Source organism: Echiichthys vipera (assembly GCF_963691815.1).
Source record: "Echiichthys vipera genome assembly, chromosome: 7".
NCBI lineage: Eukaryota > Metazoa > Chordata > Actinopteri > Perciformes > Trachinidae > Echiichthys > Echiichthys vipera.
The window spans coordinates 32298305-32418704 of record NC_139832.1 but is presented as its reverse complement, the minus strand read 5'-3'; the positions used below and the strand labels follow the sequence as shown (position 1 = coordinate 32418704).

General features: G+C 40.9%; 2 protein-coding genes across 2 annotated transcripts; one reads left to right on the top strand and one right to left on the bottom strand.

The window, feature by feature from the left end:
- Positions 1-17753: 17753 nt before the first annotated feature.
- cmip (c-Maf inducing protein) lies at positions 17754-85896 on the top strand. Its single transcript, XM_083916824.1, has 21 exons — positions 17754-18381; positions 43190-43315; positions 51177-51227; positions 51861-52022; positions 56575-56616; positions 57086-57148; positions 57270-57350; positions 59857-59960; positions 60302-60406; positions 66876-67331; positions 68472-68537; positions 71358-71384; positions 71475-71523; positions 71638-71745; positions 71830-71946; positions 73579-73719; positions 77339-77386; positions 77550-77696; positions 77790-77895; positions 78434-78504; positions 81457-85896. The coding sequence occupies exons 1-21, from the start codon at positions 18058-18060 to the stop codon at positions 81508-81510; spliced, it is 2448 nt and encodes an 815-aa protein (XP_083772950.1). The 5' UTR covers positions 17754-18057; the 3' UTR covers positions 81511-85896.
- A 3759-nt stretch (positions 85897-89655) lies between these two features.
- Positions 89656-109306, bottom strand: LOC310949491 (protein-glutamine gamma-glutamyltransferase 2-like; the record flags this gene model as incomplete). Its single annotated transcript, XM_083916965.1, has 16 exons — positions 109208-109306; positions 107202-107372; positions 103487-103717; positions 100119-100237; positions 99488-99616; positions 99063-99240; positions 98252-98393; positions 97909-98012; positions 97494-97636; positions 97276-97375; positions 96381-96526; positions 96062-96191; positions 94597-94757; positions 92414-92550; positions 90618-90771; positions 89656-89670 (listed from the first exon to the last, which is right to left on the bottom strand). The coding sequence occupies exons 1-16, from the start codon at positions 109221-109223 to the stop codon at positions 89656-89658; spliced, it is 2076 nt and encodes a 691-aa protein (XP_083773091.1). The 5' UTR covers positions 109224-109306.
- Positions 109307-120400: the final 11094 nt, after the last annotated feature.

Below are 120400 nucleotides of genomic sequence, written 5' to 3'. Positions count from 1 at the left end.
CACTGACTTGATAACTTCAGAATCAAACTTAAAGCAGACTTCCTTGATAACTTCAGAATCAAACTTAAAGCAGACTGACTTGATAACTTAAAAATCAAACTTAAAGCAGATTAAGTTAATCTCTTAACTTTCATTTATTTTCCTACAACAGCATGTCTACAAATCTCCTAAAAAAGTTTTGTTTTTTGAAGTGGTGAATAAAATTCTACGACTCGTGTTTACACGTTATTTTTAAAAGTGTCACGAAAAGTAAACAGGCATTCACCAGGACAGCTACGCATCTGCCGTCACTATGGCAACCGCGGACACTTTCAGCTGAAAGTGCAGTTATGTCAGTGTTTCTGAGGCTGTAGGCTGTTCTCATGTCTCATTCTGGCTGCTGGTGTCTGTGCTGACCTAAACATTAACCTCCTCAGTAGACCTGCCCCAACAGGAGTCACACATCACCAGATCTTTCTTTTAATTCCCAAACTACGTCACAATTGCATGTTTATCAGCCCAATTTCAAAAATTTCCCCTGAACCCCGCTTGGAAAGGACTCTGACTTATGGGCTACAGCCCCAGATTCACGAGCTAGCGAAGCGCCTGGTTCCATTTAATACTTAATTCAATACATTGTACACATTACCTTATGGGCTGCGTTCCAGGCTCACAAAGTCACTGGATCATTAATGTACCTTTTTTAAATAATTCATTTTTTATACTTGTTGTGAAAAACAATGGGGTGGCACGGTGGTGTGGTGGTTAGCACTGTCACCTCACAGCAAGAGGGTTCCTGGTTTGAATCCAGGCTGGGGCCCTTCTGTGTGGAGTTTGCATGTTCTCCACGTGTCTGCGGGGGTTTTCTCCGGGTTCTCCGGCTTCCTCCCACAATCCAAAGACATGCAGGTGTTAGGTTCATTGATGTCCATAGGTGTGACTGTGAGTGTGAATGGTTGTCTGTCTCTGTTTGTGTCTATGTGCCCTGTGATAGACTGGCGTCCTGTCCAGGGTGTACCTCAGCTGGGGTCGGCTCCAGCCGTGACCCCGACAGGGACAAGCGGTTGAAGATGGATGGATGGATGGATTTGCACTTCAGGGCCAAGGTATAGGTGAGTAATCGCTGCTGAGATGGAGCTAGACTCCCTACGGACCCGTTCATTGCAATATTTTCTTAAACGCAGAATCTCTTTTGAGAATCTTTTGAGGAAATTGCAGGTTTATTTCAGGTCCTACTGTACTCAATCTTGAAGTCGGTGTCAACTAAATCATTCAATTCTTGCACAAGGTGAAATGCTGCACTCAGGGTTGTCCATAAAACTATGATCAGGACAGTTTCCCTCAGTACTTCATCAGGCGCATGTAAAGGTAAAGGAGTTAGGGGGCAATTGCCTCTTCCATACCTCCTACTGCCTACTTCTGGTGCCCTTGCTCAAATCATACCCATTTTCAAACTTCTGTGTCACTTTTGGTGACAAAATCTCTCCACACACAGACAGACAGACAGACAGACCCCTGACAAAATACTCTAAATCTCCTCTGTGGTAGTTCCTGCACACACACACTCTCTCTCTTAAACACACACACACACACACACACACACACACACACACACACACACACAAGGTGAAAAAAATACCAATGTCACTGTTTCAGCTGGTAAAAAATAAAGCGTGCAACCAATATTAGTCTGTATAACACATCAACAAGTTGAATCTATTCATATTTCATACAGAATCATTCAATCATTTCAGACAAACAATCAGAGTTGTATTCATCAGTTCTATAATACAGTATGTAATCCAATAGTATCAAGTCCACTGATGCTGTGATATATATGGGAATATATACATCTTCAATACAGAAATTTACAAATTCATTAGCAAAGTTTGTTATGGATTTCCAGCACTGATTTAATAACGTCAGATATTTAACTAAATCATTTCCATTATTGCCAAATCAACATATCAGTCTGACTCTGACACATTACATTCTTGCTACACTTATTTATTTCCCCTTTGGCCTTCATTGACTGTTGACACAACAGCAGATAGTATGCGGCGGGCTGGTTGGCATGTTGTAACTTGTTACCAGAACAATACTGGCTCGAGGGCCTTCGTGACTGGGTGGTGTTGCGGCAGGACAGACTGACGGGTGATTGTGTGCAGAACGGTATAAAAATTAATTTTGCAGAGCTGTGGGACAACCAAGACCCCACCACAGCAAATTCTATGTTGATCCAATAAGGAAGTGCCAGGAAGGGCCTCTTGACTGACAGCTAGCCTCTGGCCCTCACTTCTCCTCGGAGGTATACGTCCTCCAGATGGGCGTATGTCCCTCCCTCCAACGTCACATGCATGCCCTTTTTTGGTAAGAGGAAATAAGTTGGAGTCAAAGTTTCACAAGATAGCGTCTCCCGTATTGAGGCAGATTGGATCAAGTTGAGAGGAAGGGCCTCGACGGAGAGGCTACGTCCATTTCTTATACTGTCTCTGGCCAGAGCGCAGCTCCTGAGCGTGCTGGCTAGAGACAGTATAAAAAATGGACACTTTTTTGTCCAAGTAAGAAAAACAAAATAGTATAATCTGGTTGACATTCAGGCACAACAAATAGTTTGTCTTTTTTCCCCCCAAAATTCCTTTATTGAATTTTTGACAGGAAAATAAAAGTACAGCAGTTGCATACTGAGTCAAATACTGAGCGTCTGCTTTAAAGTGAAAAAGAAAAACAAAAAATCCCAACATGAATCCCACTATCCACTGTCTCAGTAAATAACTAGGTAATTAACTAACATATAACATAAGTAAATAATTAAGGTACAATGAAAAATGTAAATAAGAGAGACTGGCACTCCCGCCACTGCTTCTGAAAGTATGTACTTCTGTAACTATGCATAGTTATTCAAAACTGGGGCAAGGACCGAAGCCCTTTGCAAGCCGTACTGCTTCCTGAACTTGATCCAGATTTTAACGGTATCGACAACAACCGGATTGGGTGAGACCTTGTGGGCAGTTATGGGGAGCTGTGTGCAAATCGTAGAGTGCAAAAGAGCAGAAGGAAGATGCTATCTCAGTATGAGCCCAGGGCCGGCAGACGTCTGCAACTTCACCGCGGAGCCAATATAAAAGTTTATTAATGTTGCAAGGCCAGAAGTAGTGGCGTAAATTAGGGAGTGCTAGTCCACATACAGGTTTAGGGAGTTGAAGAGTATGTTTTTTGATACAGGCTGGTTTATTCTGCCAAATAAAGGCGTTAAGTTGTTGGTCTAGGTTTGTGAAGAGCGATTTGTTAAGACAAATTGGGAGGTGTTAAAAAAAAGATACAAAAACTTTGGTAAAATTACCATCTTAATAAGATTAACCCGGCCTGCAAGGGACAGGGGGAGGCCTGCCCATCTAGACAAGTCTGACTTGCATTTATCCAATAGAGGCTGGAAGTTCTTTTGAAAAAGGTCCCTGAAGGAGCTGGTGACAAACACCCCCAAATACTTGAGACCCTTATCAGCTGTTTTAAAGGGAAATATGGATTGTGGAAGGGATCTCACCAAGTTGTTGACAAAAAATAACTCACTTTTCTGAATGCTCAACTTAAACCCTGATAGGTGCCCAAACGGATCCAGAATTGATGAAACTGGGGGTAGGGAGGATGTGGGGTTTGAAATAAATAAAAGAAAATCATCAGCATATAAGGAGAGTTTGTGGACCAGGCAAAAACGAGTGATGCCTTCAAACTCATTCTGGTTTCTAAGCCAGATGGCTAATGGCTTGATGGCTATGTTGAACAACAAGGGTGAGAGCGGAGAGCCCTGCCGGGTCCCACATTTGAGAGGGAAATTTGCTGAACGGACATTGTTTGTGTTTACAGAGGCAGATGGGTTTACATACAGAAGTTTAACCCAAGAATTAAAATTAGAATCAAAGCTAAATTTCTCCACAATGAAAAATAGAAAGCCTCACTCCACCCGGCCGAAGGCTTTCTCTGCATCTAGTGCCACTACGACCTCGGGAGTGTCCAACCCAGGTGAGAATATGATGTTGAGCAGCCTTTTGGTGTTGAAATATGGATGTCTCCCTAATGTGAAGCCTTAGGGAGACATCTTGTGAAATTATTGATGACATCACACTTTGGAGGCGGAGGGTGAGGACCTTAGCAAGGATCTTACAAATCTAAAGTTTAAAAGTGAGACCAGTCTGTAGCTACCACATGAGGTAGGATCCTTTCTTCCTTCATGAGCAGTGAAATAGATGCCTCATACAAGGTCGCTGGCAGTCTGCCTACAGTAAAGGAGTCATTGAACATTCTCACAAGGATGGGAGCTAAAAGCATCGATCCGCCTTAAAAAACTTGACTGTAAAACCATCGGGACCAGGAGATTTCCTGTTCTGCATAGACTTGATAGCTTCGTGCACCTCCAACAGAGAGATGGGTCTACTGAGAGATATTTATATCAATCTGAGGGTACAATGAATGGTCTAAGAGATTAGGTGTCGCTGCAGCAATTGGGTTGCATTAAGAAGTATATAATGCGGTGTAGAAATCAGAAAAAGACTTGTTGATAATCACTGGATCAGAAGCGTGGCTATCGTCTTTCATCGAATTTTAGAGATCAGTCTAGAAGCACTAGCTGCACGGGCCTGCTACGCCAGGAGTCTCCCTGCCTTATCTCCCTGATCAAAAAAGCTTTGTTTGGATTGTTGCCGCTTTCTCTCAACTTCGTGTGTCATTAAGAGGCTGTGTTCCAAATGTAGTAGCAGTCATTTCTTATATTCCTCTGGAATTTCCACCAGCCTAGCCCGTTCAGTCCTTCTCATTTGAGAAATATAAGATATCACTTGTTCTCGAACAGTAGCTTTAAGTGCTTCCCACAGAATACCACTGCTGACATCAGGGGTGACATTAAACTCTATGTAAGAGCGGATTTGAGTCGGAGCAAAATCTTTACTTACTATGCAACAGTAAGTGTGAGCTGAACCTCCATGGTGAACGTGGAATTGTATTTTGTGGAAAACTAGTGTCAACTGTGGTAGAAGCGTGGTCAGAAGTGACTATTGGGATATATTCACATGCATTCACGCAGTCGAGGAGGTTGTTATTGAGTAAAATAAATAATTTCAGGAGAATGTGTGGGGTACATGAAAAAAGAAAGAGAAAGCTTTCCCATGGGGGTTTCTAAACCTCTAGGGATCAGAAATTCCCAACTGTGATGCGAATGTTTTTACTGTGTGTGTTGATTTGGATAGTGTAACCTGTGTAGAAGAAGATCCGTCAAGAGTCACATCCTGCACCAGGTTGAAGTCTCCCCCTATGATTATGCGATGACTGTCAGCGTTTGAGATTTTGGAGAATAGCCTTGTAAAAAAGTGTTCATCGTCCCAGGTGGGCGCATAAACCAAAACTAAGACCACTGGTGTATTCTGGAGTGTGCCCGAGACTATGACATAGCGGCCGTCAGTATCTAGGATTACATTTGTTGGCTCAAACAGGACCCTTTTCTAAATGATGATGCTGCCCCTCTAACTCTATCTGTAAAATTCGAGTGGAATAGGTGGCTCATCCACGCCCTCTTAATACGTGAGGTGTCAGCTGATTTGAGATGTGCTTCCTGCAGAAACATCACATCCCCCTGAAGGTGCTGTAACTGTGTCAGCACCTAACCTATTTTGATCGCTTTGTTCATTCCCTTAGTATTCCAGGAGATCAGACGCACTCCAGTACCTGTCTTTACAGCATTAGCCATAGGAACAATAATAATAAGTTAGAATGACACTGCATGACCTTAAAGTAATCTGTAGTGAAATTGAGGAAGAATAAAGCAGAACAAAACAAAAATAAAAAACAATAATAAATAACAATAAGAACAATAAATAAACAGAAAAATAAAAAGGGAACAAAACAATAACATTTATGACCAGGGCTACTCCCATAGAAAAGAACATCAACTGAGCTCTCCAGCCCGCAGCTATACTGAGCTTCCGGGGTCTCTTTCTAAACAAAAACAGTATTTGACTCTTTAAGTCATAGAGGAAAGAAAACAAACAAAAAAACAAACAGCAAACAGCAAAAACCATGTAAAGTAAATTAGCCAGCAGAGGGCACCAAGATGTCTTTAGGCAGTCCATAAAGGTATTCCTCTACATCAAATAAGATCAATAGAATGCCTGCCTATATGAAACCATATGTATAGGCTGTATTGATCTAGGTCCCCACTATACATCAGTTTATGACCAGTGTCAGGCTTTAGTACAACCCTTTGACTAAATGAATAACAGAAAACAAGAATACTATATAATAATGAAATGAAATCCACATATAAACGAGCTTCCAGTGCTTGGCTGGAAAAACGGGAATTCAAAAACATTTTTAAAAAAAAGGATCTCGAATCAACATGTCCGCAGTGTGTTAAAATGTCTGCTTATGCGATTTCTGTTCAAAACTCTGTCGAATTATCAGCAACCCGTCAGGACTGCAACTGCTATCAGATCTGAAATACTTTAATAATCCCAGGGGGAAATTATTTAATTAATTTAATTATTAATGTATCCACCTCCGGCGCGTAGTCCTAGTAGATGGAGATGGGGGAGCCTCTGTACTGCAGCTTGCCTCTTCTGGCGGTGCTTTGTGTATGATCCTCTCCTTCACCTGGTACCTGTCCAGCCTGACCGTGCATTCACACCAAAAGCGATTAAATTGCGATGTCGAAGTGTCCTTGGACAAGACACTGAATCCCGAATTGCTATGTGTGAATGTCTGTGTGAATGGGTGAATGTGACAAGTAGTGTGAAAGCGCCTTGAGTAGTTAGAAGACTAGAAAGGCCATTTACCATTTTACCATCCAGTGCCAACGCAAACGCTCATCTTGTAGATTTACATTTACCTCGAGGGAGCCTATCTTCTGAGCGTGGTCGGACACTGTGGAGTGGACGTGGTTCGGCTTTGCTTCGAGCGTTGAAATGGAGGCTTTAAGATCGATGGAGAGGGCTTTGAACTCGGCAGATAGGTCTTCCCAGAGGTTAGCAATAGCCGCCATGCTAATCTCATTTGCGGTGCCTTCGCCCCCTGGTCTTTAACAGTCTGTCTGGTCACATACGTGGACATATTTAGTATCTGTCAAACAAGATGAATATTTCTATTTGTTGTGACTTTCAGGGTCCTGAAACGCGAAATTATAAAAAGTTGCGGGAGCAAGACTCAACATATGTCTACTCCATCTCAGCCAAACCGGAAGTCATAGTTTGTCATTTTTCATATTTAAGGTGGCTTGATTTATTCAAGACGTCAACTTGTCACTAAATAACATGAAAGAAAACACCCCAACTTAAAATTTCTGGTTTCTGTCATAGAGCGGTATAAGACTGAACAATAGTGGGAGTGCAGTATCGGAGGTTCACGCCGGAGACTCCGGCCAGGAGACAAAATAAAAGCATCTCCTGTGATTTCTGAACACAGTCAGGAAGCTGAAGCAGGAAAAGCTAAAACTGAGGTACTCTAAGATATTTAATTAAGTTTCCTGTTAGTGAAATGCTTTGAATGAATTTAAGTTCCCTCTGGTAAACAGTTAACGTCATGGTTTGTGTCTAGAGCTTTTATTGTGAAAGGTCAGAATGGGAGAAGTTAAGCCATCTACATTGCCTTTGTCTATCCATAGATGAATGAGGTCTTGCAGCAAACCTGTGACCTTTATTCGGGGTGCACAAGCCCCGTAAAATCGACTTTGATCCAGAAAAATAACGTCACCTTTTCATTATTTAATGTTCAAAGTATTCATAAGTGACAGCTAGCCTCTGGCCCTCACTTCTCCTTAGAAGTATACGTCAACCAGATGAACGTATCTCCCTCCCCCCCAATGTCACATACATGCCCCTTTTTTGTAAGAGGAAAAATCTGACAAGGTGGCGACTCCTGTAGGCGAGGAGGATTTGATCAAGTTGAAATAATTAACATTGAGGCTTTTTTTTGGGAGCAATTTTATTTTTTTATTTATCTATTCATTATTTACACAGTGGAGGGGAAGCATCTTTACATCCAAAACGAAACAAAGAAAAACATAATAATTATCACATCTTTAAATCAATAAAAATAACAAGGGCACAGTGAAATATCACTTGTTCTGAAACCTGCTCCCTCTCTCCCCCTACATTTCCTTGTTTCCTCCCTATACACCCAACCTTTCCCCACCCTCTAAACCCTAACATGGTGAACTCAAGGTGTTGAGCAATAAAAAAAAAAATTTTTTAAAGTAAAAAAAACAAAAAAAGCAAACAATCTTAACCCTTTCCCCTTGCACATAAAATAAACATCTTTCCAACATAGAAATAGCAAATAAATGGTAATTTCCTCCATCATATGATGACATCCACAGAAGTAGCATAGAACATACATCATATACTGTATATGTATACATATGAAATAACCAAATGATATATATATATAATATACTATGTACGGGACAAAGCATATGCAAACATAGACAAAGTATAGACAAACAAAGCTGAAAAAGACAATTTTACCACAAGTATTTACAACATATCATTAATTTTCTCCAATAGCTTTGACTAGCAGTCATTATTAGATGTTTTGGCAGAATGTAAACATGCTGTAGAAAGCTCCAGCTGTGCAATATCCTGATAAGAAAAAAGCTGTTCCCTCACCGACAGTGAATGTGGTGGTTTCCAACGACAAGCTATCATTCTTTTAGCAGCTGTGAGACCAGCTAATAGTTATATTTATAGTTATAGTTAGCGCTAAAGACGAGGTGTCATTAAGTAGTAAGCAAACACTTTGAGTGAGGGAAGGCTTCTTCGATGGTATTAAACATGAATGATGAGACATTATCCCAAAATATATTAACCTCTGGACACCATATGATAAAAAGGAGCAATGGTATTGTCCGGACAGAAATCACAATACGGATTATCTCTGAGTTTCATTTGCTGTAATCTTCGAGGAGTTAAATAGGACCTATGAATAAATTCATTATGTATCATTTGGTGATCAGGATTTTTGGTTGACAGGGATACATTTGACCATACAGCGTGCCAGCCTAGATCTGAAGAGGAATTAATATCTGTCTTTTAGTTATAGATTTATATAGGTCAGAGACAATACCATTGTTTTTACCCTTGGTATCAAAAATAACACAAACAGGGTCATTTCCTAACTCAGTGCCCCAAGGAACACTTTGAGCATGCATTGCTGCACGTAACTGTAAATAAAAATAAAAAGTGCCTGGTAAGTTATAAGACCTCTCTAAATCATGGAATTGATGGAGACCATGTTTCCCTATGATGTCCTTAAAAACACAGACACCAATATTACTCCATTGTGGAAATTTCTTCTCAATGAAGAGAGAGTAACTAAGAAAAATGGGAGATTGAGCAAAGAATGTATTGTGAATATTGACAAATTTTTGGACTGGATAGGAAATTATTGGCCTGATATCTCTTTTTACTATCCAATGGGGTGTGTTGTATGAATATAGCAAATTAGATAAGGTGAGCAGATAACTGAGACAAAATCTGGGGACAATTTCGGTTCAGAAAAACTGAAACGGGGACACTGCCCTTACCATTCCCAATAAAGTTTCTCTCACCCTATTTCTCCTAAATTGCAAAGGAATTGATTAACAATGAGTTTTTTTCCTCTTATCAAAGTCGCTGAGATCAAGAAGATCCATAAAATCAGCTGTGATAAACAGGTATCAGACACTTCACCCAAACTAAGGCCTCCTCCTTACACCAGATGAGTTTCACAAGATTTGGGGAAGAGTTTGAAATGGACAACGACACAGTTCATGTTGAATCAGAACCTGGAGTATATGGTTTTAGAAAGGATCTGGTTTTAAGGTGGTTGAATCAGGTTTCCATTACTGTGGGTGGAAAATAGCAAACAGCTAGAATGATATACCGTATCTCCTTGTATTGTACAATATTAATGTCTTATTATGAATGGTCGCTGACTTGAAATAAATCAATTTTAAATAAAAAATGACAAATGAAAGCCAAAATACCGTACACCTGATTTACCTAACACAATGAAAAAATATATTCAATGTATTAATATTGTCTACTTCTAGTCATAATATTTATTTTCTGATAGGCCTGAAATAAAGGCCTATGTGGCTTCATTGGCTTGTCACAGCCTGTAAAGAATAAAAAGTTCAAAAGGCCATAATGGAATTCTGTCGGTCATCGACAACCAAACAGATGCTCATCTGCTTTCATGTTGACCTTTCTTCACCAGAGCCAAACTAAACTGGATATAATATGTAGCCAACCCATTTTGAAAGGAATACTTTTTAAACTTTTGGTGCATCCTGCTGCTGTTGGAATAATATTCTAAAGATTGTCAGGCTTTAAGCATTTGAACCATGTTAATGCGACTGGAGGAAGACGTCTTGTCAGAGCAAAAACAACTCAGCTCAAGAATATACACAATGAAGAGATGGGTCTGTCATCACGGTAACACACAGTGACTTAGATAAGTAACTTGAATCTGACTACTGATTTGGAAATAGTAACACGTTAAACTAGCCTACTGGTTACTGAAAAAAAGGAGTCAGATTAAAGTAGTGTTAACGTGTTACTAACTAACGTGTTAGTGGCATCACTGGTCCTCACTGACACCGACAGGCTGGCACAAGTTCCTGATGAATAGTTTATAATACAGTAGATGGGCGTTCTGCTCTGAGCCCTGGGCAAGCGGTGCTTGTTCTGTCTTTAGCCTGTGCGAGTCGTAGGGTGCTTGTTTGGTCAACATTTACGTTTTTACATTTTTTCCTATATTTAATTTTCTGATCTTTCAGTCACAGTGAAAACCGGGGACAGCAGTAGCCGTGGAAGGGTCAATGAAGGGTTTGTCCCCGGAAACCGAGGACGTCTGGTCACCCTAAGATTAGATAGGCTATGTGGCTATATTAACTGTTCTTCGACGGGGCGCCATGACACCAAAGTCTCCAAGTGATCAGTGGACACAAAACAAAGCCCTATGAATTCAAAAGTGGGCAGATTAACACCTCCTGATGATCTGTGTCTTTGCAGAGTGGAAGCTTTGATTCTAGTTTTTTTTTTTTGTTCCATAAAAAAGTGCTGATAATAGAATACAGCTTCTTTCAGTAACAGCCTGGTGGAGCTAGGGGGATCATAGAGCTGGTGAAATGAATGCGAGGCAATATATTCATCTTTATGGCTGAGAGTTTCGACTGAAAGGAAGTAGGCATTGATATCCTTCAGAACTTTATTACAGTTATCTGCGTGAGGGGTGAGGGGTGGATGAATAGATGGAAGATCTGGAGACTGCCTTACGCTGTGTCTGAGCTCTGAATCCTTCATTGCGGTGTTCTCAACTGTCCCCATGCCAGGAGTTGGAGATAGTGGTTCCGTCAGACCAACATCCCCTTCGGAGGATCCTTCTCTCCCCTATTGTTTCTGTGTTTTGTCTCCCTCTGTCTGTGTCCCCCCCTCTCTGTGTTTATCTGTTGTGAGCTGGAGGCATGGTTTTTCGGGCAGGCTGATCCAGGTGGACCTCTTTGGTGCTAATTACCTCCCTTCCTGTATTTAAGGATGGACCTGGGACTCATTCAGCGCCAGATCGTTTCATCAGCAAGAGCGGTAGCATGTAGCAAACCCTGGCTTCATCTGTGCTACAAGGTTTTTCTTCTCACTTCTCCGTGAACCTGTTCATGACTATGTTTGTGCTTTTTGCTCCAGTTATTCGTTTCCCTGCTGACCTGCCTGCCAACCTGTCTGCCTGCCTGACTGCCTACCATCAGCCTGTGCTAATTCCCTGTGGCCTTTCACTCCAACTCACTACTGGCTTCTTCTGTACAGGACGCCATTACCACATGGAGGAACGGACCTTCGGTGAAGCTTCACAGAAAACACCAGGCTCGCTCAGGAGAGCGATTCATCCTCAGTCCCCACTTCTCATTCCCCGTTCACCATGCACGTTGTGTGGAGAAACTATTAAAGCTTTTAAAACTGACTCTGTTGTTTTGTTTCTGCATTTGGGTCCCGGTTCATTGTGTTTTCCAGTAACCGTTCGTGACCTACTCCTAACTATTTAACATTACAGACAACTAGAATATTAAGGAGAGGTGTCTGATCATATAATCCGCCCAATAACATTAAAATCAATTTTGTCCAGTTTTTTTTAACCTGAAATACTGCTAAAGACCTCAAAGATTTTAAGAAGATGTGGGAGGGATTTAGACGGGCTTTTCAGAAAGATCAAAATATCATCGGCGTACAGAGAAATGTAATGTGGTGTGTTGTGAATGATAATTGGTTCAAGAGCCTCAGACTGTCATATCGCCTGGGCAACAGGTTCCAAAGACAGAGAAAATAAAGTGGAGATAGAAGGCAACCCTGACGAGAAGATCTAGACACTGGAAACCTAGATGAGCAAGTGCTGCCTGTTATAACGACTGCAGAAGGGTTAGCATACAGTAACTTAATCATAGAAATAAAGCTATCACTCAAACCCATATGTAGGAGAACAGACCATAAATAACACCATTCCAGTCGGTCAAAGGCCTCCTCTGCATCTAATGAAAGAATGGCTCTCTGATCTTCTGAACCTGAGGCTGAATCTATGATGTGAAGCAAGCAACAGACATTTTCAGACGCTATTCTGGTTATAATAAACCCAGTTTGGTCGTGGTGGACCAAATGGGGCATGTAGCCCTCTAACCAAGTGGCTTTAACCTTTGCGTAAAGCTTAACTTTGCAATTAAAAAGACTTAAAGGCCTGCAAGACGTGCAGTCGTCAGATGGCTTGTCCTTTTGAGTAGAAGAGACACTATTGCAATATTTGAACTGGCAGAGAAGGAACCTCTGTTGATGGAAAAATTAAACAGGACCGCGCTGAGGCCAGAAGGCATCAAATAATTCTGATGGTATTCCGTCCAGGCCAGGGGATATGCCTCTGTTCATTGCTTTAATGGCCATCATTAATTCTTCAAAATTGGTCGGTGCCTCTAACGGAAGGATAACTTCCGGGGGCAACTTAGGTAGTTGTAATGATTTAAGGAATTAACGATGTAGAGGCTATTCTATCTATTTGATTTACCATCTATGGAGACAGCCCAGCAGGAACATGTGGAAACCACAGAGCTAGGTGGTTGTTGTTGTAAATCAGCCCCTTGAGACGGTAAGCTGAGAAGCCTCTGTTATATTCAGTACAGACTGTTTCAACATGTTGCTCTGCCCTAATAATCACCTGTGTTTCTACGGCCTCGCTCCCTCTGGCTTATGCCTCCAGGAGTTTCAAAACAGTGATGTCATCAAGCAGGATTTTTTCCAACCACATTTGGCGGATGATATCGTTTCCATTGTGTGTAAAATTCAAGCCACGCTTGACCTGAACTCGACTGTTCAGTATTTATTTGAAAGATGCAAATAGTTATTTCCCACAAGTCCAGGTTTTTTACATACCCATCTAAGTTTTCTGCTACCAACTTTATACAAAGAAGGTGAATGGAAATTAGTTTGTGGTGCGCACAGCAATGACTTTTTTTTCCCTTTTCTCTTTGGACACTTTTTTTGTAAATACTTATACCACACAATTAGTCCCCATGAAATTAAACAGGGACATTGTTCCTGGCAAACCATGTTGCTGTTGATTTGAACGCCCCCCAACAGACAACAACTTCCTACCCCACCAAAAGAACTGGAAGATGACAAAAAAAGACAAAGGTACAACACTGTGTACAGTACATTAGGGTTGTCACTTCCAAAGGGCACTTTTGCTTTGTTCATTTTCTACTAATACTGGTCTGAAGGTCCTCCAGCAGCAGCAGCCGTGTTCAGTCAGCTGTTGTTAATGTGATGAACCAGAGTTCATGTGCTCAGAGAGGCGGGCTGCAGCTTCTGTCTTGTTCTGTCTGCAGCGCTGCTGGGTGATGTTACATTCCAACTGGAGGAGACGGAGGCTGCACTATTGACAGCAAAAGTATCGATACTTTTGCAAGTTAGTATCTAATCCAATACTAATTTTTAGTATTGATTATTTTCCGAGTATCGATATTTTTGACGACCCTAGTGTAAATAATAATTGTAGAGTTTCGTGGCAGCAGTAACTCACTAGCTGTTTGTGGGTGAAGTAAACATTTCCATGGTCACAGCAAGCTTCACCGATCAGATACGTCACTCTTATACTTTTATTGTGGGTAGTGCAGCCCTTCTGTATGACACTGAGAGTATAAAATGTTTATCTTAAAGTCCCCCTCCGCTCAAAAATGTGTTTTCCTAAAGTGACCTTGATTATAGTGACTTGTATCTAAGCAAAGTTTGTCACTAGAGAGGTGTTTTCACATTCCTCTCATGAAGGAGGAGATGTCTATGCACCCTGAAATGTGAGATTAAAACAAATCCCAGTCAAGCTTTGTTACTTCACAAATCGTAACCCAATTACTGTGTAATACTTAAAAGATGGCAAAGAAACCTGAAATCTCCAGCTCAGAGCGGACTATCAGTATAGAGAGAAAACACACTGTTATCATACTTTTATCGTGTAAAAATCACCAGACAGAAGGATCACAATTATACAAGCAATAATCAAAGGCACAATGCAAACTCAGTTTAAATCAGTGTATTGCACAATGAGCTACACTCGGCATCAGAAAATGTCTTTTAAACAATTGTATAAAAGATCCAAATAATGTTCTTCAACAGAAACAGTCCAAAGTTATATCAAAAGTCACTTTTCAGTTTCAAGCACAACAAAATAAAGAAATAATTTCAGTTTGTTTAATTCTGTTTTAGTTGTGTTTTTTTTTGGTGTGAATCATCTTCTCAAACAAGATAATAAAGGATCTCTGATAAGTTTCAGTTTCGTTTTTCTCGTTAGGAGTGGAGCCTCTTCCCAAACAATTTAACAGACAATCTTTGAACAAGTGAATCTCCAACTCTGTCGAAGTTCTCTGAGAATTATAAACATGCGACAGTGTAGAGACAGAATTTACATGCTGTTGTATAAATAAGATAAATAACATGTGGCTGTTTAGTTTGTTTACTAAAAGAACAAGGTACAGAGCTGTTCCATAGGAAAGGGATCCTTAAATGACTCCTACAATTAAAGAAAATTAACTTGACTTTCAAGGGGGGCGGGGCGCCCCCCTTATATAATGTTAGGTTTCAGGACAACCAAACTATAAGCCTAGTTGCAGGTCACAAGTTCCACAAGGCAGCCTGGGCCCCGTGTCTGCCAGTCCATCCATTTGACTCTGTGAGTCGGGCATCCGCCCTTAGGGCTCAAACATATAGGCCTATGGCTGAATCTCTGATGTTGCTAGACATGAATGTAGTCACCGAATGACTCTCAACCATAGTGCGAGCAGCAGTGTTAGGTGGGGGGAGGCCCGATCCAGAATTTCTAAATGAGGGAGAAAGAATAGATGTGCTTCCAGAGTTTTTCTTACTGCCTATGTGGGAAACCCATATTAAACTCATATTAAACTCTTTTACATACTTTAAAATGTGTCTGGAGTGGGACTTTAACACAAAGTTGATATCATACCGACTTGTGGCCTCTATAGGAGCATATACCATATGAGTCTACTCAGTTCCCCCTTCATGACAACTGTAATTTGGTGCATAACCTGTTTAAATTATATTAAGTTCTGCATAATCAAGGGCATGGTCGCTTTGAATGACAGGTGGGTGCCTTCACAGGAGCACTGTATTGACTGTAGGCTTCATTCAGCCCAGCTCAGCTCCATCCATGCTGCACCTCTTTACTCAATGCTCAGCCAATGGGTGCCGCCCACTTTAAGTTTCAGTTGGCACCTTCTGAAACATGTGGCTGACGTCACAGAGACATATTTTATACAATGTATGGTTAAGACATTGTGTCTAGAAATCAAAATCATCCATTCAGAATATAAATTGGATTTTCAGTTCAAGAGAATTCAACTTTCTAAAGCCTGCTTATATTTTTGAGTAGATGGCAACATGAGCATTGGCTGATTTACAAGTGACTGTGTGTTAGTGTTGGGATGGTTCTTTCAGTGAAAGGCATGTCTTGAGGGCCTTGTATTGTTCAACATCCGCCCTGCTGAAGTATCCATGAAACATTCTATAGCTCTCTACCAAGGTGTGGCACGGTGTGCTTCTACAGTAACGCAGCCTAACTGAGTCCAAACGTGATCTGAAATTTATCAATGTGAGACTGATAGCCTAATGTTGTAAACACATCAAACAGCAGTGGATTGCCGCTCGCCGCAACAATTCTGTTTTTCTGCGGCTGAGAGGCGTGTTCATGTGTTTCGAGCATGAAGAGATTCTTTGTAAAGATAGGTCAACATGTATCAGGAGTCACAGGACCGCAGACAGCCGTGAACTGCGGCCGCCTCAGGTTCTCATAGACATTACATGGCAGCTCGCTGCACTTTGCCACTGCTTGGTGTGGTTAAGATGTTAAGCCAGCTAATGGTCCCCAAAGGCTTAAACATTCATTACACACTACAATGTGAAACTCGACCAAACAAATAGCATACTGATTAAAAAAAACTAAAACATGTGCTCAGACAGAACATAAAGACACTTTTAGACACAAGCACAACTGCTTAAAAAGACAATGGAAAGACACGCCCATTCCGTTTATTTTATTGTGAATTTGTGACTTTCACTTACCTGGCTGGGGTTTTACAGTTTGCAATCAAAATTTAAAACGGTTGGTATTATAAGCTGATTCCAGAATGGTTAGACTTAACGTGCTTAATTTGAGTAAATTTAGGCAAACAAAATAATACTACTGCTGTTACAAAATAATTTCTCAGTCTGGGATCATTAAAGTAATTCTATTCTATTCTATTCTAATAAGTAAACAGAAACTTGTGTGGAGGGGGCTGTCAAACCTTCACTTTGCTAAATAAAGTGTACACAGTAAAAGGTATAATTGAACAGTTACTACTATTACATATATAATTTTATATTACATATACTGATGTCCAGAACTGAGGGAAGTGTTGTAGTAGATAAAACGTGGAGCATCCAGTGGAAATTCTAAGGGGAAAAAAGACTTGGCATATAATCAGCGATATTAATCATTCTTTTTGACTCATTTGATGTTAAAGGCCTGTGATGTAACCCGTAAAGGATAGGTCATGCAGGTTTATTTCAGCCCTTAACATCAGTGAACTCTACCTGAATGACATCACGTCCCCTCCCTTCTTAAGTCTCCCCCACACGTCGATGTATCCACGCCTCGCCAATAATCATCTGCTCTGCGCTCCTCCCCCGGAAAATGAAGTGGATGTGGATAATAAGCTGCATCATTTACGGAGAAAGGGAAAAAAGGGATTCACTGGAAGTCCCTGCGCTTTCCTCCCTGAGGGCGGGTGAGGGAGGAGGGGGGGGGGGGTGAAGGGAGGGGGGGGGCGCCCTCGGCAGACAGTCAAGCGCAAAAGACACACGGCTCATCCGCTCGCCTCCCCATTGACGTCAGTCCGGTATCACATGAACGGGCAGGGACCAATCGGAGCGGCGCTGCCTGAGAGTGCTGGCTCCTTTACACCACGATAGGGGGAAAAGACTGAATAAAAGGAAACCGTGCGAGTGAGCCCTGCGATGACCACGAAACCTCACGGAGGAGCCTAGAACCGACGCCACTGGATAATTCGACCGTTGTCCTATTTATTCCAATGCTTCCCTCTCTGTGGATTATTGTGTTTGGTACCGGGGCGGACGGAATGGATAAGGCCATGGCCCTAACATATTGAATAGCCCGTTGGTGGTGGTGGAGGTGGTGGTGGTGGTAGGGGGTGGAGGCGAGACGCGCACCGTGGGGACAATTTATGGAGCATTGTGCGGGGAGGAAAATGGTGGATTATTTACACTGTATCATAAAAACCTTCGGTCGTCTGAATATCCTGCCATAAGACACTGTCTCGGCCGTGTCTACGGTAACTCAGGTCGTGTTATAGCCGTTGGTAGACCCCCCCTTCAGCTCGATCCGAACGACCTTATCCAGTTCTGTTTTTTTTAAATATACATGTAGGATTCTTGGACCGTTTCGACACGATCGCTCTCCCCTCCCCTGAGAGGAACATTTGGAAACATTCAGCTCTTGGATTACTGAACAATGGATTTCAACAGCAGCAACGGCGGCGGGGCCAACGAGCTGCACAACAACCAGTTTTATCAGTGCGAGGAGAACAAGCCTCTGCTGGGGGAGATGTCGGAGGGGAATAATAACACCAAGCTGAGCGCAGGGTCGTGCAAGAGGTCCCTGCACCATTGCAGCAGCAGCGGGATGCGATACAAGCTGCTGCACGAGGGGGACATCCAGGTGTGCGTGGTAAAACACCCCCGCACCTTCCTCAGCAAGATCCTCACCTCCAAGTTCCTGCGGAGATGGGAGCCGCACCACCTCACGCTCACAGACAGCAGCCTGACCTCGGCCACCGTGAGTTGTTTGTGCGTGTGTGTGTGTGTGTGTGTGTGTGTGTGTTAGTGTGTGTTAGTGTGTGTGTGTGTGTGTGTGTGTGTGTGTGTGTGTGTGTGACATGCTGCGTTCCACATTCCACAGGCAACTTTGGTGTGTGTCTCTTCTTGTCTGGACGCAGCAGACGCACACCGAGATTACGCACAGTCTGTTGTTGACGCAGTTTACAAGAAGGCCGCGTGTGATTGCTTTCACGGTCCGTTCTGCTGTTGTATCGGTAACAGTTGTCGAGGCCTACACCCCGTCTCCATCCGCTCCATCCCAATATCCCCTTCATCTCCATCACGTCCCCGTGCTGCAAATTTTCACTGTATCTGTTCTCGGTGTGGGGGTGTGGGGAGACCAGGTACAGTCTCGACTCACAGTCCTTTTTTAAGTTGAGGTTGCTGAAGTGTTATCATGCATGTGCGATGATTCAATTCAATTCATTAATATTTACAGTGCCAATTCATAAAATAAATTATCCCAAGACACTTTAAATATAGAGTAGGTATAGACTGTCGGCACCGGTTGGGGAGGAAGAAAAGGAGAGAGAAAGAGAGAAAAGACAGACCTATGGACAGAGAGAGAGACACTTCCAGAGATGCAAGCAACCACAAAAGTTACAGTAACAATAATAATATCTATAGTAATGTGAATATGACTTATGTTATAGCAGTTAATAAAGCTGAATAGTAGAAACAAGCACAGCAAAGGTGATAGAATATGACAATGATAATAATTATGGTAAATATGATCAATGATGAGTAGTGGTAATAACAGCTGTGATACAATGACATATTACTGATGGTGTTTTTATGGCTACAAATGTTATAATTTATAAGACTAATGATAGTTTATAGTAGCAATAGTGATAATAGCAGCAGGAAGCGTCATGCAGGACCACGGCAGCAGGCACCACCACCATCAGCAGAGACCTGGCTATATGTCATTAATTGCTCTTTCGTTGGCTCCAGGAGGCTTTAGCTGGTGTAAACTCTTGATCTAAATAATTAAACAACAAAGATCCATGAAATCAAACCCATCAGCAGGGGGTCTAAGGGCCTGTTAGGCGTGTGACATGAGAGCCCCTACTGTAGCAACCTGCATCCCCATAACAAACAGCTGTTTGTGTTGCTTCCTGCCTGTCTTATGGAAGGAGTGCAGAATCGAGAGAGAATATGGTGTTATTGTTATTCTAATGATGTTACAGGCCAGTTTAGCTTTAATGGTCAGAACACATAGAGGATATTTTCTCTGTTGATCAGCTGCTCAGCTTTTTGCATCAGTCCAATGCCAACAGGCCTATATGTCAACAAAAATATTACTATGCATGGTTATTTTAACCTAACCTGACTCCACAAGATGGATTGATTCGCATAATTCTCATTTGCTCAGCATATCCATCTGGGAACTCTGGTTTGGAGATCTTTTGGGAAGGGGCGAAAATACTGGTTGCTGATTGGATAAACCATCTGTCTATCACCAACATACGGGCCAAATCAACCAATCAGATCACTAAAGCGTATGACGTACTAACAGTGTAGAGGCAAAGCTCAGAAAGTAAGTTTGTCTAGGCGAAGTACGCTTGTCGTCCACAGCTCGTTTGGGAGAGGTGGGCTTTTGTAAAGCACGTCTACACAAGTACCCTAAAGCACGGGCACGGTACGGATGGACAGTGTGAGTGCGCCCTTAAATACAATGGAGATCAGAGATCAGGATGGTCTCACCAGGCTAGTTTTAACCAATGGTTGAATGATGAACACAATGGATGAGAGACTTTACCTCTATGCAGTGATCCAAAAATCAACACAACCAAAAAAATATATCTTTCAGGAAATCAGTATCTGTTCTTTCAAGGGCTTGGGGATGATTTATCCAGTTTCGTAGAGATGGAATAATGTATCAAGATATCATAGTTCAAAATGTTGGTGTCATGATGGACAATAACAAGCACATAAACTCAAAACTCTCAGAAAATGTTAGCTTAAATACCTGCCCAGATATATATCTTCAAAACAATCTCTAATGGTTTTCTATATTGTTTCTATCACAATGTCAGAGAACTGAACGGCTTTACAGGGATTTCTTTCGCATTTGGATGATGCCCTACACTCTCGTTCCTGCCGGTTATGTTCACACATGAGTATTCAAAAAAGTTTTTTTGATATTGACTTTTTAGTTATGAAATTACAATGAAACTTGCTATATCCTAAATCATTGTTATCAAGATAATGTATCCCTGTATCGAGATAGAAGGTTTTGACCATATCGCCCAGCCCTAAGTTTTTCCCTCAACATACAATATCCTTAATAATTTCTAAACTTGAATCTTACTACATTAACCATACACACCAGTCTGGAGGAATATAGACACAGTGTAATTATTAACCACAAGAGTAATGTCTGTGGTAATCAGCTGTAATTGTTAGTAATTCAGCAGAATAATACCAAAAATAATCAAAGCCTTTATTTCCCCTTCTGTTATTATCAACACCTGTGACATTTTCCACAAAGCCAGGCACATTGTTTTATCAACATACCTTGTTAGAGGCTTTTTGGATGTCTGCCTATCACACCCAAGCTAAAGGAGCGTGCTCAACTGCTCAATACACTGTGCAATGTCTTGGAGACTGTTTTTATTGCAGAAAAGAGTTATGCCTTTTTAGTTCACTTTTGATGCCAGTAATTGAGCTGAATTAAAGGTTGAATATGGAGAAAGAGCAGAACACCGCCATCTAGTAGCAGAACACCCAGTAGTCTACAGGAGACCGGAGTCTGTTTGAGCCTGTTTGAACCCACCCCCTCTAGCAAATCACACCATAAAAACAAGGATTAGAGGAGTTTGACTGACAGTTAGCTTTAGCCGTTCCAGCTAAGTAAAGATGAAAGTGATGTTAGCGATCAAGGAGAAGCGTAGCCATGTGGGCGTGCGTTTGAATGGCGTTCCTCTCCTTTCTCTCAGTCCATGGAGTGAATGCTCGGCCTATATTGACTCTGGTTGTTGCCCGTCTCCGCTCACTCAGCTGCTGGGACGAATAACACCCCCTTCACTGAGGCTCCGAAGCAGCTGCAGGATTGGCAAACTCTATTTCACCCAGTGCCAGCCTAAAGTAGCTGCACCCAACAACAGACAAACCTGGCAACCAGCAACGCCCAACGCTATTGGCTGCTACCATGGAAACAACGGGACAGAAAGGCATTGTCAAACCCGTCAATTTTTTAAATATTATTTTAGTCTTAATTTTTTTTAATGGATAAGCAATACTTTCATTCTGTACCCCTCAAAAACGCCCCGTGGGTGTATTCTTTTTTAAAAATATAGCTTTGAATAAATGTTCTATATATTCAACCTTTAATTTTACACATGAATACTAATGCAAGTTATTTAAGGATATTGGTCCTTTATGGGAAAATGCATTCATTAATGTTTTCCTTAACATCTAAATGGATTTGGTTTGTATTGGTCCTTCACACAGATCCCTGACTGGAGGTCGCAGTTAGTCTTTTTTCATTTCTCACTGAATTTCACTGATTACTCAAATCAATTCAATTCTTGTATACATGTGTTTGTTGTTGTTGGTATAACATGATGATATAAATCAGTGATGCATTGAAAGATTATTTTATTATAAATCAATGAATCTATGAAACATCTTTGGGTAGATAACTCTTGATCATGAAGCATAATGTCATGGAAGTTTCTTCCTGCGGACCAAATGACAGTGTGGACACATCAAAGTGCTTCATGAATTTACGTATACTTTAAAAGCGCAAACGTTGTTGTAGTAGATTCCTCATTGGACAAATTGCATGTTGAGAACCTTCATATAATTCATTTTCTATGGTGCTTCATGTTAGCTCATTAGCATTCACTGGCTTGTGCTAAAACTGCCTGATGATTCATCGCCTTTAGTTCCAGTTCCTGTTTGCTAAAGAACATTACAAGCTCAGATTTACTCCTGACTTTCCAGCATTATCACTTGTGTCTTATGTTGACATGCCAAACTTGTTAGCAACAGTTGCTTATTTACACATGTAGATAATGAGCATTTGGAATGGTGTTTCTGACCACCTAATGAACGTTAGTCCAATATTCACTCTTCTACCAGCTGCAACGCTGGTACTGTTTTTACCTTGTGAGTCTGTGTCATCATGGCAAAATTGGTCCTGGAGACACACACACACAGCAGGAACTACCACAGAGGAGGTTTGGAGTATTTTGCCAGGTGTTCATATGTCTGTCTGACTGTCTGCAGCCCGAATGTGTAAACGTAATAGCATCCCAACCATGCAGGTAGGCCTGTCATGAAAAACAAATTTTGTTGGGCGATATATTGTCCCAGAAGTTATTGCAAGAAGCGATAATTATGCCGTTTTGAGACCATTTTCATCTGATATAATGAATGAGCTAAATGCTCCATGTTAATCTCTCACTGTGTCGCGCAGGTCCACCACATCTCTCTGTTGAAATCAACCACACCTAGAAAGAATATACAGAAAGTTAAAATAGTGTTCAAATCTGGACTCGTTCTCGTGAACCCAATATCCTGTATTGACATTTTTTATCAGGAGGACCCTATCATGTATGAAATGTTTTTTTACTTAAAAATATGTGTGTCAGAATCTGAATCAAAAACACTTCAATAATCCCAGGGGGGAATTATTTCATATGTCATTCTGTATGTCCCATCAGTGATGCAATAAAAACATTAGTCTGTTTTACGGCCATTTTAATGATTATCAGGATAATATCGTGATAATAACTGACATAAAATGTTCATGCCATCCCATGTCTATAAGAGACCCCTCAAACATTGTCACATTTTATACATTATTATTATGAAAAAAAGATTGATTATAGACACTTAAGCAGTCATAATTAATGGTCCATGGTAGAGGGAACAGGGGCTGCCCGTGAAACTTTATCCAGTTAACAGCAGCCTCAATGACAGGCACCGCATCTCTCTGTGGGAGCAGGAATTAAGCAGAACCTATTTCTACATCTCAAGCAACTAATCATGGAAACTTTCTTGTAGTTTGGGCCCTAAACTTCTCGTGTTGCCACATCTCTCTTGTCACTTTGTCAATGAAGTAGTGTATTTATCCTCGCAATTTCTGAGATTGAAGCTTATTTTTCATTTATATTTTAAACCTTATTTTACCTTTCTGTCAAGCACATATTTTAAAGTGTACCATATAAATAAAATTCACTATTATTATTTATTTTTCTCACTAACTAACTCATCTATTTACTCCAAAACTAGCTTGAAATAGCTACTACTTGTTGCTCTGGATTATATTGTATTAAGAGGTGTTTCTGAATCGTTGTCCACTCCATTTACTCCATTTATTAGGGCAGAATATTAGAAACACCGCTTAATGTAAAGTAATCTTTTGCAAGACAGACAGCTGCATTACTAGCTCTGACAGTGTTGGACAACACCTGAATAAATGCTTTGTAAATGCTTTGTAAATGCAGAATCTATGAAAGAGCTGTTGTTTTGGATTGCATTAAATTGTGCAGCTGTAACTATGAAAGTGGCCAATGAGTATAAACATTTATTCATATTAAAATGTTCCCACTTTATCACTTGATTTCCAGCCCATTATTCTCCAGAAAATAAGTCCATATTAGCAAGGTCACAATGTTTTTGAATTTAATACGTTTTTATTTTGATTTAGTTTTGACGTTATAATTTCAGTTAAGTTGTGGTTAGTGTTCAGTGTTTAAGAAGAGCTAGCTTAGCGAGAGGAATTGTGACCATAAAACATTTGATTTGCTCCACTCTCATAAAAGCTAAAAGGTCACCGCTAGACTCGCGAGACTCACATTGATGACAGCATAACGTTAGACCAGCGTTGAGCGTTGCTATGGTTGATTGTGAGGAAGAACATCGCGGACGACATAGTTTACAGCACATCTAAAAATCTAAAGTTTGGAAGAAATTTGGACTCTATAAGAAGGAAGGAAAACTCAACAAAAGTCTGGTCACTTGGAAGGTCTGTAGAACAGCTCTAAAGTCCAGCAGCAGCAGGACAAATCTTAAAACTCACCTGGGGAGAGGACCATGGAAAGCTTTTGTCAGGCCCAGGCAGGAATGAGGACTCAGATGCGGAGGTTCGCGGGTCAAAACTGAATTTATTCCTGACGACAAGAGCAGAAACAGGCACAGAGCAAAAAGGGCCACAAACAAAAAATTACTCCGCACAGGAGGAACAAACAAATATCCATGGTCAAAAAACAAAGTACAAAATAAAGTCGCACCGTCCAGGAGGAAAAAACAAAAGGGCAAAGTTAACAAATGAATCTCTAAACTATGACGCTCCGTACAGGAGGAATAACAAAAAACAAAGTGAACAAAATAAGTAATTAAACAAGGAATACAAACACCTGAACGTGGAAACAATGAACCCGATGGCACACTGGATACATTCAACACAAGGTGCGAAATAATCTGGCAACGGGACAGGGGAAAAGACACAGACTTTATACACATGAAGGGAGGGGGACCACAGGTGGAAACAATCAAGGATCAGGGGATGACGTCAGATCGGTGACACAAGAGGAAGGGCAAGTGACCTGGAACAAGAGGAGAGTTATCTTTCAAAATAAAACAGGAAATGCACAAGACAAAAACCCAAAGACAGGGCAGCCCTTACTGCGGCGTGACAGCTTTGAGGTCATCACAAGCCCGTTTTATTGCTCAGGACCTCTGACAGTGGAGTTTAAGTAATGTCTCTGGTCGCATGGTAAATACGTTAGTTTGTTTGTTCAGTAGGCTAAGTCTTTTTTGTCTACCCGTGTCTATTGGAAAAGTCATAAACACAACATTTGTCTTCCATTTTATTATTATAGTCATAATGGAAAGGAACAAAAATACTTTGATGACATATATCTATTTGAAGATAAGCAGCAGTGACACTTTTATAGAACTGGGTTATTTTAATCCATTATAGAGAATGGATGTCTTCCTTAAACAAATGTTGAGAACTGTATCAGCGTGCATAGAATTGCACCAAATCGTTATATATTAAAATGTATGGTCCCCTGGCTTATGTGTTAACATTAAACAAATATTAACTAACTAACAGATTCAAATGGATTCAACATCAAAACGAGCCGTGCTGAATTCTTCCATATTAATATGTATTATCCCTGAATCATATGGTAGCCTATGTATCTAAATATGTATTGGATCATCTCATAAGTGAGAGATTCACACCCCTAGTATTCATGTCAGGAAACTCAGTCTGTGTAGAGCTAGGTGGCAAATGCTACTTCTTCTCTTTTGAATAAAGTCATGTGGGTGATTAATCCAGAGATTCTCTTTGTGTTTGGATAGTGACACAGTGATCATTTGTTGTGGATCATGTTGCTTGTCGACGATGTCACATATTCTTTGCTCTGTAAAGGTTCAAATATGAGGAAGAATGTTTTATTCAGGCTGAAGCATGAATGTGCATTTCCTGAGAGGAGTTGTTGTGTTCGGTTTCGAAGAGTGTGGTTATGTGGGCAGAAGAACAATGCTGAGCAATTTGCTCTGCTCTCTTACAGAGAGACTACTTTCAACAAGGAGGCGAAGAGCGTTGACTCTGTCTCCAGCAGCATCCCCACGCACTGCAAATAATTGAAATGATTGTGAGAAAAGAGCTTTGTGAAAGGGAGCATTGCTGCCAGAGGGTTTCATTAGTTTAAGTAACAAAAACTTCATGAATCCTGTTTCAGTTAAAGAAATGTACATTTTTTTCTAAATCCTTCTCAGTAAATTTGTCTTATTTTCAAATGATCCTGTTTTGTTTACTGCAGACTTAATGTATTTTCTGTTTTGCTGTGTTTTTTTTAATATACTAATATCGTATCAAAGTTTAAGGGTCTACTTACACTTCCCACACTCACTTGTACCATGCCCAGTGTGAGTACAATTGTACTGTGCTTAAACATAGTACACATTGTGGCTGTGGCCCAGTTAAGAGAGGTCGGCTTTATTAAAGCACGAGCACATGCATTGAGGGCGGTCCTGATGCCTGTTTATATGCGACTGTTCCCCAAGATAGACATTTAATAAGATGAGAGAGAGAGACACAAAAAAAACTATTTTACTTGGGTTAAGGGCATACTCCGGTTTCTCAAACACCTTGTAAACACCGTACCCTCGGAGTTCTCATACCTTGTTAACAGACCTAGAGAACTCCTTCAGTATCCCGATTATTCGTGTATGTAATATCAGGTTTTGCGTCTGCGCATGCTCCGTTGGTTATAACTCCGGAGCAGCAGTGGCTTTTGAACCAGAAATAGAATAAACCAGGAAGCAACGGCACCGTAAACAACCTAAGAATGACAACAATAGAGCGTTACCTTTAAACCGAGGGAGGATTTCCCCATGGCAACTAACATGAGGACCTGATTCTGTCGTAATTCTGTCCAAAAGTTGTCCATTTTCCTCCCACTTGTGATTTGACAAAGGTGAACTGTAAAAAAAAAGCTGTATTCAGAGCAGCTGTATATTGGCGGAGCGCCACCTACTGTACCGAAGGAAGAGTTACTCTGTCATTTCCCCATTCAACCTCCTTTCATGTACACGTCGGGAACTTCCTAATCCTATAATTCCCTTAATGAGGACCATATTTGGGTTACTGATGTCCATGTAAACGCACTGAGTGAGAGAGAAAGAAATAGAGAGAGAGAGAATGACAGACGTGACTCACTTTTATTTCCTTTGCAAGACCTGCCTGTCAGGACTAGTCAGAAACCTAACTTACATCACATTTGCGTAAGAAGGGTGCTAGGATAAGCAAGCACTTCCTGTGTTGCACCTCGTTCACAGAAGACCTCAGATGACAGGAATCTGGTTGTGCTGCAAGCATGGGGGGCTCATTATAGGTAGGAAAGCGAGAGACAGTCCTCTTAGAAATCAATCAGGGAGGCTTGAGTGTCTTCTGGTCACGTCTGCAGTGTCTAATGATTACAGAAGAAGCCACGTCGCCAATCTATTTCAGCAGTTGTACTTGTTCTACTTAGGGTTAGTGTGATGATCCTCAGTGGCAAGATTGCTTTAACTGAAGATCTTTTGGGTGTTTAATTTGCAAACAAATAATCAATTATCACATTTAACCTTTTATTTGGAAGTAGAATGATCTGAAATAAAAGAGTTATCATTTATGTATTTGATAAGCATCCTGGTCTTACTTTGCAAGTCTTATTCACTAGTTGGAGGTGAGAAAGTTTCAACCCTGTATGGGAGCAGCAATCAAAAAAAACTTTTTTTATTCCCACGAGAAAGAGCATGAAGCGATCCTATTCTTCTAAAACTGATCACAGATGATAGATTCTGATGATCATGAACACCAGTAGGCGATGGCGGCGACTTCGTCATGTGCCAAACACTAGTGGAAACATCCAAACTGCCTAATAAGAGCTGTGTAATGTTTGATGAACACTCAGACACAGAAACCACACAAGACATATACAGTAAAATGATAAAAGCTCAAATATAGTAACAGTAGCACAGGTTGAGAGTAAAGCAAGCTGTCTTGGAAGTGTTAGTTACACGGTAATATATTTAAAGTTTGCTAACATTAGCCACCATAAAAAAATTGTTATACCAGACCAGCTATGGCTGAACCTCTGGGTGTATTCAAATACTTATGAATTAACCTGGTCACTTTTAAGAGGAAGAATGTGTTAATTCCTTTTATAGACTTTACAAAGTCCGGCTTTAAGCACTCGGTGCTAACAACAGCCTGCTGCTTTTTAATCTGTCTGGTATGTTTAGAAGCAGCACAGCCCAGCTGTCATAGCCCCTCACTTCTATAATGAAGTGCATGAAGTTGATAAAACTGTGGTTGGATATCACATCATACAATGGGCCTAAATCCCAGGGGTGGTCCAAATCCTAACCTCACCTATCTCTAAAGTCTAAACAGAACAATTTGATTGGTTACAAAAAAGGTAGAGGAACCATACCATAAACCATGTAGATTGAATTGTCCTAGTGAAAGTAGAATTTACTCTGCGCCATATCCGACCCCATGATCCACCTGTCTGATGTGTAGTCAGAGGAAATCCAGGCCGAGACTTCATCTTCCAAGTGGTGGTCATTGTTTGAGACATGAGAATGGAGTTGAAGTTGAGAGACGGTGTCCCTATAAACAGATATCTGCATATGAATGTAGATAAATAAAAAACAAAAATATCATGAAAAGCTAAATCATTGTCAGAAAATAGCCCGTGGGTTGCATGATGGCCAATGTGTTGCCCGCCACACTCACTGTTTACCTGCATGCAACCAAAGCATGCTCCAGCGTGATTGGTCAGTACTACTGAGACTACAGAAACCAGATTGCTGCAAAAATCTTGTCCCATTGCCTACAGAGTCTACATTCATATACAGAATCTGTTTATAGAGATTATCTCTGTGGAAACTGCAATGGGTTAATGTGAAAGCTCCTCAGAATGAATAAAGTGTGTGTGTGTGTGTGTGTGTGTGTGTGTGCACGTGTGTGTTTACATGTGTGTTTACATCCAGATCAGCTGACCACACAGCACGTCACACTGCTCCTCAAAGCAGAAGCAGCACACGATCACTGGGCTGCCAGACCTTGTTTGTGGTAATGTTTTAATGCAAAATAAAGGGAAGAGAAATGCCATGCAGTGAGAACCTATGAGCTAAAACACAAACACACACACACACAGACACACACACACAAGAACACACACACACACACACACACACACACACACACACACACACACACACACACACACACACACACACACACACACACACACACACACACACACACACAAGGCTTTGATAGGGTATGGGCAGGCCTCCAGGACAAGCTGCAGTACATGTTCATATTCAAATACTGGATCCTCCCAGTTTTGTTGGAACAATGCAGCCATCTGGCAAAGATTTGAGTTATCGTCAGGAATGATGTCGCATTCTGACATATTGATTCATGATATTTAGAATAGATTGGAATTGGACTTGTTTCCCTCATTCTGCCTGGTTATGTGTGTCTGTGACCGATGGATAACATGAAGGAAAACAGAGGAAGCAAACAAGAGAGCCAGAGCAAACTCTTGACAGTGAGCAAAGACTGCAGCCCTGCAGCGGTCATTCTCTATTTATGACTGTTTTTAGTCACGTCTTTCAGGGAAACTGTGGGTCGTTTATAACCATGATGAAAAAAGCCAAATTCAGACAGGGCAGTGGGCAGTCACACACACCACCCTTGTATAGCAGAGTGCTATGAAACTTGGTTGCACTATTCACACTAGTTTGCATGATTTATTCTCAGCTGTTTCAATTTATCGTAGCAAGATAACAAATTAAATGTTCCTTTCATTTTGGCACATCTTCTTTGCATATTATAGTATTCTATCAGATACTGTATGTTTGCCAATGTCACAATTAGGGATGCACTAATCCAACTTTTTCAGTCTTAATGCCAATACCTGGGCTTTGCACATCGGTCGATACCTGATACTGATACGATACCATTGTTGAATTGATAAAGTGTACACCTCACCATGTGGAAGGGACTAAAGGCATCAGGCTTAACTTTAACATTACTTACCTAACTTTTTGAAACAAAATGTAACAAATTAACAGATAGATATAAATGTGCTGAATTGTTATTTATTTACTCATTTGTTATTAAAATTAACAATTGTGCACCGGCCTAAACTTCTGAAAATTAAAATGAAATGTAGCAGCTGAACTAAAATGAAATGTAGCAGCTGAACCTGATAATAAAGTTACTTAAATACAACAGTAATGAAACTAATCTCTTGAATAACAGAGTTAGAGGAATGTGCAGAGTTATGAAGGTGCAGCGCGCTTTGTCCACTCAGACTTGCCATAGTTGCTGTTATATTAAGGCAAAGCTGTGGTTTAAGCTTTTGCTATTATTTTTCTCAGCTGTACATTAAGAAACGGATGTCTATAAGTAACCAGCTACATTTGATTGTTGTTGGTTCGTGGGTTAATATTAAGATGCTAATCGTGATAGCCTGTCTATGGCATTTTCACTGTTAAGTTAGCATCTTGGACAGGGTTCAGACCCATTCTGACCATAGACTAACTGTATTTAAAGACTCGTAGAAAAATCCATTTTTTTGATTTTTGAGTTTGATATATCACAAGAGGTAGGTCCTGACCAGCTTGTATTTTAAATGCTGTGCATGTGTTGTCAAATTGATGAAGATGTTTTCTTAGTTTGCTTGTTTTGTCTATTTGTATGTGGTTTCTTAAGTTGCAGTGCTGTGGGCTCTCTGTACTGGGGATGAATTTTTATTTAGAATGTTATTTAAATAACCTGTATAATTATATTAGGGCTTAAAAATGCTTACTTTTACTTTCTACACAAGATAGGGTATTTTGGTATGACAACCAGCATTTTCAATTTTAACCAAGTATCCTGTATCATAAATACATGTTTGGCATTTGTTACAAACCAAACAACTTGACAATTTGTCACAAATTGAGCAAGAGATGTTGATTTGATGGATTTTGTGGATGGGCCCTGACTCCATAGACCTACATTAGACACAGTTCCCCTGTCCCAAGATGGCGGCCGCGTTGATGTATAGCTCCAATGGACAGCAGCGGCCAATGCGACATTTATGTTTATATACAGTATATGTATGGCAGAAATAGTCTGATAGTGCAGATAGTCCAGATAGTGTTAATTAAGGATCTTTAGAGGTGCTACGATTTGAATTTGTTTTACCTTTGGAGCCAGGCTAGCTGTTACCCTCCTGTTTTTTGCTAAGCTAAGCTAAGTTAACCTAACCGTTTCCTGGCTTAATATTTAAGGGACAAACATGAGAGTGGTTTAGATCTTTTGACCTTAACTCTGGGCAAAAAATGTCAAACTATTCCTATTGATTGATAAACCTTCTCTGAACTCTGTACATATATTTGTCCTGAAGTTATATGGGTCTCTTACAGGAGAGCCAACATCCGATAAAGTGGATGATGAGAAGTCATATATCCTGGAAAAATATTTTCCATTACAAGCCATTCTGCTTCTTACTGTTGTTCTGGACCACACTTAACGGAACATTAAGAAAATCTTACATGTATCCAGACAGAAACTGAGAAATATCATGAAACAAGCATTAGAGTCAGAGGGCTCTCAGCTCGTTAGGGATTCCACAGAAGACCTTATTTATCCAACAAGCTTTTGTCTAAGGCAAAAAAATGATGTGCGATATCTGTGGATAAAAGAAAGAAAGCAGGGTGGAGATGAGTTGAGTTAGTAATGAGAGGGTGATGTACATACCAGACCAATCATGGACCCACAGCACTGGAGGTTATGATGAGGATATGACACTCCCTACTTTAAAACCGACAGCTTGGAATAGATATTTTATTTCTTCAGTTGTTTTTTTACATCTGTGTTTAGCTACTGTCAGTGAAAGTCAACTACATTTCCTGCAGATATGCTCAATTAAAAGCATGAAGGCTTTTGATGGTAAATCTCTGTGCAGATAATGGCAGTTTTTATCAGTAATGGTGGTTGTTGTAACACTGAAGACAGCAACTTTCATGGTCAGAAAAACAGAAACTCAAGTGGTGTATGGGACATTTGATTATGTTATTGTGATAGTGCTGTGTACTTCACATTTATTCTATTTATATAGACAACAGATTCATATGTTGCATGTGCAATAAAGTAAACAAAAGCTTTTTAAGGTACACACATACATTTTTCAACGATTTTAGGCTTATACATTGAATGCAAATAAGTTACCTTATTACTTTTAAAAACCATCAACAAAGAGCCATTTTTTTCTGTTTAGAAACTGGAAAGTATGTTTAATCAGTTTTTGAAAAAGAGAAGTGTCACTGATGTATTGCCCTGCCTCCTTGAAATGACGTCCTTAGCTCATTCATCTGTGGCCCTGCCAGACCACAATGAGATGTGAAACCATGGCCTAACTTTGAGGAGCCACCCTCTAAATGTCAGACTGTCCAAGACAGACAAATCATTTTTCTTACAGTTTCTCTTTCTTTTTGTAAGCCGCACTGTGGTGCACAAAGACACAACTTCATGTCATCCTCAAGGTATTCCTCGATTCTGTTTTTGTTTTTTTAAAATGTAAAGGAGGAATGTAAATGTGAGCAAGGCCCTGAACTCCAGTCAAACTAAGGCTGGATTTCTAAAATGCAAACTTATCAGTCTGCATGAATTAAATAATGTGCAAGAGCAGACCAATGCAAAACAGTTTGGGTGTTACTCCTCAGTATCTCTGCTCTTCAGCACCTCGGTCTGACAAGTTATTTTTTTCTTCCATCTGGTAGTGTGAGTCCTCCTCGTATTTAGCCTTTTTTGAATCCCCTGTTGTATTATCTACCCATCAGTGTATGTGGGGATTGACTGTGTGCCTGTGGAATGTTAAAGCATGAACCACTTATGGGATTATAAATAACCACCTTATTCCTAGCCCCACATGATACATTGCATGAATCATGGGCGCAACTTGTGGTACAACCTGGAACCAGTGTTTTCCATGGTAGGCTAATCCTCTTTCATAGATTGTTGGAAATAAAACCTGTGGGAACACCACTTGTTACACCGGGTTAATGTGATCATCCTTCTGCCTTCTGTGATTGAGGAATGGGAGGACGACCTGAATGAGTGGCCTCAGATAACGTACTTTATGGACTCCGTTGCTACAGACTGTAGACTACAGTAGATGGCTGTCGGCACACCCCCAGTGAAGAGAAGCAGGCACGAGTAAAACATATTTCAGCCACCTTAATAAAGACATATCAGTTTAAGTGCATGCTATATTCAGAATATTTTCACCATTTTACCTTGCCGGCAGTTATAGGAACTCAGGCCCTGTTTAGACGGAGACGATGAAGAAAGGAAACACAAAAGTTTTGTTCTCACTTTTTATTCCGTGTTTACACAAGCGTCTTAGGGGGGAAATCTGTGTGCATACAGTGATATAGTGCCGCAAAAGTATGTGAAATGTACATGGAAATGGATGTAGTGTGTACGTCAGGTGTGTAGGTGGAGCTGTGAAGCACTGCCACACAACAGCACCAAGAGCTGGTGCATTCGTCGAAACTTCCTTCTCCTTCTCTCCCAGCCTCCCACCGCCTCGGCTCCACCCAGGACACTTGAACGTCCCACTGATGGAAACAGTCCCACATGTTTGTTGTTGTTTACCTGAACTCTGCACATGGATGTTACGGAAACACGTACGCCACGTGAGCCAGCGTGAGCAGATCAGAGCACACTAGTGTTTTTACCCCTTTACACGCAAACACAACGCTGGAGCCTTTTTAACATTTACACTCTGGAGGGCTTTTTTTTTCCTGGTCTTACTTTGCAAGTCTTATTCAGTAGTTGGAGGTGAGAAAGTTTCAACCCTAAATGTATGGGAGCAACAACCAAAAAATATATATATATATATTCCAAAATATATTCCCATGAGAAAGCCGTCTCAACAAAAGGGACATCTGATAAAATATTTTGTTGTTTTCCCCTGTGAGCGTTGTTGTGTAAACAGGGCAAACTGAAGCCTTTATATCCATCTATGATCATCTGTGCAAGTCACCAAACCCCATTGACACAAACAGTGATTTTACCTCAAAGGGTTAGTTGCTGTTGCCGGTTAATTTGAAGCTTCAGGGTCCTGAAGCTTCAAATGATCAAAAGTTACGGGAGCAAGACTCGACCTATGTCTACTTCGTCTCAGCCGAACTGAAAGTCTCTATATTGGTATTTTGTCACTGAGTGACAATAGTTAAACTGTTATCAACTATTGCTGTGAATTGTCAAGACATGGGTGCCTGACTGTATGGCTGTTTGGACTGTTGCTACCTGCACATGCTTAGGAAAAAATGGTCTTTCCATTTGTGAACTGTAAATTACCAGTGCATTGTGTTCTGAGTGCTTTTGTTGTTGACCTGTCACTTGGGTAAAAACATTTTTTGCCTAATTCATGGACAAAAGAGATAGCTAGTATTTCTGTTTTAGCTACATAAGCTTGGTCTACCCTTATCTGAAGCACTTAATCTTCCCTACCAGCTCAAAAACAATGCTGTTAGTAATAAAGTAAACTATTGTGTTGTGCTCAGTCATTTTGAAAGGGTCAAAGGTCATCTCATCTTGGCAATTCTTGTGTCCAAATGTTCTACGAGCTTACCAGTGTTCCCCAAATCCAATTTAACATATTTTCCATAGGACGTGAAGGCTCCGTTTATGGGACCAGGGTGTTATCGTCCTCAATTGAACGTTATGTTGTGAATGTAGCTCTCAAATGCATATTTTAGTCATTTCAGTCAACCTCTCTAATATTTCACAAATATTTTCCAGAAATGTATCTCTCTGGAATATCTCACTGATACTGTTGAAAATACCATGTTTACATGCAGAGTGCAAAAGCCTGACAGCCCCTACATAGTTTTCCATGCAGTGTTGCGTCTTGATAACAGACATGGTCAGAATTTGTAGGAGCTGTTATTCTTGTCAAGTTAATTTCGAGTCAAAACTTACACACCTTTTATCTTTGGGTTGAAAAGTTTCTTGGAACAGTTTTTTAGAGAAAATTGCAGTACTAAGCATCATCCCCAAACAGCTAACTCAACAGAAGTGCTTTCTTTCCTCTCCTCTGTGAAGGCCTGCATGACTTGATGACACTGCAGGTCAACAGTGTGTTTTTGTCCTCCACCAAGTTTACGAGCAGTAATTAAGTTGTTCCTTAGCAAATGGAGAAGTAGGGCGGCTTATCATTCTGGGAAGTGACTCTTTAATGCCCGATTACGTCATACATGAGTCCAGCAGCTTCGCATGAGTTCCGCGGTGTGTGTCTCTAAACAGAGTATATGACATGGTTATGTTGGTGATCAATCAGTTGTTCCCACTGAGGGTCTTTGAACAAACAAGTATCAAATCACCTCGGTCACCCTTCAAATCTGGGCCACTGCTGAATGTCCTTTTATTGGGAACTACTGTTGTGTGATTATTGGTAAATATGAAACCGGGGGAACACAGGATGTGAAATGATATTGTTTGCTTGATGACGGGAACAGGAAGAAATGTGCACTCATTTGCCCTCTTATCAACTCGCTATCTGGCTTCAACAGGAGGGCTGGTGTCACTCTGTGGGATGCAAGCAAACTTACAACACAGCAAAAGACCATGAAGGGTTTTATGTAGGGCTGCAGCTATTGAATCCTTTTGTAATTGAGTATTCTACTGATTATTCCATCGATTAATCGAGTAATCTAGTAATATAATTTTACATATATATAATTATACTTTAATTATATATATATCATTTATAAATATATATAATTCAAGTAATATAATTTTGCGTTATTACTAACCATCACTAAATTACCATTACTTATTACTAACCATTACTGAAAAATGAAATATTATGACTGGGGTAGGCCTATTTGGTGTGGTAACCAAACACAGGTGTGTGTGTGTGTGTGTGTGTGTGTGTGTGTGTGTGTGTGTGTGTGTGTGTGTGTGTGTGTGTGTGTGTGTGTGTGTGTGTGTGTGTGTGTGTGTGTGTGTGTGTGTGTGTGTGTGTGTGTGTGTGTGTGTGTGTGTGTGTGTGTGTGTGTGTGTGTGTGTGTGTGTGTGTGTGTGTGTGAGAGAGAGAGAGAAACGAAATGTGTGTGTTGAAGGCAATACACTCGCAATTTACCATTAATAAGTTTACAATTTAAACACTTCAGAGTGGTGCATAAAATCCTACATGACATAACGTGCGAGATAGGAATTAAAGGAATCATCAAGGCAGAGAGTTTTTTCAGCCCCAGTTTCATGTGAACCAAAGCTGATTCAGTGTCTACACTGTGTCTGTTTTGGTTGATATGGTTACATATGAAACATCCTACTCTCTTACATACTTAGTGTATTACACAGGGGATCTGCTGTTTTTTGCGACTGTGCTGTTTCATCACAGCCAGTTCCTTCTTTAATATGATTAGTCATTTGTAATATTATATTAAACAGCGAAGATGGAACAACATAAACATAAGACTAAAAGAGGAGGAGAGAAGGAAAGAGAGTTTATGAGTAAAAGGAAGCAGGGGAAAGAGGATGGAAATCTAAGGAAAAGGGGGCGCAGAGGAATATGGAAGGTGGGAGGATGAGAAAAAATGGGTAAAAGTATATATTATAACTATATAACTATTGAATTAATCAGCAATTATTTTTGATAATCGATGAATCAATTAGTTATTTTTCCAGAAGAAAAGTCTGATTCCAGCTTATAAAACATAAATATTTTCTGGTTTCTTCACCTCTATGACGGTGAGCTGTATATTTTCGATCTGACATTTGAAGACTTCCTCCTGGTCTTTGGGAAACACTGATCACATTTTTTCCACAATTTTCTGGCATTTTATAGACCAAACAGCTAATCAATTAATTAATAAAATGTTCGCCAGATTATTATAAAAAGAAATGAAAATAATCATTAGTTGCAGCCCTAGTAGTGCCCTAGTAAAGGAAGAAAAGAAGGAGGGAAAGGAAGAAGGAAAGGGAGCAGGTTAGGGTAGTAGGGATGTGGAAAGGAGTGCAGGAGTAAAATAAGATAGGTAAAGCAAGGAAAGAAGAGATGAAAAAGAGGAAGGCATGGAGAGAGTGATAGAGAGAGGGATTAGAGAAGGAAAAGGGAAACAGCAGTAAAAAGAAGGAGACAAGAATAGCGTGGAGTTAAGAGAGAAGGAAAGGATGGAGCAGATAAGGAAAAGAAAAGGACAGAAAGATATCAAAGGAAGTTCAAGAAAGGAGGAGAAAAGCAGTAGAAGATAAAGTGAGGAAGAAAATAAAGTAAAGAAGGAAAGAAGGAGAAGACATCTTACAATTAAAGAAGAAACAAACACCTTGATCTACAGCACGGTTCCCATATTGCTTATACTACTACCATGTCTATTGTTCCAGATGTGTGTGTAGTGAACCCTTTAAAGTGACTGCTCGACCTTTTCAGTGCACTGACCCAGGCAGCCCTGCTGCTCCCACTGCAGCTCACACTCATTCAGTCAGCTGTTTCCCTCCTCAGTCTTCCTCTGTCAGCCTGCTTCACCTTGTCGTTCTTCTTCCTCTATCCTCCACGCTCTCTGGCTGATGATGTGTTTGCTGCTTCGAGTCCTCAGTGGAGTGTTTACTGCAGATTTGGTCGGATGAAAATATTCAAAAACAGTCGACAAGAAAACTCTGAGGTCTATGAAAAGATTTATAAACAAAGCCACGCATCGTGATGATGACGTATAGGCAGCAAGAAGCATTGGCCGAGGCCCAGGCAGTGTGAGTACAAACGGGCTGGGGGAGAGGGAGGGGGGGAAGTCCCCTAAAGCACGGGGCACGGTACGGACGGACAGTGTGAGTGAGCCCTAAGAGGATAAAATAATGAAGGGATGACATTTTCTAAGGGTAAGGTCCTGAGGGGTACGACTGTTGGTTGTTGTAATTGGTTATTTATTCTAATATGCAGAATTGTATCTTTTTGGTTTATTGTTGTTGGAAGTTTACTAATCTGTATCCACAGTTTACTTATCTGTTCCCTTAGTTTACTTATCTATTCCCTCAGTTTACTTATCTGTATCCACAGTTTACTAATCTGCTCCCTCAATTTACTAATCTGTATCCACAGTTTACTTATCTGTTCCCTTAGTTTACTTATCTGTTCCCTTAGTTTACTTATCTGTTCCCTCGGTTTACTAATCTGTATCCACAGTTTACTAATCTGCTCCCTCAATTTACTAATCTGTATCCACAGTTTATTAATCTGTTCCCTTAGTTTACTTATCTGTTCCCTCAGTTTACTAATCTGTATCCACAGTTTACTAATCTTCTCCCTCAGTTTACTAATCTGTTCCCTTAGTTTACTATTCTGTATCCACAGTTTACTAATCTGTTCCCTTAGTTTACTAATATGTTCCCTTAGTTTACTTATCTGTTCCCTCAGTTTACTAATCTGTATCCACAGTTTACTAATCTGTATCCAGTTAACTAATCTGTTCCCTCAGTTTACTAATCTATATCAACAGTTTACTAATCTGTTCCCCCAGACTTATCTATATCCACAGTTGACTAATCTGTTCCCTCGGTTTACTAATTTGTATCCACCGTTTACTTATCTGTTCCCTTCGTTTACTAATCTGTTCCCTCACTTTACTAATCTATATCCACAGTTGACTAATCGGTTCCCTCAGTTTACTAATCCCTATCCACAGTTTACTAATCTGTTCCCACAGTTTAAAAATCTGTTCCCTCAGTTTACTAATCTGTTCCCTCACTTTACTAATCTGTTCCAATAGTTTACTAATCTGTTCCCACAGTTTACTAATCTGTTCCCACAGTTTAAAAATATGTTCCCTCAGTTTACTAATCTGTTCCCACAGTTAACTAATCTGTTCCCTTAGTTTACTTGTCTGTATCCACAGTTTACTAGTCTGTATCCACAGTTTACTAATCTGTTCCCTTCGTTTACTAATCTGTTCCCTCACTTTACTAATCTATATCCACAGTTTAAAAATCTGTTCCCTCAGTTTACTAATCTGTTCCCACACTTTAAATCTGTTCCCTCAGTTTACTAATCTGTTCCCTGACTTTACTAATCTGTTCCAACAGTTTACTAATCGGTTCCCTCACTTTACTCATCTGTGTGCACAGATTTTTACACAGCTATTTATTTTTCTCATCCGACACCAGGGTGGCTCTGTAATTATCAAAATAGTTACAGAGTATTTTTGGTCGATCGACTTATCCGCTAGTGTTAGCTGCTAGTGAAGGCTACGTTCCATTGCAACAGACTTGGTATGTGCACACAACAAGCCCAGGAGGGCCTGAACATTATTATTTATTGATAAACATATTTTTGAATACGATTGTCTCTATAAGGCTCATATTGCCATACTCTCCGTTGCTTTCAGTGATATGATCTCCATCTCCATCCCCTTGTTTATATGTTAACACAGCAGTGAGGAGAGGAGCCACAGCTTCCTCCAACCCTCCTCCATGATGAAAAGCAGAACAGAAAGAGACAGAACGAGGAAAGAGAGAAAACAAGAGGACTGGGAGCAGGAAAACAGTCGTTTAGAAATAAGGAAAGGCAGAGTCGGAGAGGAGGAGAGAAGGAGGGGGGGGGGGGGGCGCAATCACTGCATGCATGTGTGCAGGATGTAGTATCTATGGTAACCTCGGCTGGTTATCAGAAAATTGAAGTCCCTTCTGTTTGTCTCCATTCTGCTCTGTCTCTGCCTATTCAGACACACCATTCTTCTCCTTCAGCACACTATTTCATTTTTTGCTCTTTATTTTGCATTTTGTCACATAAGTGTGGGATGTGCTTCCAGCTCAAGCTCAAACTCCATGTAAAACACTGTTTGGCAGCATATAAGCAGACAAAAAAACAGACAGACGTTTACTTTTCCAAGGAAATAAGACATCTCGTCCAGAACCAATATTTACCATGGACGTGGTCTGTAATGAGAGTCCTGTGTGTGTGTGTGTGTGTGTGTGTCTGTGTGTGTCTGTGTGTGTCTGTGTGTGTCCGTGTGTGTGTGTGTGTGTGTGTCTGTGGAGGGGGTGAGACAGAGGAGCTACCTTGCTCAGTTAAGGGGGGAGGTGTAAATAAAGGAATAGCATTTGTCCTTCAGTAACGGGGGAGCTGCATGAGACTGAGATGGTCGCAAATAAAGAGAACCACCTGTGTAGCCGACTCCACTACAGAGAAGCGCCAGGGAAAAAGCAGGAGTTTGCCTCCATCTAACTCCTCAGATGTATGTGTGTTGAGCAGAGCCGTGACATGCTGTTTCTCTGTCTGAAAGCAACAGCAGAAGAAGAAGCAGGGAGGCAGCTGAGTGACAGGACAGCTTGTGGAGGCCTGAAACACTGACTATATCTTGACAGTCATGCTTCATTCATTATCATCGTAAACGATAATGAAAGTAATTATTTAGTCTACCTCTGATGTGATGGATATATTTACTTTTGTATCATGATAGCAACATATTTACAATACAACTGATGTTAATGCTATGGTCTACCATTTGGAATATTGGTAATCATTAACCAATATTATTAATTATTATTAATAATTAATATATATAATATTATTGGTAACAGTGTTCATACAGAGTTTATAGTCCTGTCGTCCGATCTACACAATATAAACAGCAAAAAGAACCAAAAAAATCCATTCGGTCTATCAGCTGTAGGCCTGCATAGAAACGGACCAATGGGAGCCATCCGTCTGGAAAACTTTTTTGGAATGTGTTACAAGCATCAAGTTCAAAATGAGTGAATATTTGAAAATGAAATATCTTGTCTTTGTAGTGTACTCAATTTGAATACACTGCTCCTACAATTTATTCCGATTATTGTTTTTGGTAATTTCATATATTGATAATATATTTCACAATATAGCATTTACGGTACTTTCATAAATATAGTCTATATGTAATGACAACCTCATTTATTTTATTTTGAGAACTAGCTACACACTGACTGTTTCATATCTTGATATATTATTTTAACACAATTCCATTTTAAGGCAATAAATGTTAAATTGAATCACCCAGCCTTAGTCAAAATCACTATTACCCTCAGTTCTATCAATATAATAAGTGATTATTTTATTTTTATACAGCATTAATATCATGTTAGTTTTATCCTGTATGACATAAATTCAGTAGGGGGAATACATGATCAAATGTTATTGTTATTAACATTATGAATATCATTAAATAGGTTTCCTGTTTTGGTCTCAAACTCACACCCCTTCTTGTCAAGAGTCAGTCAGTCACACACACACACACACACACACACACACACACACACACACACACACACACACACATATATACATATGTATATGTAGTTACCAGTGGACTGTGGAGGAATAAAGTCAGAAATCACAAATAACGCTTTATAAACCAAACACAACACAACTGAGCGTGTTATAGCAGCAGTGTTGATGTGTTGATGAGCGACACAAGCAACAAATATTACAACTTTCCTTGCTGCTAGCATGTAGCTACGTGTAGTAAACAGCAACACATTCTCCTAAAGTAATGCGTGGCTGTACTTAGTGGGCGTGCCTGGCGTGAAACAGATGACCTTCTTTGAAAATGGGAGAAGGCTTGATGTCAGACCGCTGAGAAAGTAGAAAAAAGTCTCTGAAAGAAAATGAACAGCAGTCCGTGTCCTGAGCAGATCTGCTCCTCAGGGGTTAGACTGGTTACCCATGCACGCCTTTACCTCATTATTTGAAACTTTGGTCATGTTTAGCATGAACATCCCACATTAAACAATTATGACAGAAACTAAGGAAAAGCATAATAGGACCCTTGAGGAAGAAGTGTTAGGCACGTCTCCAAGAGTTTTAGTCTTTTTGGTAAAAAATGTCCTCTTTGGGCTTCCCCACACAGCGCTATGTCATGGAAGGGACCAAGAACTCTCTTCTGTGTGCATTTGCAGTCGTGACGCAATGAATTGTACTAAAGGGGATAATACAGTCCACCTTCAAACAATCTTTCCTCACAGGCATTCATGGTGGAGTTGTTGACACTAAAAGTGTCAGAAGTAGTTGTGTGAAGAATGAAAAAGGAGAGTTTAAGAAAGCTTTGAGATCCTAGCCGCTCTCACCTTTGCACACCACAGCAACAGCAGCATGTGTGGCAGATTTTCTGTTTACAGAAAATGTTTGCGCTGAGTATCTCAAGTTTTTAAATGAACATGGCCCCAGAAAAGAGGAAAAAAATGCTAATAAATGGCAGAAAGTATTGCTCTCTAATCAGGGTGCAGCAGAAGCCACTGTAGTTGATGTCTGCAGGCCGTTTTTGTGGATATACAGTTAGTCTCTCAGTTAGTCATTCAGTGATGCTAATGTCTGGGAAATCAACTAATGATTTTTTTACTGCCATTGTTACTGACAGACTGTGGCACTAAACGTTTCTCTTCAAACTACTCCTGGGGGTTAGAAGATATACAGGTTTGGTTTCCTTGTGGCTTTCACTCTGCCTCGTTATTTTTATCTGTTTAGGTTCTTTCTTTCGACCCCCCTTTCTCTCTCAAGACTCTGCTGTTCCTGAGTCCGGAAACTTGTGGTCATTTGTCAGCGTTTCTGTAATCAATTGAGACTAGCAAACAGGTCGTGGCCTGTTACTCAGCTGCGTCTGCTCACAGCTCCTGCAACGATGAGACTGGGATAAGAGCCCTGCCAACACACCACGCTGTGTGTGTGTGTGTGTGTGTGTGTGTGTGTGTGTGTGTGTGTGTGTGTGTGTGTGTGTGTGTGTGTGTGTGTGTGTGTGTGTGTGTGTGTGTGTGTGTGTGTGTGTGTGTGTGTGTGTGTGTGTGTGTGTGTGTGTGTGTGTGTGTGTGTGTGTGTGTGTGTGTGTTGACTCAAAGCTACAGTACACGTCTTTTTCCTTGATGTTTGTGTATTTGTGTGATTAATGGCTTTTGCGAAATTGATTTTCCACAATGTTTCTGCATTCAGCAACTATTCACGTGGAACTACATCAGATGTCACCACAGCTGATAAAGATTTCTTTGTGTACTCTTTTTGCATTAGCATTTGCATTTGCCATTCTGCTGTCTTTGGAGGTTTTGTTTGGCTCTGTGTTTACCCAGAGCAGGTTAACTCAGGAAATGTTTCTTTTTGTCTTTCCAGCTGACTGCCAGTAAAAATAAATGCCCTTTTCTCCTTCAGCTCTGTTTAAATATACAGTATGTACTGTAAATGTTAGACAGTGGCAGACTAATTTCCTCTTGCTTTCTCTCTCCTCTCCAGCCCACCGGTTACATGGAGACGTCATTGTCCTACAGCTCCATAGAGGACCTGCAGCTTCTCTCGTGGGACAATGCTCCAAAGTACTGTGTCCAGCTCAGCTTCCCCGGTGGCACCGTCCTGCTGCAGGTAATGCACGTGTCTGCTGTCATCTATACATAAGCCAGTGGACACATAAGATCATTTTATGGCCCTATTTACACCAAATCCTTGGACACATCTGGCCAGCTGTTAATACAGGTTGAAATAACAAAAGCATGAAATAAATTGGGAACAAATTTGTAAACTATCTTGCTAGCTACAGCTGTAACAGCTGTTTCTAGCATATTTTGTTTGCAAGAGCAATTGCCACAAACAAGATGTTGACAAGTGTGTGAATCTAATCAGTGTGTTGCAACTCTAAACAGATGTGTGATGCAGGTTTATTTCTCAACAGAGATGGGTAGAGAACATGTTTACTTAATTGGTAGCAGCTGAATTATGCTCATAGCAATGTTTCAAATGTCAAATATCAGTTCTTAGTGTTGCTTACTTATTCTTTTATCTTTCTTCTATTTCCTGATTTTAATTTGAACTTCCTTTATGAACATTTCTGTTCAATCACGTTAAATCCAAAAAAGGTTTTGTAGATACCCAGCAAAGGAATGAATCAATATTGGTATCTGACCAAGTCCGTGCGTCATCTGTTCATTAGATTTCTTGATTCAATCCGGAAAACAAATTATTGTGTTCCTCCTGAAACGGATAATCTCATAAACAAGAAAACCAAAAAACAAGTCTTTTTTTTTTTGTACTGGTTCTTTGCTATGCACATGTGCAGTCATGTGCAGCGTGAACTTACCTCACAGGAGCATGCAGATTCAAAGAAAAAGTTTGTAAAGCATATGTTTATATGGTGGTCGATTTTTAAGAAATTTGGAAAAAACTATTGGAAAAATGAATCAGAGATAAAAGGGCTAGGTGATATGGCCAAGATCAATTATCCCAATAAATTTCATATCTCGATATGGATATATTACCCGATACAGCATGTATTCTGGATATGCAATAAATAAATAAATTGTCTAGATGAAATAACCACATGGCAAAGCCTATTTTTGAATACTAATGTGTGAATTAAATATCTGACAAATTAGCTCCAACCAGTGCAGACAGATGTCCGTCCTCCACAGAGCTGGGTCTGTTCCACATTCCTGCCTGTTATAGGGAAGGCTTTCAACACCACTGTGTGCACACGATTGCTGGATTAATACTGTATATTATTGTTATTATTATTTTTATTATTATTATTGTATTTATTATTATTATAGATAGTGTGACTTGTTGTGCTCATGGAGGAATTGTTGGGTCTCTGTAAATCATAAATAAGTCATATAGTGTGGTCTAGACCTACTCTATATGTAAAGTCTTGAGATAACTTTTGTTATGATTTGGCACTGTAAATAAAATTGGATTGAATTGAATTTAAAAAGTATTATATAAAAATATTTTCCATTTAATTAAGAACTTTAGTGCAAAATCAACATAACGTGCGATCAGAATGATCAGAACAGAAAGCCGCACCCAAATCACCTAAGTATTGCCTTAACACAGTTCGGTCACTGCTTTTTTGACATTGCAATAGAAACAATATAGGAACTGAATAGAATAGGAGAACTGAAGAGAGGCGAGGGACTCTGCAGCAAAACGTCACATCCTTTGGAGTTTCCCAGAAAACCTTTACATAGAAGTCCACAGGCTGTCATAGACAACTGGGAAAGTCAGTGAGGTCTTTTTTGAGTTCCCCTATTGGTAATAAAAAACTATTAATACATGTACAATGTTACACACAGGACCTTTAAAAAGGAGATAAGAGAAGACCTTTACAAGCAAACTGGATAACTATGTATAATTAATCTAATTTAAACTGCATAAGGTTCAAGATGAATTTAAATAAATTCAAATTCATTTAAAAAAATTCAAAATCATTTAACATCTTAGAAACAAATCTGGTGAAACAGCTCTCCATCTAAAAAGAAGAAATATTACAAAATGTTCTACGAAATGTTGTAACCACAGTTATTATCATAACTTGAACTGTGTCCACTCTCTATTTCATATTTCGTGACACTGCAGCAATTTCTGGAAACAAACGTGGAGGAACGGGTCATTAACTTTCTGTGCAGCTGAAGAAGAGTGAGCAGGTTCTCACCTGATTCATTTCCACACACAGATTATGAGGGAAAGTTAAAGGGCCTTAACGGTATTTACTGAGCTTAATTGAGCTGTCTGTCACAGTTGCAGTGGTGGCAAAGATTTGGCCGCTTTAAACACGGGAGGTTAGACGTTGATCCTGTGATATGAACAGTTTGAGAGGAGACAATAATGCTTGTGTTTGTGTAATCTGGCATCAACTCAGGGGCAACAGCTCATCTAACTCTTGAGCTTTGGCAAAGTCTTGTATTATGTATTATGACTATTATGTTTCACAAAAACTTCTAAAGCCACTTGTATAAACAGATGAACTGTCTGGGGACAGAGTAGAGCCCTGTCTGATAAATGACCAGATAACTATTGTCTCAGTGGCCTGTGATAAATGATTAGACTAACGCTTTCAACTTTAAAGCTATCTGTATAGTGGGAACTTTAGTCCTATGGGATGAATTTTTACACAAGTAGATATCGTGGTGAAATTAGAAAAAAGAGAGACAGTAGATTGGGCTGTCTGGTTTGGAGGCTGTTTTAGACAGTAGCAGAAACTGTACTGGATACATGCCCTGCCTGCTGAACTGTGAGAAACTGCTCTCAATTCCTGGGAAAAAGTCTCCACATTAACCAGAGTCATTCAGGGAGCACGTTTGGTACTGTTACCCATTAGCCCAATTACCTCTGATACACAATTCAGCCCATTATGGGTGGTGCGGGTCAACAGTGTATATCCACCCCATCAGTTGTGTTTACTTATGCCTGCTGCCAGCTGTTTGGAACACTGCCAGACAGATTCAGTTTGTGCTTTGAAGGAAAAGCTCAGCTGGTTTCTATCCACAAGCCAAGATCCGGGTTCCTGCAAGTAGAGGAAAGCACTTTGCTCAGCTCTGGTTGTTGTTAAATGTGCCATATAAATAAACTTGATTTTATTTCATCTGGTGTCGCTTCTGAAAGTCACAGTAACTGAAAGAACATGGAAAATTCGAAAGATCTATAAATGTCATGAAAAGACTAAAGGTACCATACACTTCCTGACCACGGCCCGGTTGAGAGAGTTGGGCTTCAGCAAGGCATGATTGCAAGTGTACGAGCATGAGCATTGAAGGCGGTCCTGATGTCTCTTTATATACAACTGTTCCCTGCGACTGCCATTTAATAAGATGCAGCTGAACGGTGGTGTGATGCAGAGGTGGAGTGTTTACTGCAGATTTGGTCAGATGAAAAGATTCAAAAACAGTCGGACATAATTCAATCTCTGGGAGGTGGTGATGAGCCGAGGCCCGGATCATTTCAATAATGTGAGTACAAGCGGTAATAATAATAAGTAATAATAAACACAATCTATTTTCATAGCAGCAGAACGGTTTATAAATATACTCCAGGAGCTTTGTTACTCATGTATTTAATGGTGGGTTGTAACTAAAGGGTCTCTTTAGGTGCTCACTTAGTTAGTCATATAGGCAGGTCCTTCTCTCAAATAGGGAAATAGAGGCTTGGTGTCAAGAGTTGGAGCATCATTTTAAGCAGATGAGAATGTTGAGACTCAGTATATGAGTTTCAGTGTATCCTGACACTAGGGATGCACCATAGACTGTATAAAAAATGGAGGTAGCATCCCCGTCGGGGTCCGTTCTCTCACTTGATTCAACCGACTCACCTATGGGAGTCTCCATCTTGTCAGACTTTGACTCCGCCTCATTTCCTCTTACCAAAAAAGGGCATGTATGTGACGTTGGGGGGAGGGAGATACGTCCGACTGGCTGACGTTTACCTCTGAGGAGAAGTGAGGGCCAGAGGCTAGCTGTCACTCAAGAGGCCACGCCCCTCCACTAAAAATAAAAACTAGCTTGGTCCAAAAAAAATCACCCTCCTCAGTGTTGTGATGGAGATATGAGCTAAACATACAGACTAGAATGTTTTTTTGTCCCAGGCCTTAAACAGGTGTAATGATGCTGTGAAACGGCCTGTTTAACATGGGGGTCAAAGAGAAACTGCCCTGTTATGAAACCCGCCCCTAGTGGACACTCAGAGAACTGACGTTTTTGGTACTTCATTATTGGATCAACCAGGAAGTCAGTGTGGTGGGGGCTTGAGATGCACCAATTGTCAAATTCTAGGCGGATACCAATGTTTAGAATAACAATTTGTCCATTAGCTGATACCGATGTTTTGTTTTCATTAATTCCCCCTTTGTGACAGAGAGACGAAGAAATCTAAATAAATATAGAACAAAATAAATAGATAATAAAAAATAATAATAAAATAAAAATCTCTTCATTACGCTGTCTTTGAATGAGCACAAATTCAATCATATACATTTATGAAACCTTTCATATATATATCCTTCTTTCACCTAGAAAAACTGCTTTAAAAGCTCTTTTATCTGCTATAAAACTGATGTTATCTATTTAAGGAATTCCAAACCCCACGTCTTCCACAACAGAGAAAGGCTGCTCATCTCCATCACGTTGTTAGTCCCTTTACCTTTTGCACTGTCCATGGAGAATGTCCTCCTTTTCTCAAATGCTGTGGTTATCAAGGACTGAGTCTGACTGCTGCCAACGCAACCCTTAGATATTTTCTTTCACCGCAAACAAACCACACGTGCTCACGGCACCCTTCAACCTCTTACATCATACGTCATGCCATGGTGGTGTCTGTTGGTGGCATCTTCTCCACAGCTGCAGTCGCAGCGTAAACATCGTCACAAAGATAAACATCAGCCACTGCCATCTGTGAATGCCAGTTTATTTGCCAATAGACCGACGGCAGTCAACAAGGTGAATATCAGCTGATACGGATTTCTGCCAATAAATCGGTGCATCCCTACCTGACACAGTTTTAGTTTCTTGTAAGAATATTATCCCAAAACAGTAGTTTACATAGAAATAAATATTTTATCGGTTATCTCATTGAAAACAGTCGATGTACTGAACACACTGTTCCTTATAATCAGTCTACAGTCTAACAAACCATTTCTTCCTCTAAAGACAAATCACACCTACAGGGGTCTGACCTTAAAGTCATTCCACTTTGTTTTGCTGGCATTCAATACTTTTACTGTTAAACAGTTATAGCTGAATAAGTATAGATAAACTGGTCCTGGTCCTGGTTCCCTCTGCACCTGTTGTCATTTCAGTTTACAATGAACTACACAGTATCTGTGGATCCAATGATTTCAACCATTTGATTTATCTATCCTCTGTGTAAGTCTCATCTTTTTTAAATTAAAGATATTCTGATACCCCCCATACCGATTCAGCTACTCGTGCTGTGGGTATCGGCCCATACGGAGCACAGGTACAGATACCAGTGTGTTAAAAAAAAGAGAAAGATCTTGCTACGCCTGCATGACTGTGATATGATTATCACTGTGGTAAGGCCTGGCTCAGGTTCAACCCTTTGTAAAACATGAATGAATACAGCAAATGGAAGCCATTTGTTAATTTTTTGATTTTAAATAGAAAAGTATAAAACAGTAGTGCAACAGCAACTTAACGTAACTAAATAAATAGAGGAATACTTATTAACAAGCCAGTAAATAAATTCCTGTTTCTAATAAATGACCTGGTATTGGATCGGTGCCTGGACTCGCTGATGCCAGCATTTTCAGCAGTATCAGAGGCATTTCCTATACTGGCATCGGAAGCGTAACAACTCTAGTTTAAATAAGCATGTCTCTCAGTTTAAATTCTATTCATCTTAATGATTCACTGTCTAATGACAGTGAGTTGAGCATACACCAGCCTTGATATAAATATGTTGGATCCTGTGTCTTATGTGGTAACACGTAATATAATGTATGCCAGTTTGAAGTAATGATTTGGATCGCTCTGTTTGAAGAGTAAGAGGACAGTGACATGACATGTTTATCACTGTGACAGGTATCATGTGCATTCACACACTGATCTTGTATCGATGTGTCAGGAGCTCCTGGGTGCTTCTTACTGTTATCTTATAAGATTAATCGAGGACTACACTAGGCTGCTCAGAGGAGTTCCTTTTAAAGTTCAACTTAAACTTCTGTGTTCCCTTAAAGGCACTGAAAGTCCATTTCTCCTTCAGCTTCTTTCTATGATCCTGCATGGGTCGATGTGATCATCGTTCAGTTTAACAGCATTTGGATTCAAATGTGAGGGCAGTTGTGTAGCTGTTTGCTTATGTTACCAGGCCACTGTCAGTCACATTATATCAAACCACACCCACTCTGTTCACATAAAGTATATAGCCACGTATTTGCGTGTTACACCCTTAATAAATGATAACCAAGGATTTTTTTTTCTCCTGACTTTAGATTTTCTATTGTTGCTTATTAGGTTAAGTAGGAATGTTGTAGAAAAATACATGCGATTTGAAGTTTTGAGGGGCTTTAAAGATGCATTTTTGGCTACTTAGGGGTGCAGAACAACCTGTAAAAGCAACACTGACATATCATCTTATCAGACTGTTGCAGCCAATGAGTTGGCAAAGAAATGTTTGTTTGACATCCAGCAGACATGCCAGCATTCACTCTCCTTTTAGTTCTGTTTTGGTCTTCACCAAGCTCTTTAGCTGCTAAGTTCTCCATTATGCTCACCAGCTAGATTCTTGTCAGTGCATTTTTGGTGCTGGACAGGTAGTGGATAGTAGCTTTATGATGAAAGTGGTGAGCATGAATCCACCAAATTGATGGTCTTAAAGACAATGAAACCCTAAGAGCTGAGGGGAACAGGAAAGTCGGATGGTATTTCCTTAGTTATTCATCACTGTGTGCAAACACTTTTACATTACACATTGACCCATTGTTAATAAAAATAAATACTAATTAGTGCAACCATTCCATATTTTATTTGGTAAGTAGTGCAGACTCATGTTGTGCTCAGGAACTGTATGTTTAAAAGTGAAATAAATGTGTGTTTAATGTTGACTTACATTGTTAATAAAAGGTAACGTTTAATCTTTCACGCAGATGCATAAATAAGATTTAGCCTTTTTCAGGATGTAGTTGATTTAGTGGCTACGAGCAAATGACAAGAAATCCATGTCTGTGGGTTTCTTTGGGTTTTTTTTTCTTCATAACGTTTTTTATTGAGGTTTCGGTTCTTATTAATAAACAATACACAATGAACAAACAATAAGAGTCGGAAAGTCCCTTTCCTCCCTCTCTTATCCAACAATCCTTTCAGAGGAAATAAATAAGTGAGTAAATAAGGAAAAAATAATAATAATTTATTCAAAAAATATATGACTATAGTAAAGAATAAAAAAATAAATGAAATAAAAAAGTACATTAAATGGAAACAAAAAGGGGACAATAATAACAGCAATATTAATAAGCAATAGCATAACAATAAAAAAGCTAATGATGATGATAATATTAATGACAATAATGATAATAACAATAATGAAATGGTTTAAAGCAGATTTATAAAACTTGGTCACCTTCCTGTTCTTTACCCTGATTATTATCCATAGTGCTCTAGGTCTGGTGCAAGATACCAGCCAGTCTGCAGTGGCATTGCTAACAGTGCCAGCGCTTATCTGTCTCCAGGCATTTGTCATGTTGTTCATAAAATTTAGGCATCCATATCTCATAAAAATCCTGAGATCACATTTAACAAACTCTGTGTGTGTGTGTGTGTGTGTGTGTGTGTGTGTGTGTGTGTGTGTGTGTGTGTGTGTGTGTGTGTGTGTGTGTGTGTGTGTGTGTGTGTGTGTGTGTGTGTGTGTGTGTGTGTGTGTGTGTGTGTGTGTGTGTGTGTGTGTGTGTGTGTTTGTGTGTTTGTGTGTGTGTGTGTGTGTGTGTGTGTGTGTGTGTGTGTAGGCTGCAAACAGCTACTTAAGGGACCAGTGGTTTCACTCCCTGCAGTGGAAGGTAAGGTTACTGTCTGTCTTTAACTGTTATTGTACTGTCGGCCAGCTTTACTGTTAAACTTTATAACGATTACCACAATTTATTACAAACTGATCATGTTGAATGACCAAAATAGGTCTTCTCCGGTCTGACACAGCATTTTATTGCACTTTACAGACTTTACCTTTATGAGGATCATACCTCTAAACCTGTCAGTACTTCAGTCATGCTGTGCTCACTGAGCTACAGAAAGCTATACAAGGAAGTATGCCTGAAGTAGTTCAGAGTGATAGAGCACTTAGTTACTTCCTTTGGTTTACATTGTTTCATTTCCTCCACACTCAACGCTGTTTCTCAAGCATAATCTAAAGTTGTTGTATAGAAAGCACTGCCTGGGTATGTAATGGGTACTGCAGACACAGCTCTGATTCTTCACAAACATTTCCTGTTGATGTGTCTTCACTCCACCATTTTGAATAGAAATGTCCCATGCCAACACAACATGCATTTAAGACATTGGAAGAATATTTCTTAATATCAGAGGTGTTAAGGTGCTGGTTTCACAGAGCAATGCAGGCAACTGTTACAAAACAGAATGATATCACAGATGTTTTCTAGGAAGTCACTATGGGTGCTGCATTTTGTTTCCTACAGAAAAAGATTTACAAGTACCGTAAGGTCCTGAACAACCCGAGTCGTTGGGACGTGGTGCTGAAGGAGATCAGAGCGCTGGTGGACATGGCTCTGACCTCACCGCTGCAGGACGAGTCCATCCACCAGGCTCCTCTGCACATCATATCCACCCTGCTGGCTGAGGTAGCAACACACACACACACACACACACACACACACACACACACACACACACACACACACACACTGTATTTACTCACTGGCTGACTTTTATTAGAAACCGCTGCCGACATGGCCTGAGTTCTCAGGACATCACACAGATGCGGGTCCAGAGAGCCAGAACTGAACTGGGCAAAAAGGCTTTTAAATGTTCGGCCCTGTCCACCTGGAACAATGTGCAGAAGGACTTGAAGTTGACACATCTCCTAGCTTGGAGGCAATTTAAGTCAATTGTTAAAGACAGAGCGCAATTGGATCTTGTCATTGCACTGTGGAATCAAGTTATCCCACTCTTGTTTTCCTGTTATGTGTGATCGTGTTTTATTTGTGTCTTCTGTGTTTGGTGTAGGCTACACGGCGGTGTAGTGGTTAGCACTGTCACCTCACAGTGAGAAGGTTCCAGGTTCGCATCCCGGGTGGGGCCTTTCTGTGTGGAGTTTGCTTGTTCTCCGGTTTCCTCCCAAAGTCCAAAGACGTGCACGTGTTAGGTTCATTGATGACTCTAAATTGCCCGTAGGTGTGAATGGTTGTCTGTCTCCCTGCGATCGACTGGCGTCCTGTCCAGGGTGTACCCCGCCTCACACCCAATGTCAGATGGGATCGGCTCAAGCCCCCTGCGACCCCAACAGGGACAAGCGGTTGAAGATGAATGAATGTGTTTGGTGTAACTGTGCTGCCGTTTTGGCTAGGTTACTCTTGGAAAAGAGGTTTTAAATCTCAATCAGTTTTTTTTACCTGGTTATGATATTGATTGATTGACACACACACACACACACACACTATATGACCTGTGGGGACTTTCCACTCACTCTAACCATTTCCTCCCAATGCCTAGTATTATTTTTTACTAGTGGTGGGAAACGATTAAAAACATGTATCTAATTAATTAGAGCTTTGTAATTAATTAATTGCGATCAATCACATATCAATATCCGATACTAGTGGCAACATTTTTCATTTTAAAGGGATTTTGATATTTTACTTAATATATTATAAAAAAATAAAACCGTGCTTAGTACGGTATATTCAAGAAAAGTGGAAACCCAACATTGCAAAAATATTTAGAATAATATCCTTGGCATAAAAAAACAGTTTAACACAGAAAGCTTTTTCTCCATGTTTTGAAAAACACAGAAACTAAAATAATCCATCAACTAATGACGGTCCCTCAGGAGCATTCTGTGCTGTCGTTAGCTGCAGCATGTTCAGCGTTGTCTGTGCTAACATTAGCTGCAGCATGTTCAGCGTTGTCTGTGCTAATGTTAGCCGCAGCATGTTCAGGGTTGTCTGTGCTAACATTAGCTGCAGCATGTTCAGCGTTGTCTGTGCTAATGTTAGCTGCAGCATATTCAGCGTTGTCTGGGCTAATGTGAGCTGCAGCATGTTCCGCGTTGTCTGTGCTAACGTTAGCTGCAGCGTGTTCAGTGTTGTCTGTGCTAACGTTAGCTGCAGCATGTTCAGCCTTGTCTGTGCTAATGTTAGCTGCGGCATGTTCAGCATTGGGGTGGAGCGGAGGCTGAAGAGAGAGAGAGAGAGAGAGACAGGGTCGAGCGAGCAATACAATGAATAAGGAGAGCGAGCGTCGACAGTAATCCAGAACAAAGCAGTGAATCAGGGAAATATTTTCTCTGTTTCATCTATAGAAATGCAGCTGTAGAAAGTATATCACTGTCTCTGCCCTTATTTCTATTTTATAATGCTACAAATTATATCCAGCTATGAAAAAAAGCCTGAAAAGTCAGATGTCAGAACGGAAGTACAGAAAGCCGTTGCTATGGAGATGATACACTGTCTCGCTGCATTGGTCAGAACGGGCAGGTTTCAGAATGTTGCTGACCTGAACGTTGCAGTAGTTGCAAGTTTTAACTGGTTGCAAATCTTTGGTCTGAACTGTACTTTAGAACTCAAATGTCACAGCAACAGCTCATCTGGGTTCTCATTGATTTCATTTCTCTCCTGTTGTATCCTGTGCGTCAGTATTACGGGTCGGGCGAGAACTTGTGCAATGAGCAACGTTCTGCACTGAGTGCAAAAATAAATTGAGATTAATTGCGTTATTTTTTTTTGTTGCGTTATTTTTTCTGTAACTAATTAATCGTAATTAACACGTTAAAGTCCCAGCCCTAGTTTTTACCCTAATCTCTGCCTCGTCCTAACCGTCTTTTCCTGTTCATTTTCTTCACTTGATCCAATCATATTCGCCTCTGGGAGCCGCCATCTTGTCCTCCTCTTCTCCTCGACCCTCACGGCCCAAATCTTCCTGCTGCTTCAGATTAGCATCTAATGTATGTTCCATAGATAGCAGGCTGTATTGCAAGTCATGGTGCAAGTGCCACTATTTAATTAGCATAACAAAGCTTACATTAACACGGTGTGTTCCTAAACCATCTTTTGGTTCAGTTGATGAAAGAGCAAACCATCTTGTCACTTATGATAAAACCACCACACGAATGACCACAGTCCAGGTCGAGATGACGGAGTTAGCATGCGAGTGATGCTAATCCTGAAAACTAGCCTCTGAGGTGAAGTGAGGGGCGGGGGCTAGCTGTCACTCAAGAGGCCACGCCCCTAATTATTCATAAACTTTAACCTCCAATAAAATAAAAACTAGCATGGTACTAGTGTTGTCATGGAGATATGACCTACACATACAGATATGACCTACACATACAGACTAGAATGTTTTTTGTACCAGGCCTTAAACAGGTTTAATGATGCTGTGAAAACAGCCTGTTTAACATGGGGGTCAATGAGAAACTGCTCTGTTATGAAACCTGCCCCTAGTGGACACTCAGAGAACTGCAGTTTTTGGCTATATAATGAAAAAATAAATTCACTAAACTCCAATAAAATGCTTCATACGACCATAAGGAAATACAATTGAAAAAATAATGTGAATTTAATCATTTGAAAATCTGAATTTTCAAATGACTCCACAGTTATTGATTTATGTATGTAATTTTTATATATATTTTACACAATTGATCCAGTTTTGGATGGGAGGATGAACGCACTCACTGAAATGTAAAGTCTGTAGAGGAAGAGGAGGGAAGGTCATTGAACAGAAAGTTTGACATTTTTGGAAATGCGCTCATTTACAAATCTGGACACTATATATGAAGTAAGAGCCAGATGACAGTTGGCTTAGCTTAGCATAAAGACTGGAATCAGGGAAACAGGTAGCATCTGCCTACCTGTACCTCTGATTAATACTTACTGTTTCCTCTAAGGTGGAGTATCTCACGGACGGTGTTTGGATACTCTTGGAAACTCTTACCTAAACATAACACTAATCCTGACCGTGACCCTAAACCCATTAAAAATGCCCCTTTTTATGTTCCTTTGAGGACATCTGATTACAGTATACACTCACACACACACACACACACACACACACGGACTCGGACTCGGACTCGGACTAATAGACTTAAGAACCGTTTTTATCCAAAAGCTATAACAGTGCTTAACATCGCAAATACCTTTACCTAAGATGGTACATGAGGATCTTTGCTCATCTACTGTTTTTCGTTATCGTCTCCTTAAGCTGCTACGGTGTGTGTGTGTGTGTGTGTGTGTGTGTGTGTGTGTGTGTGTGTGTGTGTGTGTGTGTGTGTGTGTGTGTGTGTGTGTGTGTGTGTGTGTGTGTGTGTGTGTGAGAGAGAGAGAAACGAAATGTGTGTGTTGAAGGCAATACACTCGCAATTTACCATTAATAAGTTTACAATTTAAACACTTCAGAGTGGTGCATAAAATCCTACATGACATAACGTGCGAGATAGGAATTAAAGGAATCATCAAGGCAGAGAGTTTTTTCAGCCCCAGTTTCATGTGAACCAAAGCTGATTCAGTGTCTACACTGTGTCTGTTTTGGTTGATATGGTTACATATGAAACATCCTACTCTCTTACATACTTAGTGTATTACACAGGGGATCTGCTGTTTTTTGCGACTGTGCTGTTTCATCACAGCCAGTTCCTTCTTTAATATGATTAGTCATTTGTAATATTATATTAAACAGCGAAGATGGAACAACATAAACATAAGACTAAAAGAGGAGGAGAGAAGGAAAGAGAGTTTATGAGTAAAAGGAAGCAGGGGAAAGAGGATGGAAATCTAAGGAAAAGGGGGCGCAGAGGAATATGGAAGGTGGGAGGATGAGAAAAAATGGGTAAAAGTATATATTATAACTATATAACTATTGAATTAATCAGCAATTATTTTTGATAAAACACAAACACAGGTGTGTGTGTGTGTGTGTGTGTGTGTGTCTGTGTGTGTGTGTGTGTGTGTCTGTGTCTGTGTGTGTGTGTGTAAGCTTGTCGTTTTAAATGTGTCTTTTAAAGGTCTAGCCTATTCTTTTTGATGTTAAATTATTTCTGCACTTTAAGGGATTGTACTGTAAATTTTGTTGTTCTGGTACAATGACAATAGAGACAATTCAATTTAAAAAAAACACACACACCATAATCCATTCAGTTCTTCTCTAAACCTTTTTTTCTCTTCATCTTCCCCACAGAACTCGAACCTCAGCACTCAGGATCATGAGAACATCATTGTGGTGAGTATGAAGTTGTCACTTTAAATCCATATATTTTTTAGGCAAACTTTCTTTATTGTTTTTTTCACAGCACAGTCGGGTTCTCAGTTCTATCAAAGGACAATGGTTCCAGAACAGGTTAAAAGATCCACTTCTTATTTTAAATCGATATTTGATGTCAGGTTGGAGTTAATAATTAACCAACCTCCTGTGGGTTTGATCTTTAAACTGAGGAAGAATATCGATTTTCTTCATATACTTGTTCATGTTACACGTGTATTTTTGTGTTTCCTTTTGTTGCTGTCGATGCCCACATGGCAGTATCAGGGCAAAACAGAAGAGTTTGATTTTTGCGTAGTCTCATGTTGGACTTTTTTTGTAAAAGTGTCCAGGTGCACCAGACAGCCCGGATCTATACAGTTGACTCCCAGCAAGGATAAATAAGACATCGCATATGGAAATATTGGTCTTTCTTTGTGTGTGTGTTTAGGCCATTGCTCCTCTTCTGGAAAACAACCACCCACCGCCTGACCTGTGTGAGTTCTTCTGTAAGGTGAGATATGTGCTGCAGTGCTAACCTGTCACAACTTTACTGAACATAAGGTGTCTGTAGTAAAGATAGTTTTAAGCATTTAATAGTGCTTCGTGTTGATGGTCCTTCCTGTGTGTTTCAGCACTGTCGGGAGCGGCCGCGCTCAATGGTCGTGATTGAAGTGTTCACTCCTGTGGTCCAGAGAATCCTCAAACATAACATGGTGAGAACTGCTCTGTGCAAGCGTTCAGTAGTCGGATGAGAATTAGGAATCAGTTTCCATTTAATGGTTTCTTTGCTCCATTGCTTTTCTCATGCCTTTTAATTGCATGCATTGCTACATTCCTTCACTCTTGTAGGACAAGGAATGCTTCCAGTATGTCTGATAAATCTGATCTAAAACCTTAGGCCTAGTCCACACGAACACAGGTGTTTTTGAAATCAAACTTTTATGGCCCCCAGTTAAAAAAAATTCCCATCCACACCACCGGTGCGATAATAATTATCTCCGTTCGCAAATCTGCCTCCATCAGCTGGTCACGTCTAGAGTGCTCCACAAGTCTCCATGGATACTGTGTACTGTCGCACAGTGACGTCAAACAATGTCGACAAGAAATCCAGCTTTTTTCCTTGGTTTTCCTGTCCAAACATGACTGCTGAAACTTGACTTTTCCAAAAGGTTCACCCTGGACTCCGGTTACAGAAAACTCTGGTTTCAGGAGTCCACAACTGTGGTTGGTGTGGATTCAATTCAATTCAATTCAATTCAATTTTATTTATAGTGTCAAATCATAACAAAAGTTATCTCAGGACACTTTACAGAGTAGGTAAAGACCACACTCAATGACTTATTTATGATTTACATAGACCCAACAATTCCCCCGTAGAGTACAGTGGCAACGAAAACCTTCCCTATAACAGGCAGGAACGTCAGACAGACCCAGCTCTATGGAGGACGGCCATCTGTCTTGACCGGTTGGGGAGGAAGAAAAGGAGAGAGAAAGAGAGAAAAGACACACAGATGGACAGAGAGAGACAGACAGACACACTTCCAGAGATTCAGTAACTATAATATTTATAGTAATGTGAATATAACGTATATGTTAAGGCAGTTAATACAACAGAATAGTAGAAACAAGCACAGCTAAGGTGACAGAATATGAAAATGATAATAATTATGGTGGCAAACATGATCAATGATGAGTAGTGGCAATAGCAGCTACGATACAGCTACAAATTTTATAGTTTATTAAACTAGTGATAGTATATATGAGTAACAGTGACAATAGCAGCAGGAAGCGTCATGTAGGACCATGGCAGCAAGCACCACCACGATCAGCAGAGACCTGCGAGACGACAAAGCACAAACAGCTCCGGGGAAGAAGCTGAATCAGTAACATACATTGATGGGACATAAATGATTCAGACAGAGAGGAGAGAAGCTCAGAGTATCAGGAAAAGTATTATCCCCCGGCAGACTAGGCCTATAGCAGCATAATTAAGCAGAATAAAGTCTCATCGTAAGCCCTAGCTGTAAGCTTTATCAAAAAGGAAAGTTTTAAGTTTACTCTTAAATATGGGGACAGTGTCTGCCTCCCGAATAACATTTGGGAGTTTGTTCCACAGGAGAGGAGCTTGGTAGCTGAAGGCTCTGCCTCCCATTCTACTTTTGGAGACTCTAGGAACGACGAGTAGCCCTGCATTCTCAGAGCGCAGAGATCTAGTTGGGTGATACGGTACTATGAGCTCTTTAAGATACGACGGAGCCTGACCAATAAGAGCTTTGTACGTAAGGAGAAGGATTTTAAATTCTATTCTAGATTTTACAGGTAGCCAGTGCAGAGAAGCTAATACAGGAGAAATATGTTCTATTTGTTTTAGTTAGTACACGAGCTGCAGCATTTTGGACCAACTGGAGACTCTTAACAGACTTATTGGAGCAGCCTGATAATAAGGAATTGCAATAGTCCAGCCTAGAAGTAACAAATGCATGAACAAGTTTCTCTGCATCTTTCTGAGACACAATGTTCCTAATTTTTGCAATATTACGCAGGTGAAAATATGCAGTCCTTGTTGTTAGTTTTATGTGAGAATCGAAGGACATATCCTGATCAAAAATAACACCCAGATTCCTTACTGTGGTGCTGGAGGACAACACAACATCATCCAGAGTAACAATGTCTTGTGGATGAAAGGCCAAACCGTGTCTGTCAAAACACAGTTTCAAAAATACCCGCGTTCGTGTGGACAGCCCTTAAAAATCCTGAATAAGAGCTGGATGTTGTGATGTTCATCAGACGGCTACATTGGCAAAGCCAAAAAATCAGCTCTCCCAAAGTCAATAATGACGTTAGAAGTTTATTTCCAGGACATTGAGAAGTCATGGCACTAATCTTTAAGAACAACATAGCTCTCATTTCCTGTCATATCTCTTCATTTCAACTATCAAAAAAAAAAGGTTCCCCCAAAAAATGATGTATATTTTTAACAATCCTTTCCTCAAACTGGTATTTGTGAGTATGTACCTAGACAAGATCGAGCTACTTTCCCTTCCTGGGAAAGGCTCTCCCACCAAAGACCTTACTATCACCCTTGACAACTCTGTGGCAGCCCCCACCCATGTAATGTAAAACCAAAAGGGAAAACCATTACATTTCTGATGCAATCTGCAGGTTGTCTCTTCTCTCTATTGCGCTTTGCTTTATGTATTTGTTATGTGTCTCTGGAAGGATTTTGGGAAGTGCCCTCGACTGCGTCTCTTCACTCAGGAGTACATCCTAGCTCTCAACGAGCTGAATGCTGGGATGGAGGTCGTCAAGAAGTTCGTCCACAGGTGAGAAACTGTCATGCACAACAGCACGTCACTGTCAACAGCTCCTAAAAAATTGTTAATGCCCAGCTGGGTTACTTTTAGACTATCAAGTATCAATAGTAGAAGCTTTGGATTTAAGTTATTAAATATAACATATTTATATACATTTGGCCAATTTCATATCCAAACTTTATTCTTCTCAGGAATGAAAAGCCTCTTAAAAAAACATAGACTCTCCACTAAAATGCTCAGCGCAATAAAGCAGTGAGGTGTGCAGAGTGGATCGTGTGCTGTGACAGATGCTGAACCTTCGGTAGATAGTTGGGACCATGGTCTCTAACCTGCACCCATGTGTGTTGCAGCATGCACGGGCCAACCGGGCAGTGCCCTCACCCACGTGTCCTGCCAAACCTGGTGGCAGTGTGTCTCGCCGCCATTTATTCTTGTTATGAGGAGTTCATCAACAGGTCAGTCAGTACACTCACACACATAGCTTCTCATCTTTTTCTGGAACACCATGGAGTTTGTAAACACTTGGCTTGCCTCACCACCTTCCCTAGATCTTGTCTGTTTTTTGCCTCTCCATCAGTTTATCCACTTAATTTTCACTCTGTCTGGACATCTTGTTTATCTGACCGCTGTGGTTTAAGCAGCTCAGATGTGTCTGGCCTTAAGGTCAGCAGCATGGAAGGCTAGACAAGCTAGAGCTACCCTGGGACTTCATACTGCCATACTACTTGTATTCAAAATGGGTACCTGAGCGCACTCTCCATCACTTAATGACAATGTATGCTTATTCCTGACAAAAGTCTTATAAGTGAATCATGAGCAAAAGCTGTTTTTATGTTGTCTTTACCAGTGATAGACCTATACATCGGCCAGAAGATATTTGCCTTTCTTAAGTGTATCAGCCGACGCCTGCTGCTGTGTTTGCGATGTTTTTTTCCCAGCATTTTTTACAGGCAGCTCTGTGTTGCTGGAGACGCCTTTTTTAAGTTCAATAAATGTTCCTTTTTTTAAAATTAAGACTCGTAACTTTCATCATCATTGTGTCATTTTTATGATGTAAATTGGAGGAGCAAAAGTAGTATCGGCTCCAAATATCGGCTCAAGAAAATCAGCAGACCGTATCCGTCATTGGCTAAGGCTGATGAAAAAAAATCAGTATCGACATCGACCCTAAAAAAAATCCATATTGTTCGATCCCTCGTCTTTACACTCTCCATTGCAGTTTGTCTTCTGACAGTGATAATATGCTCATCGAACACAATCTGTACATGAGTTGTATGTGCTAGAAGTGTTTTGTAATTCATTGACATTATATAAGGATGGGGTGATTATCTTTTAGGAGCATCTTGGGAAGTAAAAATATAATACTCACCAGTGGAAATTTGGTTGTATAGACATTTTGTATCTCAAATGAGCATGTTCCACTAACAACTTTAAGGCATAATCCCCTAATCTGTACCGTCTGAAGTATTTTCTTTATAAGACGTGTGTAAGAGTCCCTTATGTATAACCTAAGAACTAGAATGCACCATTAGTGTTGGGATATTGTCCTGTGTGGTCTAGCTGGTTTGAAAAGGTAGCTTTTCTTCAGCAGCCATTGTTTTATATGGTTTACCATTCTACACAGGACCTGTTTATTCAGCTGTTGTGTTTGAAGGGTCATTATTGTGCCATTGATAAGACAAATGCATGATTGTTCATTTCCCACGTCTTGTAGGACGAAAAGGAAGGAAACAGTACTAACAGTAATTGCAGATGTTACCAGGAAAGCGGATCAGATACTGTCATCCACATTATGCCATTAATAGCCTGAACTAATAGCAATGTCCCAAGCAAGGGGGGTCGTAGGACCAGACCTTTAGGGGGACTCAGCCCCTAATGAGAATTGTGACATTTGCCAAAGTCAATACTGCACTTTTGCAAGCGGATGTTAGGAGATTTCTGCAAGAATTTTTCAGTGATTGGATGGCTGCACTTGTGTTTTGTGGTCAGAAACCCTCTTATTGTAAATATCTGTAGGAAAGCCACCCATCCTCTAAACGCCCCAGGCCTCTAGTTCGTGGTTGTAAAGTTTCATGAGGCTGTGATTTTCCTAGAGGTCACAACAGCTAAGTTTAGACAGTGAGCTCAAGTTTCAGAAAATGCTCTCATCCAATGAAATGGCTGCTATGAGGATTAACATCATCGTACATGAACATAATTGAGCTCATCGAAGTCTCCGCGTTACAGTCAAACCCAATCCATGCAAATCAAGACAGGTTATGGACCGTGATCATATGAGTGTTAGTTGAAGAATTTCCTTTGAAAGTTGTCATGCCAGTTCTTCCCTCACCAAAATTTAATAATTTAACCCCCTCCCTGACAAGCTAGTAAGACAAAAACTTGGCAGGTTAAATCTAACGATTTTGTGTTTTGTTATTTGCTTCTTTATTATTCTGCTTATTTTTCTTCTGCTGTATTTTTTGGCTTCCTACTACTGCTGCATACTTTCACCTACAAAACCATTCAACCATCAAACTGTCCAGCTCTTTGAGGACATTGGTGCTCATCTTTAACGTTTTTTTCAGGCATTTATAATTTTTTTTAAAATTAAGCTTTTTAACTTTTTTTTTTAACATGAAAAGTCAATGGAGAAAGATTGAAATCCTCTTCAGGCTTCTTCCACTTCAAAAAGTTCCAGCGTCCACATACTTTCACCTACAGACGTCATTCAAACTTTAAAACATTGAAAAAAAAAACTTCAGCTAAGTATAACTTTTCAGTTTGATATTTTTTATAGTTTTGGTTTAATCACTGTTTATTGGTTTGGTTTGAGTGGCTGATGGCACAGCCAGAGTGCAGAGGAGAGATAGATTCGTCTTAAATTCTTGCTCTCACGCTCCCACAGTTTTTACTTCTCAATTTATAGGTCAAAGTGTAGTTATCCTAGTATAATTATTTTCAGCCAATGTGCTCATTTTAAGCAATAGTACTTTTACATTTGGCTCAGTGAGCTTCTAAATTACGAGACACAAGCTTCTCTTCCATTAAACACCATTATAAAACTTCCTCAACTTTTCTGGACTAATGCACATAGTACCAGTTTTTTAAATCGCTGATTTGCCCCCATTTTTTAAACTTTACCCTCACAAATTATACATCAATACATTCAAAAAATGCCTTGTGAGGCTCACAGTGTGGTCATTATATTGATACCACGTATTGTTTAGGCTTTTTTGGGCTTCTTTTATGAGAAGTGTCACAGGGTTCTTTCACTTCATTTCAGTAGCAAGCAGTTAACAAACATGTGTTGATTAAAAATCACCATGGCAACGCTCCACCTCTCCATAGCTTAACCTTGTCTGTCTGTCTTAATTACTACTACAACTACTCTGCTACTACTTCTACAGCCTTAACTACTGCTTCTACTAGTACTACCACTACTGCTACTACTAATACTACTACTACCACTACTACTACTACCACTACTACTACTACTACTACCACTACTACTACCACCACTACTACTACCACCACTACTACTACTACTACCACCACTACTACTACTACTACTACTACTACCACCACCACTACTACTACTACCACTACTACTACTACTACCACCACTACTACTACTACTACCACCACTACTACTACTACCACCACTACTACTACTACTACTACTACCACCACCACTACTACTAATACCACTACTACTACTACTACCACTACTACTACTACTACTACCACTACTACTACTACTACTACCACTACTACTACTACTACCACCACTACTACTACTACTACCACTACTACTACTACTACCACTACTACTACTACTACTACTACCACTACTACTACTACTACCACCACTACTACTACTACTACCACTACTACTACTACTACCACTACTACTACCACCACTACTACTACTACTACTACTACTACCACTACTACTACTACCACCACTACTACTACTACTACCACTACTAATACCACCACTACTACTACTACCACCACTACTACTACTACTACTACCACCACCACCACTACTACTACCACTACTACTACCACCACTACTACTACTACTACTACCACTACTACTACTACCACCACTACTACTACTACTACTACTACCACTACTAATACCACCACTACTACTACTACCACCACTACTACTACTACTACTACCACTACTACTACTACCACCACTACCACCACTACTACTACTACTACCACTACTACTACCACCACTACTACTACTACTACTACTACCACTACTACTACTACCACCACTACTACTACTACTACCACTACTAATACCACCACTACTACTACTACCACCTCTACTACTACTACTACTACCACCACCACTACTACTACCACCTCTACTACTACTACTACTACTACCACCACCACTACTACTACCACTACTACTACCACCACTACTACTACTACTACTACTACCACTACTACTACTACCACCACTACTACTACTACTACCACTACTAATACCACCACTACTACTACTACCACCACTACTACTACTACCACCACCACTACTACTACCACTACTGCATTTTCTAGTTAATGTACTGTAAGTTTGCACCCCATGAAAATGCCCACACAAACATGTCTTTAGCCTCAAATGTTGGTATTCAGGAGCTGAAGTATTTATTCATGGACAAACCTACAATGTTCATTTATTACCACCTGACAACTTTGCTGTTTATTTCTTCTCTGCCCCATCACCACCACCTGTCTGCTCTGATCCACAGTTTCTCATCAGTGGTGCACTGATGTTACAGTTTTTTTTGATTGCTTTGACGCAGTAGTCGACTCAAAACACACATTTTTCAAAACTGTTAACGCAAAGGCCTAAACAGTGGCACCAACGGTCAAAATGACTAATTTTGCCTGCAAAAGGCTCTACCTCCGCCAAAACATTTAAAATATGGACCAAAAGCAAATTTTGCCCTCAAACAACACAACTTGCACACAAGTGCATAAGCGCTTCCAATCAGTCATTAGACAAGGGGCATCAAAATACAACATTCAGCTCTCACTGTGAATCAGTGCTGCATTACTGGTCAGCAGCTTACATATCAGTGCCAATTTGCTTTCTCGCAAAAAATAGATCAAGAATCATATACAAAGATTTTTCAAATTTTATTGAATGCAGTATTCTTTTTTCTTTTTTTTGAGATTGTGGCTAAGAAATGAAATATTCCAACAGAAACCACAGATATAGTGTAAAAATCCATCACTGTGTAAGACATAAGGAAAATAAAAATAAAAATTCTGTACAATAAAGAAAAAAATCTCTTCAGTCAATTCTCTCTTGACGAATGGGCCACATGGCCTCATCTACATCACACTCAATATTTTCTCTTGCGATGCACCTAGGGAAAAATCTTCTTGCTTGCCTGATCCAGCCTCGGCATCTATATCTTGGGCAGCAGCGGTCATTGCATCGATCAAGGGCATCTGGTCATAGGGGCGATGATCGTAAACCTTCCATCTCCATGCACTGAAGAATTCCTCTATAGGATTTTAAAATGGAGAGTATGGAGGAAGCCTGCAGACTGATTGCAAATTGAAAAGTTTTGTGAAGCAGTGTCAAACAGGTGCTTCAGTGATTTCATACTGGTCAAGAAGTGTCTAAGAGATGGGAACATATAGTTTCTGTTTGGTTACCACAGCTAAAGCAGTGGAGTTGGGACTGCTTGAATGACATCTCCGTTAACAGATTTGCAAAAGGGTGCGGGAAGTGTGTCAAAACAATGACAATGGGTTAACTCATTTGCAAGAGGTGTCTTTTGCTCTGCTGAGAGAGTGATGATGAAGACTGAGAGGTTACCAGTTTCTTCAACCAGGTCAAAGCAATTAAAAAAAAACTGTAATAGCTCCACCAGAAATTGAGAGTGAAACTTTCCTGTGAAAGTTACACTGGCATCGTTTCCTTCTTCATAATGTGTACTCCTTTCTGTTATTTGAGTAGTTTATCTTATCTGAGTAATAACTTTGTGCATTAAAAAAGCGGTGGCAGCAACTTTAACCACTTATTGAGGAAGTGGATCAGCTGATTGATGGGGGTATCGGCTGGCTTTGCATGCTGATTAATTTTGAAACAGCAACAGCCATTGGGGAAGCTCCAACTTGACTCATTCTGTGACTCAGGGACACACTGACTCTGCAGTGATAAGGCTGCCTCCCCTTTGCTGGATCCAGCCAAAACGAGCTCTCATATCAGTTTACTTTTGACTGTACACATCATTACAGGTGAAAAAACACACCTTTAGAATGTAACCATTTGACAAAATTGTGCAATATAATCTTTACATTTACATTTAGTCTTGACCTAATTAGTAAATGTAGTTTTTAACGTAGTATCAAATGTCCCCATTGTTTATGGCCTTTATATTTATATATATATATATATATATATAGACTCATTCTGTGACTCACATACTGTATATATATATTTTTTTTTTATCAGTGTATGTACAACATCTGGGATATCATTTTTGTCAGTAGATCATTTACATATGTCATGGTACATTAGAACATAACAGTTTTCCATTGGCTTCCTAATTGACGTCATAGTGAAGTATATATAAACGGTCATGTTTTTTTCTAGTGTGTTCCATGGGGTCTTTTTGTTGACTGCAGATGTGCAGGTATACAGTAAACTATCTTAACTCATTAATGTCCTCTCCTTGGCTTTCTTTGCCCCTGAGAGGATGATTCTTAGTTAATTTTTCCAAAGCTCCAGCACACAAAGGAACCATCACTCTGGTACCCATATCTCCTGGCTATTACTACATCTCATTACACTTCTTTCATTGACTTCTTCCATTACTGCTATACATTGATGCTCAATGCCCCTGCAGTGAGTAAAGGTTTTGTATGTAGGCCAATCACCCTTCCCTCTACCTCCCTCTGCAGTCGGGACAACTCCCCCAGCCTGAAGGAGATCAGAAATGGCTGCCAGCAGCAGAACGAGCGCAAACCCCCAATGCCGCTCCGTCTGCTGCGCCCTGAACCTCCAACGCCACCTCCTGCCAACCTCCTACCCATCTCCCCCAACCCCAGTCCTCCGCAGCCACCTCCCCCCGCCTCCTCCAACCCTGCCCCTTCTATTCCCATCTCCTCCCCAACGCCTCTGCCTCTGCCACTCTCTCCTCCTCCCTCCATCGTTAACTCCAGCGAGATCCTGGTGGAGCTGGAGCGAAACAACAACTCCGCCAATGCCAGGCGGAAGGGCGGGCCGTCAGGGGGTGACAGCGAACCCAACCTCATCGACTGCCTGCTGGTCAGCCCGGCCGTCAACACTCTGTCCATCCAGCTGCCAGCACAGGCCGACCGAGTGCTAGGCTGCTTTGCTCTCATCCTCAAGATGCTGTGAGTTTACACACTGTCATTGTGACTGAGTATTAATGGAACACTCCAACACCAGAACATACTCAGCGTTATGTCTTGGATATTTTGCACATGTTAAAAAGTAACAATGAAGTAATAACTGCATATTGAGTTCAGTTTTGTCAAATCTGATTCAGTCTCATACGCTTTGCTGTCCACATACCCAGTGACAGTACATGAAGATGCACATTACATGATTCAGACAAGAGTTCGGCCAGCCCCCCTGAGTTAAAATGAACAGTGAGAAAAATGAACAAAAATATGGTCTAGACTCGAGACATTTCAATTTTAGGCGCACAAAGTCTGTCTAATGTAATTGTGACACATAACAAGATGAAATTATTAAATAATTATTCATTTGACTAATTAATTCTATCCATACGTAAATTTAACCAAGAGTAGAATAAACTGTTGGTAATGGAGCATTCAGGACTCTCTGAAATCTGAGGGTTTTTCTCACATAGCTCAAAGAGGCTTTGACCACATTTAATATGAACAGCTGACATTGACAGAAGATAAGGAAAAGCATAATAAGTCTCATTTAAAGTAGACTGGGATGGCCTCCACACGGCTCTCACCCTAAAGGTGAAATAACGTTTTCTTAGTGGACCGTATCACAACAAAGAACAGAGAAACTCAGATCACAACACACAGGAGGAGAGTGACTTCCTTTCTGCCCAGGGCGCCATTACTTCACTATACTTTTACATAGGCTAATTCAATATTATTAAAAAAATGACAGGCCATCAACGCAGGAAGTGTTCCTGTTGCCTGAAGAACAGATCAGTGTACATGGGCACTGGTGTTGATTACACTGTGAAAGTGAGGCAGCAGTTACGTGTGTGTTTTTGTGTCAGAGTGTAGGTGCGGTAACCAAACAGGATGTCCTAAAAAGTGATGCTGTGTCTGTGCCTTTGTAGCAAAGCTAATGTTACTAAAATCACAGTAATGTGATGCTGCTCTGGCTTCTGTTGAATGAACGCTGTAGGTCTGCGTCATCTCAGTGCTGCTCGAGTTTCCAATATTCCAGCCTTACTTATCCAGGCTACATCCTCCTCTTTACATTGTGACACTGACTCTCTTCATGTCTGTTGTCTTTTCACAACTGTGTGTCTCTGTCAGGTCGGACTATGACGACTGGAGACCTGCTCTTGCCAGCCTGCTGCAGCCCATCCCCTTCCCTAAAGAGTGAGTATTCACACACACACACCTCAGCTCACGCTGAGGTAGAAGCTGCACTTTATTGATCATTTAATCTAGTAATCTCTCATACAAGGGACTTCAAAAATGTAAATAATGTTTGAGTAAATGTAGTTATTTACACCAGTTCTTACATCTGGTATTCTCTTAGATCACTCATGCCTTAATGTGTAAACTAGGGATGGGACAATGCATGATTTGATCACAGACCACAATAAAAAAACTATTTCGATTGCTCAATTGTGGTGAATTTCCATTATCAGAATATTGTTCAAAATTGCGAATATCATCAATATCCTCTCGAGTGACTTGACCAGTGAACTAACTGCTGTTTACTTCAGTTTTTTCTCTAACTCTAACATTCATTTGGCCACAGCCCTCAAAAGGGCAGACAAGTAGTGAAAGTGTCCCATGTCTTGTGCAAACAGCATTTTAATGCATATATACTACTGTGTAGTATTAACCATGTTTTATAAACTCATATGTTATAAAATTCCCCTCAGAGGGTATAGTAGCATAAGAAATAAATATTTAAATGCGTTAAGGCCCAGTACTGAGTGTAGGTCAGGACTCAATACACAATCACTGTAGTTACACGTGTAAAACAGAATACACATACTCTGCTGCGTGAAGAAGTTGTAATAGTTCCCATTTAAAGTGTAAAAGCAGTACTAGCAGTGGCAGTACCTATGGTAATGTATTGTGTTTCAGTGCAGAGTTTCGGTGTCCCATAACAGTCGAAATGCTGTTTCTGAGAAATGCAGAATAGAATACTTTTGGTTCCTGTCCAGAAACACCAGTGCATCCATAACCATAATCATATACTGTTACCATCCGCCAAGTGCTACACGCCACCCCTCGCACTTCTTCTGTCTGCGTCTTTCCTAATTTTCTTCCAGTCCGTCACATCACTGTCTCTGGGGATGTGCACATGTTTCTAGGATGGTCCCGCTGGGGCCTGGCTTCTGACGTGGATGAGGTACCTCAACATGCCTCTCGGGGTCATGTACAGAAGTGGGCCGCCCTTTCTGTCCCCAGAGAGTCCATTGTAATTGGCTACAAGCAGCCCCAAGTCATATCTCTAATTGGCTCTCTGATCCTGAGCTTCATTAGCGCTGACTGGTGGATAACTTGTTGTTTCTCCGACACCGGGACACACCTGTTGCTCACCTGCGACACTGTTGCCTGGTCCATGTCTTCAGGCGTCATTAGCAAAGGCAACATTACTCCCCAGCACCCTGTAGCTAAGGATATAATGAGTTACATCAGTTCATGCACAAATTCAAAGACAGTATATAAACACACTGACATTGTATTGTACAGACAGATTCTGTACATCTGTAAAGTCTAATGAAGACAACAAGATGGTGAATTATTTTCTCCTCATGTCTTCGTGCTTTGACAATTTTGCAAATAGGTGTCACTTTTGGGAAATTTGATTATTTTCTTTCTTGCCAAAAGTTAGGCGACAAGATCGATACCACTTTCATGTTTTCATTGTAAATGTGTAGTTGGAGTCAGCTGGAAACAGCTAGCCTAGCTCTGTTCAAAATCCATGGTTATCAGGGTTGCAAAGTTTTCAAAGTTAAAAACTTTCAATGAGAATTATTAATGAGAATAAACAGGAACAAACCTGAAATTTATAAAATTGAAGGTTGGCCTTAAAGAGGGATTTTAAATATATATGGGAAAATATATTTTAGCATAATCTTGACTAAAACAACCAGATTCCATGCAAGTACACTTGAGAATATCTGTTATTCCTCAATCATATGCATATAGGACACTGCCTACTGCATGGATGCATGTGATGGACATCCATGGAAAGTTTCTGGAAAGTTTCTGAAAATTCACTGGGAATTGTCCACCCCTTTGCTACCCTAGTGGTTATACAGGGTTACTTGACCATTTCCTTACTGCCAATTTACTGCCAAAAATAGCAGCTGAAAATGGTATGTTGTCTTTTTTTCTTTCTTGTCAAGAAAACAAACAAGCGTATTTTCGCAGTCACCGGACAGTGAGTCGGGCTCTCCAGCAGCCAAACCCTCATAGCTGAAGGCAGTAAGGGTGGGGTGGCAGATCCCAACCCCCAGCAGAGACAAAAGGCCTGTCTGAGACGTATCTGAGCATATTGACTCTGAGCTCCACTGTATTTTACTCGCAGATCAGTCTGATAATGTGCGACAGAGAAAATTTGGAGCCGTTTGCCAAGCGAACGAAAAAATCAAATTGGTTTTGGGGCAGTTTTAAGTGGGATGCTGCGCATGCAAATCCAACCAGATCTAGACATATTTTCAGCCCTAATTCTGTTAGCCGCTCGCTAACTCTTTTTTCTCTGGATCCTTCTGTTGAATATGGACCGGGCTCCTGAAATTCGGCCTTTAATCTGTAAATTCACGTTAAACACAAACGGAAAATATCCTTTACCCACATGTTGCTTCCTTTCTGAGCTTTGCCTCGATGCTGTTAGTACGTTATGCGCTGCAGTGATCTGATTGGTTGATTTTGCCCGTATGTTGGTGATAGACAGATGGTTTATCCAATCAGCAACCAGTATTTTGGCCCCTTCCCAAAAGATCTCCAAACCAGAGTTCCCAGATGGATGTGCTGAGAAAATGTGAATTATGAGAATGAATCCATCTGGTGGAGTCAGGTTACAGAAATTCATGAATACACTGTAATCTGAGCTTAACTGCTAGAAACACACTCCATAACATTTCCTCACAGAAACATGTTTGTTGTAGTTTTCAGCTCCAAGTGGGTTGGGCTGTAGTATCTCACATCTTTCTTTGTCTTCCCTCTCTCCAGGGCCCTTGCACATGCCAAATTCACAAAGTAAGTAACTAAGACATCATACACTGTTCTTCACAGTTTCAAACTTGAAAACAGCCTGACATTTGTGTTTTAATGTTTCTGTCTGAATAGGGAACTGAAACATGTTATTCAGAGGTTTGCAGAGGACCCGAGGCAGGAGGTGAGCATGTGCTTACTACCGTTTCAACCTTCCAGCAGAGCTTAAAGAAAAAGGTTTTGAAGAGATTTTTGTTGAGATTCACCGGCAGAAAAATGATCTGTGTGTCTTTTTCAGGTCCATTCCTGCCTACTTAGTGTACGTTCAGGTAAAGATGGCTGGTTCCAGCTCTACAGTCCAGGGGGTGTTGCCTGTGATGATGATGGAGAGCTGTTTGCCAGTATGGTGAGTGTACGGACACACACAACCTCAGTGTGTGCTTATAATGTTGCCAATGACTGACCCTCCCCTCCTCTTCATCTCCTCCAGGTCCATATCTTGATGGGCTCCTGCTATAAGACTAAGAAGTTCCTGCTCTCGCTGGCTGAAAACAAGCTGGGTCCCTGCATGCTGCTGGCCCTACGTGGAAACCAGACCATGGTTGAGGTACAGGGCATCCAGAAACTTTTTTGTTGCAGTCTAATTCTCCTTTAAATGATTCCCCCCTCGATTATGTAGATCCATGTTTAATTTTCTATTCATAATTTTATCAATGAACATTTTTCATCTCTTATTCTTAATAATATCTCATGGTCTCCTGGTGCATTGACATGTAGTACTTTAGCTACCATTTTGTATCAATGTGCCTTTATTCCAGTCTTATATGAAGTCACTTGTTCTCACATGCTGGGTTGTATTTCTACGTATATAGTACATTACTGAAGTAGAAATGGTAGTAAAAGAATTAACTGAAGAAGTAGTAGTGGTTTTGCAAACATGGGAACACCTGGAATTTGATTAAAATGACAAAATATCCCGGAAATAATCTATGTTGTCCGAAAAATGTTTTATTTGAGCCCCTCACTCAAATCGCCTACGTGAACCTAGGCACGTATTTTACGTTGTCTTGTTGGTAGCATAAGCTGCACAGTATGACACTTTCCTTATAGTGTTGGTCTAGTTCGCATTCTTTGATTTACAGAGACCCGACAATTCCCCCATGAGCTACAGTGTCAACGAAAACTTTCCTTTTAACAGGCAGGAATGAGGCTCTATGGAGGCCGGCCATCTACTTGGAGACCCAGAAATGAACAGCAACCACAATAATAACATTAACAACTACAATAATAATAGAAATATGACTTATAGTGATTATGGCAGTGGTTATTCTAGAATTATATGAATAATAGCAAAAGAGAAAAACTCCTGCAATAAGATTAATTTTCTGTTGGTTGACCAATCAATAAATCCAATAATCGTTACAGCTCTGGTTTCATGACTAGTCAAGTGGCACAGCTGATTAAAGTCCATTTAAATTGACTGAATTGAAGGGGAATTCCAGCAATTTAGTATTGTGAGGAGACAGATGTTTAATAATTGGTCAAAATCAAAACAGCAGAGGCCATAATACTTGTCTCCAAAATGGATCAAGCTCCATGTTGGGGTGCTCGGTGGCTTAGTGGCGGGCGCCCCATGTACAGAGGCTAGAAGTCCTTAACGCAGCGGCCCAGTTTCAATCCCACCTGCGGCCCTTTGCTGCATGTCGTACCCCTCTCTCTCATTCCTGTTTCCTGTCATTCTTCAAGCTGTCCTTTCCAATAAATGAAAAGGCCAAAAAAAAATAAAAAATCTTGTTTCTGTAGCCTAACAACAGACAACCCTGGCAACCAGCAACGCCCAACGCTATTGGCTGCTACAGTGGAAGCAGAACAGGACAGAAAGGCATTGTGAAACCTGTCAAACATTTTTAAAATATTTATTCAGACTAAATATATACTTTTATGGATGAGCAATACTTTCATTCTGTACACCTCAAAAAGCCCTGTGGGTGTATTACTTTTTTTTTTTAAATATAGCTTTGAATAAACATATTCAACCTTTAAAGCTTAAGCTTCAAGATAAGTCACGATGGCATCATCTGGGTTATTTTGTCAGACTTGACAAAGCTTCTTCACAGGAAAGATTTTACAAATGTTTTCTCAGGCCTAGTAGTACTCTTCATAACGAGTGAACTGATGGTCACATATATAATCAGTAGAATGCCCCTTTACAGTATGTATTGTTCACATGTATGTCCAGATTCTGTGTCTGATGCTGGAGTACAACATCATTGAGAACAAAGACACCCAGCTGCAGATCATCTCCACCCTGGAGAGCACCCAAGTGGGCCTCCGCATGTACGAGCAGCTCTGTGACCGACAGAGAGAGCTCAAAGAACTGGTGAGTTACTGCTGACACACGCACGCACACACACACACACACACATGCACACACACGCACCGCACATGCGCACACACACGCACACACACATGCACTCACACACACACACACGCACACACACACACCAAACTACTTTATTAGGTACACTGAGGCCTGAAGTGAACATAGTACTGTACATTTTGGCACTTTGCAGTTCTTGTAGGCCTGAACTAAGAACATCTTGTTCCAGTTCATCCCACATTTCTGTTGGGTTCAGCTTGTTGGAGTGCAGGCCTCTGCAGGAAAATGAAATCACCAGTTTCTCATTAGGTACACATTCTCGTGTCCTCGGTGATGCATGTGACCTACTTGTTGATCCGCAATTCCAACACAGCCACTGTTAAAGGCCCCAGAAGTTAAGGAAGAAGGAAAGACACATGACGCAGCATGTATGAGCAGCTCCATCCTCTGTTGTACGATACACATGAACAGAAAGTACTGTTTTCATCCTTACAAGGTAAAGACAAGTTTGTTCAGACGGCCACAGCTCTGGCAGTAGAGCAGCTCGACCTCAGCGTTGGTAGTCCCTCCACATGTTGTAGTGTCCTTGAAGAAGGCACTGAATCCTGACTTGAGTCTGCCAAATGAATGTAATGTTATTTCCTTTTTGAGACATGTAAGGAAGAACCCTCTCTACAATTATGGACTAGAAATAGTAAGTACTATTAGTACTCTAAAAATGTACTGAGGCTTTGTTACAATTTCAAGCTTTTGGTTTTACTTTTAACCCCTCATCAGTAGCAGTTAGAGGTGTCAAACAGCTACAGTATACTTTTTTTCATGGTTCGGCTGGTCCTGCAACTTATACTCAGGTGCAAATTGTATATTAAAATATATAATTTCACATGTTGGTTATTTTCACACTGACAGAGGGCGCTCTAGGCTTGTGTTTCAGCATCTGCTGCTCCTATTACTCCTGTACCACTGAAGATGAAAACAGTAATGGAGCAACAGAAAGAAAGTTTGGAGTGAGCAAACTTGTGAGGGACTGGACAAAAGCAGAGGATACGCTGCTGCAATGAAGAAGACAAAAAAGCTAATCATGGGCTAATAGCTAGGTGGCCACAGCTAGAGAAATAAGCTCACAAATGGGTGCTCGAACAACGTGGTGCTGGGAGAGGCTGTTCAACGATGCAGTTACGTCTCCACTCCAAGGTAGTTGCCAAGGCGATGAATATAAATGACTCTACTTTGATGAAATGTCTGTTCTTGGTCTCTGATTTTATAAAATACATTTCCCCCAAAAAATGCGACTTATATTCCAGTGTGACTTTTTTCTCCGTCATTATGCATTTATAGCTGGTGCGACTTACAGTCAGGAAAATATGGTAATAAACTAAACTATTTGTAAGATCCAAGATACAGTTACTGCACAGCAGATATAAAACATCATGGAAACAACTGTGTTTTCTGAGATGCTTTCAGACCACTGTTCAACAAAGGTTTTTATCTGCTTACAACAGATACGTATTTAAGAAGTCGTTTTGATCAATTATTTCTGCATTTCATGATGAGGCAGAGCTTTTCACTTAGTGATTAGGACTAATCACTAAGGACTAATCACTAAGTGATCACTAAGTTTTGTCTTAAGCTAAAAAAAAACCTACAGAGGTTTTTTTGGCTCAAGACAAAACACACATACTCCTACATGTTTGTATTTCCAAGTTATGAATCAGGTAATCTCTATGAACAGATTCTATGCAGAAATGTAGAATCTGTCGCTTTGGGTAGGGGAAGTGGTCTGGTTGCTGTTTGTAGTCTGAGTATTATTGACCAATCATGTTTGAGCATGCTTTGGGTGCAGGCAGGTAAACATTCCGTGTGGAGAGCAAATGAGGTGAAGGTCTTTGTGCGTCATGCGATCTGATATTTTCTGACGGTGATTTTGCTTTTTTAAAATGACCTGTGATTGGCCAAAGTCTCCTGTCACAGGCTAGATTTTCTAAAGCCTGAAAATAGAGGAGGTACAGAAGTCTTGTTTCTACACTTGCAGGGCCGGCCCTGGGCATATGAGGGCCCTCAGCAGGATAAGTTTTGGGGCCCTTTCTCACATACGTGAAGCATTCAAAGAACTCGCTACCATAAGCAATAATAACCCTTATGCATTTTATCTGTGCCTCTTTTATGTCTTTACTTCTTTATACTTAAAAATTGTTCATTAAATCCACTCACAGAAACACTCAAAGTAAAGCTTACGCACTGCACTTGCCATTTTTACTGTTTTGTTTTTGTCTGAATGATTTCATTGTGTCGAAAAAATTAAAAGGTCATCTAAAAAAGATTCAGATAAAAGATTTAACAAATTACTGATCCTGAAAAAGACTGAATGTTTTAAACAATTATTGTTAGCAGAAAACAGTGTAAATGAATGTAAATCCAAGGGAAAATGACAATTTACCTTTACAGATTTAAAATAAATAGCTTAGTTTAGAGTTGTTTCATTTTCTAATTACTAATAATTGCTAGTACAATGAACACATGAGGGTCACATTAGTTTTCATGGTCAGCCGTGTCGTTGTCCCGTTATACCAGCAGCAGACCTACGGCTACATACCTTGCTAGCTACCAACAACAGGCTTACAAAAGTACGTTACAAAGACAACTCACCCACCTGATGCATAGCACATAAAGACATCTAAAGCAGCTGTGTACATAAATGTGTACAGATTGTATTGTATTTATGCTACCAGTATGTACAGTACAGCATTTATCTTCCACACTGGTTTAAATGTTCAGTAGCCATAAATTTCACCAGTCCAACCTACCTTCAGGAGCTCCTCACCCCTCAACCCTCACCCTGGGCACTGGGGCCTGGCAGCTCTAACCCTCATGCTGTCTGCCTTTGCATCACTGGGGCCACACTAGTGGAGCCTCAGACTCACTTGCTGTTTTTAAATCTAATCTTAAAACTAGCCTGTTGTGTTCTGCCTTCCCCTGGGATCCTGGATCTTATGTTTGAGGGTCTAAATTTTTTTATTTATTATATTTTAACCCTATTTAATGTGTTTATGCATTAAGTTGATGTTGCACTATGATTGTTTTTGCCTTACTGTGAAACACCACAATATATTTTTGCATTTTAAAATGTGCCATATAAGTAAACTTCATTGTTATTAGGGCCTGAGCACCAACAACGGTGGCCCGTGAAGGACATATTGAAATTGAAGAAATGAATTAGGACACAAGCCATAACTTTGTTTTAAAAAGCTGTGGGGACACTTTTTTGAAAAGTGGAATTATTATAGAGCGCTGTGATTCATGCCTATATAATGATTCATTTGTATATTCATCAATGTATTTATTTGATTAAGGCTACTCATCTGTTAATTCTGGTGAACGTTAAAGGCTATACCTAGTGTTGTGTCCTGTGATGAGTCTGACTGCTAGAAAAGACTGCTAGCTACTACGCTATCTCATTTCATAATCGTGTAAGTTTAGGAAGTATTTTATTAGAGACCTCTTATGTCACTTTTTCCTCAGTATGATATGAATGCAGCATGCATGCACACACACACCATCTACTGCCTGAAAAAGTTCCTGCAAGCTCAGACGCCATCTTTTTTCTCTGTCTTCTCCTCAGCAAAGGAAAGGAGGCCCCACCCGGCTGACTCTGCCCTCAAAGTCCACGGTGAGATTACATTACAGCGATGCCTTCACTGCTGCAGGCAAAAAGACTCTTGAGCTTTTCTTTTTTGGGCGAAACTTAATTATAAGAATGATTGTGTTAAAAAAATTCTGTACTTGCATTTACTATTTCCTGTTTATTGAATGTTATTTTCCTCGACATTTAGGATGCTGACCTGGCCCGCCTGTTGAGTTCAGGTTCTTTTGGGAACTTGGAGAACCTGAGCCTGGCCTTCACCAACGTCACCAGTGCCTGTGCCGAGCAGCTCATCAAGCTGCCTTCACTCAAACAGCTCAACCTCTGGTCCACACAGGTATACACACACGCAGGAGCACAGAGTACACAGTACAAATCATCACTCCAGAAGTCTAATGTATGTCATATCTTTCTCTATTTCTTCCTTTAGTTTGGGGATGCAGGGTTAAGGTTGTTGTCCGAGCATCTGGCCTGCCTCCAGGTTTTGAACTTGTGTGAGACTCCGGTCACTGATGCTGGGCTGCTGGCTCTCAGTTGTAAGAAAACACACAACATGAACCTCTTAATGCATTCTATAGAAAGCTGTTTTATTACATGCAAATTTATAATTATTGCTTAATGAGAATAAACAGTCTTAAGAAAAGATAGATAGATAGATAGATAGATAGATAGATAGATAGATAGAAGGATATATAGATAGGTAGGTAGATAGATAGGTAGGACGATATATATATAGATAGATAGGTAGGTAGATAGGTGGGTAGGTAGGTAGGTAGGTAGGTAGATAGATAGATAGATAGATAGATAGATAGATAGGTAGGTATGTTTGCCCCTTAATTTGCAACCGTCTTTTTATCTACAGGGAGATGGCTTATATTTTCAAGATGTGTGCAGGGGTACAACTTTCAAACAACTCTTATGAGCTTATTCTGCTCTTCGAGGAGCTCCTGTACCAAAAGATAGCAGCATAATCAAAGTGGCATAATACTTTTATATCTGTTGAGGGTGTTAAAGTCAGTTGTTCAGAAGTGTATGATGTTATTGTGGCTAACTTTAACTGTTTGCCTCTTTCAGCCATGAAGAGTTTGTGCAGTCTGAATATGAACAGCACCAAGCTCACAGCTGACACATATGAGGACCTCAAGGTAATACTGCCAGACAGCTCATATCAGCTTATCTTGCATAGTACTGGAGCAGGTTCATATTTTTTTGGCTCATTTATTTCATTAAAAATACTATTATATTGACTGCTCTACTTTATACCTTCATTGACTGCTAACTCCTCACTCCTCTTAACTGCCCAGTAGAGGCCGCAAGGGATCAACAACTGCTTTAGTAGCATTTCTGGCAATCATCTTAGCTAGAAGCAAGCCTCGCCTGTTGCAGGCCACATTTTGGCCTTTGTTGTGGCTGAAAACCTGGTCTGAGCACTGAGTGTGCCCAGGAGAGTATTGGGAATGAGAACGGCTGCTCGCCCTGAACACTGTTATGGGGAACCCAAAGGCTATTTGCTGACACCCACAAATGGCCCACACATAATAAAATAAGAAAAAAGAGAAGTCCAGGCAGAGGGCAGAGTCTCTCCAGATACAGACACCACCACACACTTCTAGTGGCTCTTAAGTGGTGATTGAGAGGAAATACTTTTGTACAACTATGTTTCCAGAACAGAGTCACAACAGGGACACTGTGTAAAATGTAAATTGAAACAGAATGTGATGATTTACAAAACATTAGAACCCCATATTTAATTGAAAATAGGACAAAATGTTGAAACTGATAAATGTCAGTTTGTTGATAGTTATTTGCTCATATTTAATTTGATGCTAGACAGTTAAAAAAAGTTGACAGTGGCAACAAAGTCTGGAAAAGTTGTGGCAAGCTAAAAGAAAACAGTTGGTGGAACATCTCATAATGAACGATGTTAACTGAGGTTAGTAACATGACTGGGTATAAAAAAGCATCCAGAGAGGCTGAGTCTGTCTGAAGTAAACATGTGGAGGGCTTCACTCAAAAGAAAAATGGGGATTTAATCATCTACAGTACATGATATCATTAAAAGATTCAAAGAATCTGAAGACAGTTGGTGATGTTCATTAAAAACAGACAGATGGTGTAGTGGACATCAGTGCATGGCTCAGGAACACTTCCAAAAACCATTGTCTGGGAACACAGTTTATCACTGCATCCACACATGACAGTTGAAACTCTACCAAGGAAAAGGCAACCGTATAGAAACCAGATCCAGAAACTTTGCTGCCTTCTCTGGGCCTGAGCTCATTTAAGATGGACTGAGACCAAGTGGAAAACTCTCCTGTGGTCTGAACAGTCAACATTTGAAATTCTATTTGGAAATCATGGATGCTGTGTCCTCTGTGCTAAAGAGGAAAAGGACCATCCAGCGAGTGATCAGCACAGTTCAAAGCCAGTATCCACGATGGTATGGGGGTGTGTTTGTGCACATGGCGTGGGTCACCTGCACATTTGTGAAGGCACCAATAATTCTGAACCATACATATACAGAACTCTGTATATTCAAATCATTGCAGCATCCCGACTCTTTTAGAAACAGGGTTGTATAAGTCTACCCATTGTTTTTTTAGGATGATAAAATTTTAGGAAATAATAATTTTACCTGTACCAATCAATATTTTAAATTTACAATCTTAGTCAATTACACTGACTAGTGTCATTTTGAAAGTTGTCACATGTAGTGACAGTTATCCCCTGACGTTGCAGTTTCCCTCAGCTTTACAAATTATTTTAGTCTTTCAGCTCATAGTTTTGGTTTTACAGCCCACAACTTTACTGTGTTGGTCCAGTCTCACTGTTCTCATGAACTGGCAAAGCCAGCTAGTGATAGAAATCAAACATTAACATGTTCTGCTTCCCCAAACTGGCTAAATATCCTTTAAGGGGCACATAAGTTCCATTAAAAAAACTACCAAATACATATTTTTTTTACCAGGGAATATTGGGAAATTAAAGACTAGGGCCTGTATTCCCCAAACATGAGAGCAACTATAAGGAACTGTGAGAAGTGTGAAGCTGAGAGAAAGGGTTTTGAGGGTTTGGGAGTTGACCCCGTTGTTATGGATGAAGTCAAGTTTCATCAAACTGTGATTAGCTGTCTTTGGTCTTGGGCTGTTTTGGGTCTCTGTCATTGAATTCTTGATAGAAATACTCTAGGAGCTTTGTTTCCATATCCAAATAAAGAGTTTAAATCCAATGTTTGAACACGAAAAGAAGAGTAATATCAGCTGCTGACTAGTCCAGATTCTGTGCAGCTGACCGTCAGTCTCTTCCATGTCTGCAGCTCGTTAACAATGATCAGGTAGCCATGGAAGAAGCCTCGTAATGATCACACTGCAGTAACCATGGTGATAGTGAGAAGTGCAAACAACAACAGCTTTAGTTGTTGGCCAACTTGTGCATGAAAGGAAGGAAATCATTGAATGAAAACTCAGAGTCAGGAGAAGTGAAAAAGACCAAAACAAAGTGTGTTATTATAAGGCCTGAAATAAATGTGTCTTCCCACGATCATGAAAGCTTTCTAAAATGTCGAGGGGACGATGGGGCCGATTGTCGGCAGCAGCCATTAAAAAAGAAAAACTGCTAAATCAGCAAGTTAGGAGCTACTTTTAGCCTTAAGATGTTTGGGGAATACAGGCCCCATAAAATAAACCACACAATGTTTTGGGAAATGTGCTTTTCTGCAGACTTACCTTGAGTCAGGTCTTTTTTGAAAGCTGGGTGCATATACATGCACCATCTGCAAAAGAGCTGTCCAGATGACCTTGGACTATATCAGTGACTAGCTTGCCAGCTAACACAATGCTACATATAAATAAGAGTGGTCTTGTGTGGTGGACTTCTGATGGGACTTGGATAGCAGTTTCCCCCTGGTTCTGGTCTTTGTGCTAAACTAGGCTAAACATGTTTGGACCTTCTTTACCGGCTGCAAAGAGACAACATTGAAATCCATTCCACATTTTGATCTGACCAGGGGTGAACCATATTTTCCAAACTGTGAGCTAGCCTTCTAAGTGTATGTTTCAATGTGTTGATGCAGTTTCCCTTTGTCTTTTTCTTTGCAGGCCAAACTGCCCAACCTGAAAGACGTCGACGTTCGGTACACAGAGGCCTGGTGATCAGCCACGCTCACACAACCCTCATACATAACCAGACACACACATTAACACATGTACGCACTGCACACAGGCTCAGATACATCACGTGAATATTGTGGAGTGATATCCTCTCCATCATCGCCCCTCATTAAACCAGGATTTCTGACATCATCCCGCCATGACATCAGAGGAGGAGCCTTCATCACTTTCAGATGTCACCACCAACCCCTATAGTTACACCATCACCAGGAAGGAACTGTGTAGTCAGCATCACTTTTTTCTAAATGAGAACCCTTACCTCTGTTCCAAGGACCTTGTGATCAGAGGACATGCAAGTAGCTGTCATGTTGTGACAGAAGAGACACTTCTCTCTGTCTTTATCTTTTGCCCTGTCTTTCATATATGGTCTCTCAGTTTTCATATTCAGTCCAAGTCCAGCTCTCCAGCTGTTGCCCTCCTGCCTCTGTGCGTGTGTGTCGTGAGGAAATCCTGAGCCTTCCTCTCTTTTTCTCTCTCCTGCCCGAGTGCGATGAAGCCTGGATACAGCAGCTCACATTCCAGTTCTTCTCTAATCTGATCCACAATGTAGCTGTCCAAACAGACGCGTTGAACTATCACTTCAGTCCTCACTCTAGTGCTCTTTGGCTTCAGTTTTCAGGTTCTGATTCTGGTCTTTTTAAGTCTTTCATTGGGAAAAGGAGGTGCTACCTCTGAGAAAAGAAGAGTTGCAAGACTGTGCCTATTCCTCTCACACGACACGTTCACACACAAAAAAGGAAAAAAAATGTTTTTATCAACTTGAATGAACATATTTTTCCAGACATCTGTGCTTTCATATATTGTGTGTTTCTATATAAAACATATATGAAGATAACCCTCATTGATGACATTTCAGAAACATTTCGGGAACTCTGCAGGAAAGTTACACGGCGATGGCAACATTTGTTCCTTTTTCATTTGTTTTCAGTGATGATCTCCCCTTACTATTTAATAGGACGGTTGTGTAGCAGTAGCTGGGTGGTCTGGGACTGCCTAATATTTATAAGTTGTGTCTTTAAAGCCTCCTTTACTCTGTGTCTCCTGGATTATGTCCTGACAGTAATGAAGTACATGGGCCCTGTTGTCCCTTTTTTGCAACATACAACACAAGAAGCCAACCAAGAGGGCCCCAATGCATGGATCTCTCTCTACCATGCCATGGTGGTTATGTAGACCTGTAAAGTGGACTGCAGCAATTCTAAAGTGGACCTGTAAACAAGACCCATCACCAGCTGAGAGTTGTATATTTTCATATCCTCTGCTATTTTTTTTGGCTCTTTTTGAGACGGTTATGAAAAGAAGAAAGGACACTTGCAAAACATTCTCATTAAATTTGTTTTTTGTTTGTGCACTTGTTTCTTACGGCCAACATGCTTTTAGTACACATTGGTTTATCAAGTGGAAGCTGTCACGACCTGCCTGTGGACACTGACGCTGATTAGGTTCACGTCTCTGACCCCCCTGCTGAAGTCAGGGTCAAGAGTCACAGTGCCTCTAGTGGAGCTGTGGATGAGTTGCCTATTGTTACCTTTCTCTCTGTCACACCACCTCTTTCCAGTTGTTCTGCTGTATTTATATTACAACATAATACATGGGTGACATTTTAGGCTGTTCCTCATCAAAGGATGGGACAAAATTATTGTACATATTCTTTCACAGTAGGCTATAAGGGACAAAAGTTTGGAAATAGGCGCCTTTTTCCCATATTTTCCCATCTACATTCCCTCAGATTGTTGCCTGTTTATTGTGGCAACATTTCCTATGATGTGGTATCAAGTCTGCCAGAATCTCTTTCCCCTCTCTGTCTACATGTGGTTTGGGTTGCTTTCTCTTGGCCCTAGAAAACAATACAAGTCAGATTTCCACCCTTTTCCAGTCAGCCTCACTCTGAATGCATCCATCCAATTTATTTATTCCTGTCAACCTCCCTAATGCTCTAGATGTTTGTCCAATTGAGGCAGAAGCTGCAGCAGAAGACAGGATGCCGTCCACTATGAGATGCTTTGTTTCCTATTTATTGGGTGCCATTAAGTTTGTGTACGTCCATCTTTGGGTCTGGCTTTAGGACCTTGTGCTCTCTTTCATATCCTGTATGATGTATATATGAGTGTATATAGTCGTCTCCTCCCGACCCTTCCTCTCTTCGAACCATTTTTGAATCCCCCACCCCGGTTTTGTCACCTTCATCCTCTTTTCCTCTCTAGTTCTCTCAGCCTTTCTTCATTGGCAGGCTGGTGTTGCCTTCATCTTATGTGTGTGTGGTTGTTTTTTTCACACAAAGTGCACTGTAATCTAGCAAATTATGTTTTCATGATATCTTTGAAGTTTTCGACATCTTTGATTTGATCACTTCAATCAAATGTTTGTTTCCTGTGTTTTTGTTGTTTCATTTTTTGCATGTACATGTCGCTGCGTCATTTGGTATTTTTGTTTTGTAATTTTGTTTTATAAAAGGTTTGAAATATGATAAAGGGTCTGATCACTATCTCACTGAGGTTAATGACTGAAATGGAGAGATCCCATCAAATTATTTTCTGATTGGTTGTTGCCTGGATCTACCCATGAGTCCTGACAGGTCCTATTGGTCGAGGCAGTAAGGGTTTGATTTTCTAAAAAGCCATTAGCAATACTGGTACTGTTGGACTGAAGCTGCCCCGAGCTGAGATTTAATCATTTAAGTTTGTCGGTTTTTATATTATGCAAATATTTCTTCTTTCCCCAAGAGTTTTGTCCTAACCCTGCCAGATAATCATATCAGAAGTGGACCACACTGACTGACTGTTATCTTTTTAAATAAAGTTGCCGCTTCAAAACATCACTAAACTGATAATTCACTGTAACTTTACTGTAGATTTGTTTTATAATTTATGTGTTCTGAATAAGTACTTCTGAATGTTTTAAAGGAATCGTTTGAAATTTAGAAAATAGGCTTACTGGATTCTTTAGACGAGAAGTAAGATAAGAAGATTGATACCAATGTCATGTTAGTCAGTACAGCAGCTGCTTGGCTTAGCTTAGCTTAGCTTAGCCTAGCTTAGTTTAGCTTAGTATAAAGACTAGAAACTGGGGGAAACATTTAGCCTGGCCTTGTCAAAAGTTAACAAAATCCTACCAGCATTCCTAACACTACCATATTATATCTTTGTGATAAAAGTCTGTGCTGGTTGCTCAGCCGCCTCACAGTGATCCAGAAAATCAATGCACACAAACAAGGAATAGTCTGGGACATAATCCCCCTTAAAACATTAACGTGTCATCTTTACACACTTTTTAATTGAACTTTAAAGATGCTGGTTAGTAGATTGTGTTCCCTTCAAATAGAGCGAGCTGTTCCCCCATTTCCAGTCTTAATGCTGAGGTAAGCTAACTTGCTGCTGGCTGTAGTTTTGGAGCATACCTATGTTTCCCGGGTCCTATGTTCCCCGCTTTATTTGTGACAGCCCTTCACAGAAAGGGTCCTATGTTCCCCGGTCCATTATTTTTTCAACATTCAGTGCCGAATTCCAGGGTAAATAGGCTTGTGTAGACCCTAACAATACCCCCTAACCCTGACCCTAACCGTAACCCCTAACCCTAACAAAATGCTGAATTAAATCCCTGAAGGCATAGGCTTATGCCACTGGGGAACATAGGGAGGACCCCTGTAGGTTCATGCTTCACGTGCAGACATGAGAGTGGCATCGATCTTCTCATCTAACCCAGCATGAAAGCAAACTATTCCTTAAAAAAGTAGGTCTTGGAAAAATCTTTCACTGAACTCATCCCACAGTTTTTGGGCCATATTGAGATGCCACTTGTCCAAACTGTGAGCCTGGGGGCCAGCACGTTGAGATTATCATGGAAGGTTTTGTATACTGTAGAACACGTAATGGTTGAATAGAAACGCCTCTTCTGTTCTGTCGTGTCTCCGTATCCTGTGGAGCTCACCGTGGTTTGCTTTGCGTCACCATCCTGATTCCTCCCCATCCACATTATCTCTCTGATGTTTATCTTACACAAACTGTTAAGAGTTTCTACCATGTCCTAGATGTGGACAGCTGTGCTCGAGTCTTAACAGTTGTTTCAGAAGGAATGGGGTCAGATGTGGCACAGTCTGACAAATCTGACAGACTGAAAAAACTTCTTTATTTTCTATAATTAATTGTAATAAGATGGAAAAGGGGTGTCCATCATATTTCTCTCTCTTTTCAGTCTTTCTCCGCATTGATCTGCTTCTCCTGCTGGGTTCTTATTATTATTATTATTATTATTATTATTATTATTATTATTATTATTATTATTATTGCTGCTGCTGCTCTGTGGCTGTTGTAATAAAAATACAAAAGATCTTCAACAGGAAAAATAACCATGATGTGAATTAATTTCAATTAAAAAATAAATTGTCTGTGAATATGTTTCAGCTGTGTGTGGCATGTGTTCTTTTTGATCTTTTAACTTACCACCAGTAATCACTACACTACTACTACAAAGTGTTTTGTTTGGGATACACATTAAAAAGTACAAGAAATATAATACATGACATCTTTATTTTACAGGACGCTGCATGTTGGTTCACTGCACAGTCAGCCCTTCTTCAACAACACATAAGCATAAATCAGTGCTTCAACCAATCAACATACTGTACAACCATAGAAATGATCAAACCTTAAAATGAGTCAATACATTCGTGATAATGTATTTTCTTATGCAAATTTGCGATAGCATATCCATATGTTTGTAATAAACCCAAAATATACCATTTTGAGATTCTATGTATGTATATATTGTGTATGTATATATTTATATTTTAAATTATATATAATCCTGTAAATGTAACTGCATGTTTCAGAGAACATTAAGTCTAACAAAAATAACCCTGATGATGTTGTAAGGATGATCTGAGATTGGTCTTGAAACTTGAGTCTGTGGTACAAACTCAGGGCTCATTGAGTTGTATTATAGAAAATGTAGGATCCAATGTTTTATAGCTTGATTTATACAAGGGACTGAACACATATCTTGGGCTATGTTGTGTCCATTTGATGACTTTTCTTTTTTTAATTGTGGCTGAATAGTTGGTGAAGGCCTACTCTATAAAACATACTTTATTAAATCATCTTACACTGACTGATAAAACCATACTAATTCTCTGTCAGCCGACTCTTCATTGAAGCAATATTATTCTAAGTGAACGACATATTCAAACCCCAGATTCTAATCATTTATGTTCTCTATAAATGAAATATAGCAGAGTCCAAGTTCATAAAAGGTTTTTGAACGGTGAAATCACACTACTCTTACACAATAACACAAAGCACAATTTATTTTCTTTTGTGAACTGCTGCATGTAGTCACTGTAGATTATTTTCAGTATTTACACTGTACCATTTTTACTGCATGCTATTATTGATGCGATGCTGAGTTGTCGGTCCAAAATGTTTCTGTCAGACCTGAAAGCCTGCCACCTCAACACCAGCAGACGCCAGAACAGAAATGTTGGAGAAAGTTGGCCAATTACATTAATGACGTCAACATGCTGCGACCAATCATTGCCATGTTCTGTGTGTGTGTGCGTGTGCGTGTGCGTGTGTGTTTTGAAGGGAGCATTTGTTTTGAAATAGAAGTAGCAAGAGTCCTCCCCACTGAACCCATACCAGCATGACAGGAGCATCAATACCTGCAGGTGAGGCACAACAGAGGCAGAGAGCCTCTACTCAGATCCCAAGTCCCATCATGCCAAAGGGGCCAGTGAAGAGCCAATTGTTTGTCACACCTCAGCTCCAGGACCCTTTCAACAGAACCACACACCAGCAGGGCAAACTGTACATCTAGTACCAGTAGTCCTTCCTGTGTCAGTAGTTCAGGGCAGTTGTGCTAGTGCATATTATGCTTGTCACAGTTTGAATATTGTTAGACTCAGGTGTGTTAGGGTAGGGAAAAACCTAAAACATGCAGGACAGTGGCTCTCCAGGACCGGAATTGCCCAGCTCTGGCCTAGATGCTACACTTCATATCACCATATTTAAGTCTTTTTACTACTACACTGTTAACCAGGGCCATTGTTCAGAAAGCAGGATTAGTGAAAACACAACACAACTTTATACATGGCTCTCTTGCTCCCTCTGCTGGTGTTTTAGCTGTAATGGTACAAACAACCCTTTTCAGTCTAAAGTTTTGAGAAATTGAGCTATAGTTTTAGGAAATGGGTTGGCAATAGATGGGGTAAAATTGTAATACAGTAATATAATTGCATATGACATATGGTCAACACATAAAGGAACATTTTGTCCTGCACCGACTTTAATAAATGACACACTGACCTGATATGATGCTGTAAATGTAAAACTCAAAAGCCTGCTCCTGTCCATGATGAGTACCTCAGTGCTGTCCATGCCATGTAGGGGCTTGTCCTCCAATGTTGGCTCCTCCTCCAGCACCTCCTCATTTGCTCGCCATTGTCTGAGACATTCACTGAGTACGTCATCCGTGGAGGCCTTATTCATGGAGCTTGGATGTTTCATCCTGGATAGTGGCTCTCCCCCTCCCTAGTCCACAGCCTCCTTCCTTACGGCTTGCGTACAGTCTCAGGGTGCTGGATTTGGGATGGAACCCCCATGCGTGGCGAGGAGCTTCCGGGTCTTAACATCTGTGGTCTGTATCTCGTCCTTTGGCCACCTGATTATTCCGCAGAGTATCTGATCACTGGCAGGGCGTAGCTGTTTATTGCCCGAGACTTGTTCTTGCCATTGAGCTGGCTTCTTAGGACTTGTCTTACTCGCTTTAACAGTCTTACTCGCTTTAACAGGCTGGAGGTATACCTCTGCGGGGAATTGTTGGGTCTATGTAAATCATAAATAAGTCATGGAGTGTGGTCTATACCTTAAGTGTCCTGAGATAACTTTTGTTATGATTTGGCACTATAAATAAAATTGAATTAAATTGAACTGGTACTCGAGAGAGCCTGATATTTTCTGAGGTAGTACGTCATGTACAAAGTTTGAGAACCACTGATCTAGGCTACGTGGATGTTCACCCGCCATGGCTGCAATCAGACCCCTCTGGCGCTCACTGCCGAACAGACACTCAGCACCTCGTCACACTGCTGCAGTTTGTAGCACCTACAACAGGTCCCCATCACCATCACTGAGCATCTATCACCAGGATCATCAAAACACACCAAATGATGGAAATTCTCACAGAACAACAGTGTCATGGGGCCCTGACACACACACACACACACACACACACACACACATTGTGCGAATGGGTTGAGTATGTATTTGTCTGTCAGGTCGGTAGTTGGCCTGTGTGAATTTTCACAGCAGTGTGGTGCTGCTGGATCAGGAACTGTGTTTGTTGGATGGGGGGAACTTCTGGACAGGAGATGTCAGAATGTAACCAAACCACACACACACACACACACACACACACACACACACACACACACACACACACACACACACACACACACACACACACACACACACACACACACACACACACACACAAGGCTTGTTCCTTCACAGCTGGCTAGTAGGGCAGATAGGAAAGCAGAGGAAGAACAAAAGTGAGAGGCCTCTGCTGCACAACAACTTTTCTTTTCTCCTCTCATGTTTTCTCTCCATCTCCCTGTGGCCCTCTCTCAGTTTGAGGACTATGTGATGGACATGTGTTTTGAAGTCCTGGACAACTCCAAGGACGCCCTGAAAGACTCAGAGATGGACACTGAGCACAGATGGGACCCCGTCTATGTCAGCAGGATGATCACTGCAATGGTGATGATGTCTTCTACTTAGTGAACTTAAAATTTTATGTTTCTATCTACATGTTTTATTCAGAGTTCCATCACTTTAACTGACAGTATCATTTACACATACACCAACGCTGTTAAATACAGAAAATGCTGACTTGAAATAATTCTCCCCCCATTGCCGTGTTGCGCCCCTATGTGCCGCATATAGTGAATACCCCAGTTCTGAGCCACTGCAGATAGCCAACCCATCACCTAGCTCAGACATCAGTGTTAATAAGTCAGATCATGTGTATATTGGTGAAATAAATCTTTATTAAAAGCATACATGCATATGTGTATGTGTATTATAAAAATGCATAAATATTAGGATTTAATTAGATGAAAAAGTCATGAGTTTAGTCATACTCAGACTGAAAGGAGTTCGGAAAGATATTTTTAACCACTATGCACAACAAAACCATTTAGCACAATGTTTTTACCCCTCCAGCTCATAACTGAGGTCCCCCTGGTGGTTTTCATTTCATCATCGGGGATTACAAATCAGTGGTGATCTGGGCCAGGACAAGGGAACTAAGATAGAAGGAATTAAATTTGGCGTTCCAGTAAAGTGAGAAATATAAGAAATTAGTTACAGAGAACGAACATAGACAAAAAGCAAAATATTATATATCTGTCATCTAATGTTTCTAGCAGCCTCTTTGGTGGTAAGATGTAACTGCAGGTGAGCCAGTTCTTTCAGAGCCTCCTCCTATCAGGTCCATGATCACTTTATTTGTTTGCTCATTTGTAAACTTTATTGAAGCACATTCACCTCTCTATTTCCGGTCCGTCTCCTAAATGTTCCCCTTTTAAATCCTATCACACACATGTTCCTATTATACTTCTGCCCTTACTACAAGCCTGACTCAGAAGTTGTAAGTTCCAGATTACGGATTACAAGTGAATGCAGCATATCTGTTAGTGCCGGCAGACCAACCACTGTCAGCAGCATCACTAACATGGCGTCTAATTTACATCTAGAGAGGGAATGTCTCCACAGACACACAGCTAAAATGCAAGTACCAGTGCTTTCATTAGTGGGTCATATGATCAATCACCATTGTTTTAACCCACTCTTTGATGGAAACTTAACAGACAATTAAATAGATGAAAATCTAAAAGCACAACTTTAAAATAACTTTTTGGATAGGGTCAAAATCATCCTGGAAGACAACTATTATTTAAATAGAACACTTTTCACTGTTATACTAGAAATACTTTTGCATTCAAACAGACAGCTTCTCCTCTCACATTCAGAAAAAGTCACATTATCCCACAAAACAACATTTGCTGGTTTTTAATAATGTCCCGTAATTACACGGGAGTATTTCTTGCGGACAACCACAGTGGTAAATCCCTTCACGTCCTTCAGTCTGTCAGAATCAAAGTCCACCAGGAGCTTCCTGACACCGGTCCGCATGGGTGAGAATGAGAGCTTGACAGACACTTTCTGGCCTGGAGATACATCACCACTGAAAAAGACGAGAAAGTGAGAGAGCAAGCTTTTTAAATGTCTTTTTTGAGGTCCTGTCATGAACTGAAATCTCTGTCCTCAAAATTATACACATAATGCCCCATTATGACCATGTGAAAAAAGTTTTCTTGAGTTTTGAAAATGTATTAAAATTAAAAAAACAAAGAAATCATATTTACATAAGTATTCACAGCCTTTGCTTAATACTTTGTAGAACCACCTTTGGCAGCCTCTACAGCCTCAAGTCTTTTTGAATATGATGCCACAAGCTTGGCACATCTCTCTTTAGGCAGTTTTGCCCATTCTTTTTTGCAGTACCTCTCAAGCTCTATCAGGTTGGATGGGAGACGTCTGTGCACAGCCATTTTCAGATCTCTCCAGAGATGTTCAATCGGATTCAAGTCTGGGCTCTGGCTGGGCCACTCCAGGACATTCAGAGAATGGTCCTGAAGCCATTCCTTTAAGATCTTGGCTGTGTGCTTGGGGTCGTTGTCCTGCTGAAAAATGGACTGTCGCCCTAGTCTGAGGTCAAGAGCACTCTGGAGCAGGTTTTCATCCAGGATGTCTCTGTACATTGCTGCATTCATCTTTCCCTCTATCCTTACTAGTCTGCCAGTTCCTGCTGCTGAAAAACATCCCCATAGCATGATGCTGCCACCACCATGCTTGACTGTAGGGATGGTATTGGCCTCGAGATGAGCAGTGCCTGGTTTCCTCCAAACATGACGCCTGGCATTCACACCAAAGAGTTCAATCTTTGTCTCATCAGACCAGATAATTTTGTTTCTCATGGTCTGAGAGTCCTTCAGGGACCTTTTGGCAACTTCCAGACGGGCTGCCTTGTGCCTTTTACTAAGGAGTGGCTTTCGCCTGGCCACTCTGCCATACAGGCCTGATTGGTGGATTGCTGCAGAGATGGTTGTCCTTCTGCAAGGTTCTCCTCTCTCCACGGAGGAACGCTGGAGCTCTGACAGAGTGACCATCGGGTTCTTGCTCACTTCCCTGACCAACGCCCTTCTCCCCCGATTGCTAAATTTAGACGGAAGAGTGCTGGTGGTTCCAAACTTCTTCCATTTACGAATGATGGAGGCCACTGTGCTCATTGGGACATTCAAAGCAGCAGATATTTTTCTGTATCCTTCCCCAGATTTGTACCTAGAGACAATTTTGTCTCTGAGGTCTACAGACAATTCCTTTGACTTCATGCTTGGTGTTTGCGTTCTGACAGTCAACTGTGGGACCTTATATAGACAGGTGTGTGCCTTTCCAAATCATGTCCAATCAACTGGATTGACCACAGGTGGACTCCATTTAAGCTGTAGAAACATCTCAAGGATGATCAGTGGAAACAGGATGCACCTGAGCTCAATTTAGAGCTTCATGGTAAAGGCTGTGAATACTTACATAAATGTGATTTCTTTGTTTTTTAATTTTAATAACTTTTCAAAACTCTCAAGAAAACTTTTTTCACATGGTCATAATGGGGCATTATGTGTAGAATTTTGAGGACAGAGATTAATTTAATACTATTTGGAATAAGGCTGTAACGTAATAAAATGTGGAAAAAGTGAAACGCTGTGAATACTTTCCGGATGCACTGTATATTGCCTTGCAGGGAAGGTGGCTCACTCAGTACTTACTTAACATGGATCTCAGTGGCTGTCAGTAGGCCGGCCCCTTCCACAGTGAACACGCCACCCTTCAGAGGAACTGGGAGAGGATTGGTGAAAGAGATGTAGACTGTAACTTGTTCCCATACAACAGCCTTTCCGGGTACCTGGATAAAGAAATGACAGCTCTGTGTTAAGGGTCCATTTTACAGTGTAGGACATCACAGTTTGCAGTCTGGAAACTCTAAACATCCAAAGGCTTCCACTCGACAGAATGGTGGATTTCGTGGGACCAATGCCTGTTTTTGACCAAAGTATTTCAGGTACTACAGAACCACTGGAACAGAACACATGAACTGATCCTGTGTTTCCATACACACGTGCTGACTTGGCTGGACTCATGTCATGTCAACCCAGTGTGGCAGGGGTTTGCATTCCCATCACAACATGTCTACCAGCTTGAAGGTGTGTCTTCAGAGTGACTCTTCGGGGCTATGGCTGTTTTTGTATCTTAAAATATCAGTCTTCGTCTGCCCACCCTGGGCTCACACTGAGATAACGTCTTCCTCCTTCTCTTTGCACTCTACGATTTGCACACAGCTCCCCATAAGGTCTCATCTAATCTGGTTGTCGTCAACACCATTAAATTTTGGATCCATTTCAGGAAGCAGTACGGCTTGCAAAGGGCTTTGATCCTTGACCCAGTTTTAAATAACTATGGGTTTCTCCCTTCCTGCACCGACCCTGCATTTCGCATATGGTCAGATAAGAGCCTCAGAACGCTTAATGACCTGTATGACAAATGAGTTTTTGCGTCCTTTGCATTTATGTCTTATTTTATACATCAATGTATACTAAGAACATCTTGAACTTAAAATTGTACTCTGTAAGATTTTTATCTATTTAATTGTCTTTTAAGTTCCTCTCTATCAAAGAGTGAGTTAAAGCAATGGTGATTGATCATGTGAATGAAATGCACTTGCTGCCTCTTTGCTGAGTATTTCAAATATCTGTGTCTGTGGAGACATTCCCTCTCTAGATGTAAATAAACCTCCATGTTCGTGACGCTGCTGACAGCTGTTGGAATGTCGGCCCCGATCGTCACAACAGTTATGCTGCGTGCGTGGGTGTGTGTGTGTGTGTGTGTGTGTGTGTGTGTGTGTGTGTGTGTGTGTGTGTGTGTGTGTGTGTGTGTGTGTGTGTGTGTGTGTGTGTGTGTGTGTGTGTGTGTGTGTGTGTGTGTGTGTGTGTGTGTGTGTGTGTGTGTGTGTGTGTGTGTGTGTGTGTGTGTGTGTGTGTGTGTGTGTGTGGATTTAAGAGGGGAACATATAGGAACAGACTGAAAGTAGAGAGGTGAATGTGTGTCAATAAAGTTTACAAAAGAGCAAAAAAAGAAATAAATACAATGGTAAACACACAGAGTGACTGTGAACGTGACAAGATGGAGGCTCTGAAAGAACAGGCCCACCTGCAGTTACACCTTTCTGCCAAAAATGTCGTCGCTACAAACAACGTATCTCAGATCTTATGGAGTACAACTTTAATACTCAAAAGATTTATTTTTCCATTACTAACTGGGACAACAACCTCCAAGAATGAAACATCAAACATCAAACTCTTGACAGCAGTAGTCTTCCAATCTCTGAACCCATCGCCTATCTGTCTGACAATAAATTAGCCTCTGGGGACGACAGCTACTATTTTGGACTTTCCGGTGTAGCCAACAAATATCTGACTTCCTTAGAAGTTAAAACTTGATATGCAATAACGTTGGCATTGAGAGACAACGTCTCTATAAGCAGATATCTGCATATGAATGGAGCTAGATAATAACAATAAGCTAATGAAAAGCTAAATCATCGTCAGACCATAGTGTTCCGATATTGCATGATAGCCAATGTGTTCCGCCTTGTTTGGTTTCCACACGGACTGGTTACCTGCATGCAACCAAAGCATGCTCAAACATGATTGGTCAATAATACTCGCACTACAAACGGAAACCAAACTGCTTCCACCTCCCCTTGCCTACAGGTTCGACTTCCACATCACATGCAGAATCTGTTTATAGAGACGAGTAGTCTCCTAGCTCAATGTGCACTTTAACTGATGTGAACTGAGAGCTGCACACTGAACTAGTTCAGTATCATTCTAATCAGTCTGCTACCTTTCATTTAGACAAGCATTATAAATCTTATAAATGTGTGCGTACCCACCTGTAAAAGGAGTTCAGGCATGCTTAGTGGGATGTTGGCGACAGTCATGATGGGTTCGTTCTCCCCTGGAGCCTCTAATAAAGCTTTCACCCTGATCAGATGATGCTCAGAGACACAACGGATATAGTCGTCATAGTGCAGACGCAGGACTTCCTTGTGGGCTGAACATACACACAATATTAAAGGTTCAGTTGGTAACTTTTATGAAAATAACGTTTAGTCATATTCAAACTGTCACTATATCCTGACAGTAGTAGATGAGGTGGAAAATCTGTGAAAAAGTCCTGTTCCTTCGTTCCACCTAGTGCTCCTAATGACATCTGCAAAATTTCTCCGCACCCAAATAAATACAACCAGTGGGAACCGAAGAGTCTCTGACACAATGACGTGATGAATGTGAAGTCAGATCAAACTGTCAAACTAGGCAGAGCTCATCAAATATGACTCAAGATCTGGTTACTGTACAGCCTATTTCTGTTAAACTGTAAAATAAGAACGTTTGTTACGTGACTATCATGTTGAAGCCAGTCAAGCCAAAACCAAGCTCTACCCATTGGCCGATCAGCCACTGGGTTTCACAGTTTGATCAGAGTTCACGAGCAGTAATTGACAGTGCGTTTGAGACTTCTCAGATCTGATTGGTTGTTTTCCTGCATGCATTGTTCAAGTCACAGGCAGAGACAGCTCGAGGCATAAGAGAACTAAGCAGCTGCTTAGGGCCATGCGGCTGCTAGGGGGCCCCCAAACTCATAATGAGACCACAACATGGCTGACCGTGAAAAGGAATGTGATCCTTATTGTGTGTTCATGTTACGTTAAATAACAACGCTAAAAGTATATAAGCCTATTAAACAATTCCAAACTCAGCTATTTATTAAGCTTTAGTGTTGTCTTCATGGCCAGTTACATTTATTGTGTTCTGTTGTGAGTTGTGTTGTATTGAAGTTGTTTTTTACTTTACATGGGTAGTTATTCCTATTTACTGCAAATAACAACCTACTGTTGAATCTTTTATCTTTCTGCTACATCAAGAGTAGATGACTTTTACATTTTTTCAAAACAAAGAAATCATTCAGATAAAAACAAAATAGTAAAAAATGGCAAGTGCAGTAAGTAAGCTTTACTTTGAGTGTTTCTTTGAGTGGATTTAATTAACAGGAAAATAACGAAGAAGTATAAAAGAAGTAAAGAAATAAAAGCGGTAAAAATAAAATGCACAAGGGTTATAATTGTATATGGTAGCGGATTCTTTGAATGTGTCACATCTGTGAGGCAGGGCCCCCAAACTTATCCTGCTGAGGGCCCTAATATGTCCAGGGCCGGCCCTGGTCACAGGTTATATCAAGTCAAGTCAAGTCAGGTCACAGGTTATATCAAGTCCTTAATCAAGTCTTGATTTATTCAAATAATATCTGTTTACTGTCCTACAGTACACAGCACTGAACTATTGCTTTGAACTACTCACCTTTGTGCGCAGGCACTGTCACGCTGATTGTTTGTCTCTGGCACTCCCCCCGGTGGACAGAATTGTAAGTTACAGCCATGACCAGTATGGTGAGCTGAGCATGAGCATCTCTGTCTCCTTCATTCGTCACCTGCAGACAAAATGGATTCATGACTGAATGAATGATTGACTACTCTGATTTATGTCCATAAAAAAAACAGAGTATAGATACACTCAACTACACACAACTTTAGCCCCAGATCCACTGTTTAAGATCTAATGTACTCATTTAATCATTTCATCTATCCATTCATTCCACGTCAGTCTGAGCACTCCGTACCTCAACAATCACATCGAAGTCTGTCCCAAATACAGGCCTAGCATGCTTGATTGACAGCTTCAGTTGTCCTGGTTCTACGCTCCCATTAGTCGGCTCTGTGACCCGGCGTCCCGCCTTCGCGTAAACCTCTCTCTCCTTCGTGGAGCCTGTGGAGAAGACGTGACCGTGTGTAGCCGTGAGTCCAAACATATGACTATGAGCATACTGTACTCCATAAGATTTGAGATTTGTTGTTTCTAGCGGCCTCTGTAAGATGTAACTGCAGGTGAGCCTGTTCTTTTATAGCCTCCATCTTGTCACCTTCACTGTTACTATGTGTGTTGACTATTTGTTTTTATTCATTTTTTTTCTCTTTTGTAAACTTTATAGAAACACATTCACCTCTCTACTTCTGGTCCATCCCCTATATGTTCCCCTCTTAAATCCATACACACACACATGTTCCTATTACACTTCTGCCCTTACTACAAGCCTGACTCCCGATTTCCGATTACAAGTGAACGCAGAATAACTGCTAGTGATGATCTGGGCGGGTCACTTACATGGCAGCTTATTTATCTAGAGAGGGAATGTCCCCACAGACACAGATATTTGAATAATCCGCAAAAAGAGAGGAACTGAAAAGACAATTAACTAGATGACAATCTTACAGAGTACAACTTTAAACAGAAAGCGGGAGCTTCAGAGGGACCATCACTTACATAATCAATCAGTTGTCAGTATGAATATAAAGTCTTACAATTAGAGCATTTAAAAACAAGAGGTCTCATATTGTTGGTGAATGCTGTATAAATGGGATTATATTTAGTAAGGGTTTATCAGCATAGCTGCCATAGATTTCTACCATCACTGATCCTATTCTATCTACTCCTCTGTTCACGACTTTCCAACTAACCCTCAGGATATTTGTAGTGTAGAGTGACATCGTCTCTGCGGTCGCCGTAAACACTTTTGGTGCTGATGTTCCTCCCCACACTCGCCTGGTCCACCCTAATCTGTAACAATAATTATAACAATTTGTTATTAAATCGTTTTAATTATGAAGTCTTAAAAAGTGCTGATGCTTTTTAACTTTAGCATATTTAAAAGATAATCATAACAAAAGTCAATCACCTTCTGCCGTTGACCATCTTGACGGACGATCCAGTAGATGATGTCAGCGTTCACCTCGGCAAATACAAACGGAGCATCATACTTAACTCCCAGACTTCCCTCCTTGATGGCTGTCACTGGACACGGACCACAGCAGAACTCGCCTGGAGAGTAAAAAAGTATTTTGTGATGGATCTCCTGTATCATTAGATAGTGGAGACAGTGACAGGAAACAGGAAGCTAAATTTTTGAATGTCTGATAGAAAACACCAACTAGCCTTGGATCTAAAATATCACAATAGAACAGTATATCACATTAGAACAGTTTATAGGGATGGAAAAACAACAATCAGCCGGCAGGATGTACGTTTTGGAAGGTGAGAGAAATGAGAAATGAGGTGAAGAACAGAGATTAGGTAAATAATGAGGAATGTACCGTCACTCAATTCTTGAGGAGTGGGGTCCAAAACCTGCCAGCCGTCATATCCTTTGGGGAGATCATCTCTCCTCATCCAGGACTCGACCCAACAGTGGAAGTTCCTAATCATGAGCAGAGGAGAGGAGATAATTCATGACATGAGGTGATGTAATATCTTCATTTTCAAAATCTGTGTGTGTGTGTGTGTGTGTGTGTGTGTGTGTGTGTGTGTGTGTGTGTGTGTGTGTGTGTGTGTGTGTGTGTGTGTGTGTGTGTGTGTGTGTGTGCGTGCGTGCGTGCGTGCGTGCGTGCGTGCGTGCGTGCGTGCGTGCGTGCGTGCGTGCATGCATGCATTTTCTACCAGCTACTGTCTTTCTTGTATCGTCCATTAAGGCTCTCCATTCTTTCATCCAGCAGGAAGTCTATAGAGAGGTTCCCATCAACATCATGGGCTGAAGAGAAGTTGGTGATGAGGCGGGTTGGGATGCCCAGACAGCGCAGCACTGCCAAGGTAATACACATCAGACGGGGACAATTCATTCCTTTATTCCTACTACTTTCCTTTCTTTTCCTTTTTTAGATTTTATTTTGAATTTGCCTCCAAAAATTGGCTTGAAGAACAGTAGTGATAAATTGAGTTTCAGTTGGCGGACATATATCAGTTAAAGTTTATAGCCTTGAAAACATGGATCTTTTTTTTTTTAATCCAGCTTTCCCTCTGTAAATTATTTTTTTTTTAAATTGGCTTTTTCCAATATTCAGATTTCTGATTGTATGCACTGACTGCATTTTCTGTAGTGAGTAGTGCACATTTAAACATCCAATAAAACTTGTAAATCAGTGTTCTGTCTTAGTAAAAGTAATCAACTGGGGAATTTGGTGACCTGGCTATCTCCCCTAATTCCTTATTGTCTTATGTCTTTTGAGGGGCGCCTCATAACAAAATGACACTTAGGGCCCCAATTTGGCCTGGGTCGCTAGTTCAAGTCCCATGTACGGACCCAGTATGCAGGTGGACAGGTATAGCAGGAGAGGTGCATAGATCCTTTTTGCGTGTGTGTGTGTGTGTGTGTGTGATATTGTTTTCTTCTTTTAATAAATGATATCTTCTTCTTAAGAACTCTTAGACTCTGGGATCATTCATGCAGCAGAGAAATCTGTGAAAGCCTCACCTGTGCAGGCGACGGCAGCAAATACCCAGCACTGGCCGTATTTGACCGCCCTCATCCCAGCCTTGCTCCACTGTTGGAGGATCGGCACGCTGCCGGTCCATTTGTATGGTGCAACTCCGTCAGAGTACGGCTCTACCCAGCGACCGGTCAACACACCCCTGTCACCGTTAGAGTTCACCTGGACAGGTGGAGAAAATATGTTGATGAAACATCTTTAAAGCTGTCAATCACTTCAGGAAGCATAGGTTTGACTATGAGAGATTTTCACGTATTTCTTCCTGACAATATGTGTAGTGATCATCTGTCCTTAAATCAGAAAGGTAAGTATCATGATAACAGTTTGAAACCTAAATACAGATGATGTATTCTTGCACTGTTGTCTAACTGGCTGTATTGTTTTAGCAGTAAGTAGAAGACATCATCACCATCGCAGTGATCATCCTGCTGACATAGACGGGGTCCCATCTGTGCTCAGTGTCCATCTCTGAGTCTTTCAGGGCGTCCTTGGAGTTGTCCAGGACTTCAAAACACATGTCCATCACATAGTCCTCAAACTGAGAGAGGGCCACAGGGAGATGGAGAGAAAACATGAGAGGAGAAAAGAAAAGTTGTTGTGCAGCAGAGGCCTCTCACTTTTGTTCTTCCTCTGCTTTCCTATCTGCCCTACTAGCCAGCTGTGAAGGAACAAGCCTTTGTGTGTGTGTGTGTGTGTGTGTGTGTGTGTGTGTGTGTGTGTGTGTGTGTGTGTGTGTGTGTGTGTGTGTGTGTGTGTGTGTGTGTGTGTGTGTGTGTGTGTGTGTGTGTGTGTGTGTGTGTGTGTGTGTGTGTGTGTGTGTGTGTGTGTGTGTGTGGTTTGGTTACATTCTGACATCTCCTGTCCAGAAGTTCCCCCCATCCAACAAACACAGTTCCTGATCCAGCAGCACCACACTGCTGTGAAAATTCACACAGGCCAACTACCGACCTGACAGACAAATACATACTCGACCCATTCGCACAACGTGTGTGTGTGTGTGTGTGTGTGTGTGTGTGTGTGTGTGTGTGTTTGTGTGTTACCTGTCCATAATTCCAGGGAATACTGTTGATGTAATCCCAGGTCCCCATGAAAATAACTCCATCTTCATTCATAACATACTCCTGGAGCAGACTCTCATCTGGGAGGTACACTACATCATCTGGCACACACACAGAAGACCATGAGTACACAGCTGACCTCTTGCTAATGAAATAAACATGAACTTTTAGTCGGTTTCTTATGATAGCCTGAGCTAGATTTTAAAAACAAGTCAAATCAGTCCTACATGAATGCATTACCATAGTTTCTATTGTGCACTGAAAGAATAGAGCATACTCTTAATACAATGTAGAATAGAATATACACGGGAAAAACATTTGTGGAGACAGACAAGAAAGCATGAGTTTTAAAAATCCTAAACATCTTCTCTTGGCCAAGCTGGATCTGCTTCCTCATCCTCACTGTCCTTCCTCTTCCTGCAACACTGCCTTCCATTGTTGTTGAAGACAGGTATGCTCACGTGTTGCCTTTTAAGAGTGCTTACGCCTGTGAGTTTACAAATACGCACCTACATCTGGGGTGGCAAAACTACAGCGGTGCAATTTCTGCCTCGTCAGCATTCCTCATGACTCAAAAATGACTAGATACTTCCATAAGCTTTTATTTAGCTCTTCTTTTGGAACATTTCTATTTTGAAATTTAGTGAAATAAGCTCTGTCACAACCCACAACCCGCCGTGACCCTGGGCTCATGTGCCAATGTTGTTTGTTTTAGGTCTTTTTGGTGTGCCTGCTGTGTGCTTGTTTGTTTTGTGTTGGAGTCCATCTCTGGTTTTCCCGCTCTCCCTCATGCTCTGGCTGCCACTGGTGGGTGTGGTCACGGGATGCTGCTCCACACCTGTAGCTCATGATCCCAATCAGCACACCTGGTCCTGTTCCAGCAATCAGCACACTATAAAATCATGACCAGCCTTCCTGGATCGGTGCAGCTACCAGTATGACAACACGTTAGCCAAACAGTACCCGTGCTTTGTTTAACTCTGATGGTTAACTTGATTTGGTTCTCAACCCCACCAAGACTAAGGAGCTAGTGGTGGATTTCCGCAGGAGTAAATCTGCCCCCGCACCCATCTCCATCAAGGGCGTGATGGTGGATGTTGTCCAGGATTACAAATACCTTGGGAGTATACCTGGATAACAAACTGGACTGGTCCAAGAACACTGAGGCTGTTCACAAGAAGGGCCAGAGTCGTCTCTATTTCCTGAGGAGGCTCCGGTCATTCAATGTTTGTAACACCATGCTGAGGATGTTCTATCAGTCGGTGGTAGCCAGTGCCATCTTCTTTGCTGTTGTGTGCTGGGGCAGCAGACTGAGGGCAGCAGACGCCAAGAGGTTCAGTAAGATCATCAGGAAGGCTGGCTCCGTCCTGGGGGTCAAACAGGACTCTTTGGTGGCGGTGTCTGAGAGGAGGATGCTGTCTAAACTGCACAGCATCCTGGACAATAACTCTCACCCTCTCCACCAGCTGCTGACCTCCAGCAGAAGCATCTTCAGCCACAGACTCATTCTCCCCCGGTGTAACACTGACGGCCGGAGGAAGTCTTTTCTTCCGGTGGCCATCAAACTTTATAATTCATCTCCCCCCAGTCAGGTAAGGAACAGTGGAGACCGTGTCCTGAGAAAATGTCACTTTATATCACTTCATATCATCACTGCACCACTTTATTCAGTTGTACTGTAGATTTGGTTCAGTAAGAAATGCTGCTACACTTTTGACACTGTTATCACTTATTTAAGTTTGTACTTATTTTATTTCAATCTGCTGCTAAACTGCATGCTGCGTATTGTTGTATATTGTGTATATACCTACGTTTAACAATGTCTGTTGCACTCTGTCACATTTAGTTAATTGTTTGATTTATTTTATGTTAGCTTTATTTTGATTATGTTAGCTTAATGTTACTCTGACCCTTTCCCATCTTTGTACTAAAACTTTTGCACTAGCATTTCCCTCAGGATAAATAAAGCTTCTTGTATCTTAACTGTTTTTTTCCCCCTGTCTGGCCTCAGACCCTCTAGCTGCGAGTTTGGACCCTGTTCTCCGCCTTCCAGTACGGCAACATCCAGAGCACCATAGCCCGGACCCCTTCCACTCAGTTCCATCTGAACCCCAGCCACATTAAACTTTTTTGTGAATTCAAATAAATCCCCTTTTTTTTGTGCTTAAACTCCTGGTATGTGATTGAGTTCTTGACACCAGCCCTGACAAGCTCTGTCTAAAGGCCTTTGCACCGAGGAGATGACTTTGGCTCTGCAGTGTGCATTCCTGCTGTTGGGGTCGCGGGGGGCTGGCGCTGAGCTGTTTTGAAATATTAAAGAATCGTGTGTCCCCTCCTGGTCACCACGTGACAGCTCGGCATCACAAATCACCTGTACATTTATCGAGTGGTAGTTTTTGCGATTGAATGTGTAATCATTCATGGATGGTGCCTTCAGACGCACGTGAGTACAATCAATTGCTCCAACCACAATTTTTATTCGTTTTAAGAATCCGTTTTGATCTGTTAACATGTGACTGCTTATGCTTAATGACAGCTGAGGTTTGTTCATTATTTTCAGCCAGATTTTGCTGTGCTGCACCTTAAATTCACAGGCTCAAATGTGTGTACACAATCTCAGACCAGACGTGAGATTTGATCGTAGCTCCAGCTCACGTCCAAATTGATAAATGCCGGAGTTTGCGTGGAAATGGTCGTACGCACGTTTTTCTGCCGTATGTTCGTTTGATAAATGAGGGGTAATGTGCAATGATCTTTAACCTCAAACAGAAACCTGTTCTGACTTTACTTATTTACAGATTTTAAGTAGACACACTTAAGAACAGCAAATACGGTACTTTGTTTGGCTGATATGTGGGCACACCAGTAGACTAGAGTAATGTTAAAGGGTTTTGTAGTTGCATAGTTGCTTGATAGAAAATCAGTTATCTATGGCATGCTGGGTTTTCTGATCCAGGAACACGGTTTTAAAATTCAAATACATTCCGAATATGAAGATGACCTTTTTTGCCTTCAAGTAGATTGAAGTGTTATTAAAGTGTTGTTCTGTGAGAATTTCCATCATGTGGTGTTTTAATGATGATGCTGGTGATGATAAAGGCTCAGTGGGGTTCTAACATAATGACAGGGAGCAGTCATATGGTTTATATAGGTTTGTCAACATTGGAGTGCACCAAACAGGTGAGGGGATGAGGGTAGAAACCCCCGCTAATGTAAATTCTTGAAATAGATCCAGTCTGTTTTGCTGCTGACTGAATGATGCCATTTAAAAGTGGCAGTATGTGAATGCAGTGAGTCAGACCTGTTGGAGAAAGCCAACCGTGGAGTGTGCACTTTGCTTTATCTCTTACCTTTACACCATGGGTTAAAGAGTAGGTGGAACCTCATTTTGTCTGTCTTCTCTAAAATGTGTCCATCAGGGGACATCATCAACACAGCCAGATGGTACTGGCCAATGATGGCGTCCGCTGGACTATGCAGAGTCAGCACCATTTCATCCTGCGCTCCCAGCTGGTTAAACCACCACTTGTCTCCGGCCCCAAGCTCCTTCTGAACCTTGATCACCAAGTCTTCTCTCTTACCTGGAGAAACACAGTTTATATATCATTTATGAAACGGATATTATCTTCTTGCTGTTTTTGAGTCAGCATCACAAAATATTGTTGAAATGAGCATGGTGTCAGAATGACATCAGTGGTCTGTGTAAGAAGAGTGGTTGACTCTTACTCCAGAATCTTTCGTTTGAAGATATTCTAGAAAGAAGATTATTGCTAGTAAAAAAAAAAAAACAATTTAATATTTTCAACATTCTGCAGTGAGGAAGACCTACTTTGTATTTCCCCTGCACCTTTGTGGACCCAAATCCATTGGCTAAGGCCTAATATTTATTTTATATCTGCACCTTAAAACATTATGTTGGGTTAGCCCTCAGATAATAAACACAATTATTCTATTGGGTAAAATATTTTTTTTAAACCCAATCAAGAACTAATTTGAATTTCCTAAAAAAATAGAATTTGAAGCCAATTTCGTGTGTGTGTGTGTGTGTGTGTGTGTGTGTGTGTGTGTGTGTGTGTGTGTGTGTGTGTGTGTGTGTGTGTGTGTGTGTGTGTGTGTGTGTGTGTGTGTGTGTGTGTGTGTGTGTGTGTGTGTGTGTGTGTGTGTGTGTGTGTGTGTGTGTGTGTGTGTGTGTGTGTGTGTGTGTGTGTGTGTGTGTGTGTGTGTGTGTGTGTGTGTGTGTGTGTGTGTGTGTGTGTGTGTGTGTGTGTGTGTGTGTGTGTGTGTGTGTGTGTGTGTGTGTGTGTGTGTGTGTGTGTGTGTGTGTGTGTGTGTGTGTGTGTGTGTGTGTGTGTGTGTACAGGGTATACACACTTTAAATAATTAAGTAGGTGTTTATTTTATATATACAGTATAAAGTAAATATATATAGTTTATATATATCATTGTAAGTTTCTAAATGTACTGGTACCATCAACCTAAGTATTTGAATTATTGAAGGGAGTCTACACATTTTACTTAATTTCTTTTTATGATTATTATTTTATTTGATCAATCTTTGATGTTGTTGTCGTTATTGGTATGTGTATTATGCCTGTATTAATAATAAAAAAATAGTGAGGGAAATATGTTTTTGTATGTACAGTATTTTGTATGTATTTGTTAGTATCAATCAAATGGAGCATTGGTGTTTTACCAGCTGGTTTACAGAGGAACACTATGGTTTGGGTCAAGGACTGATAGTTGGTGATTTAACGACATTTCTCCACTATTGTTTTTATGAGGCTCAGAATATCTAGCTACACTTGGGTGTCTTAGCCAGTTGGAATGTTGTCTTACAAAAGTTATTGATTAATAATGAATGCGGGTATATTTTTCTTGGCTACAAATCCCAACTGTGTGTAACCAACACCTGATGTAGCTTATTCTCTTTGCCATAGAGCTTTGTGATGTACAGGCCCACAAGCAATGCTTCCCCGATTTAAACTAGCTGTGCAGCTAACTGTAATCATCTAAAACACATGCTTTAAAACACATTTTACTTGATGTGGAAAAAGTATTGGCTGAATTTTCGCAGCGTACAAGTGTTGGTTATAGCTTAATGTGTGAAACATGTTTTATTTTAATGTTCAGCATCATTTGAGTGTTGGGGAATCGATAGAAGCTAACTTGCTATCCTAACACTTAGCTAACCTTCTGGCAGGAGCGTACCTATGTTCCCCAGGTTTTATGTTCCCAAGGTCCTATGTTCCCTGTTCTGTTTGTGACCGGGGAACATTGGACCCTTTTTTTAAAAAATGGTCCTCTGTTTTCCCGCTTTTCACAGAAAGTCCCCGATCTGATATTTTTTCTACAATCAGCGCCAAATTCCACAGTAAATAGGCTTATGTAGACCCTAACACTACCGCCTAACCCTGACCCTGACCGTAACCTCTAACTCTAACGAAATGCTGAATTAAATCAGCGAAGGCAGAGGCTTATGTGACCGGGGAACATAGGGATGACCCCCTTCTGGCCTAGCCTTGTCACATATAACATTGCACATTTTTGTTAGTCTCATTGTTCTGCTGTAGCTATGAGTTGGTGGTAAATCTTGTAGTTAAAGTGAGATAATGATGGAGCTTACATGGAAGAGAACAGTCCAGTCTGCGTGACAGGCTAAACAGATGGTGTAAACGAACAGACCGCAGCATCAAGTTCTTATTATGTGTTTACATTCACACTTAAGTAATGCTTAGCTAATGCAATGTGATTTAATGCATGAATGAATACAAGATGTGTCATGACAACATTTCTGTTTCTCACCATCAATTAGTCAAGTTAAGTTAGTTCACACTTAATACATCAGTCAAGGAATGTTCATTCACAACTACTATATATTGCACATTTGATATGTGATCAAATCAGAGGAGGATCAGCAATACTTTACAATGAGGGCCAATCAAATTTTATCAAGTAGCTAATGATTAGTTATCAATTAGTTCATTGAGAAACAAGTGAAAATTCCTATATAGAGGACTATATGATGAGTTACAAGACAACAGATTGGGAGTGTACTGGTTCTTAACCAGGGGTCCAGGGACCCCAGGGGTCCTTAAGGTCATGAGCCGTAAGAATTGAGATCCCTTGTTTGTAGCGACCTCTTTGGCAGTAAAATGTAACTGCAGACGAGCCTGTTCTGTTAGAGTCTCCATCTTGTCACGTTCGCGGTCACTGTGTGTTGACTTTTTTTTTCTTTCTCTTTTGTAAACTTTATAGAAACACATTCCCATCTCTACTTCCAGTCCGTCCCCTAAATGTTCCCCTCTTAAAACCATACACACACACGTGTTCCAATAACACTTCTGTCCTTACTACAAGCCTGACTCAGAAGTTGGAAGCTCCTGATTTCAGATTACAAGTGAAAGCAGCATAACCGTTGGTGACGATCTGGGCCGTCAGACCAGCGTCTGTCAGCAGAGTCACTAACAAGGTGGTTTATTAACATCTAGAGAGGGAATGTCTCCACAGACATGAGTATTGGAATACTCAGCAAAAAGGCAACAGGTGTTTTCATTAGTGGGTCATATGATCAATCACCATTGTTTTAACTCACTCCTTAGATAGATCTAAAAAACAATTAACTAGATGAAAATCATACGGATTACAACTTAAAGAGTCAACTATAGGATTCTCGTCATAATCATATGTCACAACCATAATCATTTCAGATAGAGGTCCCTGAAGTGAAATCTTATCAAATGAGGGTCCATGACCTAATGAGTATCAATTTGGGGGTAATTGATGTGAAAAATAATAACCCATGATCTACCATATCGTCCTCCTTTAGGAATTATTATAAGGGAATAATAATAAATCAATTATCGAGCCCTTACTGATTCATTCCACACCCGTCTTTCAATGAACTAATCAAATACTAATTATTGGCTCCAAAATTTGATTAGGAGTTACTAATAGTCCTATTAGTACTACTAATAGTTTCAGTTAGGATTAGTTCCTCATTCATTCCTCATTTGTTAACTGCTCAAATTGTGTGGTTACCTGTATCTTCTGAGAGGCCGTACTCACCAAGGTGCAGGACCAGTTCCAGGTGGTGTTTGGGGAGCAGAGACTCAGAGCACTGCACAGTTATGGAGAAGGGTTGACCCCTGCGGACAATCAGGCGCTCTCTATCAATCTCCCTGGTGCGGTGAGCCAAGTTGTTTTCATGACTTCTCAGATCCACATCAGTAATCAAACCTAACAGAGACAGAGTACAACAATCAGTCTGCAATAAACAATGTCTGTGTTTTGGCTGGCTTGTTGCTATATAAAATATTGGCAGCGATAAGTTGAACTCAATGAATAAGATGTCATTTGGTCAGGCACAGTTCAAACGTGCAGCAAAACATTATCCGCCAAACGCCGTAACTAACCCCAAACCTTTATTTCATTTAAGTCAAAATGAAGTTATTGTGTCAATGAATAAGTCATTGCCACCAAAAATTGTGAAAACTGAGGTGGTCAGCTGTTGTTTTCACCATTTCAGTCTTGTGCGTCACTGAATGCCTGCTGTAGCTGTTTTTTCTGAAGCGGAATGACTGCTATTGTGTATCGAAGTAAACACTCTTTAGAGGCTGATTTCAACAGTTCAAGGTTTCAAATTCCACTTCAATTTACATGTGATGTGAAAAAATAACACAACACATTTGCAATGGTCAAAAAAATACAGTAGAATAACTAAAATGTATTTAGCCTTTCAATACCCCCCAAAACATAGGCTTAGTATTAGAGGTGTTCCTATTCCGATGCCAGTATGGGAAATGCCTCTGATACTGCTGAAAATGCTGGCATCAGCGAGTACTGAAGTCCAGGCACTGATCCAATACCAGGTCATTTATTAGAAACAGGAATCTATTTACTGGGTAGCTCCGTTAGCTCTGACACGGTTACTCTTAATCTTTATTTAATAAGTTAAATAATTCTTAGTAGTTCTTGTTAATAAGTATTCCTCTATTTATTTAGTTACGTTAAGTTGCTGTTGCACTACTGTTTTATACTGTTCTATTTAAAATAAAAAAATAAAAAAATGGCTTCCATTTGCTGTATTCATTCATGTTTTACAAAGGGTTGAACCTGAGCCAGGCCTTACCACAGTGATAATCATATCACAGTCATGCAGGCGTAGCAAGATCTTTCTCTTTTTTTTAACACACTGGTATCTGTACCTGTGCTCGGTAAGGGCCGATACCCACAGCATGAGTAGCTGAATCGGTATGGGGGGGGAATGGTATCAGAGCATCTCTACTTACTATATGCAGTATACACTGTAGTACAATAAAATATCTACCTCACACCAACAATAATGCTCTGCCAATTTTTACAATTAGATGGACCATTCTGCATGTGATGGCTTGCACAATGAAATCATAAAAAACATAATTTGGAGAGCAAAACTGTTGCTCTGAGAAGAAACACAATCAGCTTTCATCACAAAAAGACATAAACAAACAATATTGTTCAAATTGTGCATAGTCATTTGCTTAAATGTGCAAAAAATTAAAAGACACTTTCTGTTGCACAAGTTACCAAATAGTGTAAAGGATTTCACCTATTGGTTTGATGACTTCAACTGTCATTCTGGAAATGAAATTAGTGAAGTCTAGCAGTGCTAGTAGGCCAATTTTGTTACCTTTGGAAAGAGCAAAGGTAATTTTTTTCCTTGTTTGCCGTCTTTATGCTAAGCTTACTGTCTCCTCGCTTTGACCAGTCTGATCCCTGTCCTAACTAGACTTGTACTTCCTGCAGGAATTAGAAGGGTTCATATCACACACAAGTGTTGAGTCATCCATCAGCACATTTTTCACACACATCATAATCTCCCATAGAGTTCTTAAAATGGACTGAGAAGCAGCAAGACATGTAGAAAATAAGCAAATCAGAAATGCTTTAATAATCCCAGGGGGAAATTGTTTACTAGATAGATAGATATATAATAAAAAATAGATAGATAGATAATATAAAAATAGATAGATAGATAGATAGATAGATAGATAGATAGATAGATAGATAGACAGATAGATAAAATGACTTACCCTTGTGGTTGGCCATCACAGATCCTCTTCCTATTTAAATCTATAAAAACGATGCTCCACGTGTCCTCCAGTGTCTTTAGACTCTTCTTTCCATACTCTGTGTCCATCACAGTCCTGTATTTATACACACAAGACTGGCCCACCCACTTCTCTGAGACACACTCACCCCAAAACACTCACTCCACCTCATCACCCTTGGTGACCTCTGACATCACTTACCAAAAACCTGCAGTCCTCGTGTGGGTGTATGCATGTGTGACTCTGTTTGCAGTGTGTGAGTGATAGCTTAAAGTGGATATCTCATCCCTTCTGAGACACTGGGGTCTTTGTTAGTGTATATGTTGAAGGGTAAATGTTTCTGGTATACATGCATGCCCATGTCAATCTGTGTGCATGTGTATACAGTATGTACTTTGTATTGTATGATTTGTAATTTGATGATTTGGAAAGAATAGTTTTTAAGCTTTCATGTCAATAAAGCCCATGAAATTGAAAAAAAATCAGACCACCGGAGAATTTAGTTCTGTGACACCTGTAGTAACATGCCATCACTTCTTCTCTGTTCAGACTCTAAATTAAAAAACAGTTATTATGCAATTGTGAGTAATGATTTAGAGGTCTGGAACCAGGACAGTTCTTCTTTGCATACTGCAAATAGTGTGACTAAAACATACAGTACTGTGACCTACCATTACCTTCCAGTTATTACTCAAAAACCAAACTGCCCTGTGGTACACAAGAAAAAAACACATGCAGTATGCTTTGTTGAGTACTTGCTAATATTCACGAACAGTGGTTCTCAACCAGGGGTCCAGGGAGAGTCTGGGCATGAAAAAGATTTAGAACCACTGTTCAAGAATATACCTTTTTTTTCATATAGTATTTGAAGCCAGAAATTTCTACGATTTGATTATGAAAGTCCTAACTTAGCATAATGTAAAAGTTAAAAGATACAGATTCAAACAGCTTGGCATTCATCATTTATATTGTTACGGACTTGTTTAGTCTTGGGGTTTAAAGCTAAAGCTCTTTTCACTGGTCCTATCCTGAACTGAGCTGAAGACGTTGAAAACAAGGAAAAACACACATAAAGGCTGCTTTCAAACACAAGAGAAAGCTGGGTTAGGTTAGCTTACCCATTAGCATGCCTCTGGTAGCTCAGTAGTAAGGTTGTTTCTCCCTGGCTTGGACTTATTCCCACTACTTCAGTTTTTTAGTTGTTTTTTTGTTGGATCCTCAGAAACAATAGTGCAGGTGTCCATGGGCTGAAACCTCTAAACTAGGTTTGAGCGGCTTTCACTCAGAATGAAATCAGCCCACAAGCCAAAAGTACAGTACAAGAAATCAGAGGAATGAGGAAACTCTAACTCCTAAAAATATGTCACTTTATATATAGCTGTGTTCATGCTGGAAGTGTTCTATCTTATTTTACTTATGTTACTCATAGAGTCAGCCATCTAATAAAGTGCAGCTGCACTAGCAACATGGCTCGAGGGGGAGCGTACCTATGTTCCCCGGGTCCTATGTCTCCCGCCTTATATGTGCTAATTGTGGAAAAATTAACAGACCGGGGAACATCGGACCTTTCCCCACTCTGTTATTTTTTCCACAATTAGGGCCGAATTCCATGGCATATAAACCTATGTAGACCTTAATCCACTGTGGGAACCCCTTCACCCCACACACACAACATGCCCCTCCCCCTATCCACGGCTACTTCCCCTCCCTCTTCCACTCTCTTCCATATCCAGCCATCTCTCATGACTCCCCCCTCTCCTCACATCCCATTCCCCACTCAACATTCTGGAAGAAGACTACATTATGGAAAACATTCCCTCACCCCTCCGACTCAACCCTACATCAACCAACAGCTCCACTCACCCCTCCTCCCCCTTACCAACTGCTCAGCAATCACCTTCTCCTATCAACACCCAGAAATCCCCTACCCTGATTCCCCTCTTCAGACTGAACTAACATATCGCACGCCCCACCCGCAAGATTCAGGACTGGTCATTCAAACCACGTAAACCCAGCAGCATCCTAGGAGACTCCAACATCAAAAGAATCCCAGCTCACACCCACTCCCAAGTCCAATTCAACAGTTACCCTGGCGCCAACTCATACCAATTTCTCAAAATCCGGTAAAAAACATCACCCTACCCAAGTCAAGATTGTAATTTTCTCCATAAGCCTCAATAGCAAAGACCAGGGGCCTCATGTACTAAGACTTGCGTGGATTTCTTACTGAAACATGGCGTACGCTAGAATCCAGAAACTGGCGTACGCACACAATAAATCAGATGTATCAAAGTGTGCGTACGCATGGATCCAAGCACTTTTCCTTTGTACATCCCAATCAACGTGGAATTGACCGCACATGTAGAAGTGCTAAACTCCTCCCTGTCCAAGCCCCCATTTAAATATGCAAGTATATTTAAATAGGGCCTGCACCGGGGATTCCCTCTCTGCACCATCAGATTTAAACGATGAGTAAAGGTAAGAAGCGCAACTTCAACGACTCTAAGCTCGAAATTTTATGAAATGAAGTGGAGTGGAGTTGGTAGCCTCTTTTCAGGGATAAACACAAAGAAAAAGACATTTGAGTGGGAGTGTGTGTGTGAGGCAGTGAACGCTGTGGGGTCGGAGCAGCGCACACCCACTAAAAAAAAAAAAAAAGGTCAGACGTGAAGGTGGAGGTGAAGTGGAGTGGAGTATCACCGCAACGGGCGGGGGACAGGAGGGAAGGGACTGACCTGTGGGGGACACAGCTCTAAGCGGAGTTGTTGGGGCCCATGAAGGTGACACAGATCATCCTCAAGGTAAAGAAATGTCATTATACTGGTCGTACAATAGGCTGCTCACATTACACATGCTTCCCTCGGCACCGTGCGCCCTGGCGTATCTCTACCGGCACCTCCAGCACCACGCGCCCCGGCGACTCCATGCCACCTGCTGACGTCCGCCGACTAGCCGTGTCCTTTTACAAGCTGTGCTGGAATTTCAATTCAATTCAATTCAATTTTATTTATAGTGTCAAATCATAACAAAAGTTATCTCAGGACACTTTACAGAGTAGGTAAAGACCACACTCAATGACTTATTTATGATTTACATAGACCCAACAATTCCTCTGTAGAGTACAGTGGCAACGAAAACCTTCCCTATAACAGGCAGGAACGTCAGACAGACCCAGCTCTGTGGAGGACGGCCATCTGTCTTGACCGGTTGGGGAGGAAGAAAAGGAGAGAGAAAGAGAGAAAAGACACACAGATGGACAGAGAGAGACAGACAGACACACTTCCAGAGATGCAAGCAAAGCCTAACAGTAACTATAATATTTATAGTAATGTGAATATGACGTATATGTTAAGACAGTTAATACAACAGAATAGTAGAAACAAGCACAGCTAAGGTGACAGAATATGAAAATGATAATAATTATGGTGGCAAACATGATCAATGATGAGTAGTGGCAATAGCAGCTACGATACAGCTACAAATTTTATAGTTTATTAAACTAGTGATAGTATATATGAGTAACAGTGACAATAGCAGCAGGAAGCGTCATGTAGGACCACGGCAGCAAGCACCACCACGATCAGCAGAGACCTGCGAGACGACAAAGCACAAACAGCTCCGGGGAAGAAGCTGAATCAGTAACATGCATTGATGGGACATGAATGATTCAGACAGAGAGGAGAGAAGCTCAGAGTATCAGGAAAAGTATTATCCCCCAGCAGACTAGACCTATAGTGAGCTGTAAGCTTTATCAAAAAGGAAAGTTTTAAGTTTACTTTTAAATAAGGGGACAGTGTCTGCCTCCCGAATAACATTTGGGAGTTTGTTCCACAGGAGAGGAGCTTGGTAGCTGAAGGCTCTGCCTCCCATTCTACTTTTGGAGACTCTAGGAACGACGAGTAGCCCTGCATTCTCAGAGCGCAGAGATCTAGTTGGGTGATGTGGTACTATGAGCTCTTTAAGATACGACGGAGCCTGACCAATAAGAGCTTTGTACGTAAGGAGAAGGATTTTAAATTCTATTCTAGATTTTACAGGTAGCCAGTGCAGAGAAGCTAATACAGGAGAAATATGTTCTCTTCTATTTGTTTTAGTTAGTACACGAGCTGCAGCATTTTGGACCAACTGGAGACTCTTAACAGACTTATTGGAGCAGCCTGATAATAAGGAATTGCAATAGTCCAGCCTAGAAGTAACAAATGCATGAACAAGTTTCTCTGCATCTTTCTGAGACACAATGTTCCTAATTTTTGCAATATTACGCAGGTTGTTAGTTTTATGTGAGAATCGAAGGACATGTCCTGGTCAAAAGAGTAACAATCTCGTTAGCTATTGAGTTTCGGAGGCCTTTGGGGCCAAGTACAATAACTTCAGTTTTGTCTGAGTTTAACATCAGAAAATTGCAGTTCCCCCAGCTTTTTATTTCCTTAATGCACATTTGAAGTTTATCCAACTGATCGGTTTCTTCTGGTTTGATCGACAAATATAATTGTGTATTCTCAGCATAACAATGAAAATTTATGGAGTGCTTCCTTATAATATTTCCTAAGGGAAGTATATATAAGGTGAATAGAATCAGTCCAAGGACAGAACCCTGTGGGACTCTGTGACTGACTTTAGTGTGCATGGAGGATTTGTCATTAACATGTACAAACTGAGATCTATCTGATAAATATGACTTAAACCAGCTCAGTGCGGTTCCTTTAATGCCAATTAGATGCTCCAGTCTCTGTAGCAGGATGTGATGGTCAATAGTGTCGAAGGCAGCACTAAGATCTAGTAAAACAAGTACAGAGACAAGTCCTTTGTCTGAAGCTCTAAGAAGGTCGTTAGGAATTTTCACCAGTGCTGTCTCAGTGCTATGATTCGCTCTAAATCCTGACTGGAAGTCCTCAAATATTTCATTATTATGTAAAAAGTCACAGAACTGATATCTAATACAGGAGTGCAAATTAAAGGTAACACTTCTTTAAGTAACCTAGTTGGAATAGAGTCTAGGACACAAGTAGAAGGCTTTGATGCCGAAATAGTAGAGGTTAATTTGTTAAGGTCAACTGTAGAAAAGCAGTCCAAGAATATATCAGGTTGTGCAGTTGTTTCTAAGGTTCCTGGGTTTGAAGAAACATTGGTGCCAAGCGAGTTGATTTTGTCTCTAATAGTTATAATTTTGTCATTAAAGAAGGTCATGAAGTCGTTACTACTGAGGGTTATAGGAATACATGGCTCAATAGAGCTGTGGCTCTCTGTCAGCCTGGCTACAGTGCTGAAAAGAAATCTAGGATTGTTCTTATTCTCCTCTATTAAAGATGAGTAATATGCTGCTCTGGCATTACAGAGGGCCTTCATATAGGTTTTAAGACTTTCTTGCCAAACTAAGCGAGATTCCTCCAATTTAATAGAACGCCATTTACTTTCCAATTTTCGCGATACTTGTTTTAAGTCACGGGTTTGTGAGTTATACCACGGAGCTAACTTCCTCTGTTTCATTATCTTCTTTTTTAAAGGAGCAACAGAGTCGAGTGTTGTTCATAGTGAGCCGGCAACACTGTCAACAAGGTGATAATTTTCAGAGATATCTTGAATATTAGGATAAGGCATTAAATTAAATGCAGATGGAATCGATTCCTTAAATTTAGTTAGAGCACTATCAGATAAACATCTAGTGTAGAAACTTTTGCCCAGAGGTGAGTAGTCCTGTAATACGAATTCAAACGTTATTAAATAATGGTCTGATAAAAAAAAGTATTCTGTGGAAAGACTATTAAGTCATTGATTTCCACACCATAAGCCAAAACAAGGTCGACGGTGTGATTAAAACAGTGAGTAGGTTTATGTACACTCTGACTAAAACCAATCGAATCTAATAGAGGGATGAACGCAATACTAAGGCTATTATTATCAATGTCCACATGAATATTATCATCTCCTACAATAATTACTTAATCAGATTTAAGGACTAAATTTGACAGAAACTCTGAGAATTCAGATAGAAATTCAGAGTATGGACCTGGAGCCCGGAACACTATAACAAGTATAATTGGCTGCACAGTTTTCTGTGGTTGAATATGAAAGACAAAGAACAAGACTTTCAAATGAATTATAATTTAGTTCAGGTTTAGGGTTGTTGAATAGGCCTGAGTCATAAATAGCTGCAACGCCTCCTCCTCGACCACTGCCTCGAGGAATATGAGTATTAATATGACTGGGAGGAGTGGATTCATTTAGGCTAACATATTCTTCAGGACACAGCCATGTTTCAGTCAGACAGAGTACATCAATATGGTTATCTGATATCAGATAATTTACTAATACAGCTTTAGATGACAAAGATCTGATGTTTAAGTCCACATTTTATTTTCAGATTTTTTTGTATTATCGCAGATTTGGTGTTGATTTGTATCAACTTTTTCTGTATAGCTCCTCTTCTGTTAATTTTTTCTTAAATTCATTTAGATGATTGTGAGGCACACATCGTTTGTGTAGGATACTGAGCTGGAAAATGCTCCAAGGGAGCGCGGAGAGGTGTGTAAGACTGCAACTCTGCATCCTGATCCCAACCCTGGGTTGTTGTCAGAAGGTGGTGGTGGTGCAGGACTTGACAGTCAGGTCAATGTTGACAGATAAAAGTCTTGACCTCTCCTGGTTAGGGTGCAGGCCATCGTGTTTAAAAAGCATGGGTCTGTTTAAGAAAGCCGTAAAGTTGTCCGCAAATGGAATACTTTTCCCCAGGCAGTATCCTTTAAGCCACAGGTGCGGCTGGCGGAGGCGGCTGTACATGACGTCACCAAAATGCGGCAGGGGAAGCAGGCTTGAAATAATCAGACGTTTCCCCTGAAGGGCCTCGGGCTGGCGGTTGTTTAAATCGTTGGTACCGGCTTGCAGGACCAGCGTGGAGGCCGAGCTGTGCTGTGAACACAGCTGAAGGGCCCTCCGCCCTCCAGCTGTGTTCACAGCACACAGCACACAGCACACAGCACACAGCACACAGCACACAGCACACAGTCACAGTCCACTCAACCTCCCTGACGCGGGCTCCAGGGTGGCAGAAGGTCTGGCCACCACGTACCTTCATGTGCCTGATCATCGAGGTCCGGACAACCAGCACGGAGGGAATGTGCTGTTCCATGGGCTGCCTGGAGGTGCGCCGGCCCGTGGCTGCTCCTAACCGCGACGGAGGGGAGGGATCAGGTTGGGCGAGCAGATCCCGGCTCCTTGGTCAGCAAGAGCCACAACCGGCTGTATCGAAGGATCCCCGGGATGAGCTGGAGCGCACACAAAGCGGAGGGAAATACTGCGGGACGTCATACCTGTTATCCAGTGGTAGATCCGGAGGCGGAGGAGGGAGAGATGGGCATGCCCCAGTGCCCCTGTTCACCACTGACCAGGGTTCACTCACCAGAACCGGAGCCACCGCTCCGTCCTCCCTGTTGGAGCACTGCCACTCCGCGGGGCGAAGGCAGAAGGGTGCCGATGACTTGGGCTTGGCTCCCTGGTGGTGCCAGCAGGACTCTGTGAGTGCTAGTCCCCGAGATCCGGTGGTGATGGAGCCAGTCCACAGCAGGTTGGTGTTGTCGGTGGCCGTCATGGTAGGGTCACCAGTGCCGGAAGCCTTTAGATGGGCGAGGAGCTTCGCCTGGGTCAAGGTGACAGTGGAGAAATTTGGAGAATTTTGTCCCTCTCCATGAGGTCAGCCTTCAGGCCAGAGACTTTCTCCCTCAGTTTTGAGAGTATGGAGGAGACAGGACTCGCACACAGCCATCATATCGCAGCCTGTGCTGGGGATCCTTCACCTCGGGACACAGAACCACCACAGGGAAGAGTTTAATTCCGGCCCTGGAGCTGAATGTCCAGGGAGACCTTCTTCACTCCTGGGCAGGGCAGCCCACTTCACCAGTTGTTTTTAGATTCCACTGAGTTGAAGACGTTCTTTAAAAATTGGCGCCTCGCTAGTGCGATTCAGTGTCATGACTTCCATGTTTTACTTCTCCGGTGTAATCAGAGGCAACCACAGGCCCGATGGTTAAAAGCTTCATTCCATGGTTTGAAGAAATAAATACAATAAAAGCTGGGCACGAGTGATTCCAAATATAGAAACGATAAACTAAGTTAAGAACAATATTTTTCCGGCGCCGAAGTGGCGGGAAATCCAGTGAAATCAAGCGACGCTGCGCATGCATATGCGTAGATGACGTATACAGATGACGTATACAGATGACGTAGACAGTACAATACAATACAATGCATTACAATACAGAGCAATACAGATCAATAGAATGGTACGTCTGGCGAGCAGGTTGGCAAAGACCACGACACACTGTGTAGTAACTGACAGAAGGATGCCCAAAAAAAGCAGTCAGGGGATTGAGTTCCAAATTTGTGTTAAGAGCCTGTTTGAGGGTTTGAAATATATCGGCTATTAGGCAGGCTGTATTTGACATAAATGCAAAGGAAGCTAAAACACTCTTGTTATACAGGTCAAACACAATAATTCACCATGATGGAAACAAAGAAAAAGTACAAATTCACTGAGTCACTAATCAGCTACTATCAGCTACTATCAGCTACTACTGCGCATTGAGCTTAGGCAGAGTCAAAGAACGCGACTCACTTCTCCTACGTAAAATGGCGCGTTTGACGTGTGATGTTGAAAAAAAAGCCCAGAAGTAGTGGCAGAAATTAAATTAGGGAGTGCTAGTCCCCCTTCAGGTTTAGGGAGTTGAAGAATATGTTTTTTGATTTTTTGGTTTATTCTGCCAAATAAAGGCGTTAAGTTGTTGGTCTAGATTAGTAAAAAAAAAAACGATTCATTAAGACAAATTGGGAGAAAAAGATACAAAAACTTTAGTAAAATTACCATCTTAATAAGATTAACCTGGCCTGCAAGGGACAGGGGAAGCGCCGCCCATATAGTCAAGTCTGACTTGCATTTATCTAATAGCGGCTGGAAGTACTTTTGAAAAAGGTCCCTGAGTGAGCTGGTGATAAATACCCCCAATTACTAGAATAACTCACTTTTCTGAATATTCAATTTATACCCCGATAGGTGCCTAACATTATCCAGAATTGATAAAGCTGGGGGGAGGGAGGATGTGGAGTTTGAAATAAATAAGAGTAGGTCAGCAGCATATAAGGAGAGTTTGTGGACTAGACCAAAACAAGTGATGCCTTCAAACTCATTCTGATTTCTAGGTCAGATGGCTAATGGCTCAATGGCTATGTTGAACAACAAGGGTGGCTAATGGCTCAATGGCTATGTTGAACAACAAGGGTGAGAGCGGACAGCCCTGCCGGGTCCCACGTTTGAGAGTTTCAGTGTTTACAGATGCAGAGGGGTTTACATAAAGAAGCTTAACCCAAGAAATAAAATTAGAATCAAAGCCAAATTTCTACAAAATGAAACATAGCAAGCCCCACTCCACCCAGTCGAAGGCTTTCTCTGCATCCAGCGCCACTACGACTTCGGGAGTGATGATACTGCATGACAATAAAATAAACAAACAATAATAGATTGTGACCAATCTGAGTGCTACTCCCATAGCAAAAAACACCATTTGAGCTCTCCAGCTCGCACCTAAACTGAGCTTCCGGGGTCTCCTCCCTTAACGGACAGTATTTGACCCTTTATGTCACAAGAGAATAATAATAATTAAAAAAAACAATAATAATGATGATGATGATTCAGAACAGACAGTGAAAGCCATGAAGAATAAATTAAATCAGCCAGTGGAGGGCACCAAGATGCCTTAGGGCAGGCAGGCCATGAAGGCATTTCTCCACATCAAACAAGATAAACAGAATTTCTGTCTATATGAAGCTCCACCATCCACCCTGGGCCAGAGTGCATACACTGCACTGGTGCAGGTCGCCTCCGCACATTAGCCCATGATAAGTGCAAGGCTGCAGTAAAACCCTTCGACCGAATGAGTCACAGAAAATAAAATACTTAAAATAACCCTATGGCGATGGGTAATAAACATCCACAACAAAATAAAATAAAGCTGTGAAGAAAATATAAAATAACAAACTGAAATCCACATGTGGACGAGCTTCCAGTACCTGGCACGAAGGCCGATTAAGGATAATCTGAATTCACATTAGGGATCAACCGATATGGATTTTTTAATGCCGATGCCGATACCATTTTATTTTTTTATCAGCCTTCGCTTATGACGAATACGGACTGCCGATTTTCTTGAGCCGATATTTGGAGCCGATACTACTTTTGCTCCCTCAATGTACATCATAAAAAAATTACACAAATATTATAACAGATGTTACAAGTCTCAATTTTTTTGAAAAAGGAACTATTATTGAACTTAAAAAAGGCATCTCCAGTAACACAGATCTACCTGTTGAAGCCTGTTTCTAGATAATGCTGGGAAAAATCTATCAGCAAATGCAGCAGCCCGCATCGGCCAATGTATCGGTCTATCACTAATTCACATAACAGTGTAAGCTGGCAGATGAAAAAAACAGGAATTCAAAAAATATCAGAAAATATCATGTCCACAGTGTGTTAAAATGTCCATTTAGCGATATCAGTTCAAATTTCTTAACAGACAGAATATCAGCAGCCCATCAGGACCAAAACTACTATTGCTGCGGTCAAAAAATAATCTCCGGCCTGTCCAGGGCTGGTTGAAGCACAGCTACACAGTTAGAACCACATCAACTCACAGTTATCCAGATAACATGACAGTGGCTCGTATGTGATAAAATCAACAGGCTTATGCAGTCATCAGGACTCTTCCGCGCGAGTGGATGTTATGAAGCCTTTAGCCTCAGTGACCGAAGAGAGCCTCTTCCTCCCTCCATCCTTCATCATGATGACAAGCCTGGCAGGAAACAGCAGCGCAGGTCTGAAGCCCAGGTTATAAAGCTCCGACATCTACCCTCGGTCAACTGGCGCTGTTCAACCACCTCAGGTGCATAATCCTCGTATATGGCGACAGGGGAGCCTCTGTACAGCAGCTTCCCTCTCCTGGCATGGATTTCATGTATGATTTTCTCCTTCATCTGGTATCAGTCGGCCTGATAATGACTGGCTGTGGTCTCTGCCCTGGCTTCAGCTTCTCGGCTAGCGTTTGGTGAGCCCTGTCGCATTCCGACAGTGAATCCAGGAAGCCTTCGCCGAAAACTTTCAGGAGCAGCACTACGAAGAAGGCTGTCAGTCGT

Bases quoted from the DNA above. Each gene is read 5' to 3' on its own strand.
- cmip (XM_083916824.1), top strand. From the start codon at position 18,058: ATGGATTTCAACAGCAGCAACGGCGGCGGGGCCAACGAGCTGCACAAC. The intron at 52,023-56,574 runs GTAGCAACACAC...TCTTCCCCACAG, and splicing joins TATCCACCCTGCTGGCTGAG to AACTCGAACCTCAGCACTCA. The intron at 77,697-77,789 runs GTATACACACAC...TTCTTCCTTTAG, and splicing joins TCAACCTCTGGTCCACACAG to TTTGGGGATGCAGGGTTAAG.